General features: G+C 45.0%; 1 protein-coding gene across 6 annotated transcripts; it reads right to left on the bottom strand.

The window, feature by feature from the left end:
• Positions 1-12,056: 12,056 nt before the first annotated feature.
• ZHX2 (zinc fingers and homeoboxes 2) lies at positions 12,057-86,779 on the bottom strand. Of its 6 annotated transcripts, none has more exons than XM_064706616.1 (4): positions 86,709-86,779; positions 54,825-54,882; positions 18,706-21,380; positions 12,057-13,645 (listed from the first exon to the last, which is right to left on the bottom strand). In XM_064706616.1, exon 3 carries the CDS (start codon positions 21,212-21,214, stop codon positions 18,710-18,712), a length of 2,505 nt encoding a protein of 834 aa, XP_064562686.1. In that variant the 5' UTR covers positions 21,215-21,380; positions 54,825-54,882; positions 86,709-86,779; the 3' UTR covers positions 12,057-13,645; positions 18,706-18,709. The 6 variants fall into 6 exon arrangements, with proteins under 6 accessions (XP_064562686.1, XP_064562692.1, XP_064562688.1 ...); XM_064706622.1 differs by lacking the exon at positions 86,709-86,779 and adding an exon at positions 86,251-86,353; XM_064706618.1 differs by lacking the exon at positions 86,709-86,779 and adding an exon at positions 86,251-86,336 and having other exon boundaries at positions 54,821-54,882.
• Between the last annotated feature and the right edge of the window lie 45,406 nt (positions 86,780-132,185).

Below are 132,185 nucleotides of genomic sequence, written 5' to 3'. Positions count from 1 at the left end.
GCACTTCCAAAATGCCAGTAGAATCAAATCAGATTTTAAGGCCACATTTCTCTGACTGCCAGACTAATCCTAGCCCTTTGTGATGAGCATCATTGCCACTGTGGGTAATGTTCAACATCAAAACCACTGGAAGTTATCCTCTTGCATCTGAATATTTACAATTATTTCTTAAAAGGATGTGTGTGTTTAGTCCTTGGACTGGGTGTGGACTAAAGGACAGCAGGTGGATCTGTCTATTAATGGTTTCATTGACTTGTCTTTGCCCCTGGAGGTGTGAGGATGCCTGTGCCAGCCCTTGAGCTTGTCAAACTGCTTGGCCTCTTCACACTACAGAGTTCAGGTCACCTTGTGGTATTGAGTTAAATGGAGGAAGTTTCTTTGCAGTTTGTTTCCCTTTGGTTTCAAGTTGGTATATCAGTTAGCCTCCCTAATGAACCCGGGCTAGTTTGTAGTTAACCCTAAGAGACCCCTCAGTCTGTTTTAGAATCAGAGCTCCCTCCCCTGCTCCATCTGGAAAGGCTTTTTAAGCACTTGTCTTCCTTAAGAGTGACTGGCCTGGCTCTGCTCAGTGCTGCTGCTGTGAGAGCTGCCCTGGGCCCTGGGTGTGGAGAGGGCACAGGAAAGGTTGGGCTGCAGGGCTGCTGCCTCCTCCTGCACAGTGTGGTTCCTGTAGAACAGAGGGTCTTGGATCAGTGCAATCCAACTGCTTCAGCTCCTGGTGCTGCTGCAGGTGTGCTCATAGCCCCAGGCTGTGGGGAACAGGTTCTGTGATGCAGAAATGCAATTTGGGTCACATGGTGGCTTCTTTTTATTTTTTGGGAAAGCAGTATCCTGTTGGTGTATGAATGAGGTAAAGAAGGTACTGTTCTCAAGTGAAAAAATATTTTTAATCAGGTAGGGATCTGAAGTTGCTGAGAAGTTGTGTTTTAAACTGGACTTGAAAATGGTAAAGAAAAACATTAATTAGGGATTGTATTCATTGATCAAAGAATATCTTTCAAAGTGCTTTTTTATCTGCCGTACGGGCTCAGAAAGTGCAGTCTCCACTCAGACTGCAAAGAAAAGCAACACCTGTCTCTGTCCTCCTCTGCGGAATCCTTAACCCCTCAGAAGGAGGAGGGCAAAGGGAGACCCTGCTCAGTGTTTATTGGTACCCCCAGCTGGTCTCAGGGATGTGCCTTTGGCTGGAAGGGAGCCTTGATTGTGTGCCTGTTACAGCCCTTACCTGTCTGTTTAAGCAATTGTCCATTGACTGAACTGCCTGTGCTTACTGCTATAAGAATTTAAGCAAGTGCAAAAAGAAAATGGCATGTGTGTGCCTTGGGCATTGGCCTTACTTGCTTTAGGGGTTTAAGCTAAGGAGTTAACTTTAACTAATGTTAATGTTTTGGTATTTTCACTCTAGAGCTTTTACATACAGAATAATTTTCTTAAAATCTGATTCAAAGCTCAGCTGCTAGAGGGTTTGGGGTTTTGAATGTATAAATGTCTAGAAAAGTTAATCTTGTCATGTTTTCTGTTCTGTCTCGCTTTTCTTCCCCAAGGTATGTAAGATCAAAATCCAATTAATGTTGGAAAAGGAAGGCAAAGATTCTAAGGCAGCTTCAAGAAGCTTGAAGACCCCAAAGCTTTATGCAGCTTATGGCATAAAGAGCTTTTATTTTTCTTTTGGCCTTTGTGTTGTGTAAATTCAGAAACCGGACTACATCTTTAGGGCCTGATGTTCTTAGAAGAACCTGGTCAGGATCTACAAGCAGGAGTGCAAAAGTTTTATAAAAAGTTCAAACTTCTGCTGTAATTAGAAGTGCTTTGATTCATCCCGCACAGCAATATTTGGGGTTTTTTCTACTCTACAGCTCTGTCTTAGCAATATTCAAACTGAAGTGCAGCCCTTGCTCATTCCCAGGGACAGTTCCTCTCTAGCTGTATGTGCTTTGGCAGTACAGGATGAGCACAGCCAGGGCAGGGGCTCCCCAGGGAGAGCAGCATTCCTCAGCGTGCCAAAAGCATCCACAGGGACTAAGAGCAAGAGTGGGAGGTGTGAGCTGGCAGTAAGCTTGATTTATTTGACTTTCCTTAACTGGTGGGGCTGTACAACCCTTGAGAGAATAGGACAGACAACGATGAGGGAATGGCCATATCATTCTGAGGAGTCCTGGTTTGGCACCTCTTGGGTACAACCTTTCTCAGGGCATGCCAGGGAAGCCTCTTGAGATGGAAACTGCTGTTCCTGAAGGCTGTGGAAGGGAAGGCTCCTAATGTGAAAATAAAGGGGCAGAGCCTTGGTGTGTGCAGAAGGGAGGTTCTTAGCTGAGATCAGACCTGTGTGTGCCTGCAGCATGTACAGGCTTCACTGGAACAGGAGTGCAAAGAAATTGTGTGGGGGGAGGTGGGGTTGCAACATGAGTGTATTTTATTTGGGTGATACTGATGAGAATGAAATGCTTCAGGTTTTTATTTCTAAAATGACATTTCAGTTATCTTAGGAGGTATAATGGGTTTTCTGTTTTGCTTTTGAGGTTCAAGTCAACCCTTAAAAGCTGAAATCATAGCCTACGTATTTGGTTGGGGCAAAACATTTCTGCAGCCTTTGTTTCCAGAACTGCTATGGTGATGGTGGCATTTCACTGCAATAAAATAAATTTAAAAAAGGCTCTTGTCTGAGATGAGACTTGTATATTGGAAAAAAGGTCTCACTTCAGCCATTGGGTCAGTGGGTTTCTATCTCTTTTGCTCCCTGGGCAGGGAGTACCTGAAGGGGTTTGAGAACCTGGAGCTTCTGGGCAGTTTCTGCATTCATGGTGAAAGCTTCCTAGCATGTCTGTTGCTCTCACTGGCATAGCTACAACCTGATTTTTTTGTTTTCCTGTATGTTTTAGTTAGAGCAGTATTATTTCATTTAAGTCTACATTCCTTCTTTTTCATCTGAGCCTGCACTTAAAGCATTAGGGCCAATTTTAATGTTTCACAATTGCACAGGAGGAGGAGGGATATTCTCAGCTCTGCTGCACTGGACCCACACCCACTGCCTGCATTTTGCAGAGGCAGATAAGACTCACTGGGGCACCAGATGCACCTGCAGAATGTAAATCCTCATTAGTTTAGTGAGCCTGGGCAGGCTGTAACAGGGATCTTCACCCACTGCCTGCTGTGACTGCCATCATACATGAAGAACTCCAAACCATTTTCAGAAGTTGAGCCTTGCTACTTAAAATCATGTGCCCAGTAGCAATATTGGGTTTATAGCAATTTATAATCTTTCTTGCCTCTTCTGCTGTCTGTCATGCAGGCAGGAAATTACCAATCTCTATTTTTTTTCACTCCTTTAGGTGATAACCAGTCTAATACCTCTTCCCTTGCTTACATCCATCTCTGTTTTCCAGATATCAGCTACTTGTTCTCTCAGATGATCTGATGAATGTAACTAGTTTAACTCAAGAATTCTTATCCTTAAATGCCACTCAAGCTTTTGGAGTTGTTACTTCAGAAGAAGAGTTTTTGTGCTGTTTTACCAAATCTTTTTCTAGCTGTTTTAACTGAGCATCCAGTGCTTTCTCCAAACCTTCTCTGTGTTTCTGTGGTTCAGAGCCACCCCATGGGGATGTGCATGGTCTGTTTTGGGAGCAGAGGGGAGTGTGCAGTCATTGCAGTGTCACTGCAGACATGTCACTTGTTCCCAAAGAGAAGGGAGGCTGTGATTACCAAATGGTGAGCTCTGCTTGCTTCTCTCCTCGACTGTCTGACCCTGGGAGGTCTCACCAGGCTGTGAGTCCTTGGATGAACCATTTTCTTCACAAGAGATGGATTTGTGGGGTTCACAGATCCACCCATTAAGAAATTACTTTTCTCATCTCTAGCAAAGCATTTCCCCCACCTTGCACCCATTATTCTGTCATTTTCAAATAGCAAATTCCTCTGTGTAATGTATCTTTCAAGAAAAGAAGAAATAGTAAGAGCCATTGGTATAAGTTTGTCATTTCACCTTCCTGGGCAAGGTAGTAGTAGAATTAGGGGAGAAAATCCTGTATTGGAGGTGTAGGTGTGGTGATACTGCCCCTTGGAGGTCTGGTAAATCTCTAGGAACTGTCTCAGCCCAATTTCTTGAAAGCAGGCAGACACCAACAGGCCCTGGGGCAGTATTGTCTGGTTAAGTAGCTGAGTGGGCAGGGGGATGTTTTAGCTGGATGCAGTTTCTGTGCTGAAGGAGCTCAGACAGCTCTGTAGCTGCTATTAGAGCACAGCTCACTGGGCCCAAATATTTACTGTGTAATTTAATACAAACAGCATAAGCTAATGTGTCTGCCCCCCTATAGAAAGTGTTTGTCTTCCAAATCTGCTCCTGCCAGTTCCTCCAAGTTCTGCTGGACCTTTCTGTGTCCCTTTGTGCATCTTGGATGAGATCAGAGACTTCCAAGGCTTGCTCTAGTGGGGTGGCTCATTCCAGAGCTGCCCTCTGAAGCCACAAGGAAACCCTGCCGAGGAAGGAGTTTCTGATAATGTGCAATCAAGTCATGATAAGACCAGCTAATAAAGATAAGGTTTCTAACAAGTAGTGGGACAATGAGCAGGGGAATTGAGTATGGAAAACTGATTAATCCTGACCCCTGGCTGCATTGTTTAGAGGAAAAACCCTGCTGAAGAGGATGCATGGGCATGGTGCTGAAGGGGAGGGAAAGCAGGAGGGAAAAGAGTAGGAAGTAGGAAAGTGATTGATTGTTCCTCTGTGACCATGAAGGCAGCACTCTGACCCTGGGGAGGGCTGTCTCAGAGTAGTTTAGTCCTAATGCCCTCGGGGCTGCAAAGGCAGAGGGAATTCAGTCACTCTCAATGGGGTGAGCTGGTTTTTAATGCACGGGGAAGGGCTCGTTCCTGCTCGCTCTCAGGGGATTCGGTGGCACACCCTGCCCTGGCAGTGCCAGCTGGGCAGCAGGGTGTGGGACACTGGGGCAGGGCTGTGTGTCCCCAGGAGAGCACATGGCATCTCCCTCACATTTGGTGTTCTGTGACTCAGCACTGTTGTCACTGCCAAGATCATTTACACTGGAGATGTACCTTGCTGTGTCACTGCTTTGCTTTCTTTTTGACCTGAGGTGTAAATTAATCTATGGGCCAAATCACTCACTCTCTGAACTATGAAAATTTAATCTTTTTCCCTTTCAGAGTAGTATCTTAAAATTGCAAGCTTTGTTAAGTATATGCCAACAGGTGGGCTTGCTCTTAGGTGCTTCTGGGCAGGGAGCAATTGTAAAGCCAAGAAACAAAAGCAATTTTGTAGACTTGAATTTTTTTTTCAGACTGTGCCACTGTGTGTCAGGCTTCAGCTTTGCTATGTGTTTGCCAGAAAAACAGCCACTGACTGGCACTGCAGCCCTGGTAAAGAGCTGGAGAATAAGGGTGGGAAGGGACTTCAAATAAAAATTATATTGGTACTTTAGTCCTGCAGTCCCTCTTTTTGAATAGCAGTTACAACAGAGACCATTTGGGCACAACTGTTTTTTCCCCTACCCTTTTACATCTGTCTTGCAACCTGAATGGTGATGGGTTTAAGAAGCTCTTAGCCTGGGGTCATTTCTGAAGGACTGATCTGGTGTTGAACAAGCATGGGTGTCAATTAAGAAATGGCTACCTGCATAAGATAATTCAGGGAGAACATGATTGAAAAGAAGTGCTGATTTTTGTCTCAGCTTGATCCTTGCTGAGAGTAGTGCTGGTAGATCCTTGACTTGCTTAGGTGCTGGTGATTGTGTTTCAGTAGTATCAAATTAATACAAGTTATGCCAGGCATGGAAATCAGGCAGTTCTAGCTGGCAACAAGAAATGGATGACAAAACCTCATAAGCTCCAAGTAGCTTTTTTATGTAGTCTTATGTTTGGCATGTTGGATTCTTTTTAAAAAATTATTAATGTTGTGGCTGTGAAGATGAGCTAAGAACTTCAGTGTGCAGGATGCAGAGAAGATACCAGTTTTGGTACAGAGAACTGGGATGAGGTTTACTGAGTATTGCTGAGTATCTGTTTAAAACAGGCCAGCAGGAGCTCTTCATTTAAAAACTGCCCCATGCCTGTGCCCCTAGGTTCTTTTGCAACTGCTTAGGTAAATCAGCTTTTGCCAAAAAGCTGGGATGAGGAGGAGCACTGGGAGTTATGACTCTGGCAAGCTGAAGTTGCAGATGGCCACGAGCAGTGGCTTTGGGAGAGGTGGGAACTGCTCTTTTTCAGAAGGGGTGTCAACACTACAGTGAAAATTTAAATACTGTAATTTTGCCTGATGAAGGTCAGTGCAGCAACATCTGCAGATGCCCTGAATTAGTGAGCTGTGCTTTTACTGAGCAAAAACATTTTTCTCCTGTTAAGGTCCACCTGGAAGTTATTTGTAAGTAAAGCAGGAAAGTTTCATCAACCTGTATGACTTCAGCTCCCAAGTCACTTGTATAAAGAAAAAAATCACCTTCTAAATGAATTAGTAGGAGTGGGAGGTATAAGAGGCTCAACAAAATAGGCCAAAAGGCCAAGCACATTATCAATAAGCCTATTCTGCTGCTGCCTAGTTGGGGACAAAGTGCTGAAGACATTGTTCAGTGCCACCCTTGCTCACTCAGACAGAGGTGTATTTTACTTTTGTTTAGATGTTGAAATGCCCTTGAAACTCAGGCACAGGGTGTGATTTTTGGTGTCCCACGCAGGGCCAGGAATTGGACTCAGTGATGCTGATGGGTCTTTTCCAACTCAGCATATGCAAAAGCAAAAATCCTCTGAAGGAGGTGATCTGGAGGTAAGTTCATGTTTGGCAAAGCCTTGTCTGGGCCGTGGGGCTGGGCTGTGCCAGGGTGGCAGCACAGTGACAGTGCTGAGCACAGTGACACCAGGGCACTTTGGGGCCAGCCCAGTGCTCAGTCCAGTGTCCCTCCCTTGGATGGCACAAAATTGCTCAATGTGAGCCTGAAAAGAGGGTGGTGATGTCCAGGTTCAAGTGCAGGCCAAGTATGAAGGAAACAAAACAAAGCCTCAGCAGCCTCCTGTGATTTAGATGGGCAAAGCTCCCACACTGGAAGACAAAACTGCACTCTTTGGATAAGTGCTTATCATTCCTGAAGCTGGCACAGCAGAGCAGAGCAGTCCATGCTTCAAAAAGCAAAGTAATTAATTCTCCTTGCTCTCAGCCCCAGCAGTCTCCAATGTGCAATGCTGCACTGCAACCAGTCATGGAGAAACTTTCTTCCCAATCAAAAGAAGTATTCATTTTTTTACTCTGATACAGCAGGTTTGGTTTGCCTTTCAATATTAATGGAGACAATGTCTTCCTTGCCTTTCCATGGCCTTCAGTGGTTGTGTTTTGTGTTAAAATTTCCATTCCCCCTCCCTATTCCAATGCTGGCATTAAAAAGAAAAAAAAAAAAAGATTAAAATTCCTTTTGTTTAAATCCCTAATAAGGGAGCCTTAGAGCATGCCAGCCATCAGATACAGGGATTGGTCTTGGCTTGCACTCCTGGCTCTGGGCTCTTCACCTGGGCCATGCTGGGTCAAACCTCACCCCAACACAAGTGCTGTTTGCCTGCTGTTGGCTCAGCTGTGGTTAAAGTGTGGTGATAGCTGAGTCTGGGCTGGAGCAGAGATGTGGAGCTGTGCTTCTCAACCTGGGGTATTTCTACTCATCCTCTCTATAATGGCACTGACAGTGCCAAAGCCTCTGCCATCCTGTTTCTGTGGCAGATGCTCCATTTGTGTGCCCCTTCTCTTAGCAAGTGCAGTGGCTGTCTCCAAATGTGTCACAAACAATAACGAATAAATATACCAATCAATCAAAATTAGTGCTGATTTAAATTCCTGCCCCAGCACTGAGATGACAGGGACTGCTTAAGGGTTATGGGAGGACTTAAAAAGCAAAGTATGTCAAATTGGAACATTTAGGTATGTGTGGCAAAATGCCTTTTGGTATTAAGGATTTGGTGTAAGGGGTTCAGGGAAGCCAAAGAGGCTGAATGGTTCCATGCTTCTTGGTCTGAGGAGATAACAACGCTCCTTGAACCATGAGGGGTTCAATTGCAGGTGCTGATGTGTTTATAAAGCACCCCCTGGCACACTGTGACCTCCTGCTGCAATGGAAAAGGAAATTCCCTCTGTGTGGGAATAAAACAGCAGCTGCAGCAATGGCCAGAAATGCCACCCAGGCTGGGGAAGCACCTGGCACCTCCCCCTGGGGTCCCTGTGCTGGTTTTGGTTGTGGTAGAGTTAATTTTCTTTACAGTGGCTGGTTTGGGGTGTGTTTTGGATTTGTGCTCTATTGAGTTGAATATGGCAAGGTCCCTTCCAGCTGAAACTACTCTGTTATTCTGTAATATCCCAAACCATTGGTCATCCTCAGCAATTACATCTGGGGAAGATGGAGGAGTGGGATGTTCAGAGCAATGGTGTTTGTTTCCCAAGTCACTGTTACGTGTGGTGGGGCCCTGTTCTCCTGGAGATGGCTGAGCACCTGCCTGCCATGGGATGTGAATCAATTCCTTGTTTGCTTTGCTTGTGTACATGGCTTTAACTATTAAACTGGCTTTATCTCAACCCACGAGTTTTCCCACTTTTACCCTCCCAATTCTCCTCCCCATCCAGCTGAGGGGGAGTCAGTGAGCAGCTGGGATTAAACCACAACACTGCCCAAAACAGGTCCCTGGGAAAGAAAGATGGATGGAGGATGTTCAGGAGGATATTTAAGGTGGAAGGAATTAAGGCAGGAAGGGGAAAGCTTCACCTGGAGACCTGGGCAGGAGAAGACACGTGTCCTGGCAGGATTGTGTGGGATGAGGGTCTCTGAGAATCCCCAGTCCCAGGCTGCTCATTTCTGCCCTTGTGCCTTTGCCCCTTGTAGAGTGAAAGACTTAGAAATGCCAATGAAGGAGCAGTGACTTGATACCAATATGAAATGAAGTTTCCTTGTTGGAAGTCAAGACGAGGCCAAGCTGAATTCAGGTCTTACTTTTAACACATTTATTCAGCAGTCTTACATCTCAGTTTCTCTGTCCATAAACTTGGGTTAATGCTTTTATTCCTTTAGCTGTCCTATAGATGTTTGTAAAACCAATTATTTTTAGATTAAAATTGCTGCACACTAAATTTTACACAATATATTGCACTGGGATGATCCAGACTTTTGAGAAAGATTTTGAAGAGGAAGGTAAGGGTGAGTTTGTGTACTGAGGAAACTACAAAGAGGTCCCATTTACTGTGCCTGAGCCAGCTTGCTGGATGTGTTAGGTACATGTAAATGATGAGAATTTTAATAGAATTGTAACTACCATTTTGGTGCATCAGTTGGAGGGAAATAAGAAAACCACAGACCCCCCTGCTTTTGCCTGCTGTGCTCAGGGCGTGCTGTGTGATTTGCTCTGACAATCACCCGGTCACTCAGCTCTCACCTCTGTCCTAGCCAGAGCTTGCAATAATCTGATTGGGATAATTCCACTGCATAACACCCCAGAAACTCTGCCTGGTGCGTCTTATGCTGCTTTTCCATTCCTTCACTGTGTATCTCACATTCTCTTGCTTTCACTGAATGCATTCACTTTTCCTGCTGCATTACAAATATTTTTGAAGTTATGCTCAAGAGCCACAGGCCCCATTCATAGCTGCTTTCCATTAGTCTAGCAGCAGATTTCCTGCTCAGGTTTCTCTTTTTACCCAGCAGACAGTAAAAAGGTTCCTCTCCATTGCTGGTTTGCTCTCTCCTTGCTAACAAGATGCCAAATGGACTTCCTACAATGTTGTCTTATGTGCTTCTGAAATTTATTCTTTTCCTCCTTCTGTAAACCACTAAGATTTCAGGATGCATCTTTTTGCTACCTAAGAATATCTGAGGGCTACAAGATGAAGAATATCTAAGTGGTTACATTTCTGCTGCTGGCAAATATAATGCATAAATATTACTTATCTTGGTTGCCATTTTACCTGTGTATTTCTCTAGGTTAAGTTATCATTACATAATTATCATTATGTTCATAATCACTCAGATTTCTTGCATAACCCAGCACTTTCCTTCCAGTTTTTACTAGTCCACATGGTGCTGGGACACTCCTCCTTCCTAGAGTGATGCCTGCAACTGCTGAGTTTCACCCTGCAGGTGAAGGTTTCTTGCCCCAATCACTGGCTGAATTTCAGAGTGACACTTTAAATGAAATTCCCAAAGGTCAGAATTGGAGATTTGAGGTAAGAAATTATGCTACTGCACAATCGTGATTGAAAAGAGCTTTTTGTTTTTTTCTTCTTCTTCCTTAAAAAAATAGCATGTGAGAAAACTGAGATATTTAGACTGCAGGGAGTTTGTAGTTGCTTAAGTTGCTGCCCCAGGAGTTCCCAAGGCTTGGTTAAATGGGGCTTTGAGCCACCTGAGCTACTGAAAGATGTCCCTGCCCAGTGCAGTGGTGATGAATGAGATGATCTTTACACGTTCCTTGTGATCCAAACCATTCTGTGATGTCCTTCTGTGTTGTCTGAGTGGCCTCTCACTATTCACATTTAAGAAGGCTTCTGACAAGTCTAAATTGTGTGTTGTGATGTACTTGGAGCCCCCAGATCCCTAACACCAGTACAGAGCTTCCCAGCATCTCATGGACTGAGCAGAAGAATAATGAAAATCCTTGATCAGACAAAATTAAAAAAGCAGAGGCCACCTAATTCAACGTGTTACTGACTTCTCAGTGACAGATTTTTCTACAAGCCACATTTTAATCTTGTACGTCTTGTAAGTTTAAAAATCCGATTTATTTTAATTTTGTGTTTAGCTAGATTTCTTCTGACTAGAAACTTCAACACTTAGGTTAAAATGCCTTGTGGAAGGCATCGATCACCACCTGAGCACCAGGGACTGCTGCTGCTGGGGGAAAGGCTGTCCCGAGCTGTCCCCTCGCTGCAGGGCCCTGCCAGGACAGGCTCTGCCAGGACAGGCTCTCTGGCCGTGTTCCTGCAGCAGCTCTGGGCTGCAGGGCTGTGGGAGGAAGGAATTAAGGTGGAAACTCGGTGTCAGCAGCGTTTTCATGGTGTGCAGTGAAACCCCAGGGCCCTGTCCCCAATGGCTGCCGTGCACAAACAATGTCCCCATTGTCCCTTGCTCTGGCACTCTCCTAGAAACGCAGCCACTGTGCTGTGTTAATTAAACACAAAGCCTGCTCCCACTGCCCAGCTCTGCCAGCCACACTCAGCAGCCTCTGGGGCACCTGGGCTGCTTCAAGCTCAGCCTAAAGGGGTCCTGGGCTCAGCTCTGTGGGGCTCTGAAGGTTTGGTACCACACCATGACCTGCTGCACAGAGCCCCTCAGTGCCACCAGGCTGCCACCCTGGCCAAGATGTGCCAGCCTGCTTGCTGGGGGACAGCCTCAGATGTATTATCTGTGTGATGACAGACTGCAGGGCCACTGCTATTGTTTTGTTTGAATTGCAGAGATCTCAAAGAGCCCCAGTCCTCTGCCCTAATCCAGGGTATCTGGGATGTACAAATACAGAAACCCCAGGTGGGTCTTGTTCTTCCTAAGCTCCCCAGGAGCGCTGCTAATCAAGTAGGTCAGTGCTCCAAACACACAGATGTGCAACACAAATCAGACAGGAGAGATGCAAACTGCAACACTAAGCCATCAAGTGGCTGTTAAAAACTTCATAAGGGCAATTAAACTATTACCATCCTTTCATACAAGCAGTGGAAAGAAAAGTGGCAATTAGTTTCAGTTACAGCTCTGGGGTTCTGGACAAGCATCTTCAGATGCATTTTCTTTTTGGTCACCTGCTCTGTGCATCCAGGACTGCACAGGCATCTGCCCCCACCCTGGAGGTGAACACCTGAGCTGTGATGGGACATGGGCTCCCTGTCTGTAGCCTGTGCCCAGGGAGCTGCTGCTGTCACTTCCCCACCTTTTGCACACAAAAGCAGCAAACAAAGTGTTGCCCCATCCAGTCCCTCCTCTTCAGCAATGAACCAGACAACTTTAATTCACTTGTTGCCACCCACTGCAAACCTCCCTCTACACTTATATGTTGTGCTGATGATTAATAGAAATAACTCCATATGGGTGAATCACAGGGGTGGCTTCATTCATTTGTTCACTTTGTGAATCTGCAATCAAAATAAAAGTGTTCCCCAAAGGCTCATTCCCAGGCACTGTCTGCATCCTTCCTGCAGGAAACAGCTCACTGACAGGGGGGAATACACATTAGTATTCATGGAGTTCACTTTAATAAAGTTAGTATTTGCCAAATTCTGCAAAACCAGTAAAACCCTCATTGCAGCTCTAAAGACATCAAACTCCTGTGCACAAAGTTTGGGCTGAGGTTGGGTGGAGTTTGGTTTTCTTGGGCTTTATTTATTTATTTTAGAGTAAAACAAAAGAGTTGAGAAAAAAGTTACCAAAATTTTTAGCCTTTGTTTTATTGAGTTACAACAAATGAGCAACAAGTTAGAAAAGTTGGATTTATTCAAACTCCCTACATCCTGTTTGTGCAGCACACTGAAAGGTGGGCAAGTTCTCCAACCCCAGCTCCTCAGAGGAACTCACTGGGCAGCTCTTGCACCCAGGCTCCTGCTCCCCTCTGCTCCCTCCTCACATATGCACAGACAGACATCCCCACACAAATCCAAATTAGCAGTATTTGAAAAAAAGTGCACTCAGGAACCTAAGAGTGATCTAAAAATTTAGTGGCAAGGGTTAATAAGAAAGTTCTGTTGTGCGCTACAACGTCTAAAGCTGGAGGGCAGCTGCTGGTTATGGTGTCCATCACTGCACCAGCCAAAGAAACACAAATAAATTTGGATTATGAAGCATCTTCATTTCCTCATTCCAACCCCTCTGGGAGTTGGAATGCATGTTTAAACAAAAAGTGCTAAAAAAACCCCAAAACCAAACCAACGATCAAAAAAAGGCATTCTAGCCAAATCTTCAGAGACCCACAGCTGGGGCTGGCTGGTGAAAAGTGAAGTACAGGAGCTGGAGAAGACTTGCCTCGTAGGAGCATGGAAAAGCAGAGATTTAAATATTTCAATCAGTAGCAGGTGGCCATGGAACAAAACAAAAAAGTCAAAACAACAAGAGAAAAAACAAAAAAACAAACCCCACTGCTCCAGAACATGTTTAACTGGTCTGAAATGTAAACTGGAGTGGGGATCTGGGCTCAGGTGTTGATCTACACCAAGACAACTCCAAAAGATTGCAACTCTTTCTTAAAACACTTCAGGAAAAAAAAATCTCCCTCCTCCACAAAAGACACTTCCCTCCCCCCAACCAACCCAAAATTTCTCAATTGCATTATATGCAAGAATAACTTGCACCTATTAAAAAAATTAACAAAATTTTTATGTTGTACAAATCTGTTCCAGTAGAGGAAGAGGCTGGGCAGGAAAGTGGGTGGGAGAGAAACTAAGAGAAAACTATGTACAAGGACCCTTTCCTCTTTCTTTCTTCTCTTTTGTAATGCAGTAGTAGGACTTTGGCACTATCAACAATTCCATGGTGATGCTCCATGAGAATATTTCTTCCCACTGTGCCTCCACAAGCGCGGTTTGAGACTCGGAGTCACAACACACTCTCTCACCCAGGCAGGAAAATAGAGTTGTCTTCTATTTTCAGAGAGCATTTCCCCTTCAACATCAGGACAGTGCAGCTGAGGAGTACCCCTGCAAAAATCACAACAGCAGCAGATCATTTTTTAAAGCACTGTTTGAGCTGTTAACTATGATGAGACCTGGTTTACATCCCTGCACATGTGGTAACCCTGTTTTGTGTTAACTGCACCCAAGGCCTTATCACAGCCTCACCTGGTAGGGTGCTGCATTTTTGCTGCATGTAACACCCAGTTAACAACCCCCTAGAGACTTCCAACAGGGATATACGGTCCAGCCTTGGCTCAGGCAGATTCTCACACTGACTCAAATGATGCCTGTACGTGTTTGGAGCAACCACTTTGCAACCACAGGACAGACAGTGAACCAAGATGACTTCAGGTCTTTCTCCCCCAATAAATCCCCTCATAATACCTCATGTTTTACATGATCTTAGAAAATTATACAAACTAAAAGACAATGGAAAAAGTTGGATGTGCCCGTGCTCTGCAGAGCAGCTTCCTGGTTCTGCTGTCACTCCTGTACCTACATAAAGGCTGCACAACTGGACCAGAGATTAAAAGATGACCCCTCAAAACCCAACCTTCAAACAGGCACCAATTCACACCTATCCCCAGTTCCCAGAAAAAGCAAGGGCTCTCTGACAGGGATTATGCTCAGTTTTTCCACACTGAGGTGTGAACGTGCAAGAAGTGCAAACATCCTCGTCAGCCACCCTGCAGCAGTGCTCACTGAAACCTGAGCTGACTGGTTATCTCACACCTCTCAGGGATGTTGCTGCCTGCTCTGTTATTTCCCATAAAAGCAGTGGGCTCTCTCTGGCATCTGCAATGCAGTCAAGCCCAGGGACAGCCACAGGCTTGCACCAACATCAAGGGGAAAAGTCCTTTCCCCACCCTTGAGACCTTCCCACACAGGCCCCTGTTCATCCTGACTCACTGGAAATTTTTAATTGCTGCACTGGGTTTTGCTTCTCCCTCTGAAATCCTTCATTATATTAGAGCTTGAGTCTCTAATGTACCTCACTCATTTCAGGGGAAAAACCATGTCCTCCCTACTTCAGCCTCATTCCCTACAAGTTTTAGGGTGACCTGAATTCTGCAAAAAATACTGGTCAAGGTCAATCCCTTGCTGAGTTACTTCAGCATGCTGACTTGGAGCCCAGCACCAGTGGCAGACACTTCCATGAGCTTTCTAAATGAAACCCTAAACCCCAAGAAAAGTGAGAACTTGGGCAGGAAGTGAGAAACCCCAGTGATGTTCACTACTGGTGGTTTTGAACACTGAGGAACACACTGGGTCCCTGGCCAGCAGGTCACCTGAGCTCCTGCAGCAGGGCACAGGGGGCTGGAGATGCCAGGAGGACCCAGACTAGCTCTGATGCTCAGTCTCATGCATTCAGCAGATGCAATGGATCACTGCCTTCAGGCTTTTTTTTCCTACTGTGCAACCTTCACACATGGTTTGACTTTGGCAAATCTCCACAGAGCAGTGGTCACAGGCACCAAGATCTGGGGCGTTCAGGCACCTCATTCCTACCATGAACCACAGAGTCCGGTGCCACATCTTGCAGGGCTCATGCTTAAAAAAGGAGGTCATGAAATAACTCCAAAAAAAGTTTACTGTGGAAAGGTGGTGATGGGGAAAAAACCAGATCATTCTGAGAAAAAACAAAAGCTCTGATCTTGGGAAAACCCCACAGGGAGACAACACTAACAAAAGCCAGCAGAACTGGCCCTCTCTGGTCCTGCTCTGCTGTCTGAGCTGTAGTTTGCTGTGTTTAACTCAGAACAGTTTCTGTTTGTCAGTTTGTGCACAGCAGGAGGACAAGGGACCCAGTTCTGACCTGTGCTGTGGGAAGGGAAGGCAGGAACCTCTGTGCTGATGGAAAGGGAGCTACAGCTCTGTCTTGACAGAGCAGCTGGGCCTCACTACAGGAGGGACACAAAGCTTCAAGACAGTCTCAGGACACCTCCAGAGATGGCTTTAGTGCACCCTACAGCAGCCTCTCAGCATCTGGGAGGCCTGGTCTCCCAGCCCCACTGTTCAAGAAAGCTGACCGCTTCATGGAATAAATCCAATTTTGCCAAAAGCTTCAGATACAGACTGTTATTAGTAACAGAGCCTCTCCTTAGTCCTGGGACAGCATTGCAGAGCCTGGCATGCATCCTGCTCTCACAAAGGCCCGGTCCCTTGTGAAATTCCCTCTAGCTGCAGCAGCAGCAGAATCTGCCAAACATGGATCAGTTTGGGAAAATCTCGGTTTTTTAAGGCATAAGATCTGTGTAGGCTATGACACAAATGCTCTCTAACAGTTCCAAAATCTCCTAAAGCTCCACACTGGTGAAGAGAGTGACTGAGATGGTCTGAAAGAGCTGAGGTTTTACAAAAGCCACACATAAATTCAGTCAAGAAGGGTATGGAGGTCAATCATCAACAACCATTCATTTTAGACTATGAAGATCAAGCTGGCAAAGCAGCAACCCCAGGAGTATGCAAGGAGCAGCTCCTGCCTGGTGCACGGCTCAGCTGTGAGACTCACCCAGCAAGTGTGGCTGAGTGAGAGACAAGAGCAAGCCCCTGTCAGCTATTCAGTCCACCTCTTACACGTGGTACCTGAGGAGCCTGTTAGGAAAAATCAAACTTTTATGACAACTGACAGAAACAGAAAGCTCTCTGTCAGGTCAGACAAAAGTCTCTGCTTTTGAGTCATACCCTGGATGGCGCTTGGGATAACACCTTGTTAATTTACCAACAAAATTTTAGCTGAAAATTTCTAAGATTGGCTGCCCAATGAAAACTTAGAAAAAGTAGTTGAGATTATTCCCCGAGTCCCAGCAGTGTGGGGTATAAAGATTCCAAATTTTGTGTCACAATGGCTGTGGCAATGCCTCCATGAGCAGCACTTGCATTCCTCAGCTGAGACTTACAGGCAGAATACAGGAAAATTAAAGACTTTTTAAAGTCCCCAGACCAGCACACTGAGAAAGTGGCAAGGAGCAGAGGACAAAAGGGCCCTCTGACCATTACTGCACACGCTGCAGCAGAACTCCTGCTCCAGTGCACCTTTTCTCAGCAGGTGTATTGAACACACAACCACCTGAAAGCTCCTCATGAAAATGATCACTCAGCAACAGTTTAACTGAGATCAAAGCTCTTATAAAAATTCCTCTCTGATAACACCTGAGCACCTCCAGAGCCCTGAAGTTTTATAGTCAACACCTGTACCAGGGCACAGAGGCAGGAGGGTCACTCCATCCCTGGCACGGCTCACAAGCACAAAACCCAGGCACCAAACCCAGGCTGCTGCAAGGAGCTGGTGCACATCTTGGTTTCATAGTACAAGAGGTTTGTAAGGAACAGGGGTTTCAGGCAACTCCCCCTGCCCCTGCCTTCTTCTCCACTGCCCCTCTAAGCCCCTGATATGATCCCTCTCCTCAGAATCAAAATTTATAGCTGGAAGGGGGAAATGTTCTGGAATAACAACCCAGAGAAAAAGAATCCCACAATGCATTTATTCCTCACACATTTGACTTTAAAAGGCAGATCAGATCCTGGCTCTCCCCTCTTATGTGCTGCACAACAGTGGCACCCCAGTGTGCCTCTGGCTGATGTTCCCACATCCTTCTTCCTTTAATCCCTGCCTTTGACACCCAGGTAACACCTGCTCCTCACATCCCTAATTATCAACTTTTCCAAGGATAATGCAGGACAGTACCTTGCAATGCAGTCTGATCTGTAAGATTTTGTTATAAAGGTGCTGTCATAACATTTCTCAAGATTAGCTAACAGAATTCACAGGTAAAATAATACCACTGCAGGGTTGGTTTTTTTTCCTGAACTCAGAGAATGTCCAGGAGCCTTTGGGACAATACTGCACTGGGAGAAAGTGGTGTGCTAGCCAGCAGGGCTCACTGCCAAAAACTGCACCTCTGCAACAGGTGCTTCAATCCAAGTACTGGTAGCTACAATAGCAGAAGTCTTAAAGACAAGTGTGCAGGCACTTCTATCAGTCCTGGCTTTTGTATTTATTTATTTATTTATTTAAATTCTTATTTTTTAAAGAAATGCTAAAGTATATTTTACTCATTAGATGCCAGAAAATTACCAATTTTCTCAAACAGGTTTCTCTTACTATGGTTTTTAATGCAGGATGCTGAGTTTTCTGTAGAATAAGCTCTAAAGTTGTGGTTTAAGGGAACTCCAGATTCAGGTATACTGAGCACAAAATGTTACAGGTTCCAGTGAACTCAATTCAATATGCAGGAATTACTGACAGTGCTTGTTCCAGATTTACACCTGTGCAGCTGTGATCAGAAACAGGTTTCAGCTCTCCAAATAATAAGTCCTTCTGCATTGGGAAAGATCCCCCCACCCCCCTTAAAGCCAGGCCCTGCAGCTTGCTTTTAAATTCAAGATCCTGTGAAGAAGAGCTGCTAAACACCCACACAGCTTAGTCTGGGGCATTTCCTAAGCCTCTAGTGAGAGCAAGCAGAACAAAGCTAGACTGAAGAGAGTTCTCACTTGCAAGAGGAAGAAAACACATTTGCATGAGCCACTTCAGTCCCACTTTTTTTTTTTTTTGCTCGCTTTTGCATAAAGAGGCATCTGTGTCCTAGGCCCTTCCCCCAGTGACCTTTTGTTTTCAGCATGGCAGGATGCTGCAAAGGAAGGACCTGAGATGCAAAAACAGGCACAGCCTCTAGTCAGTAATCTCTCAGCAAGGGGGTATTAGCAGCTAGTGTTACCTACTATTTCTTTGTGTGGCTCAGCTAGCATGTTTTATGTAAAGTACATATAGATTGTTTAAAGACAGAAAGTTTTAAGCTTTAATCACTTATTGCAAAAAAAAAAAAATTTGAAAACCTCCCTTATCCAGGACTTGACCCATAAGGAGACAAATAACAAGGCAAATGGCACTAACCCCTCCTCTATCATGCAGTTGGCTTTAATTTACAAGCAGAATGGGTCTCCCTTTTGTTCAGGCATCCAGCAGGCACAAAGCATCCGGCAGGGATGGGCTCCAGGCATTTACACTGAAGCAGGGCTACAGAATGCTGGAAGCACACCCTGCCAAAGGCAGGCTCAGAGCACCGGGGCACCCTCAGCATTACCTGTCTATACGTGGGAATTGTCTCCAGATATACTTTCAGAGTCCAAGTCTGGCAGCTCTGTGTGGCCCTCTGTGGGGGCTGTTTGGCTCCAGCTGTCCGTACAGTCCGAGGCAGCGTCGTCCTCGCCCACCGTCACCTCCACCCAGCTCACCTCTGCTGGCTCCTCGTTCTCCTCGCTGCCAGGGCCCTCGTGGCTGTTGCTGCACTCCAGCCTCTCCACCCCCTCTGCCTGATTCCCCAGCAATGAGTCCTTCAGTGGCTCACAGTCTCTTTTTGCTCTCACCACCGGTTTCCCCCCATTCTCTTCATTCAGTTTTTTATGCTCCTGGTAATGCTGCCGAGACACCTCATTACCATTCTTTGGACTCTCAATGTGTTTCGAGCTCTTTTTCTGGCTTTGCTTGTTGGGACCATCGCCAGCACACTGCTGCTGGTACTGGTCAATCCATTTAAGTGACCCTGTTCTCAGTGAGGACCGGTTTTCCTTGAACCAGCGAACGATTTCAGTTCTGGTGAGCCCAGTCTGAGATGCCAGCTGGTCATACTCCTGGGGTGATGGCCACTGGGTCCTTGCAAATGTGCTTTTCAACAGATGAATTTGCTCTTGTGTTTTCTTCAACGCGCTGGAGGATCCAGTTAAAGCACCAGGGAGCTGAGAGCTGGTCAGAAGTTCTGCCTGACTTATTGCACCATTGGGAGTTCCTTGATCCTTAATTTTTCTGTATGATCCCATCGAGTCCAGGACAGCTTGCTCCATGCTGTCCCTTATCTTTCTCCGCTCAGAGAACCATGAATCTATCTCCCTCCTACTCAGCTTGGTCTCCACTCGAAGCCTGTCCAATTCTGCCTGGGTAGGAAAAGAGCATTTTAGGAAACTCTCCTCAAGGGCCCTAAGTTGCTCTTGAGTTTTCTCTTTGAATCTCTGGGGAGGAAGATCTGTGTAGGGGTGAAATGACCGGCCATGTCGACCGGCTGAAGGTGCTATTTGATCTTTCCCTAAAGCATCACCAGGAATTTGCACAATGCCCCTCTGACTTCTGTACCTGTGGTCACTGAACCACTTTTTGATCTCACTCCTGGAAAGACCTGTTGCCTCTATAAGCCGGTAGACTTCTGCATCATCAGGAAACTGGCTTGCCATGAAACTGGCCTTCAGCTCTGCTATCTGCTCCTTGGTCTTTTTCCTCTCACTGGCTGGGGTCACGGGAACAGCAGTCACCTTGGCAGGAATCTCAGGCACCTGGACTACGTGAGGACGCTTGGCCTCTGGGGCACTCGATAAGGTCTGTATTGTCCTCTTTTGGCCCTGGTTTGGGGCAACAGCAAGGGTAATTGGTGAACAGGAAACAGTTGAACCATTTGACACAGGAGTCAAAACCAGGCCAGTCTGGCCCAGTATCTGACAAGGCAAAGCTGTCTGGATGATGGGCTGTGGCATTTTTGCAGTTGCCAAAGGAGCTGGCAGGACGGTGATGGTCTGGGGAACTGCCTGGATAGTACCATTGAACATCTTCTTCCTTGCTTCCTCCACTTCTTCAGGAGACCAACTTATACCGTGCTTCAAGCGCTGCGTAGCAAACCAAATTCGGATTTGTTCTTCGGGATGTTTTGACGCTGCCGTCAACCACGACAGCTCTGCTTGGGTTGGGTAAGGAAACTTATTAAAGGAGTTGATCATGGTTGCATTAGTGTCCAGTGCAGAGTTGTATTTGGTACTGTTCAGAGGGACTGGGACCTTGGGGACAAGGTTGATATTTGGTGGCAGCTGTACAGAGGGCATAACATGGGCTAACACATCATGGAGCAGGTCTCCATTTATACAGGCAATCGCTTCAGTGGCCTCAGTGATGATGCGGGGCAGAGCGCCATCCATGTGGTTTTCTGTGACTCCCTCCTCTGGCTTTTTAGATCCCTTCTTGGCTTCCCCTTTAGGCTTTCCCAGCTTCATCACGGGTGCTTTGTTTGCACTGACTCCCCCATGAAGTGAATCGTCACACTCTGGGTTCTCCAGCCCACTGCTTGTGACAGTGACATCGCTAGTGGCAGCCTCGATAGACTGCTCAAGGACAGTCTGATTATTGCGTTTAATTAACTTCAGTTTAAAGTTGGTCTCTCCCGGGTGGTACTTTGTGTTGTGGTCAGATAAAGAATCGTATTTTTTGGTTGTGAAGTTGCATTCAGCACAGACATACAGGGGGTTAAGAATGACATTTGGATGCTGGGTGTCAACGTGCTCTGTGAATTCATTTAGGTTTTGTGTCGAGTAAGGGCAGTACTTACACTCATAACCACCCTGGGGTTTCTTAGACTGATTTTCACCCACGGGCTTCGCCTCCACCACCTCGCAGTCTTTGACTGAGTTTTCTGAAGGCCAGGTTTTTTTGGAGTCCTGCTGTGCTGCCCCAGCCCCCTTGTCTTTGGGAGTCTCTGCGCCCTCGGCACCTTCCTGCTCCACGACCTCAGAGGTTCGCACCATACAGGGAGTTGTGGACTTTCTCTTGCTGGCCATGGCAGCTGCTGGCAGGTGGCTTCTTTTGACAGGGGGAGCAACCAACTCAGCAGATCTTGCAAGCAGCTCCAAACTTCCCTGATTATTTGACTCTGTTTTGTTTAAAGACTTTCCGCCCTGGCTGTGACCCTCAGCTTCGCCAGCAGACCCGTCAGCTGCATGACACCTGTGAAACAAAGCACATGTTGTTAGCCACCGATCAATAAAACACAGATTTAGCAGAAAGCCACAGCTCAAGGTGTGTGCATTTGCAAGGCATGTGTGTATTTCGTATATTGCCAAACTCTTCTTCCTCCACGTCATCATTTTAAGAGTCAACAATCTCCCCAAAAATGAGAAAAGTCATGGGTAATTTGCAATGAAGTGCACCACAGGAGGAAAATGACTGGAACAAATAAGATGAACAGACAGAGAATTCTAATTTCCACTAGACTCAATGTGTTTAGTTAGGAAAAGAAGAAGATAGTACTATAAATACTGCATCTTTTTATAGAAGCTGCAATTCTATTAATTACTATTTTGAAGCCTGCAGATTTGAAATTGAGTGTGATTTATATTAAACTTAATTACTTCCCACTGTCACTTACCTTGTAAATATGACTACTAAATGATTATGGTTACTAATGATGGGTGATTTCTAAATAAAGCTATAGGATCTGCCTTGGTTGTAAAAGTAGTGGCAGAAAGAAGAGTTAATGTAAATCAACACTTGCAAAGGTCTGTGTTTTGAGAAAAGGTGGGCTCAAAGAAACTGCAGCAGGAAACTACAGCAGATTTGTGGAGGCCTATAAGTCTTTTCCAGATGAGAAGTTCCCTTAAAACACCACTTCTCACTCAGTATTGGCAGAAACAGCTATCAAAGGCCACAGAAGTCCTCAGATTCTTTTTAAACAGGGTCCCTTTCTGTGACCCCACTGATAATGTCCCAACTTCTGCATGTCATTCCCTACAGAATTAAAAAAAAACAAACCAAAACATTTAAAAGCTTTATTTTTAATGCTGAAGCACTTCTGAAAGTTCCCAAACGCACAATTCTGTAACATGTATTTTCTGAAGGATAGGAGAGTCATCAGTCAGAACAAGCAAAACAAAAATTACACCAGCTTTTTTAGGATCTAAATACACTCATCAGGACTGGATGGAGGGAAAAAGAACAATTTACTTGTCAAAAGAACTTAATTAATAAATTTTAAAAAAAGATAAAAAAGGTCACTTCCTTATTTGACAAGATGCTTTTTAAAATTTATCACCAATTCAAATTTGTTATTCTTCCCAGTCAGATGGTCTCTGGTTTCATAATAATTCTACAGTCTTGACAGAAAACTCAGTTTTAACAATCAAGAAGCTCTTGGAATTGAGTGGGAGACACGCTGGTGTTCACAAACTGGAGGAGGATGGAAAGGGGAGATTTGCAGAGTGGGTCAGGCCTGCACTGAGTTCTGCAGAAGTGTTCTAAATGGAGAATTTGAGCTAGAGATCCAATGTATCCCTATCCCTACTCCTTGCAGGGGGGACAGACTGGATGATCTTTAAAGATAATTTCCAATCCAAACCATGATCACATGTCTAACCAAATGCGCATTTGCTTATTGTGAATATTGTAAACTATAAGCTAAATCCAGAACCAAAGACATGAAGATCTAACAAAATAAAATATCACTGCAGCCACATCTGGACACATCCAACACCAGCAGAGACTTTGTAACCACCTGAGTGCTGTCTCTGTATCTGCTCCTCTCACTGGAGCCTTGGCTCCATGACAGAACCTGTGAAAACAGCCACAGCTCCTTGCTTGTGTTTGCAGCTCAGGAACTCTGCAGTTCTCCAGAGCACAGTGCTGCTGCTCTGCCTGTCACAGAGCATCCCATTCCTGTACACATGGAAACTCAAACCATGCACTGCCAGGGGAAGCAGCCCCAGCTGGGGATAAGAGCAGGGATGGCACCTCCCAGCTCTACAAACTCAAAATCCAGCAGGAAGCAATTCCCCATCCACAGAACACTCCATGTGCGGATTCACCACGCACCGAGTAAGGCTCTGGTGACACTCAGGCTGTGAGACACCAAACACACCCTGGAGAAGATCCCATGCACGTTTACCATGGTGCAGGAGCCTCTGCATAGCTGCCCACTGCCTTGTGCTCACAGCCACTGCCACTACTGCAGCTCCCAGCCCTGCCACACCCAGGCATGCTCCTGCACACCTGGGGAAGCACCAGAGCACCTGGCTGACCTGCAAGGGTGCATCTGAGCTCCAGGAGCTTCCCTGGGAAACAGAGCACATCAGCTGAGCTCTGTGAAACAGGCATGGGGCTGCCCACAGGCTTGCTTATGGCTCTGCCTTGGTCAGGGTGACCCAGTGCTATTTCCCCTAACCTAGGACCACCAACATTGTCACCACCATTCTTCAAAGCATTTGTCTCTGAGCCAACGTTTCCTTTTCTGCTTCCTTTTTTTCCCCCCTTCTGCCTTTGAATGATAAACAAACAGAAGAACAGTGAAAGCAATGATGCCTGGTTTTCTGTACATTTGTGGCTATTTACCATTGAACTGGATTACACTGAACATTCTCTGAATGCACTGAATATTCCTTCAAAATTCCCCTTCTACTTCACCTCACAACTGTCCTTCCACCAATATTTTGGCTGTGATCTGTGACTTGCTGTGTCCCACTGCAGGTGGGATCCCAAGCTAGAGACAAACACACACCTGTCCAGTGCCCATCTTCCTGATCACTTATTTTCAACTGTGCTTGCAGAAAATTAATTTGCTTTGAGGCTTATTCCTTTACACCAAATTTGGCTGGAACAGACCAAAAGATGAGAGAGACAGGGGCAGAATGGGCTCTGCAAGCCCAGCTGTGGACAGGGTGAAGGTGATCAGGACATCTCACTCTCCTCTGTAGATCCCACATTTGTGAAACTGACTTTCTGAGAGGAGGGAAGGGAGGTGCAAGGCAGCGTCCTGGCCAGGGTTATGAAGATGGAGCCATGGCTCCTGAGATGCTCCTCTGAGTCTTGCTCTCCCTCCCAGGCCACAGCTGCACCTAATGGTCTGCTCCTGATTTAATGCATGACCTCGTGCAAAATTCATGTGGCAACATCAGCAAAAAGGAAGAAAATTCAAAGGACATCAAAGACAGAGCAAGGCTTATCTATATTTCACTGAACTTCCCCCCACCTCCACATGAAGAAAAAGCTAGGAACATAAAGGAATGTGATGGAAGAGAAAGAGTGGAAAAGGAGAAACATCTAGGTTACAGCTTTGAATCTATCAAAGGTTTCTCAAAGGTCAGACTAAATGTTTTGAATTCCCCAGTCTCTGGAAGCTCAGCAAGCTCTCTGCTGCACCAAGCTTCCAACTCTCATGAGGACAGGAGGACTGGCCTCAAACAAGGATGCTCTGATACAGAGGAAGGGCCAAGATCCCTTCAAAACACATCTAAGCGTGTGGAAAGATGATAAATTCTGTCTGCTACAGTTCTTCCAGAAAATTTCACAGATTGTTTCTTCTCTTCCTTCTTCCTTTCCACAGAGTGGTTTTCTGCATGTCTAATTGCTGGCTCTCTAACCCTACACTTTGGGTAGGTTTTTCTGCCACATGAGAATCATGCTGCACCACAGAAATCAAGCACAACTCAAATGCTTCTTTTGAGAGGTCAATAAAAGAAACAAATGACTTTTAGTCTCTGATGTGTAGTCTTGGGCACTCATAACTAACTACAGGCTGTCTTTGTCCCTTCAACCACACTGTCAATGATGGGGAGGAGGAGAAGTCCAAGACTTTCCTGAGCAAGGAGAGTTCATTGGGATCTCCAAGCAGTAGCTCCTGCAGGACCTCAGTAAGGATCCATTTGGGATAAAGCAAGAGAAAGCTCCAAAAGAGGACTGGACCCCCACACCCAAAGCCACATCCTTAGGAGGTGCATCATGTACATTTGCAGGGACTGCCACAGCACATCCCAGAACATTAGAGAAAGCAGCAAGAGCATCTCACAGCTTTCAAACATGAACCACTTGCCAGAAAATCAAAGGCCCAGCAGACAGCTTTAAATATGCAGTGTTGCTCCTGAAAATACTGATAAAGGATGCCACGTCAGCTCCTCCAATGCAAGGCTCAGCCACTGGCACAGCCTGGTGCCAACCTGAGCTGCAGCTCACCCCCTGAGCCCCGTCCTCAGGAATGCATCCTCCCAGGGCCAAACCCACACCTGATATTCAGTGCAGGGCTGCACCATGGCCAGGTCAACCTCCATCCCTAAAGCTGGCCCTGCTCACCTTATATTTTGTTATGGACAGGACTGTGGACAAGTAACCTGTATTTTTGGGCTTCTGCCACTGTGGAGAGCCCACAGCAGTGAGGGGCAGGGCTATGTCAGCAGCTGCCTTGGGAGCTCACTGTGTCCTCAGTGGGCATAGGGAAGGAAGTGTCCCCATCCCTCCAGCTCACCTGCCACATCTCTTGTCTCTCCCCATACTCCCCATACTGCAGGGGGTTGGAAGAAAAAAAAAATCTCATTTTCTGAACTTTCTTTTTAAATTAACAAATGCACAAAGCAGCAAAAGGCAACCAGGTGAAAAAACAAAAGTGCTTGGCTCCAAGTAGAATCTGTCATTGTGAATGAGGTTTAAACCAAACCACAGAGAACCTGTGTACAGGAACAAAACCTTTCAATCTGCTCTGCTTCAGCAAAGCCATCTAGGACAGGAGCACACAAGTTAGAAGCAATGCCTTCTTTTAAACTTATCTCTCCACAAAGTGTGTCACAGCACTTATGACTGAGGCCCTAACCTGTCTTCTTTTAATTTCTGAAATTTGTTTAGATAATGAAATAATCCAGCCAGAGTCCTCTGATAATGGAACTCCTGTTAAAACAGCTACAGAGCATCTGACAGGAGAATGAAGTGAGATCTTAATGGCAACTCTGTGCTTGACTGAGGAAATGCCAGATTTCCTATCCTGGCCCCAGACTGGGGAAACTGCAGAGAATCACACAGGAAAAACAAACAGGGTTTTTAGGCCTGGCTGGCACTGGGAAATGCTTGCCTGTGTAGCAATGCCACCTTCCATCAGCATAAGGGAACTGTACAGTGCAAGCTAAGGGATGATAAAAACAAATCCAAAGGTTTCTCTTGCTGAATATTGAAATCTTTTCACTTTCTCACATCTTTACCTTGTGCACATAGCTAAATTTTACACCCGACTTCCACCACAACAAAAGGCAAATATTAGGGTAGAAACTGAACTCCTTTTCTGCACTGCTGTTCCCACAGGCTCCTCCAAGGTGGTGGCAGAGCAGGAATTTTCCATGGCACCTGGACACAGCTCAGTTGTAGAAAGCATCATTTAAAACCCTGTGAGCTCGAAAAGTGGTAGGGCAGGGGGGAGATAGGGAGAGATATGCTGCTTGTTTTCCCTTACACCACAAAACATGAATGAGTCTGGAAAAGGCTGTCTAAAGAGAACCAGATTTGAAAGTATGTCTAATTCAAAAGCATGGAAAACTTTAATTTTACCAGAAAGGAAAAAGCACATCAGAATTATCACTGCTTTGTGCTGCACCTTGCTTTCAGCCAAGGGCTGGAGTAAAGAAAGAGGTTGAACCTCCCAGGCAGTGCAAATGGATCTTTACTTTTCACAGATAAACCTCATTTTTAAGAACAAACAAACAGAAAAAACCCAAACACTTTAGGGACACTTGTGTAATTTGCCAATAAAATCTTTCTTTGTTTTTTCATCTTGCTGCATTGTTTGCTCTGCCCTGTGCTGGCAGAGAGTTCCCAGCACCTGGCCTCATTTGAAAATGAACAGTGGGAAAACCACCAGCATGAGGATAACTGCAAATAAGCACACAAATATATAGCAGAGCTCATTTGCAAGGGCTGGCTGATGTTTGAAGAGGGTGGAAACATTTTATTTTACTGCTCAGGAGCTCAGTCTCCACAATCAGCATCCTCTCTGCTACACAGGACAAGCAATAGCAAATTACACCCTTGTAATTTAACACCCACACCCCCCTTGTCTGAAGATGACATTTTATATCACAAAGGTAAAAACTCCTCCTTGGAGCTTTCCCACACCCCTTCCCCAGCTTGAGGACACAGCAGCAGTAGGAGAGGAGGAGCACAGAGCTCACCAGCAAGGACTTGCTGGGCACAAACTGTTCAGTCCCTGGCTTCTTCTGGAATACCACCCCACTTCACTTCACAGCAAGTGGGTCTCAGCAAAGCCCAACAGAGATGCCAGGCTGTGCCCTGGGACAGCAGGCAGTGTCCACCTGCTGATCCCCACCTTGCAAACACTGCAGGCTGCTTTGAAGGCACACACACCACCCGCACCATCCTTTTTCCTGAGCTGAAGGATTTGCCACCCCTTCCAGGACGTGTGACCAACCACATCATGAGGGACCCCAGTGACTCTGTTCATTCCTGGATATCTTCAGCCATCTCCTCTCACAGCCTTCCAAACCTGGGGGTCCCTGGATGCAAATGTCCCTCTGTGTGTCAGATTTTAACACAGTGTGGCTGCCCACAAGTCATGCTCAAGTTCAGAGCAGAGCAGAAACTACCTGATATTACCTGACAGCATCATGAACCCCCCTTGACCACCTGCTCCTAGCCAGGAAGGCTGCAGCAATGCAAACAGAGGCAGCACAGGGCAGAGCTGCCATCCTGCTCCCCCCCAGAGATGCTGAGCTCACGTTCATTAAAGCTGTGGCAACGTTTTTCTCCTACAAGCACAAGAATGAGAGGGGAGATTCACATTTTACAGTGCAAAAAAAGAAACATGCCTAGGGTGATGTTCCTCCTTCCTTACAACTGCTTTCAGCATGCAGCTGCTACAGTAATATCAAAAAGCACATCAGCAAGCACAGCAAAAAACATGCTGTTGCTCTCCTCTGTGATAAAACACTTAAGAACATTGCTTAATTACATACAGAAGAATAAGTGGAAGCAAACCAGGGCAAATAATTCCTGCATGATTGTGACTGTAATGATTCACAAAAAAAACCAACAAACCCACACAGAAAGAAAGGCAGGGTTTGTGAATTAGGGCAGAGCTTTTAAAACAGCATTTAAGTCAGACCAGATAGAGCTCCAACACCTCTACAGGTTTTTGTAAGCTGAATAAATCCCCATTAAAGGGGAGGTATGCAGACTGTTATAGTAATAATTTTTGCAGACATGAATAAACAAAATTGAAAGTTTGCATATGTTGGTGTAGACATCTCTAATTATAAAAAAAATCCCACATAGATATCTGTGGGATGCTGTGACCACGAATATTTTTCTACAGGAAAGCAGCAATGGATAATTTTTGTTTCTTTAAAGGATCAGAGACTCACACCTTCCAAAGGTGATCAGCAAACCAAAGTGCCTCTGGGACTCCTGACTTCCCCAGCAACAAGTCCTGTGAAACTGGATGTCAACACATGAATGGGAGCAGGAACAAACCCAGCACATATCCCACCTCTGCCCTGCACCCCCCTACAGCACAGTCACTCAGAGACTCTGCAAAAACACAAAGATAAAACAAGAATAAAAAGTTTTGGTGGGCTGAGGGTAGAATGACAGGGTTTTTAAAAGGCACCAACAGCTGTAGAAAATCCCAGAGAACTGCATGATGAAATTACTCACATAAAAGCTGCCTCTTAACATTAACAGCTCAGCTGTGACATAACCACTATGTAGAGATAGAAAAACTTACTCTGAAAAACACAGGTATTTTGGGGGGAAAAACATCTTTGTAGGCTTCACCAGAATAGGATGTGTGGCAGCACCATGAAATAGGCTTATTTCAGTGTACACTGCTAACAGGCTATTCTTTTGAACTAAAATGTTCTCATTCAAGCTGCTGTTTAGTCAAAGATGTGGGGAAAATGGTGGTAGGAACACAAGAGGCCAACCCCTTCCCAGAAAAGGGGAAGTTGAAGACTGCATGCTTTGAATTTTCTATTATAAGTACCAATCTGCAATCACTGGCTTGTACTTTTTTTGCCTTTTTTTTAAATGCAGGCTTAATTCAGTTGCTAAAAACTAGATTAGGTCTGACCAGCTTTTTTGCTTTCTGAAAAAAATCTACTCATGATTAGAAACTGCACTTTCTTATAAGTACTTATAGAAAAAAATAGAAAAAAAACACTTATATTGTAGCCACAGTCACTTATTCCACCTAAGACATGGTCATAATCTTAGTGAAGGACAGGAGGTGGTCCTTCTCCAGGAGGGCACACACCAGAGCAGGAGGGAGAGCACCGGAGTGGGGACAAAATCCACATTTTCCTCCTTTCCAGCCACTGCTTTCTCCTCCAGAAAAAGGGCTGGCAACCCACAGCTTGCACACAAAAAGGGACATGTGGGTAACTGTGGTCACTGCAGCTCCCACTGCTCTGTGAGGTTGGTGCAGTCTGGGAAAAGCTTTTATTCCTTGCACTGTGAGCTCCTGCCAGAGGCACCCAGACCTGCTGGACCCCTGGCTTGGCTGCTGCCCTGCTCTGGAGTCACAGATGCTCAGGGACACAAAAGGAGCCCAAATCCCAGTGGCACCTGGCTGTGCCCTCCAAGCCCAGAGGGTGATGGTGGCAACTCTGCTGAGGCCTTGCTCTCTCCTTTGGGAAGGAGGAAAACAAACTGAGCTCTTCCAGGCAAGTTGGTGCACGACCAACCCATGCAAGGCACAGTCAGGTACATCAGCAAATGTTCTCAACACCCACAGAGGGGCTGATCCTCTGTCCAACACCCTCCACTGGTGGCTTCCAGGGGCAGCAAGCACCAAAACAGCAGTCATGTACCCTGTCAAAATCATCTCCTTTAATCAGTGGTGTATTCAGTGGTTACTCCTAGGGTGGGCACTTGCATGTTCAGAAGAGAGAAATAAAGATCAACAGACTTCTTACAAGAGAAACAGAAAAGCTATAAAAACATTCATTCTAATAAGTTTAATTACTTGTCTGTGCAACTCATTGAGTTCTCATCACTGGACTAAATTAAAGTCACTGGATATAAATAATTTTTCATATTGAGATTTCATCCAGCATGATGTGGTAGGAGGACAAGAGACTCACAGACACAAAGTAAAAATTATCTGTTCTGCTTAGTGGGTTAATGTATCTGGATGTATCTGTCTTTTATTTTAGGCAGAAAAAATAGTTTTTATCCTGTTAGAATGTTCAGCTTAACTTCTTTTCAGATACACTTTAAAGAGCAGTATTTTTTCTAGGAAATGGTGGATTTGTTAAAATAAGTATTCTTTGCTTAAAACAGTTTTTAGTAATAATTTATTTGTTTAGATCAAATATCCTAACAGCAACATCTGGTCCACTTTCTCATTCATGTCATCTGTCCTTCCACAACACTGCCACCTAGACAAGGAACAGCTGTACACATTTCCAATTTAACTATATATTTTACATATTATCACATTTTTTTCCCTCAGATTTTATTGTTACTATAGAGACACAAAGTTAAATTCTTCCAAAGCAGAAAGAACACGAGCTGTGACAGAATCAAGACATTCAGTTTTTTTTACTTTGCTTACAAAACTTAAGCAACAGTGCAAAGTTTTCCTGCTTTAGTAGTTCTTACACTACTTGGCTCTCTTCTCAAATTCTTCTGCTCTGGGAACCACAGCACCCTGCCTTTAGTCAGATGAGTGTCAACTACTTCCAAAATAAAATTATCAAGGCACTCAAACAGGTAAATTGCAATGGGGAAAACAAAATAAAAATCACATGCACATTCTAGGTGTCCTTCTTGCAAGGCTGCAAGGTAGAAATGAGCTCTAAATTTCTCAAAAAAAAAACCCGCAAGATCTCTCACTTCTCAAGAAGTAGCCCCTTGAGCCCATCATGTCTTAGCTCTAACACGTACATGGCACACATCACAGCAGAAAATGGGAAAAAGCCCCCAGAGGACCTGATGGAGGGGAAGGAGAGAAGGCTGAGGCCACAAGACTGTTTTGGTGACTACTCCTAAGAAGTATTTAGATTTGAAGGTAAAAGAGAAGAGAAGAAACTTGTGTCCCCAGCATGTCATGTCTCAGCAAGACAAGCAGCACACGCACCTCTGGGAGGTTTGGGCCAACTCTTTTTGTCCAATATGGGAAGCAGCCTTTCCATCAGCCTCATGCACCACAACTGCAGCACTGAGAGAGTCTATGGAACCCCCAGGAGAGAGGAAGGAGCTCAGTAATTAACAGAAAACATTAGTAACCTGCATGTCTATAGCTGCACAGCTCCCTGTTTGACTCACTCACCATGTATTAGAAAAGGCAGATGGTTTGTGATTTGTGCAGCTGATGAATCACTGCACCTCTTTCCTCCCTCCCAGTGGCTTCTCTCTGTATCTTCCCATTCCCCAGTGAGACCTACAGACTGGAGGATAACACACTACAAGCAGAGCAGTATAATGTCTCCTGCCACAGGATGGTTTTACCTGTGGCCCACAAGCACTGCTGCTCTCTCCTGCTCCATTTCTCTACCCACTCACCTACACACTGGTGAACTCAACAGCTATTGCTTCAAATTGTCTTCACTGACACTGCTTACACAGTCTGAACCTCTGCACTACTGGGAAAAGCTTCAGTACATGGTAATTTTGCCTTTTAAAACATCAAGTCTGGCTTATAAACTGTAACAACCAAAAATACCAATTTCCTGAATGGAAACTCTTGAGCTGCAGTACCAGATGCTATTGAAGGAAGAAGCCCAAAAGCTGAGTTTGGGGTACAAAGATGTGTCTTGAAGCCCACACCACTGAGCACTTGCACAGCAATGAAAGGGAAATGTTTCACCTCAACACTTCCATAAGCAGGAGTTCAGACACACCTCTTTCAAAACAGGACCACTCCTGGAAACTGCCACACGACTTTTCACAGGACCTGAGCACCCAGTGACCTCCAAACTCAGCCAGGGGGTACCAAACAAATCTGATGTCCAAGGCACTTCAGGGCAGCTCCAATTTTAAGCACAGAGAGTCAGCTGCTGGCCTAACTCACACAGTTCAGTGACCTGCTCTATTAGGAGACTCCTGTGGTACAGATGAACCCCAATATTTCTAAGAAGACATTTCCTTTCTCAAACCTGACTCAATTTTGTCACTACTATAATCAGATCCCAAGCTCCTAGCCACGACAGAGACCAAAAGCAGCACATGGGAAAGTTGGCTGCTGCTGCTGGTTAAGAGTGAGACGCTTGGGAGAATTCCATAGGCAGTGCTTTGCATCAGTCTGATCTCTTCAGCCTCCTGTGATGAGCAGATTTGGTTCAACTGAGGGGCACTGCAAATATCTTGCTGTAAATAATTTTCACTCAGTCTCATCTTGTTGCATTTTACATCACCTTTTGTTGTGCTCTGCTTGCTTAAAGAAAAGGCTGTTTTAAAAGTGGCCTGGTGAAAAACACAAGTTCCACATTTAGAGGCTTTTCTTCTCTAAAAGCAGTGACATGACTTCTACCCACCATGTAAAACAAGTATTTTTTCAGGTCCTATCCCCTCATGTAGGAGCCTGCCTTAGATAGTTAATGACCCATGGTGATCAGAGGATCCCACTGGTCCAATATTTGGAGGTTTTACAGCTGTTAAGATACCCATCCTCACAGCAGGATTGTGAGTTAAGGCACTGCTGTTATTCCCATTGCTCAAATGGGCAATTAAGGCATGAAGAGAACACGGCAGAGGCTTTGCTAAATGGCCAAGTCAATTTACAGCTTGCTGCCACCCAAACTGGGTATCAGAGTGCAAAAATCATGCCTTACCCAAGGTCTTCAGCAGGGCTGGAAACTGCATCGAGGTTTTTGGTTACTGCTCCAATCTCCAGTAAATTCAGGTTACTCTCCCAGCTCACAAGTGGAAAACATTTAACAGCTCCTGCAAAAGCAGCTGGTACTCTTAGATTTGGTGCTTTTTTGCTGGGACCTAAGTCACAAAACCACCACAACTTTCATCAGGAGGCTCATGGGAGGAAGCAAAAGTCTAAAGATAAAAGGTCTGAACTCTTCTGTTTTCTCTCAGAAATCACTCATTGGGCCAGGTGCACATACACAAGAGAGAAGCTTCTCAACCAAGGCTGCTAAACCTCCCCCTGTCCTTACACAAAAGAAAAGCTCCCTTCCTCTGCAGCTGCTGCACAGCAGATCATTAGCAAACCACACCAACTCCTCCTGCTCTTCCTCTGCTTGAATCTTGAGTTCAAGAACTCTTTCCCTTTACACTTTTTCCCAAAATTCTGGAAAAAACAAGTATTTTAGGGAGGGTTCCCATGTGAAAGAGATCTTCTTGTGACAATCCCATCTCACACAGAGTCTGTGGGCACCATCAATACCCTTGTTCCCTTCTCTCTGGAGGCCCTGCATGAGTTGACCCACATCATTTGCAGTCAAGAACACACATTTGTTTCTGCTTGTTGGTGATACAAGCTGACCATTCCTAGCATGAATCACATTATTCCTTGGTCAGTTCCTCAGTCAGCTCTGAGGTCAGATGCTGAAAAAGTGAGCATCTAAAAGATGCTTAGTTACATTGCTTTCTGTCATTTGAATCACATGCTGTGCTTGTGTTTGTTGAAGTTGTTTTACTACATCTGCTGTACTTCATCTCTTGCAATTCCCACTCAGACCACCCCTACATATAATGTCCCCCTCATTACCTTCAAGTTTTATCTCAGCACTTTGTTTTCAAAGTGTATTTCATTATTTCTCCTTCTCTTAGTAAGCACCCAGTCCTGATACACATACAAAGCACTTTGTTTTAGTGTAACCCTAGGGTAACTGTGCGACAGAGAACCTACCACATGTTCCACAGAAGAGGCTGAGAGACAATAAATAAGGAGGTTCAGCAAGATCCTTTTGAAAGATTTACATGCTTTCCCTTCACTGCAGATTACATAACACTTTCCTTACTGGGCATTTGAGGCATCTAAGACAAGACCAGGACACCAATTTCTGTCTGCCATCAGAAACCAGAAGCCAGCTGAAGCATCACTGATGTTCCAGATGTCTACACCCTATGAAATGTGAAATCAAAAGCTGTTTGAAGTTATTCACCAAGTGACACTTTCTAATTTCTCCAGTCGTCCAAACACTCTCCCAATCAAATATTTAATTTCCTTAGGAAAATCGCTGATTATAAATAAAACTTTTAATTAATCCCACCCCAAAAGCCAAACAAAACCCACAAAGTTAGAAAGCCTTTCAAAACTGTGCTTACTTATGGGGAAAAGGCCTGTCTGGCCCCACAGGACGCTGAGCTTTCGGGTGGCTATGAACATTTCAGTGTCCCTACAGGCAGGCAGGCACACAAACGCCATTTTCCCCGCAGGTCACGGGACCAAATGAGCTTCCTCTTCCTCCCCGCACACCCTGGCTGCTGCAGCTTGTCACAGGGCAGAGCCAGTGCCCTCTGTGCACAGTAACAGCTCTGCTGCCGGGAGGATTTGGCAGGGCCACAAAGGACCTTTGTCCGTGCCAGAAGTTGAGTGCACAATGCAATCCTTCCCCCTTGTCACACAGAGCTGGCCTTCCCTGCCTGGGCTGGAAACACTCCCCCAGTGACTGCACCCCACAAACCCAAACGTGTCCCCTTCCCCAGCATGGGATCCTTCTGCCCCTACCCAGGGCTGCAGGCCAGTGGGGAGCAGCCACTGCTTTTGGGAGCCTTAATTCTGGTGAATTCTACCCAGACCTGCTGCAAGGATGAGTCTGAGTGAGTGCCAGAGCTCTGCCCTCAGTCTCTCTATACAACTTTTCCATCTAGATAATACACCACCACCTGAATATAAGGGTCTCAAATTTCCAGGTATATTCTTGTCTTCAAGAGGCCAGAAACTTGGCAGACTGATCTCATCTCATCCCATCTGATCTCATCTAACAGTATGTGATTCCTTTGTGCAACATTCCTGTTTGTGTTGGATCTGCCAGCCTGTGTGTGCATGTATATGTAACTTTTTTTTCAATGCAGCAGGTCTGAATTCAGCCTGTCCGACCCTTCCCTCAACTGGCCCTTGAAATGGGGGTGCCTAGGCCAGGACAGGAGCTGCAGCACCTTGGAGCTCTGGGAAAAGATGCCAACATAGGATGTAGGGGACAGAGGATGAGCACACCCCAACACTATGCTGCTGGAAAAAAGTGGGATTTAGCAGGATGTAAATGTCTCTGCATTTTCATTTCACTCCAGAAAGACAAAGAGGAAATGATTACTGAATCATTCACAAACTATTTAATATCCCAATTCAAAAGAACCAGGGATTCTTCTGGAAATATACAGCGAAAGAGAGCAAAGAGGATCTTTGGAAGTAAGACCTGCTAAGTATTAAAAAATAATGGGAATTGACACAGTAGTAAATACAGTGAGATTAGCACAATCCAAGCCTTAGGACACCTTCCACAGTACATGATACAAAGGACATGTTTTGTTTCTTCTACTTCTCATTTCAAGCATCAAGGGATACTGATCAAACCAGTTCCTACTTTCATAACCGAGCTTGATCTGGACCATCCATATCCTAGATGCTTTGGCACAAGATGCCCCCTATAATCCCAAACCCCAAAAGGAATCATGTTTCACATAGAGAAATTGAGGAATTCCTCCTATATTGAGGAATAAAATGCCAAGGAAAACAATGAGAGAAGAATTGGCTAAATCTCCAATTCATTTATTTCTAACCAGTGAAGGGTTTGCCACCAGAACACCTAAGTGTGACCAAGTACTTGGCAGATGCCTCCTCCCATCTCCTCCCACAGGTTTAATCCCAGTGTGCTCACTGTTCCCAGCTCTGGCATGCCTCTCTGTCTCCCTGGTGCTGGGATTTCCCTGAGGGCTACTTCATACTCCTCCACATGAAGAAACTGTAACAATGATGCTTGAGCAATACTTGAGAAATGCAGCAGAGGAGGAGAACTGCTCCATAAAACAGTTTCTCACTGAAGCATATTTGTTTAAATATTTTTAAAAGAATTTTTTAAAACTCTGTTTCTTCTCCTCCTGTTTCTGGGATGCCAGGACCAGGCCTGCAGCAGCATGTCCAGGGCTTATGCTCACCCCACAATCTGCAGCAAACCCTCCTCCTTCCTGCTCTCTCCTCAGAGCTGCAAAACAGGCTCCAACCATCCAGTCACCAAAATCCAGTGTGATACTAATATTCAGTATTTGTTGGCCAAAACACATGGGCTCCTTCCAAGGGAAGGAACAAAAACAACCAAAAAAAAAAAAAAAAACAAAACACCTTTTAATGATATAATTTCAAAAGACACTGATTCTGTGACCAGCTTGTGTTAATTTAGATGGTCACCTGGTTTTATAATGTTTGTGAAAATTCTTCTGTCAAAAAGAAACAGCCACCAAACACTCCAGTATGAACTCTGTGCAACGTGGCAGCTCTTTCCATGGCAACCCACCAGCACCAAGGCTGCTTTTCTCCACAGACTTTGCTGCACAGAAAAGGAGGGCAGGGAAAGAGCTGCTGCAAAGCTCCGGCTGTTGCTGCCACCCTGGCAATCCTGTCACTCCTGGGAACCAAAACTTTGAGGAAAGGCAGCACTTCCACAGCCTCACTGCTGAAACGTGGCTTAGCCCCAGCTGCTAACCAGCTGGGTCATTTGCAGGTTGCTTGGTTTGCTTGCTTTGTAAAGCCCAATCAATCTATTTGTTTCCCAAACAGCATGAAATATTACCTTGGTAGTCCCCAAATCATTCTCCACACAGAAGGGAGTGGAATTAAGGCAACTAGGCCATGCTCTCAGATGGTCTCCACATGCAACAGCAGGATGCTTACTGAGGGCATCTCCTTCTGGAGAACAGACAGACAGACCTGCCACTGCCCTGGGCAGCCTGGCCAGTGTGGAGGGCAGGCAGGGCACCCACGAGCTCCCTGATGTTCTGCTGGGACCCACTGCAAAACAGCAAGGCTCCCGAACTTGTCTCTGCCACGACACATTTCCCTTCTAAACACAGCCCCTGCCCAATTCAGCACCCTCACACACATGGGAGCTAAGATCTTGTCTTTGGCTAATCCTCAAGTTAGCTATGTAGCCAAACCTCTTGTGTGACTACAGGCAACCCAAAACTGAGCCACAAGCTCCCCAGACTTCCTCCCCTCCTCCTCCTCCTCTCCGAAGCACTCCCTCTCTCCCTGTCTCATCACCTGCAAGGATGCCTCAAGCACTGGGACAGCCCACATTGGAGCGGTCCTGGGTTATTTCTCCTGAAGCTTTATGGGAAGATTTAATTACACAGCAGTTTCTGAAGTTTAGGAAAAACCACATTCCACAGCAAGAGCTGATGCTATTATTTGAAGTGACCTGACCCCAAAATCCAAATAAAAAGCAGGGATGGGGACAAACAATAGAGCCATCAGTAAGGCTGGAGATGGCAGAGACTTGAAAACCAGATCTCAGAGGAGCATTCATCAGCCATAACCTCTCATATCTACTGTGGATTTTAGATATCTTTCCAACAAAAGCATTGACAAAACAGACACTTATGTGGAGAGCTCACTTCCAGCAGATCAGCTGCCTTCTGCCAGGGAAACACTCACCCATGAACATTTCCTGAAGCAATTCCTACCTCAACACTTCTGTGATATTTAGGGAACTAGGTCAAGACTTACTGCAGGCTTCTCACCTGAAAGAGGAGCCTGAGGAAAAAAATAAATTACTGAATTACTTTTGTCTTTTCTCCCCAAAGTTCCTCTTCTCTTCATGATTTCTTTGCCTTGTGGAAGTGATCTGCTTCTCCTCCAACACCTTTTGTCTTCTCAACCCTCACCAAATCATTCAGAGTGAAGGAAGCTTAGGCAGAAGAAAGCAGACAAACTGTTCACACAGCTCCTGCCTTGTGTGGTCTCTAGCAATGCTCCAGAGAGGCAGTCCCTGCAGAGCAGGGCTGCTTTGGGCTTGCAGGGGAATTGGGCTGTATGTGATCCAGTTCATTCTGCTTCCCTGGTATGTCCTGTGGACTCACAACACTAAATTAAAGGACAAAATCAGAGGGGAGAGAAAGGGAACAAACAAGAAATCCTTAAAATCCCACCCTGCTCATGCATGTCATGGGCCTCTGCTGCCTTTTTGAAAAAAAAATATAATTTCTAAAGCAAAGTTATCCCATGTGTGGTACTGCAAGAGGAGGAAAGAGAGCCAGGAAGCAGGAAAAGACTGCAGAGCCTGCAATGGAAAATCTTCACTCTGTCACTGAGCAGTTCTCCTGTAACACTTATTTTAATAAAGTGAATATGATGAAACACAGCCCAGTTGTACACAAGACTGCTGAGAAATTGGATCCGGCTGCTGAAATCAGCTCTGGAACCCCTCCTCTCCCAACCCTGCCACTTCACATCAGCTAATTCCATCCAAACCACCCCCAGCCAAGAAGGGACAGGAGAAATGAGACAGGATGGGTCAACCCCACATTTGATTCATCTTCAGAGCAGGGTCAGTGTGTAAATCTTTACTGGTCTCTTTTGTCACTCGCCAAGGTTCAGATGTGGCATCTCTGGCTGTCCCCTAATGATGAAAGATGACACTGACAGACTTCAAGGGCAATGTCCATGGAACTTGGCCTTAGCTCTTGCATGAGCAAGTAAGAAAATAGCCTTAATATCAGGTATAAGAAAGCAAATTTAAAAAGGGCCTCTTGTTTTTTTTTTCTCATTGTTTGCTTTTAATTCAAGATTTTATTCTTTTAAAACTGAATTCAAACAAGAATAGACAGATTTTCCTCCTTTTGTGGAATAAATCAGCCCAGCTGCTGAGGTCAGTGTTTTCAGACCAACACATGAAAGCAGAAGATGTGTCTGAGGAAATTCAGCGCTGGCTGATTCATCCTTTAGAAAGGATGAAGAACAACCATCCTGGCACATCACGTTTGTTCCTTTGAAGGTGAAACAATTCAGTGTTGGTATCAAGATGGCAGGAACTGCAGGGGGAAAAAAAAGGCAACCCTGTCCAGACTGCCCTGAAATATCTTTTCAGGCTTCAGATGCTGAACAATAAAAGAGACTCCATGGTCCATGAAGTTTGCACTGAACAGAAGTGAGGTGAAGGCATCCTTCCTCGTTCACTTCTTGCATGGTGGCTGAGCACTGCTGCCCTCCTCATGTCCCCTGCCACAGACATGCACACAGAGACAGGGCAGCAAAGGAAGAGAACCACAAATTATATGACCCACTGAAATGTGTCCAGATGGAATCCACACCTCACATTTCACAGGAAACAAAGCATAGCCTGAAACTTGTGAAAACAAAACTGCACAGCCAAAATTCACCAAAAGCACAGTATGAGAGGAAGAGTGAAGACAAAAAGTGCACTCAGATTTAATTCACATTTGGAGAAATCAAGAGGGTGTTGGTGGAGAAAAAATAAAAAGTCTTTTTTCCTTGGACAGCCCCAATTGAAGATGCAGGTACACATTCACACAATGTGTATCCAGCTATATAAAACCAGCACGTGCCATCTCTGTTTCCTTAGAGTGTAAATAGCATCAGGAAAAAAACACCTTTCAACCTGTCCCTCTGCTTGCTTTCAGTCCCAAGTGACTCGTAAGAAGGGCTGTCTGAAGATGCTCAGTAGCAGGTCAATCTTTCCCAGCAGGTAGAAGAGCAATAAATCAATTGCTTTAAAAGAAAAAAAAAAAAAAAGGCAAAAAAAACCCTAAACCAAAAAACCCCTGAGGCTTGCTGGGAAGAAGTAAAATTGGGGGGAAAAAGAGGTAAGATGAAAAGAACCTGTAATCCCTTTAATGCAGCACTGAACTTCTTCTGAAGAGAAAGCGCAGTAATGATAAGAAAAGGAAAGAAAAGCAAAGAAGAAAGCAGCCCATTGACACTAGGTACAGATATTTTTTTTAATGGGCATTAGGTCAGCAGGGCATTTTCCATCTGCCCTGCTTAAATCAGAGCTTGATGATGTTACATGTGTGATTTTAATACAACATTTATCCTGGTGGGACTGTAAGTTTGTTCTGTGTGTGTGTGCCTATGGGTATTTTGATGGGCTCTCCTGAGGGGAAGGACAATTTGTAAGCAGATGACGAAAACAGCAGATTTTGGGTTGCACTTCTACTGATTCTGGGGTTGCTTGGAAGGGAGAGAGAAATAAATCATCAGCAACAAAGGGCTGTAAGGACTTGGGAGAGGAAGGGGAGAATGAAGAAGAAACAGCTTTGCCCTCAGCCTCCTGCAGTCCTTCTGGGTTTAGCTCAAATGTCCACAGGGCAGCCCTGCTGCTCTGGGATCCCCCTGGGCAGGGGCAGCTCCCCTTTACCAGCAGGGCCCTGCCCAGGACTCCAGGCTCTGCCAAATGCACAGGAGCTGCCATGACCCTCACTCCTGCCCAGTTCTTAGCCCAACCTCCAGCTCAGAATCTTGCCCAAGGCAGCAATGATAAAATACATGTTTCCTGTATTTTTTTCATCTGATGATCCACATAGATAAAGAGATCAGAGTCTTCCTCCTTCAAAAAGTCGACATAAAAAGGAAAGATCACAATTCCACATTCTGCTTTTCTTTCAAATTCCACCGTGCTTTTCCAGTCTAATTCAATAAGGGCTATGCAAACTAACTGGAGCCTGCAAGAGCTCCCAGTTAGCTGCTTGACTAACATAGTGCAAGTTAAGGAAGATTAGTTAGAAGTTGAATTCATTGTTTAAAACACAGATTAGAGACAGGTTTGGAAGTTAACTCAGAAAACCATACCCTATAACCTCAGTAATCTCTTCAGTTTAATTACCACAGTTTTAGGATACACTGCCATAATTAGATCATACATCTCTAAAGGTGTAAAAGATCCCTGGAGAACATCACCATTAGTGCCAGCACCAGTTCCTTACACACTTAACTACATGCAGTGCCTTCTAGTTGCACATATCCTAAATAAACCCAAAACAAGCCCAGACTCTTTTTCTGCCCATTGATAGGCAGCAGTGGTACTACCATGAATGGTCACTGTTTCAGGAAACCTGAAGACTTGAAAAACATCTGTTAGACCTGAAGAACAAAGCAGAAAACATCCACATCTCTATATGGAACCTCAATCACGTGCACTACAAGTGTTGCTACCATGGATGGTGCAAGGATTCATTTTCTCCTTGGCATGTGAAGCTGGAGTAGGAAAAAGAGACCCAACAAGAAGTTTAATCTTCACAAGCTGCTGTAAGAACCACCAAGGAGTTAACAGTTTCCAGCGGTTTTACTTTACAAGGGGCAAGATAGAAATAGGGATACATTTTCAAATTTAATTTTACAATCCCTGAGGATTATATTCCAGGAAATTACTCTCTTATATGACCATGGTTACTGCATGACATTTTGGTCACATTATCTCAGACTCCTTTTTGGCACATCTGTCAGATGGGATTCACCATATATTTAATGGCATGCAACACTGGTTCAAATATAATTTGCTAAAAATATAATTTACTACAGCAAGTTAAGAAAACCTTTTTTCTTATGCTTCAGGTTACAGCTTAACTCAGAAATGCCTTCACACAATACTCATCCAATTTTAAGATCTCCCATGCAGATTTCTGGAACTTTAAACAAGAAAAGAACACACACCCCCCAAGACAGATAAAACTGCTTTACATAAATTACAGAAAAACAAGATACAGTTTGACTGCACTAAATCATCTCAATCCTAATACCTTCTCCAGCATTTTTGAGTTATTCATGTAAAGTCATTTCTCTGTATGATTCATAGGCAGGATTTCTCTGGCAAGAAGGTTTACCCAGATCAACAGTTTTTCTCCAATCACAAAGTCACTGCTACCAACCCAAACAAGCACCACTCCTTGTCCCAAAGAGTTTCCACACTATGTCCCTGCTAACAGGGGAGTCAGGAGGACTATTAGATGTAAATTGCTTTGAAGGTAAAATAAAAATGGTGTTAAATATTGCTGTCTTCACCAGTCAATATGCTTCAAAACTCTCTGCTAACACTATGGTAAAAATAGCAATTTTGAGCAACAAGCTACGTGTTCTACAATTGGTGGCTCAGGAGTAACAAGCAAAACCAAGCATTACTGTCTCTGACAATAGCTCCACGCAGGCAAATTTGTTTTAGGGATAAACTGAACAAATTTCAGCTCATGCAGCCAGACAGATTTTGCTCAAACCCTTCAGGCAACGAGCTGGGTGTACTTGTACCCTGCAAAGGGCAAGGAGCAAGTGGGATCCACCTGAATGACACCAACCTTGCAAAGGGAGGAGCACCCTCCTGGACCTCCAGTGAAACAAGGCTCACCTGGGGTCAATGGTTGCTGTGCTGAAGGGGCACAGAGCAATGTGGCACCACCCTCTGATGAGGAGGGTCTTGGAGAAGGGGATAAGGAGCAGCAGAGGAGCACCAGGCACCTCCAGTAACCCACCCAGGGAAGGATGCACAGACTGGCAGCATGCATGGATCCAGCCATGCTGTCAGCCTCCTTTTTGATCAAGTAAAAAAACCAACAAACAAAAAACCAACTCACCAAATTCACCCACAGGAATACAAAGCCCTCCCACCCCCAGCTTCCAACTGTCTGGAAAAAAATCCAGCCTTTGTAAAGCAGACACAACCTAATTTTCCTTTGTCTTCTGTACTCAAATCTCCAATGTTCTGGGTCTGTGCTGCCATCCCAGCTGAGGCTCCCACCAGCAGGAAGACAGGGAAAGCCCCAGGACACACAAAGGGATCTGGCCAGCAAATAGGACAGCTGGCTCCTTGGCTCAAGCAGATTTGGGAGTCTAAGAAGGAAAGTGCAGCTAATTACAGGAACTCTTGGAACATCTTGGTTTCCTGTGAGGTGACCCAGGACTGTCCTGCCTTTCAGAGCTCTCAAGGCTCAGTGTTTGAGGAAGAGCAGAGGCACAGAGTGCTGCCAAGGTTAATCCTGCTGGAGTTCTCTGGAAAGCAAACCAACAGCAACCAAGGAGGCTGCATAGAAGAGGATGGCTCCTTTTGGAAAAAGACCTGGTGCTCCACAGCTGTGGAGAAGACACAAAATGTGAGCAAGTCAATGAACAGCCCAGGAGCCTCCACCTGAGCAGACATTACACCAGGACAAGCTGAGGCCACAAAACTGCACTGCATGGGGAAAGAGCTGATGCATTTGAAATGTCATTTCTTGCAAAATCCCTAGCATTTGAAAGCAATACAAAAGCAGCACATGTTAAAGGAGAGGTTCAGTCAGCAGCCAGTTTGTGTAAAGTCACCTCAGTGCTCAGGGTGTTGAGAAGGGGTCCTGTAAGGAAAAACTTCAGGAAAATTGCAGAGTTGTGCTGTTGGTGCTCATTATGATGATGTTGCCACCACTAAATTTACTGGTGTGTTTCAGCAGCCAGGGCAGAGCACACAACACCTGAGCCCAGTGCTCCATTCCCCTGACACATCCCAGAGCACAGCACAGACGGAGGAGGAGAAGCCACAGTTAACAGGGATCTACCCATGAGCAGCCTCAGACACCTGATGGGCACAGCTCTGTGTTTTTTGGCAGGCAAGTGATGTGTGGCAGAAGCAGGGATTGTGATTTGCAGGGGTATTTCACCAGCTATACCTTCTAGTTGTTTTGTTGCATGTTTTTTTTTTTAATTTTTTATTTCACATTTGCCAAGTGGGAAGCCCCAGTCACTGGCAGTGGCACAATAAGGCTCCTCTCACAGACCCAGCACTTTTGAGCAAGGAGAGAATGGATGCACAAGAAGAGGGAGGTGCTGGACAGGTATGAAACCAAGCCTGCATGAGCCTGAAGCACACTAAGATACTGGAATGATCACACGGCTCTCCTAACCCTGGGATGCTGCTGAGAGATGCAGCCTTGAAACTCCTTGCCCTTATAAATGAGATTTTTTCAAGTTTATTACTTTTGCAGCCAGCTTATGAAACCCTCAAAATACCTTCTACTTGTTTTGCTATTTAAATGCTCTCTGAAGTCACTTACTCCTCTACCAAGAGGAGCTAAATCACTGCTTCCTTCCCCTCTGCCACCACTGCAGCTTTTTGGAGGTCACCATCTCCCTTCTCTCCATTTATCCTGTCCCTGAGGGCACAGCTTGGTGTGTACCAGATCTATCACAACTGCACAGTGCTGCTGGGGCCATCTCAAGGGCTGAGCACAGAGTTGTTTTCTTTTTCCTGGTTAGCTTCAAGCTTAAAGGACACACTGGAGCTGTGCTCTGCTGGGAAAGGAGATGAGCACCACCATCCCCTCATGCTTGCCAATGCCACCACCATGGTGACATATCATATTACATGCCGGGGATGCAAACCTGACCCCCAGCCTACCCTATCTCCTTCCTATGCTTGAAACCACTCTTAGGAATCCCCAAGGGTTATGGCAGGCTCTGGAAGCTTTACACTGCTTTTAACACACAGGGTGTACCTCTGATTTCACTGCCACCTCTGGCAGTCAGGGCTAGCACAAGGCTGATGTATGCATCAGGAGTTTGTCCAAATGACACAATTACTCATCCAGACTCAGCTGGAAAGAGATGCTCAGAGATCCTCATGACATGCACAAAATGCACCCTTCAGATTTTCACACACAGCAAAGGAAGGTGCATTTGGATCTTCTTCTTACAAAAAACAGGCAGAATTTCTACAGTAACAGATCAAAACTTACTGCTGCCACAGACAGCCTTACATGTTACACTACCAGTGCAGAGATTTCTTTATGAAACATATTCATAAAGAAACAACACTTATTAATAAGGGTGTGCTCCCTTCCACCCCATAGGCACGTAAGGGCTGCTTCTCACCTACTCACAAGTGCTTTCCCCAGTGCCTTGGGAGTATTTTTAGAGGGCTGATCCTGGCTCATTGAAGTCCTCTGAAATTTTGCTACTGACTCCAGCAGTAGCAAGATCAAAGAAGAAAGCTGCTTCTCCTCTGCACTCTTCCAGTATCAGAGGGCTGGCCTGTCCATGGCCACTCAGAGGGTTCTTTTACTGAAGGTGAAACCATTGGAGATGTTGAGGAATACATTCAGTGGAGGGAGCCCGAGGCGAGAGCTGGCAATGACCCTTTGCACAACAAAAGGCACAGAGGACCCCTGTGCAGGAGCCAAAAACTCAGCAGGAAGAGCCCAGACTTTCATGCACGTAAGATTGTGGGGATGTAAAAGCCTAAGGATTCCTTTGTTTGATGTCCCACCTCCAGAGGCACCAGTTCAAGCTGTTATTCTGTTATTGCACCATGATTATTTTAAGAATCCAGACATCTGAGACTCTGCTGTGGGAAAGCCTGGGTTGAGCTGGTAAAGAAGCCTGGAGTGACTGTCTGAGTGTGGGGAGGCAAGGGGAGCATCCCTCTGCCACTGGAACCACCTGTGGTGAAAGGGCTTCGGTGCTATGGGTGCAGCTGCCAAAGCAAATCCTGCATGGTCAGACAGGAAAACTTCCTCAACAGGACAGCAAGGTCACATCAAATTGGGAATCTACTGAATGCTTTATGGAAGAGCTAAAAAACCCCCCAACCAGTTTCTCTTTGCATTCACATATATAATAGTTAATACACACTCACTAGGTAAAATTACATATATACTGTAAGTAACATAAACCACATTTTAATCCAATATTAATAACAAAGACAATAAATGCAAGGCCATTCCCTGTCCTGCTAGAGCTCCAGTCTCCTCCTGCAGTAGGTGCTCTTTGCAAGCATTTCATCCCCCTTGCCCTTCCCTACACAAACTCACAGCAGCATCTGAAATGCAGCTGCCCCAAGCACAGCAGGGTTTGATTCATCTGCTGCAAGCCTGGCTGGGTTTCAGAGCATGGCAAACACAGAGATATCTGGTTTGAGGCACACAGGGAAGAGGGGACTTGGAGAATGCAGACAGGAAATGTGCCAGATTGTTTATACCTGAGTCATAACTAATGCTGACAATGAAAACTGAGTCAACTCAGAGACCACCACTGTGCTCAGTGCCTATGGGATGCTCCAGCCTAATGCCACTAACAGGGAAATTGGCACAAATGACCCATACAAAAACATCAGTTGTTTCTGTGAAACTGTTGGTGATGTGATACCCCCACTGTATTTGCTGCCTTAGGAGACAGAAGCACATTCACACAGCAGATTCACAGGTCCAGGTGCTCCTGCTATCAAGACCTTGGGCTCCTGATTTCCAAGAGACATCTCCATGAGTGAGCAGCCACTGAGACAAAAAAACTACCAAAAACTACTGATGGTAGCAAAAAGAAGGAAACGTCTGGAACAGGGGGAGATGGAAAGCTTCAGGAAAAGTTCATTGCCATTTTTGTCACTTCCAACTTCTCTCCTTCAATTCACTGAACTCTATTCTATCCCTTGATGTTCTTGCTTATCAGGCAGACATGGAAGCAGCAGTGCACCTTTGAAATCCACTGGGAGCAGTGAAGAGGAAAGCTGGCAAAGCCTGGTTTCGCTTTAAGGGGAGGGGATGAGAGTTTAAGTGAGGGGAGAAGATCCCAGGCTTGGTTACACAGGGATTTGTGACAGACCACAGATTTGCAATGCCAGGTGTGTACATGGATCCCAAATCACATGAAAAAAAACCCAAAATAAAACCCCACAAGCCTTGGGCTTTATTTTGGTGGAGTCCTTTTTTACTGCTGTATCTATGCTATGAGCACTAATTGGGCAAGACATGCCCTTTGCTCCCACACAGGTCTTTCTGCCACCTTGGATCCGCCCTTATCCTCAGGGGAGGGAAAGTCAGACCTGCCTGAGTGCCTGTCACACCTCTCCAGACTACATGCACGTCCCAAATTACTGTAAATTGAAAATCTGTGTAGCACATTGCACCCATACAGGGAGGCTGAGTAGTTGATGCTGAGCTGAGGACCTGACAGGCAAACTCTCTCACAGCAGTCTGTGTTCACTGTACAGCATTTATTTCCCCTCATAAATCACATTTCAGCTTTTCCATACAATTCCTTTGCACATCTACCCAAATAGAAATTCAGGCTCCCACTTTCTACTTTTTCCCCCTCCTGATGATCAATTCTAATTTCCCTCCTGGGTAACAGCTTTCCAGACCTGCCACCCATCCCAGCACCCAGGAGCATTGAGCATCAAGGACTCCCCCAAATCTCTCAGCACCAGGCCTGCTCCACCACACAGACTCCTGGCAGAGCCATCCCTCCCCAACAACCCACTGCTCCCCTCTGCTCAGGGACAGGGACAGCAGAGCTGGCCTGACCCTCCTGGCTCCCCCATCTGCTGCCCTGTCAGTATTTACACTATCAGCCACCCATAACCATTTCTCTTAGCATGTAGCTCAAGCAGGACTGCTATTCTGGAGCACTTGTCTCTGTATCCTTTGCAAAATTGGGCCATTTGAAGAAAATTTCAGGTAGAAATGTTATTTCTGTACCTTCTTGCAACAAGTCCTATTTCAGGTACTTAACCCACTGCCTTTTAATACTCAAAAGCACCAGTGCTCAGACCTCTACCCTTGCCAGTCACCCTCAACCAAACCCTTCCCAGCTCCTCCCAAGGAACAGTTCCACAGGTTCCCTTTGGTCAGGGCATTTGGTTCAGAACTCTCAGTCCCCCTGTCCCTCTGAGGCAGCCTGATCACATCTGCTAACAGAGCAGTACTCACCTCCTCCACTCCCCTGGCAATGCCAGCTTCATCCATCTGCTTGTCAGCTTCCCCCACAACAGCCCCTGCCTGCCCCCACCCCATGCTGCCCCTCCAGCATGGCAGGAGCTCCCACCTTCCCACTGCAAAGCCTGTCCTGGCTGCTGCCTTGCAAGCCCAATGGAGACCCACATTTGCTATGAAAGCATGAAAATTTGGGTTTTGCAGTGTGTCAGGTGCTTGGTGGTAGAAAATGAAAAGGATTCCTTCCCAGAGACCTCTCAGGAAGCAGCAGCTGAGACAGGTGGCTGCAAGCATGTGCTGCTCTGTGGCTGTCACCATCCAGAGACCCTGCCTCCATCACAGCTCCTGCCATATCCTGGGATCACCTTTGGATTAGATGAGTTTGCTATCAGCTAGTAGGGATTTAAAAAGACATCAAAGAACTTAGCAAGAAGTATGGGACACAACTCAGAAGGTTTTTTTTTAAAGAACTGCCTAACATACCCATAGTACTTGCTGTATTACTGCAGCAATAATATTCTCACTCTTGTTTTGGTCATGACAACACACCTCCAGTGTAAACAGGAAGGAAAGCCTTAATTCTCTTCCTGGCTTGCTGGAACGCTTTAGACAAATCTTTAGCACCTTAGTTTACATGCCTGGGGACTGGTTTTGCATATCCTTCTGAGCTGTTAAATCCCAGATGCCCAGCTGTGAGCAATGAGTAGCAGAGATTAGCTGTGCTGCCTTGGAAGGCCCACCTGATACTGTGTGACCAGAGCAGTTTGAAGAGCAAGGACATCCTACAGCCTGGAACACTGTTATGGACCACTACAGAAATTGTATAGGTCATCTTTGGTCAGCGTGGCATTCCTCTTGGTTTCTTTTTCCCCATCTAGTTTATGGCTCAGAGTTGAATGGGGAGAGATAGACAAGTGTGAGGGCTATGCTTGTGATCTGCCTCAAACACCTGTCCTAAAGCAGGGTGAAACATCTCTGCAAATGGTGCAGTCTTCCAACTGATGCTGGAAGTGGTTAGACAGCTACTATAGAATAACTGCTTAATTTGTAGGCAGCTGGGGTGAAACACATCCTAACCCATCTCTCCAGGTTTGCTTTCACTCATTTATAAAATGGGGTAACAGCACCATCCCAGACTCTCAGAGTGAGAGGCTGAGCTCATAGATCCCCAGGCCTGGACCAGCCACCACAAATGGTACATGATGGATGTACACACAGCCTCAGAACCACCTGCACAAGTCACAACCCTCAACACCCTTCCCCTGCCCTCAGGAAATGAAGGTGTTACCTTCCAAATAAGGTTTCAGTACAATATTAAGGACTGTGATGTGAATAGAGATGAAGTGTGCAATACTGAAGTTAATCACAGGAAATAGGGGCTGGAAGGGAATCCCATGAGAGCGACACATTTATTTCATTATTATATCACAGACGACATTAAGCATCCACTGAGTCCCTCAAGGCAGAATTCTTGCATAAAAAGCATCCCCATTTACCAAGTATGATAGAACCTGCAACTGTTCTATAAATAAAGGTTATTTACAAAGAGCTGTTAAATATTTATTTTTCTCTGGAGACTGAGTTCTCTGTTCATTTGTCTCTGCTGCAGAATCATTTGGTATCAGGGAGCAGAGGAGCTCACCTAAAAAAAGACTAGGAATCTGTCCAGAGCCTGATCCGGACACAGCACCAGCCTCCTCCACAAGCTGGCAAGGAAAAGCATCCAACCTGACACAGAGGGAACACGAAGCAAACAAAACAGGAATGAGCTCATTGGGGAGGCAGAGGTAGAAGAAGGAACACCAGTGATACAGCAGTGATTAATAAATGCTATCACACTGCTTCGTCCTTACAGGGCTGCCTTGGCACTGCACATTGAAAGAAGTGACAACCTTCAATTGTGACTGCAGATTTGCATTACATTTGCTTTGTGTCTTAGGAACAAGAACACATCTCTCACAACCAATAAATTAGTGATTTTTACTTGGGTGTTTTTATTTTTTTAATTTTTTGAAGCTGACAGATCAGGGTGGGGGACACATGACACAGGCTCAACCAAAAAAAAACCCATGGCTCTGGAATACACTTCACTGCTAACCCTTTGTAGTAGTAATTGTAATAGTTCTTACTCCAGCTTGCCAAAAGCTGTTTTAATTAAATATTAAAAAGCTATTTGTTAAAATAACGTTTCCATAGCAACTAGAGAAAGCTAAAATACCCTGGTGCTTCTGACTCACAGCATATTAATCAACCAGCAGCTATTATATAATGAGCACCTCCCTGCAAGCACCAGCAGGAGCCACGGCAGCGAGTGCCTGAATGCAGAGCTGGACTGTGCTCTGTGTTTGCTGCCTGCTCCCAGCACAGACCTGGGGGGTTACCTGGGCTCAGCCCAGCAATCACATGCCCAGACATTTTGGGGAAGCCATGCTGGAGTACCCAGGGTCAGTATGTCCCTGTGGGGCACACAGGGGGTGGCACTGGGCAAGGGGAAGCTCTGGTGAGGGTCACACAGACAGTGGCTCCCCACAGGCCTGCAGCAGTGAGGGGCTGAGGGGGCTCCTCCCCAGCAAGCCCCAACCACCCACCTCCAGTGCTTGTCTTGCAAATGCAGTGCTCATACCACATCTATTTCTGTCATTTATTTAAATGCTTTTTACATTATTTGCATTATTTTTTGTAGCAAGCACCTTCCTACTATTAGGCCAACTGTGCAAAACTGAGTAAGTGATTAAATCTTGCAGGGACAAACAAGCTCTGCTGCTCAACCAGAAAAGCTTATTTCACAGATTCAAGAAACAAAACAAAACAAAGAACAGCAAACAACCACTCCCCCCTCACATGTGATGCCCCCAAAAGATGGAAAAAACCCTTCTGTACTCTATGCATGCAGCACAACAATGACAGCCTCAGCCATCCCAGCAGGTAAAGCTGCCTGACCTGGCCCTCCCTCCCTGCCAGCCTTTGGGAGGCTTTGCCCCAGGACACAGCTTGTGCTAGAGCAGTGCAGAGTCTCCCATTGCCTTATCCACAGGAGCATCGCCACATGCTCTGAAGGGATGGCAGCAACTGCAAAGGGAGTTGAGCAGTTGAGGACAGAGCAATATTACCTCAGGGGAAGAGCACTGGGATGGAGAAGTCCAGCTACACTGGTCAGATGGAGGTGGAAACCACGTTCCTCCTCCTCAGTGACTCAAGATTTTGCTTTTAAGCCCCCTTCCTCCTTTCTTTCCAATGGAAAAGAAATACCTAACCACGCAGTTAATAACCAAAGGGAATGTAATGAATATTACAGCATCTGTATGCCAGCTTTGGTTTCCTGCTGCTTTGTTTGGGTGTCACAGACTGTGGCTATGACAACCACAAGCAGTTATTGGACTGATGTCATTTGTGACATCATACTTAACGGAAAAGAAAAGGAAGAGTCAGTATCAAAAATAAGAAGAATGGAGCAAGATCCCAAAGGACCACCACATTGGGGCTGCTGGAGAGCCAGGGAGAAGCAATCCCAACCTTACCAAAGCCCAGGCAGCACTCAGCTCTGGGGAAAACCTGCCCTGGGCTGTGATATGAACTGCAGATTTGCAGTTACATGAATGAAATCCTCTCACCCCTTCTCATCTTGGAGCTGTAATGGAGGCTTTTGGCTAAGCCTCATCTCCCCTGACTAAATTTCTCCTGCTCTCCAACCAACTTCTCCTCCACATCTTTATCCTTCAGTTACAACAGTATTCCCTTCCTTTTAAAAAATAAAACAGTCTGTCCAAAATTTCCAGACAGTTGCCTGATCAAGCACTGGAGAATGAGCGCTGGTTTTGTGAGGAGGGCACGGCTTGGAGAGGTGGCTTTGCTGGTGACAAGTACAAGTGACAATTTCAGGGCTGCCACAGCTAGAGCCCCATCTCTTGCCCCATGTAAGAGCAAAGAGGTAACACCACTGTTGCATTTGGCAAAGCAGTTTCTGTACACAATTCTGGCACCTCTAACACACTGTTGTCATTTTATCTGCAGAAAATACTTCCAAATTCACTGCTCAAGCTCCAAGAAACAAAAATAACCCCAAATTCATCTAAATCTCATCTGATAAGAGAACAGTTTACTGCAACAAGTATGTATTTTTTCGAAGTTATACATCCAGAAGTCTCAACTTAAGTGAGTTAATTTCTCCAAGCTACTACTGCCCAAAGGACACACTCTCTGTCCTCCTGCTCCCCCACCAAACCTGCTGTGCCTTTGTAGTCCAACTCTGCAGCCTGCCCTGGGCATCCTGTGATCTGCAGCCACCTCACCAATCTGTCCTGACACAGGGCATCCTGGGGAGGGAGAGCAGCCACACAACCACCTGAGGATGCTTCCCCCAAGCACCCACAGCCTGGAGGAACCCTCCCCTGCATCCTCCCAGGGCTTGGCTCTCCACCAAGGGATGACTGCCATCTCTGCAGAGAACCAAACTCCATCAGCTGAATTCTGCCCGTAATAAAGTGGGTATTGCTTTTAAACAGCAGGACAGAGATGCTGCCTTACAAAGGGATGGCGAATTAAAACCTCATGGGTGAAGCAACCACCACTCACAGCCTGCTCATAACTGTCCCCAGGCCCACTGGAAGTGGCAGGAGCTTCCCAAACCTTCCCTAACAGCTCATAACACAGCTCTAGGTCAAGGCCTCTCTGCAAGGATGTCAGTCAGAGCCACCCCAAGTCCCTGTTGACACCCACAGTGCCACCCCTCACTGAGGACAGGCACCTCTGGGAGCAGCCACTGGCAAGATCCACCTCCAGCTGCTGGCAGCCAAACAGAGAAAGGAAAATGACAAGAAAGCCTCTTTTTCCTTCTCTCCATCAGTTCCCTCATAGAACAACTGAAAGATTTTGCAGGGCAATACTGCAAGAGGACAGAGAGAGCAGACATAGAGGAGCCAAGTTCTTCTAGCTCTGGGTTTCCTGAGCTTCTAAGCAGGAGGGAAGTTTCTCAGTCAGCACTGTCCCACTGCAGCCACCTCATGCTCCCCAGTTCTGTCACGCAGCCAGAGTGGGAGAAGACAGGCAAGTGGGAACTTCCAGTCTCCTTTCACTGCTGAGCTGTGACTGGATCTTGCTGCAGTAACTTCAGAGCCATCTGAGACCCTACACCAGCTGCCGGGAGAGCTTCCAAGGAGGCCACTCTTGGCTTTCTCTCTCATCCTCTTAACACAGTTATAATGTATCAGAGGCACCTGTGGATTACATGCCTGTATCAGCACTACTGTTTTACTTTGATTTAATGACACAGACAACATCTATGTGGGACCAGCAAGTCCTTCTCTGAGGAGCAGGTCCCCATGCTCAACCCCTGGAACCAACCACCACAGGGGTGCATTGGGATGTAGATTCATTAGGAACTGAGAAAATGATTCCCAGATTTCAACACTGCCTACCTAAAGTTTTGGTTCTGAGATGAGCAAAGAGCTTTTCTAAGATGTGGATATACTTTGAGAATATATATATACAATGCACACTTCTGATTTTTTTTTCACTTAAGTTGGTATCTATTCATCACTCTGAAGCCAACACAGCTGTAAAAGACAGAGGCCAGAGCCCACCCTGTGCAATGCTTTGTAAGTGACTCGCAAAAAATAAGCCCCACAGCTCAATTAGCAGGTTTTGTGTGGCAGTCTAAACACCAAGGAGTTAGAAGAAAACATTTGTGATTCAAAGGGAGAATATGAACCATGAACCTTCCTGAGGGAGATCAATACAAAACACTGTCATCATTTCACATCCCTTTTTTCTCCAGTTCCTGCACTCATTGCCAGTAACCTTCATAAAGGGCTGAAAGAAGGATTCAATTTTTTTTGCTTACCAGTTTCTGAATGCCTGATAGGTGTTTATTTGGGAATTTTCACCACACCTTTACCAAACATGGATGGACTCAGTTTTTCTCCTTTAACAAAACCAGCCCTTTCTTTTTCAAATTGATCTGAATTTGGGGTTTTATTCTGCTCTAGCCCAAATAGATTTTTGTTGTTGTAACAGAAAACAGGCTTAAGCCACTGAAATGAAAATAAAATCAAGAGTCTGCTGATGTCCAAGTAACCACAGATTGCCATCATCATAGAACAGGGTAAAAACAGGAGTTGAGCTAATTATAAAAGCCTCAAAAACCCCCTTATTCTACCCCTCTGCTAATAAAATTTACTTACAGAAAGCAATGAAGCCCAGAACAACAGCATCCAAATTTCAGCCCTGTTATCAAAGCTCAGAGCAGCTGTCCCAGGAGCCCACACTGTGCCAGGCACAGCCAAAGGCTCCAACCAGGATTTCCTGAGGTTCCTTTAGACCAGCCCTGGCTGGCCCACCTGGAGAGCTGCAGAGCAGCCACAGCTGCTGGGAAATCCCAGCCCACACCCTCCAGCAATGCACAGGGAAAGGCTGTAGGGCAGCTGCTCTTCAAATATACATTTTCAGGTTTTTTTTTTTTGTTTTTTTTAAATATATACAGAAGCTCCTGGCTAAGGTGTTTTGAAGCAAGTGTGCAGGTGTCTTGTGATATAGAATTTCCTTCAAAGCTACTTTATCACATCAGGGAAGACACAAATACGTTTCCTATTGTGATGACAAGGCTGCGGTGCTGTCCATACACACAAAAACAACATAACAGCCAATCTGGGCTCTTTTTCCATTGCAAATGATGCAAGCTCACTTCCCAAGGAATGCCTCAACTCTTCAGCAAGATTCTGTCTTTCCATAGCTGCTAAAGCTTGAAAAGAACAAACAAGCTTCAGATGGTGCTAATGGTTCATTCTGCTACCCATATTCTGAGTTAAATGCATTCATGTGGTTTATATCTGTAGTGAGATAATTATTCAGCCTATGTGGTAATACAATGCTGACTTTATTTTGTGGGCTGCAAAGAGGTGCCAAAGGCACTCAACTAGTTCCAACAGACTGGATTTGCTTGCTGTAAACATTTCTTGAAATGTCCTTAAAAGAAAAAAAAATTAGAAGATTCTCCTTCTGTTTGGGCAAGTTTGGATTTCTCATGTAAAGGAAAATGGAAAGAAAAAGCTACTCACTCACAGCACTTGATTTCTTACATCCTGGGACTCTCTCTGAAGATGAACAGTACTTCTGATACCTACAAAAGTGGAAAAAATCATGTAAGTCATGAAGAAAAATAAAAGAGCACAGCAGCCATCCCCTCACCTTTACAACTGGTGATTTAGTTTTTTCACCAGCACCAGGAATTCCAGCAATTCCCTTTTCCACTGACCACCACTGACAAGCAATTTGAAAGATTTGGTTCTCCAGCCCTTCTACAGTAACATAATGAACCTTGGGATCCTGTCAGGAGAAAAAAAAAATCCACATTTCTTAGGCCAAGCAGACAGTGCAGAGTGCTCACACTGACATCCTGAGATGCCACCACTGTGGTTTGCACTGGAAATACCCACAAAACATCTGCTGCAGCTGCCATGCTCCAGAACAAACTCCCTGGCTATTGGGAACTTCTACAAAATGCCATCAAAATTGTCCTTCTCCTCATTAAAGGGACTTACCTGCTGTCTCCCAAAGCTAAAGTAGGCTTTCCTCATTTTTACTTTATTTTTTTTACACCTAAGAAAACAGGAGAGGAAGGTTTTGCTTCAGCAGCTGCAAGAGCAGAACTGAACAGAAAAATATTCCCCTTTGGCAGTGCCTTGTATACACACCTAAGAAACACAGTGCCTGCAGGTCTGCAAGAATAGCTAAAGAGATAATAAACAGCCAAGGGACTGCTCTGAGTAAAAGAAATACAAACAGAAAACCACCTCACAAGCCCCCCAGGAAAAGAGGCAGCAGCTTATTGATTGCCTCAGTAGAACTGTGAGCACAAGCTGCACTTTCAGCTCAGCTGAAATATTTGGGTTTGAAACTCCAGCCTCCTGTTATCTGGCCTGAGGAAGCTTGGCTGACAAACCCAAAAGAAACCACTTGGAGTCTTTTGCTGCTTCCCAGCAGGTTAGGTTGGTATTTTTTGGATCTTTTGATTTCCTGAAAGAGCACACTGGCTACTGGAGGAGCTGGGGAGCCAGAAGCTATTACACAACCATCACCATATTTTAGGAGCTTAGGCTAGAAAAAGCTGCATGTTTATTCACAGATAAAAGGGAAACTGCTTCCCGCTCTGCTCCATCTAAGAGTAAGGCAAAACCTGCTAGTTTCACTGAATTGTAAAAGAGAAATAAAACACATGGGATAGCTGCAGATTTTGTGCTATTTATACCTCCAACACTTTGGGACCCAGCAGGCCACCTTCTGCTGCTCTTCCTCCCTCTTTTGGGTCAAATTCTACATTCTCACATGGTAGGCTTAGGATGAAGCTGTTTCTGTATTTAATGGGTTTAGTCCAGTCATATTTTACTAAAATTGCTATCTGAAATCCTGCTTTTTCAGTGCTGGGTCGAACACACAAAAGTGACCCTACAGCTTGCCAACAGAACTAAATCCAAACCTATGAATAAAACACTTCTAAATAACAAGGAAAACACCTACAGTCCAACACAGTCCTGTCTTTCCTTGATCTCAAACCTCTGCTTAGAATGTTAAATAAAATAAATATGTATGTGTATGGTGCTGTTGCTGGTTGGGACTGTATATTGACCCTCACAATTTTTGGTACTGCTCCTAAAGACCCAGCTGGTGAAGCTTCTCCAAGGATCTTCTTCACTTTTGGAAAAATAAAGCAGAAAGAAATCTTCAGGGTTATTCCATCTAATCCCTTGCTGTTGTAATCATCCTGCACATTCCTCATCAGAAAGTATACAAAAAAGTTTCTGCCCCTCGTGGCTATGAGAATATGGTTTGGGTTGAATATAACAGCCCAGAAACAAGTTGGTAATATATGTGTGTATATATATACACACATACATATTTCAGATCTTTCAAAGTATTTCACACTTCTGGGAGATCTGCTACTGCTTTTGAATGCTTGGAGTTAGGCAACAGTGAAATGAAGGAGTCACAAACATGTTTGATATAGAAACACCAACTTTTTCAACAGGTAGGTAATTACTATTGAAAACTCTTGCCTGAGTTTGCTTGTCTTGAGCATCCCTGCTGTGGGCAGCTCTTGAGCAGCCTCCCTTGGGGATGTGCTTACTCCGAGGCAGCACAAGGCAGGAGAAGCAGCTTTCCTTGCCATGAAAACACCACTTTCCTGGAATGCATCACAATGCTGGGATCAGGCAGATTCAGACCAGACCTCCCCTCTGCACAGGAGGCATTCACACAGCCATCACCATTTCACCTACATGAGCTGTGCCACACCAACACCCACAGAGCAATGGACAAGAGCTGGGGAGATCTGTATCTGCTGGCTCCCTGTGTTGTCATGGTGAGTACATGCACAGAACAGTAAATGGTGCTTTCTGAGTTACCACACACTCCTGGTTGACAGGAATTGCCTGTTTGTGTGTTTACGTGGCCCACAGCATGCAGTGAGTAACTCCAGCTATCCCAGCCAATCTTCATTCTCTGCACACTGAGCAGGAGACTCAGCCACCAGCTGCTTCATCATTCTAGATTCTTTCCAAAAAAACACCTCATGGCAAAACAAAAGAAAATAAACAAAACAGCTTTTACATACTTTATAAACAGCAGCACTCCACATGGTTTCTGCAACCCAAACACTACAGCACAAACCACCTGAAAATGGGATTATTTTGCTTTATTCACCATGGAGTTTTTTACAAAAAAAAGGAGATTGTCGAGATATCTTCAGAGAGCTAAAAGGCAAATCTTGAGCTGCTGTTAGACAGGGAAGAGAAATAATGGTACTTTTTAGATACTTGACAGAAAAGTTCCTTTGAGACACTCTCAACCTACAGAAATTATCAATTTTGCAAAAGCATATTTTACAGAGAGAAACTGAATTGGAAGCCCTGAAAGCACTTGCTTTCCAAAGCTTGAGATGAAGGGAAATAAACCCCACACTCCTCTCAGTTTCTCCTCCTGAAGATGCAGTTTAAATCCTGGGGTCAGCCCAAAGCATCCCCATGGAGCAGGTGCACCAACTCCCCACAGCTCCACCAGCTCTGGTGTTCTCCCCACAGCACTGCTGATCCATCAAATGGCCTGACTGTCTCAAAGCCCCAAACTGGTGGTACAAGCAATAGGTCAGGAAAAACCTCCTTCACTAAGCTAATGTGCCCAGGATGCTGCTTTCCTTTGCTGCTGGCTCAGCCAGGCAGGAATACAGCAAGGATGCATTCCCAGGATGCAGGGTGGGGCACTGGCAGCCACCCACCATGTCCCTGCTCCTCATCCCTGGTGTTTGTACCACACTAGGCATTTATTAACTTTTCAGTGTAGCTTACACCTCTATTTCCCTAAAAAACACCATGATCAAAATTACCACCTTAGCAATGTGAATTACTCCTAACAGCAGCCTAGCAATGCTGCTATGGAATTAAACATGCACAGCTGTGCTGGAAATGGGGGGTTTGCAGCCTCTCGACTGCAGACTGTTATTACAGCATGATTAGCAGATACAAATGTTCCTGAAAGTCATCTCTCTCACACACTGAAAATCACAGTTATCCCAGCAGATCCCAAGAGCCCCAACAGCTCCTGGCTGCTGGTTCAGTCCTTGTTAAGCATTCACCAAACCTGGCAGAGCACAGCACCATGGACTAACATGCTCATGAGCCTCCTTGCCTTCAAAACCTCTTCCTAAAGCTATTAAAATTAACCCATCCCTGCCCCCATCCCTACAACAGACAAAATACAACTGAAAGTCTACATCAAAACCCTAAATATGCAGTGAAAAAGCCACTAAAAAAGACCCAAAGTGCTCTGAGGTCTCTGAGTAAGCGCACACACAGTGCAGACAGTGATGCTTGGACAGACCACAGAGTATCTCCCACAGCAGCACTTCATCCCCAGAGGTCTTGTTCCTGTCCCCTTGGCACTCAGCTATCCTTCTCCAGCCTTTTGAACAAAGTTTAAGAAGAGGGGAGTATTTCCACCCCACACCAGCTGCTGCTGGCAGCCCCTGAGCTCCCCTGGAAAACCACCATTGCTGACCTGGAACACACAGAGCAGGAGGCTCCTCCCAAGAGTCATCTTCCCCACCTCATCAGTGTGATGACCACTCACACAAGGTCCTTATCCACACCGCACAATTTTCAGGGATCTGTGAGCAGAAGCTGTCCCAGCCAGTCAATCCAAGGCTGCACCATGCTGCAGCTCTCCAGCCTTAGCTTCCTCCAGGACAATTTCTATAAACTACAGGAATACACCAAACCCCTCTTTGCAATGCCTTCTGATATTACCAGCTGCTTTTGAAAATATTACAAAGCATAAAAATAAGGAAAGAGAAAACAACAGCAAAATAAAGAGTAAATAAGATCAAAACCCAAATTAGCTGTCTTAAAAAAAAAAAAAAAGGAAAAATTTCATCGTTTTAGGCACATTTCCACTGTGCAGCACTGTCCCAGAAACTATTCCTCCCCTCTGAGAGATTTAGTAGATTTCAGAAAACATGTTCTTCTCTGCCAGCTTGAAACTGATCTCACATTCCTCTAGGGAGAAGCAGATGGCCGAGCCAGGCAGCCTGGGCAGCCGTGGAGGCCACCTTTGCCTGGCTGCCACCCCAGGGACTGCTCAGGGTCAGGCTCTGCCCATCCCCACTTCTGCTGAAGCTGGTGAGAAGTGCTGTGGCTGCTGGCACCAGCTGCAGCTGGCCTTGGCTACAGGGTGAGACAGGGGCTTGCAAGGGTCCTGGCCTGGCTTCCCTGGCACTGAATGGACAGACAGACAGACAGACAGACAGTGATCCTGCCACTTCTCATCTCAGCACCCTGAAAAATTTGCACATGAACAACAACATTAACCCCACAGCCCAGCACGGGGAGGTGACCACCCACTTCCCCCCTGAGCTCCCACAGCCTTTCTGCCCCTCCCTGTCCAATGCTAAGTCTGGTTCAGGGAGAACCAGAGCCCTGAACCAGAATGAAAGAGAATGGGACAGCACTGCTCAAAGCAGATTATATTTGCTTTTCAACACATCCCCCAGTTGCACATGTCAGCACAGAGAAAGGTAGAAAGAAAGGCTTTCTTTCCTATCTCCTTAACTGTTCCTAACTTCCTTCAACAAATCAAAGTGTTTTCTTGAAGGGTGAGAAATCTCAGTCTCATACTATTTTAAATTGGCAGCAAGAGGTTTAGAGCAAGGAGAAGAATGTTTGATTGCATAAGAAAATTCAGCCAGAGAGAGAAAGTGATGTCCTGTAGGGTTCTGGCTATGAAAAAGTTCATTATTACTGTATTTGGCTTTCAGTGAGGTTAAACTATTTCACATTATTCCTCTTAACCCTTGCATTTCATTTCAGACTGTCACCCTCTGCTTAGTTACCTGCATGTCCACAGTAATGAAGGTGTTGGAAAACACTCTCAGATCCCTCCTCTGCCAGGGCCATGACTGAGAACTGTTTTCCAACACAGTGGTTGCTGCACTGTTATTGGGACTCTTTTTCTGCCCAACATATGTACAGCAATAACTTTTTATTTTTAAACAACCAAGCTGTGGGCTATTAGCCTGCTAATTAATTTTCAACACTATGGGATGTCCCCTTATACAGTCACAGAATAATTTATGTTGGAAAGAACCTTTATACCAAGTCAACCACTAATCCACTTCCCTAAGTACCACATCTGCATGTCTTTTAAATACCTCCAGGGATGGTGACTTCCCTGGACAGCCTGTTCCAGTGCCTGACCACCCCTTCTGTGAAAAACTGCTGACATCCAATCCAAATCTCCCCTGGTGCAACCTGAGGCTACTTCCTCTCATCCTGTCACTGTTCCCTGGGAGAAGAGACCAACCCCACCTGGCTGCAGCCTCCTTTCAAGGAGCTGTAGGGAGTGTAAGGTCCCCCTGAGCCTCCTTTTCTCCAGGCTAAACACCCCCAGCTCCCTCAGCTGCTCCTCATCTGACGTGTGCTCCAGACCCTTCCCCAGCTCCATTGCCCTTCTCTGGACAATCTCCAGCACCTCACTGTCTGTCAAACTGAGGGGCACAGAACTGGACACAGCACTCAAGGTGTGGCCTCACCAGTGCTGAGTACAGGGGACAATCCCTGCCCTGCTCCTGCTGGCCACACTGTTTCTGATCCAGGCCAGGATGCCATTGGCCTTTTTGGCCACCTGGGCACACACTGGCTCATGTTCAGCCACTGTCTATCAGCACCTCCAGGTCCTTTTCCTCTGGGCGACCTTCCAGCTACTCTTCCCCATGCCTGCAATGTTGCAGTCCCTGTGTTCAGATCCACCCAGGTGCCACACATGGAGATATTTCCATTTGATGGAGATACATGGTGTAAGTTGTACACTGGGGACAGAGCCAAAAATCACACATTCCTTCCACTACCCACCAAATATCCAAGCTCATAACAACAGCAGTGTTCAGAGCAGGAAAAACCTGCTCTGAAGCTCTCTCTGAAAGAGAGAACTGAAGCAAATACAACAGAAAAACATGCTACCCCACATCAGTCCCCATGGTCTAAATGCATGTGTCAACTTGGGAAGGACAGGGGTCATCATTTGAGGCTGCCTGGAAGAGCAGGCAGGTGGGGAAAGTGTTGTGAGCAGCAACCCATCAGCACAACTTCACATATGGATAATGCTAGACTGCAGCCAGAAACTTCACCAGCTATTGTCACTGCTCAGATCCACTGTCAGAGTGACACAATTCAAGGCCTCCCAGTATGACTGTCAGGTCTGGCCTGGTCTCTCCAGTTTCAGCCTGATTTCCTCACCACATGACAGAGCCCAGCAGCAATCACTCTTTTCCCTTGCTCTTTATTATTCATTCCCTCTTTTGTTTCCCTGAACCCTCCAGCTGAAAAGAAAAAAAAGGGAAAGAACCAAGACTGATCAAGACCAGACAGTGACTAGATTTTGTTGCCATAAAAATAAATACAAGAGGAAGGGGTTTCCCTTTTCCAGCTGTTTACACCATTCCTACTTTTGGCTGTAAAGCACCGATGTATTTGCAAATTCCTGCCAAACATAGCAGCCATTGGTGCAAAAGTGGTGCAAGAAATTAAATGAGCACAGGATATAAACATAAAGCAATAGATCACTTTGCTCCTCTCAAATAATTGTGTTTGTGCTTCATTTGCTCATGAAGACCAGCACTGTTAGGGGCTATTGAGTCCCTTGTTTTCAGTAAGAGCATCCATGTCCCTCTACCTGTAAAGTTCAGCGAGAGGTACCTGGGTCAGCTACAAGTAATCACAGAGCCACAAACAGACCACAGGAAAGGTTGCCCAGGGTCCCTTATACTCCTTCTAGGAATACAGGTTCCTGATAGGTCCTGAGCTTCAGCTGCTCTTCTCACTGCAAACTCCTGGAGGTCCTGTTTGATGGGAGCACCTCCCAGGGCGTGTTCTTGCCCACTGCACTTCTCCCAGCTGCTCAGCCTCAGCCCTGTCTCTTCAGTATTCCCATGCTCCAGTAAACGGAGCCACAAGGGGAAAGTCTGCATACACTGACACATTAAAAAAGAGTGATTGATCCCAAGGACTGGGAAGGATTGTGGAAATCCCCACAAAGCAGCTGCTTTTGTGGCCTTTTCTCCCTATCCTGGGGATAGGCAACACAGCCTGGGCAATGTGTCTGTTTATTCTGTTAAGAATCAGTAACTCTGGGCCCATCCTTCCCCTCCAGCTAGACTTTAACTTTGAAGGCCAAGAATACAAAGGGATGGAATGAAAGTCTCCTACAGCCTGTCAGTCTTGATGCCCCACAAATTTATCCTATCAATTTATCACCTTCACCGCTCTGATGACTGTATTGAACATTAATTTGTTATGTGTCTGGGTACACAGCCCTGAACAGCCTGGGATGTTTCTGGAAACCAAAGCAACAGAGGTTCACTGAATGTGTGATTCCTCCAGATCTGTGCTGCATTGGAATAAAATGAAGGTTTGGATCTGCCTTAGTTTGAGAAGTGGGCCCATGGGAAACTCATGAGGTTTAACCAGACCAAGTGGAAGATGCTGCACATGGGTCAGGGCAACTCCTGGTACCAATCCAGGCTGGGGAGGACCAGACCCAGAGCAGCCGTGCTGCGACCTGGGGGTGCTGTGGATGAGAGCTGGGCATGACCCAGCAATGCAGCCCAGAAAGACAAACACCCTGGGTTGCATCAAAACCTCATGGGCAGCAGTTTGAGGGGAGGGATTCTGCCTCTCTGCTCTGCTCTGGTGAGACCCCACCTGCAGGGCTGTGTCCAGCTCTGGGGCCCTCAACACAGGAAGGACATTACCCTGTTGGAGTGAGTTCAGAGGATGTCACAAAGATGATTAGAAGGATGGAGCACCTCCCTTATGAGGAAGGGATGAGTGAATTGGGATTGTTCAGTGTGGAGAAGAGAAGGCTTCAGGGTGACCTAATTGCAGCCTTCCAGTACCTGAAGAGAACTTACAGGAAAGATGGGTCAAGAATATTTACAAGGGCATGCAATGCCATGACAAGGGATAATGGGTTCAAATTGAAGGAGAATAGGTTTAGGTTAGATATTACGAAGAAATTCTTTACTGTGAGGATGGTGAGACACTGCCACAGGTTGCTCAGAAAAGCTGTGGTTGCCTTGTCTGGGAAGCATTCAAGGTCAGACTGCACTGGGCTCCCAGCACCCTGCTCTACTGGGAGCTGACCCTGCCCATGGCAGGGGAGCTGGAATGAGACGATCTTTAATGTCCTTTCCAACCCAAACCCTTCTGTGATTCTACTGAAATGCATCTGGAACACCAGATATTTCTTACAGCTTTCTACCCCACTCAGGATCGAGGATATAGTCACATTTTTGAGAGAGAACCCTGCTACTACTTGGATACAACTTTCCCACTCATTCCAGCAGAAGCAGGTATGAACCAAGGAGGTAAAGTGCAATTCACATCTTGCTGTGAAGACTGTTCAGGAAAAATGCACTTTCATCTTTTAAAAATCAGACAAAAATCAGATTTAATACAAAATGTATCTTATCCTTCCACATAACCAGCAACACGACATTAAATTTCTTCTGTCTCATGATATATTTAATGAAGGGGAGAAAACCAGACAAGTGCACTCCCCTTTCTCCAGTACTCCTTGTTATTCTTCCAGAACAATTCTTCAAAGGTACTGAGATCACTGTATGTTACCTCCTTTTTGAAGGATCAGATACATTCCATCAAAAAGCATGCAGGAAAAGTTCTAGGGCATGAAACCAATTTTTGCACACTTTTATCTGGGTCAGCTTTTCTATTGATTCTGCAAATACTGTATCATTTTTTTAAAGTTAAGGTTTTTTTAGTTTAAAAAGAAGAAAAAGAGAACGTCAGAACTCAAGTCAAACATCCATCTCAGCCAAGGACTGGTTTTGTTGGGTGACTCCAAATCAAAAAGGTAGATTTTTTTATAATAAAATACATCTAACAGTGAAAGGGATCTGGATAGACTTCTAAATTCAGTAAATGCCCTCTTCCCATACTGGGTCTATTTTCATTAATACCATTAATACCATCTTTGCTGTTAGGTGTACAAAACTTAGCAACAGCTGACAACATCTAAGAAAGCTAACATGAAACAAACACATCAAAACCACTCAGACACATGTTTTAGCATTAATTCCTCCCTTCCTTTCTCTGCTCCTCTGCCAAGTTTTCCTCCATGGTTATGAACTATTTGGCACAGCCTCCAGCTTTTCTTTGTGTTGTTTCATCAACCAATGTGTGTCTTGAGGTGCTCTGAAATAGAAATAATAAGTAAGAACTGGCCTCAGGTGATATTCTGTATTAGGAGGAGATGACTTATTGCAGATATCCTGAAGATCTGAATAAACTTCATCTGTACACACACATGGTAGATGGAGGAAGGACCCTTCCCAGAGAACTCCTACCAATAGGTGACAGTTCCTAGTATGGACAACTCAGAAAATTTGCTTACAATTTCAGATGACAGCAGAGTATAATAAATAAAGTAGTGGGAAATTTCAATTAGGATCATGAAAATAAAGAGCTAATGAACTGTCTCTCAAGTGCTTTTCCAGAATGGAATGCTTTTACTTCTGAGAGATACTTCTGGCATATTTTCATGGTGGTGTGATGCTGGGAACTCCACCACACTGTCCAAGAGCCTGATTATCAGATGTGCTTCTGCTGGAATTTGGGTGCCTGCTTTGACAAAGCCTTGTTTCACAGGGATCTCGGCACATGGGAAGAGAGCCTGTGCACTTCCAAGTCAGAGCTCAAGACGGGTCTAACTAAGATAATCATTTATTCCCTGGCTCTGGGACACTTGGCTGGCATGCTCAAGATCCAGAGGATTGTCTGCCATCAACCATTTATACTCACTTTTCCCAGTCTGGAGAGTTCAGATGGAAAGATGAGTAATCATTTCCATCACACCCACTGTGTGACCCATACAAAACCCCCAGCCTAACTGATTTCTGACACACAAATTATGAAACTCCAACACTTTCTAGCCATGATTTTACCCCATTAAGCCTTGTCCTCATTAGGAACCTTGCCAGTCCTGCACGAGGCTGCTGGATGCTGCCTCCAGCATTGCACACCAATAACCAAAGAGCAGCAGACCAGTGAGCTGCCCTCTCTGCAGCAGGGCTGGACGTGCCTTTGCCCAAGGATGCCCTGCTTCCAGAACCCCACCCTGCTGTACTCCTTCCATGGCCCAAGTGCAGTTATTAATATACTTCTAATTGCAGGAATTATTGCTCTGTTACACTATGTCTTCTCTCTTCCCCCATGCATTAACTGGTTGCTTGGAGCTTTGCAATCCTTCAAAGAAAATGCTTTGAAAAATAAGACTGAGGAGGCTCACGTTAAATTGGGAAATGAGCACGCCTTGCTGGCTACCCTGAGAAACTAGGACAGGCTTCTCTCCACCAAATCTCCAGGTATCTCTGAGGCAGCAACAGTCGGCACAATTCTTAAAATACGCACAGGCTGATTAAAGGCTGGCTTGCAGCACTCACCAGACCTGCAGCATTAGTGCAGACTTTTAAAATCAAATAGACAGGACAATTTATGAAAGAAACCACCTCCAAATGCAGGACTGTTTCCTGGACCTCCTTACTTGCTCTCCCACCTCACAACACACCTAAAGCTCCCCTTGGGAAAGCCTGAGGTACCGAAGTGGGCATGAGCAGAGGTACACACACCTCAGATGTCAGTCCACATTCAAACCAGCAGCTGCTTCAGTGTTAAAGTTGGGTTGTAATCCACACTTTTCCAGGGCTCCTGACAACCAGCCTCCATCCTGCTCCATCCCTTGCTGGAAGATGCAGTGCAGATGTCTGAGGGGAAAGCAGAGGGCTGAGCTGGGACAGTGGGCCAATGGATCTCCAAAATGTCAGAGGAGACAGCTGCAGAGCAGATTTTAAAACAAATATCCGTTCCCAACAGGCCCCTTTCCCTGGGGGAAGGTTTTCCCTTGTGTGTCACACCCCAGGCCCTCTCATTCATGTGAGGGCCTCACACTGCAAAGGCTTCATGAGCGGAGAGGGGCCGAGCGCTGCCGGGCCCTGCCCTGTGCTCCCCTCAGGGATGGAGAAATCCAGACTGAGCAACAGCAACATCCCCCTCTCCCACAACAGGGGAACAAGGGCTGCTGCCCTTCCACTGCTGCCCTTCCACTGCCTGCCCCACCTTCCTCTCACGTATCAGAGCACCCCCAGGCCAAAATGAATTTAATATGGTGCTGTCATCCTGCCTCTATGGATGAAGCAAAGCAATACTAATAGTTTGGATTTACTTATGTCAGTTTGAATTCAGGCAAGGTTGCAAGTCTGAGCCCAGCACACCCCAGCAGTGCCAAGTGCAGACCCCAGCAGTGGCAGAAGGTGCCCTGGCAGGTGTCACCCTGGCCATCACTGCTGGCTGCCCTTTCTGTGCCAGGCTCAGGCTGTGGCACTGCAATGCCATGGGAGGGGATGGGCTCCAGCTTCCCTCGGCACCATCACCCTGCACTGACACTCACCCCACAACCTCAACCCTGCAATCCAGCCAGCTCAGCTTACTAACACCTCCTCATTTAAATATTTAGGGCACTTCCCCACAAATGCAGGTGCTTTTGTTCCTCTGCTCTTTCACGTGGACTTCACTAAACAGCTTTTGGCCACCTGTGTCACAGGGGACAGTTCAGCATCTTGAACAGAGCTATCAGGCACACAGGTTAATGGATGAATGGTAATGCACAAATATGTTGAACCTAAATGGACTCTCTCAAATGAGATTCAGAAATAACTACAGAAAATATGGTCAGAGGTCACCAGAGAAACCTACTGCAAATTCAAATTTATACAGAATCATAGAATAGTTTGGGTTGAAAAGGACCTTTAATTATGTATTAATTACAATTAAAATAGATTTTACTCCAGTCCTCTGCATATACACCTCTCAGTGAGGGATTGGCTCTAAAGGATCTCCTATAGAGCAAATTAAGTAAACACCTTTAAACAAAGCTCAGCAACCCTCCAAATCCAGGCAAGGTAGTTACAGCTCTCTTTAGCCTGTATTTCATGGATCTTGACAGCAGTCTGTGGAACTAGTCATAACTTTCCCATTTGTCCTTTGCAACATTATGACAACTTCTGAATAACTGTGAAGCAGCACAGCTTCCTCAACTGGAACATCCTCCACTGTCCCAAGGCAAACTGCACTGTTTGGATTTAATTTCTATTTATATGGCTGTGTTTTCCAGATGAAATGTGTGGTCTAAGCAAAAAACACATCCAGAGTCTTCACTGCCTTCATCGAAACTCAGCCACGTGCTCTCACATGTCCCACTGAAACAACCAGGGCCCCACCTGGTACCCCAAAATCCCTTAGAGCACTCTGCCCTTCAGGAAGCTCTGTAGTGCTCTGTTGAAAGATGAAGAGTGCTCAAAAATTTTATACTTCATGGAGGCTGTATTTAAAAAGATTTTCTACTGTCCTCATTGGAGTTACACATTTTGGATGTGTGACAAAGCAGACATAGTGTGCAAAGAAATATAAATTCTGACTGAACAAAACTACCCTAAAGCTAGAACTTCAGCATTGGATACAGACTGAATTGGACCCCTTGAATCAAATTGCTCAGATCTTCTCTGCTGCTAAAATAAAGGGAGAATTTTGTCCTGAAAGATTCCTGGTGCTCCTCAGTTTGCAGCACAGTTTAACTAGAGACCTGTCAAGTTTCTAGTCCCCACCTCAAATAACCTTGTCAAGTCACACTGTCAGCAAGAAGCAGCCAGGGCAGGGTTTTATTGTCAGGAAATGTAAACAAGTAACAGGCAGTGCTGTTCATATATCTCAGGTTGGTGCATATAATTTTAATTAAAGCATTTATGTAAGTACAGATGCAAATCAGGTTCAGCATAGCATCTGACAAATTACTATCAAAGACCCGAGGCTACTGGCAAATTATCAGCATGAGCTCTCATGATGTGAAGGTATGAAATCCAATCTTGGTCCAGACACTGTATATTTTATTTGCCTTAAATTGGCAGTAAAACACCATACTGATGCATATGAAAGAAGTTAAATAGTCTTCAATTTGAAAAAAGAGCACTGAGGAGGTAAACCAACATCCTTATAATTTGTCCTTTAGACAGCCTGTGTCTAGCAAGAAAAAACCCTTCCTGCAACACCTACCAAAGAAACTCAAAGCATCTCTGAAATGTTAATTAATCCATACTCTCCCCAAGGGATATCTATTTTAAAGATGGTTATATGGAGCCTGCATTCATCTCTCATTTGCCGAAGTCTCCCAGGGGAAAAGCCACAGAGATCAAATCTGGACCTTGGCTGTGCTCCTCCACATTCTCATCACAAGCCTTCCCCTTCACAAAAATCACAAGAACTCACTCACACCAGAGAGGTGTGAACCTCTCTGGCCTAGATATCACTGCCTCAAAGTAGTGTTAACTTCAAAACCTTGTTTAACTTGCAAAGATGATTACAAGACAAGAAAAATAAAGGAAAACAAATCACAAGAGAAAAAACACCCACTCCCAACATTTGAAAATTGAAGGAATCTTTAGATCACACTGAAAGAATCTTATCTTTGGAAAATCAAAAGGTATGACCAAGGTAATCTTCACAGCAGTATCAGCAGCAACTTCTGCTACTTCTTCCCTCCAGGTTCAATTCCATCTTTAGGGCCTTGCAAGGGAAGAGCAATTCTGCTTCATTCAGAACCACCCAGCAATACAATGCTTGGAAAGAGGCAATAGCTCCTAAGGTTTCAAAGCAGACTTAACTTGATTAACATCAATGATGTTTAAGTACATGCTTAACATTTTGCCTGCAATAGCCTCACACATTTCCCAGGATATGAAATTCCCACTGGCACTGACAGAAATGAAATCACATTTCCAATTTATTTGGAACAGATGCATCAAGTTCCTTGGAAACAATTGTTATTACTGGTGATGAAGAAGGAGAAGGAAACACAGTAAGGTTTGGAGTTACACAGGTACATTCACAGCGTGACAAAATGTGACATATCCATGTCATATCATTACTATGACAACAGTGTTTGGAAGACGTGTAACCAGCATTTTGTAAGCATATGGTCACATACTGGCCCCTTCCTGTGCTCAAAATGAAAAGCAAAACAGAAGGACAGGAGCTAAAGGCATGAAGCCACAGACTGGCCAGTTTGCATTCCTTTGTCCTGATATCAGTTATAATGACTGCACAGTCATTCAAATACTTTGCTTATAGATGTGTTTATTTGTCTTTAGCATCTTGCTTCCAAAAAACTCAAAAAACCTCCAAGAAACATATAGAAATAGCAAGTGTTGGTTTTGAACATTGGGACACCAGTGTGAATTCCTACAGTAACTGTGATTTCATGGCTGCAGGGAGTGTGTGGAAGAGGGGAACAAGAAATGCTGATGTAATTAAGGAAATGATACTGAGGTTGCACCTCCTCTTATCTGTTGGAAAAGGCTAAATATGAGAGCTTTATGCTCCTGGAAATGGGACATCCCTGCTTTCCATGGCTATTAAGAGAACTGGTGCACACATATATATACACATATGTGTGTGTGTGTATGTATATGTATATGAAACTTGCTGGAGAGCAGTTAACACTGCAAGTTCTGCTTCTCCACAGCACATCTCCATCTTTAATGGAGTACCTGCTTCAGCAAAATAATTTTCTGGGTCTCCTTTTCAAGAAGAAAAAGTGGCAAGTTTCACTGAAGAGGGAGGGTCAAGACTTTTACAAAGGATGAGACACCCCCCACACTTATTTTGGGAGAAAATCCAGCCAAAACCACAGCCTTACCACATACTGGTTCCAAGTCAGAGCCCAAATACCTAAAACAGGCCAAGTTTGCCATCTTGACGATTTCTTGTTGATAATCACATCTCAGTAGACTTTTTCCTTATCTGATGACTTAATCAGGCAATTTCAACAGATTGAATGATCGCACTAGTTCTGCCAAAAGCAGTAAGTGACTTGCAACATACAAGCAAACAGATAAATAAGAGACTTGCAGGTCTGATGTGGCCCCAGCTGGAACATCCTTAGGGAATTGTTTGGAAATCAGTGGTCCCATACTGTACTGAGAAGCTGAGCCACTCAGGCAGCAACTCATTACCCAGGGACATGGGTGCACCAGAGGAAAAGGAGAGGGCAGGAGGGTATAACTCCAGCCAGGCTGTGGAAGAGATTTTAATTCCCTGCCTGACCTTGTATAAACCATTTTTACTCTCCAGAGCTTCTTCACTTAATTCTTGTAACAAAACTTTTCTGTATCACAAATACTGGTATGGTAAATACCCAAGAGGATACAAGGTGCTTGTATTTTAAAAATATGAGATCAAATAAGCACCAATAAACCACTCACTCATCTGCTTCTCCAGTGAGGCTTGGAATAACCCCGAAGGCCTGAATAACCCTGTTCTTCTTGAGCAAAGAAATGCGTAACTAAAATGCTGGGGAGGAAGAGCAGTGTTTCATCAAAGGACCTGTACTAACAGTAACAGTCTAGCAACATAATCTCTTGAAGGGAGCCAAGGATTAAAAGTTGGTGTGGAAAGACTCAGTAGGTAGTAAAAATACAACAGCACCCATCTTTCAAAACTCAAGGGGTCTTGAAAGAGGGTGCCAGGAAGCGGGAAGGGAGTTGCTCTGCCCAAGAGGTGAAGCTGTGCCTTGTTTCCTCTGTCTGCATATTTTTCCACCTTTTATTTTTGGATCTCGCAACACTATCCAGCACTAGATGGCACATAGCTGCTGCTCCAGAGCACAGCAGCAACACTGGAACCACCCTGCAAAGAAGGAAGGTAAGAGAGAACATGGAACATTCAAATGCATCTCTCACCTCTGTTTTACTTAGGAGGATTTGAAAACACACCTTTAGGAACTTACAGGAACTGATTTCCCAGAAGTGCCCCAGCAGCAGAGGAGCCCCTGTGTGACCCAGAGGCTGCGCAATGGGCAGGGCAGTGGTGCAGAGCCCGGCTGTGCAGGAGGGCAGCTTCCCCAGCACAGGCACGCCTGCCTCGCTCAGGAACCACACCTCTGCAGGCTTGGCCAGGACAGCTCTGCTGGCAGGAGTCTGTAGTGTAGGCACGGCTTAATCCCGAGCCATTTTCAGCAGGAGGCGGGATGGGATGCAAGCTAACTTCCCAGTATACAGCACAGCCTGTGTCACAATACAAAATCCAACCTTTGTGCCTTGCCACACAGAGCTGCTCTGTGCACTGCAGGTGGGAACCATCAGATGCTGTCAAGTAAGAGCCAAGATGCTGATGCCATGAAGTAAATGGTTTTATAAACCCCCCAACAGGGCAGTTTTCACTGATACACAAACTGTAGATGAGCGCTGTTGTAAGCTCCATCACATCAGGTCAGTGCAAAAGGACACACCTGTACAAGCAGGGCACTCAAAAGACCAATTTGCAGTTCTTAAGCCCAGGCAAGCACAATGCATAGACAGCATCACTGGAAAAATGTGGAACTAACACACCTCCAAGGAGATTAAACTCTTCTGAAAAGGCCAGGTGCAGCAGGTGTCCCAGGACAGCCTGATAGCAGACTCAAACAGAGCCATTTTATTTGGCTGGTTGACCTGTTCCCCTATTTCTGCCGAGGTTCTGGTTTTGCCCTTTCGTGTCTTTATTTTAGGCCTGGATAACATTTTCTTGTGTCAGAATTTACTGTGACCCAAAGCAGCTAGTGGCTGGAGTAGCCACCAATCTAAACACACATGAAAGCTTGAAGTAACACTTCCAACCCTGTGTACCACCTCTGAGGACACAGGCAAACACAGTTACAGCTAATCAACAGCTGGTTTCTGCTAAAAATACTAGAGACCTGCAAGTCCCAATGAACTCCCAGTACCCCATGGACCACTTAGATGCCAAGATATCACTTCAAAGGCTAGACTTTAGAAACCACTTTTCATAAATCTGTACAACCATTTTTATCTTGACATGACTACATTGCCAGCAGAAAAGGAATTATGATTTGTAGCATTTTCTAAAGCACAGTCCAGTTCTCAGTCTGAAAGTGCTGAAATGAGGAATTTGCCCAAGACTACAAATACATGCTTTCTCCTTGGAAACATAGCTCACAGGCAGAGGACACATCTGGAATTCCTCTGCTGCCAGCCATTGGTTTAGTTCATGTTATGATACCAAGAACTGAAAGTTGTTTCTGCTGAGAATCCCTCCTTCTTCCAGTTGTTTCATAGGACAGAGTGAGTTTCTACATTTATGGAAGTGTTAATTATCACTGTGTTTTCCCACATAATTGATACTTGATAACCAATGCCTTTGGCAGTGGTAAGACATGGCCCCCAACATTCTGAATTACACTGGTCTTTACTCTCCTCAAGAGATTTTACATTTCTCACCTATGGTTCAGCCTCAGAGATGAAGGAATCATGTCTGTTTTGGATGGCAGACTCCTCCTAATTACCAAGGAAAAGGTGAGGAAAAGGCTCCCAAAACTCAGGTTTTAATAAAACCTTTAACCTTTGTGCCCATGCTGAGAGGCATACCTTTGTGGAGGAAGGGAGCAGCTCTACAAAAGGAGAGGTAATGGCACTCACTGGTAACTAAAAACCAACAATGATCTGCTCTGCAGTCTCCACTGCAGCTTTTTCTAGAAAAGCTGCACCAGCCAACAGCCAGGGACTCAATTCTTGCATCCACCCATTTTCCAGCTTTTGCAGGAATTGCCTTAATAGAGTCACAAAAGAAGATCTGGGTGTTATTCTTGTAGCAGGAGGATCCCAGAAGTCTTCCCCGAAGACACTTATGCTACTTTTGGGGGCAAAAGCAGATGGCATTCAGTATGCTGCTGGAATATTCCTGGAAATCGGCATGACAAGCAAGTCCCACCAGTGCTTACTGAAATCATACAGGACACGGCAGGACCACCAAGTTGTGTCCAGCACATTCAGCTTACCAGAGCTGTGTGAAATAAACATTAACCTATATATTGTTTCAGTGAAGAGCTTTGAATTTCTACCCTGGGTCTGCCCTAACTTTGCTCCAGCAATTGAAAGGAATGGCTCCAGGAGAGAAACCAAGTATCTGTTGTAACTTAATATCATGTGGGATTAAATATTCACTGTAAGAAATAACAAGAAAGTTGTACCAGAGAATGTTTCTGATATGGGTTTATTTTGCCACCTGGTTCCACTTCTGCACTACCTGCAACCCCAGAAGCTCAAAGAGTATTGAAGGCTGGTCATTCCTGACACACCCTGCATCTTCCAGTCACAGAGGACCTTTTTCACTCTGAAGGCCAGCTGGATGTGGGAAAGATCTTAAACACTGTACAAACTGATCCTCATTCCTGCAGTCATACCTGTTCTCTCTAAAACATATCTCCCTACTTTACCAAAAAATGCCTCCCACATGTATTTACACCAGTATTCACCCTGCAGATGGCTGTGGGAAAGAAACAGATTTTAACCTGCCTGGTGCACGACCAGCTGAGCTGCAGTTGGGATTCAGTGGACAGACTCCTTATTGCTGGTAGACTTAAGAGATGAGATGAACACAGTTTTATCTCCAAAATCTGGATGGAGGGGTAAAATAGCTTCCCTGCTGTTTCTTGGTACCAGAGAGAACTAAAACAACTGGCTCCTTCCCAGGGAATTCACTGCTCATCTCTGTGATGATGCAGGAGCTCTGTCTGGAAGGGACAGGAATGACTTGTAGCAATGGCTTCAGATGAGGCTCAGTGAGTGTCCCCTTCTTTCACACTAACCAGACTTCAATTAAAAGTATCATTATAGTTTTGGGCAAAACATTTCCATCCTCTGCTGGCTTTCTATTGCTTGGCTTCTGGCAAAATGTTCAACTTTTGTGCCTCAGTTTCCCCACCACTTAAGAGTAATAAAACCTCCTGTGGAGGTATCACTTCCACCTTGGTGCTTGTATAGGAGGAGGATGCAAAGGAAAGCACTACAAGAACCAGAGATCATCAATAAAGCATCCAACACTGCCACTGATGCTTCAGCAAACCACCAGCCCACTCGAACCCTAGGAGTGGGCCAGATGTGAGCAGTACAGCCAGATGTGCAGCACTAGCTCAGAAAGCCAAAACACAGGAAGAAGTTGCCAGGTTCTTCATATTCATGAGCTTTTTAATAAAGCTCCACAAAACTTGGAGGCATGTTCTCTGCTGTTGCTCTTGCCCTTTTGCATAGCGAGCAAGTCATAAATATTTCAGGGGAAGAGTCCAGAAAATTTGCAAGACTGGTCCTAGCCTTTTACAGCATTAATGAGCAGACCATTAATAGTTAATGAAGCAGCTGCTGGTGATCTCAGAGGTAATGGCAAGATGAGAACAGTAGTGTTTGCCCATTCACTACAATGTGATAATGAAGGAATGGCTTGATCCTTCTATCAAATTCTCCCCATCACAGCAAGACCCAGAAGATGATCACAGGACTTCCAGCAGAACCACACACAACCCCTTGCCCCACTGCTGTCACCCAGCACGGATGGAGGCTGCTGGAAGTGGTCTGAACCAAGTGTCCTGATGCTCTGTGCACATCTGAGGGACTGCAAAGGCTTCAGTGCTGTGTCTTAAACACAAGACTAATGTTCCAAACAGTCAGGCAGGACCATGCAATGCCTATGTGCAGGTGTGTGTGTGCACCCCATAGCCACACATATGTAAAAATGCCAATAAAAAGAGTGGGTGTTGACACCTTTTAGAAGTCTCAACTGTTTGTTCAAAGCTGCACTTTGAAAACCAAACTCACAATACAACTGGGCAGCCAATTTCAAAGAACAATTTCTGTGATTTCAGCCTCAGATGCAGCGAGGACTTTGGTGAAAAGGTATTCTTGCTGTACTTACTCTTTTGTATATCTGAACTGACATACCTTGGCTGTATCTCTGCAGACAGGAAAGCACCTTGCAGACAAGAAGTCACCTTTTGGCAGCTCTGCTTTCCAGGGGCTTTACCAAGGAAGGGCATCACTGGCCAGGCTGTTGGTGCAACTGCAGTCCTGCAGCCTCTTTGTTTTGAGAATTGGGTAAAAGTCTGGACAATGCCAAACTCAAATTTCCTTCATTTTATCACTGCCAGTATCGCTGATTTTTAAAGGATTCGTGAGATTTGTTTCCATCTTCCTTCACATTTATGTGTATGTGGGTCCGTCAATCCCAGCACAGTAACTTCCTACTGGTCAAATGAAAACAGGGAAGTTGTGGAGAGACCCCCCCCACCACCTGTGCTCTGGAGGGTGGCCAGTGTGACCCAGTGCACGCAGGAATTCAGCACCACAAATCAAACACACTAAAAGCAGTTTGCGTCAGTCCTTGGCCCCGGGAATAATCAGCCTCCTGGATTTCAGCTCACATCACATATGGTTTGTCAGTTTAAGCCTTTTCTGTGGTTTTCTAATAGGGGTCTGCAGAGAAAGCAAGGATTGATAGCAGAGAGGCTCCCTGAAGACCCCCAGATGGACAGGGACAGCCAGACCCACCTCCTTCAACAGCAAGCTGAGCTGGGTTTGGATGCAATCTGAGTATCTCCCTTTTATGTAAGTGTCCTTAGCACAGAGTGCAAAAGTTCATCTGTTCCAGCCGTTCAGGACTGGCAGTCAAGAGCTTTGCATTCAAAGGGAAGAGAAAAAGGAAAAGAAAAGCTTAATCTCAAAGTTGCAGTCTTAATTCCACCCTGCAAACCAGAGATGTTTCAGTAGTGCGGGAGTCAAAGGCAACTGCAGCACTGGGCCCTTTGTTAAATAATTAACTACGATTTGCCTAATCCATCCATGCCAGGTTCTCACTGAAGAGACAAAAACCATCCCCATCAACACCCCACTCTCACCCAAGCAATGAGCTTCCTACAGCACCTCCTCGATAATCCTCTAGTTTTTAACAAAACTGCTCCTTGACTTTTCTCACCTTCAAACACGATTCTGCCTGATGCTCTCAATGCAGATCAAAGGTGACCTTAGTGGATCCTTACTGTGCTAAGACATAAATTTATTAAGTTAAATTTCAAGTAATTATGTTATTCTGTAATTTTATTAAAAGCTATCATTTGCCAAACATGCTCTGGAAAATAATTACTACTCAGACTTAATAATAAAGTACATAATTAGCGATGAATGTATACTGCCTCTTTTAAAAATCCATAGTATGTAATGTTCCTTCGTGCTTTGAGTGGGGAGTGTCTTAAAGTGATCATAAACATTGGTTTAAAGACTTTAATACCTTAAACTAATTTAAATCACACTAAGGATGAAATGTTACATAGGAAGAACCCTGCCAGATTCAGATGTGTCAGGCTGTTCCTCACTCACACACTCTATTTTGCATAATTTAAGAACAAATATTTTAAAACAGCAGACAAGTGAAAAATAATCTTTAATGAACCTATCCAACCTCACACGTTTCTTAATCAACTTCCTATTATCGGCCTGTTTCATTTAAAAAAGAAGGAAAAAAAAGTTGACATTTTACCTTCTCCTCCAGCAAAACTGTGATGCTAAGTGTGTGTTGCATTTTTGTTTCCAACCCTTTGATAACTTATTTTTTTACTGATTTTACAAGACAGCAAAGGGACATGGGCCATTCATGCACTAGTCAAAAATTATCAAGCTGCAACCCCAAACAAGCCAAGGGGCCACAGCAGAAGCTGAATGTTCCAAAATGAGTATCTGTCAGCTGCAAAGAACAATCCTAAAGGGTTGCAAATCACAGTCCTTTTCCACTGCTGTGCAGAGCAGCAATCAGGAATTTGAGCAGGAGAAGGGTGTCTCAGCCAACCTGTGCCAGAAGCTCAGCATGGAACACATCTGGGAGATGCTGCAGCAGGGCCCAGATGCACAAACCAAGCAGTGACCTTGCAACACACAGAGCAGCCTCCACCCTGAGACTCAGTAAAAGGATCAGGACAAGAGAGAAGCAACAAATAAAACCCCTATCTACACAGGAATGAACAAAATACAGGCAGATTAAAAAAATTAAAATAACTAAAGCATGTTAGATGAAAACATGAACCAGTCTAAGTGGTCCTACTGCTTGTGCCAGTGAAAGGCAAATAGGAAAGCATGCCTTGAGTGCAAGGCAGATAACTGAAAAATACAATCAAATTCCCACCTTGGCTGCAGAAATCAGTACAGAGAGGAAACTCAGGTATGAATTCAGGTTTCCTGTGCAAATACACCATTCAAAATGCATCAAGCTACAACTCACACCACTCCACACAACATACCTCAAAGCTAAAAGTGTGGCAGAGCCCAGGTGATAATTCCCATCCCTCTTGCTGTCTGCTACCATCTGTAGCAGTCACAAATCCTTTGCCACACAGTACTGCATACCATGTACACCACCACAAATTTTGGGATGCAGCTTGTGTTAAATACCCAGAATCTCCTCTCACACTTTTCCCATTCAACAGCACAGTTCAAAGCAGATCCCTGTCTCCATCAAGCACCACAATAGGCTTTGCCCACAGATGGAAAGGTGCTCTCCTTGTCCTGTGAGCACCCTGCCACAGCAAGCTCCTTGTTGGGATGTGAACTGAGCCCTCCACAAAATGTCCGGGTGGGAAAAGACTGGTAGGGGAAGAGGTGAAGGAAGAGGGTACCACAAAGAAATTAAAAATACAAACCATGTGCTCAACAATGATCTTCCTTCTGAACTGAGCATGGGGCACAGACAGAGATTTGTACTTTTTTTTTTTTTTTTTGGTGCACATTTTCTTTAATTTAGAAGAACCTTATATTTAAGTCCCCCAGAATTTTTGTGGGAGAGTAAGTCGCAGAGGGCTCAGCACAGAACTGGAGCCAGCTGGTAAAGGCTGTCTGGTGCCTGCTCACCCCTTGCACCCTAGGGCAGTAAACTCTGAAGTTGAAAGCACTCACCCTTGAGCACTTTGTGGTGAGAACAAGACCATTCACTGCTCACCAAGAGGCAAGAACAGAGCAATGAAAAAGCAGTTCAGGTTTCAGGAGATTAACTTTAAATCCACCAACTCAGTGCTCTGATTTGCTGCTGGAGAAGAGATGGGGCTGGAGCTAAGATCATTCCTATGTACAAGCTCTTTTCAGCATAAATAATATATTGTGACACTCCTCTCCTGACTTGGACATGTACGGAGTGTTCGCACACTCTCCTGGACCATCACACAGAGGGTAAACACATAAAAATAAGTTGATAAGGCTAAGATCCAGGATAACAGGACAAACAAACAGAATCTAAGGCACTCAAGTATATTTATGGTTGAAAGCAAAATCCTTCGGAGAGCTAAGATTTTTTTTCTTTTATCTGATTAAGTGTGGATCTTGAAACTTGTGATTGCCTTGAGCAGCATTTCTCAAACCACATCACCCCCTCGACATCACCAAGGCACACAGACAAGATGCCAAGAGATACACAGAGGAGGGATATCCTGAGAAAACTATTTTAGCAATAGTGAAATCATAAGGATGCTCTCAAGAGATGCCAATTTAAAAGTAGTAAAGAAAACAGTTCACTCCAAACACATCATTCTTTCTTGTCACTCCAATTGTTTTAAAACACATGTAGAGCCAACTCCTCTCTTATGCTGAAGAATCCTGGACAGTCAGAGAGAAGTAGAGGCTTCTTCAGGCAGCACTTTCCTCTGAATTTTTCATCACAATTTATACCTGGAAGCTTCCTACCTGCTGTAGTTGGGCAAAATCCTGCAGGTCCTCAGTGGCTACCAGCCCCTGTCATTGGCACCCTGGCATGGGCACGATGCATTTGCCAACTCTTCCATGCAGCAAGCCCTGGCACTTTCTCTGGTTTGAAAACCCCGCATGAAGATTTTCAGCATCATTAGCCAGCTTTTTCAGATGGTTTCTCAATGAAAACTAAACCTAGCCCTCAGAAAGATCCCACAGTGGAGCTGGTAGCTTCCTGGCAAGATACTTTACCTGAGCACAGGCTGGAAGGACCTGTGCCTTAGGTTAAAGCTCAAGTAAAAGGGCTACTGTCTCTCAAAAAAGAAAAAAAAAAAAAAGTATGTAAAACCCTGAGACATGAAAAACAGATCCCAAAAATCTGCAACTGCAAGGTCATAACTGCTGGTACTGAATATTACTTGATGTTAATGAAAAGCAGCATCAGGCTGCAAGAGATGATGTGGGGATGCCAGATAGTAAATACATGAGTGATAAAGGATTCTGTAACCACCTTTGGCTGAGCAAAAGGAAAGCACTGGTGTACTGGTCCCAGGGGTGGGACCAGTGACAGTCATGTGGACTCCCAGCCAGGCAGCCAAGGGCTCTCCCTGGGAGGGAGCTGAGCACTCAAACAACTTCCTCGCCTTTCAATCACATGGAAATGAACAACACTCCTCACAGAAGGCCAGGAAGGGGAATCTCTTTGGAAAAATGCAGAAAAAAACAGCTTCAGGGGAAACTAGGATTCTTTGGGATAACCCTATCTTCCACAATTTTCAAGAAAGCTGTACCAAAGCCTGGAAGACAACAAGCACCAAAGCCTTTAACAGCAATGTGCTCCCAGCATATCATTTAAATAAATCAGTTTCTGGAGAGACAAAAGACAAGGAAAAACTCCCTGTGGTGCCTGACAGTTTGTGCTCAAGAGGATGCTGAAAAAAAACCCCACAACAAGACATATTTGCTTTTGAGGTGGGTGGTAGGAGGAGGGGAGGGGAAGGAATATCCCCAGAAACACTTGAGGCCAGAACCATCAGGACTTTCCTTCATTTTGTGTGGAAGTGAATCAGCAGTGCTCTGCCAGCCCGGCAGCAAAGCCTGGAGATGCTGCTGCTGTCTGCTTCATACTGGCTTTCACTGGCATGAGAGGAGGCAAAAACCTCCCTGCACCAATTCCCAGGCCACCAACCCACACACTCTGAAACCCTACAAAACCTAACTGCTTCCAACTGGTGTTTCCTCTTGGATTTTTGTCTTGCTAGTAGGATTTAAGAAAAAGAACAAGTATTTTCCCACTTCTGCTATCTAAGTAAAGTGCAACATAAAGTAACTGAAACTAATAAGCATGAAATTCGGTTGAGAAATGTAAAAAATAAATGTCCAAAACTTAGAGTGAGAAAAGTGAACACACACAAGAAAGGCAGCAGGAGGGATACAGAGACCTTGAGACATTCTGATATTTTATTAAATTTCTCTGAGAGTGCCTTCAGCAGATACTCAGAACCTAATTTTTTTGGGAGGTATTAAAAAAAAACCAAAACCAAACAAACCACAAATAACAAGATTCTGCTTAAAATGAAAGGAACTACATTCTTCCCTATACAGTTTTGCTCAAAGGGCTTCTTCCTCCACTTCCTCCATCACACTGGACAAGAGGTTAAGTAACACTGAATCTGAAGCTTTCTTAGTTATGGCCACTGACTCAAAAGGAGCAAGAAAATCTCTCTATTTGTTTGTTGGTGGAGGGTTTTTTTGTTTGTTTTACGTTCCAGTGAATAAAATATGCAGTTTTAACACTTATTAAAAATTGTGGGAACAACACACAATCAACTACAAAAGAGAAGCCAAAATAAACAGGTAATTTGAGGTTGCAAGTTAAAAAAATATTTAGTATTTAAGAAGGGAAACAAGGTCAGGACAGGAAGAATAGGGAGGGAGAAAAGAGAAGGAAAATCCAAGATTTCAGGCTTCTCATAGGCTCAATAAATAAATGAAAAGCAGTGCAAGACATTCCCATCCTACCCAACCACTGCTCACACGAAATTAATCGTCCCCTCCATCAGTGCCAACTGAGACCACACTGCAGATCACAGCATCAAAATGCTACAGATTAAAAGTTAACACTGAAGATTTGTATCTCTACATGTCACTTCATAAAGGAGGGAGAGAAGTAGAGGGCTGTTTCTCCGCAAAGCCAAAGCTACGAGTTTTTTAAGTGGCAAGGCAAGTAGCTTTGCTTTTCATCTTGCAACATTTTTCCAGGAAAGAAGATGAATTTCAAGCTATGGAAGAATTTACCAAGTGAACTGAAAGCCACGGTGGGCAGGTAATACCGCTCTTGAGGAAACTCTGTGACCTGCACAGAACAATTTGCATTTGCCAGGATGTGCCCATCCCTGTGATCCAGAGCCTGCACTGCCTGCAGCTGCAGGAGGGGCTGCACTGAACTGGGGCTGCACTCCAGCAGTGAGGCTGGAGGTTTCCCAGAGCACAGGGTGGATGTGCAGACACAAGAGCTGAACAAGCCCATGACAGCAGGCATGTCTGCATGGGCACACTCACACCAGCCTGTACCCCCAACACTTGCCATGCATTGCACCAGCCCAGGGCAGGACATGCCACTGAAGCAGCTGTGCTGGCAAACCCAGGAGCGAAAGGGCTGCTACACCAGCAAAGGGACATTACTGCCAATGTCACCTACTGAGACAGGGCTGGGAAGATAAACCCACTATCAGCACATTCACCCAAGGAGAAAGTCCTTGATGTGCTTGTGGGATGCTGACCAGATCACAGCATCTGGTACCCAGCCTAATGAGGTATTAAACATACACAGCTTCACTTTGTACCAAAGCCTGTAGAGATAGGACAAGGAGCAATGGTTTTAAACTGTAAGAGTGTAGGTTTAGATTGGACATCAGGAAACAATTTAAAAATCCTTTTCAACCCTCAGGCTGGGCAATCCCAGACAAAGGCAGCATGAGGCAGAGGCCTACAGGCCTTCAGAGCTTTTGAACCATGCAGATGGAAACTGCATCCAAGGCTGAGCCTGGACCATGGTACCCTGCAGTCTGTGTGGGTGGGAGTTGTGGAGATCTGCAAATTCCTCCCAATAAACCTGTAATAGTTAGCTTGAGAGGCAGGCAGGTGGTGAGCAGGCTCCAGTTGACTACATCAGGTCCCCACTGGACAACAGTGTGGAGAAGACACAAACTAAAGCTGGTGCTGGAGAGGCTTGTTATCAGAGCAAAGCTGAATTCCCTGACCTGCTTTCAGCACCCAGCATGCCCTTGCTCCCAGGGAATTTGCCAAAGGTTGTCAAAACTCACTGCAAGCTCACCCCCTCCACTCCTGATGTGTGACTTCTAACCATGCAGGTGTTCCAGATCCCCTTCTTCCCCATTTGCTTCCCAACCCTTCCTCCCCTCTCTCCCCTGCAGATGGCAAATGCTCCCCTCTGTCCAGCGCTGACAGAGCCTTCCCACCAGAGCCCCACTGGGGCACTGCTCACTGCAGGCCACCTGCAGTCTCATCCAAGAATTCTAGCAGGTGTTGCACCATAATCCACCTTCTCAGCTAGCAGAATCTCCCAGGATGACTTTTTTGAAGTCCCCTCCTAGCTGCCAACACCTAAACCTTCCCTCCTTGCCTGTGTCATTCTCTCTCTGCTCACTAACAAAACCAAGCCATCTGAGCCTTCTGCAGTGCTAAATACACAAAATCATTTCACACCTCTCCCTCAGTTTCACCAGCACACTCACAATACCGGTCATTCTACATAAACTCAGCTTATGGAAATTCAGTTTTCACTTTAGAAACTGGTTTGGGGTCCCACGGTCCTGAAAAGATCTTGCCAAATGCACTGTCTTATTTTCAAACTCACAACATTTTTACAACAACCCCAAGTGCTACTTTTTAAAACCAAAACAACGAACCAAACAACCCTTCTGCCTTGCTCAAGGCATGGTGGTTTTGGAGAGAGGGCTGGCTTGGTGATTTCTGAACTGTCTCTGGAAGGCAAGGCTGGAATTGAACACTGCTCCCTTCATCTTCCAAGCATCCAACTTATTTTATTTCTATTTTGCTACACCTTCACAAACCAAACTCTCTAATATTACCCCATATGAAAAGTATTTGAATCCTTCTGGAAATCAACAGCTCTTTCAGCTTTTCAGAAAAAAACCCAACTTACTGCTACCCTGGGACTGAACTGTATCATTACATCCCGTAAACTTCAGATCTATTTTTGAAGGGTTGATAAAATAAACTAACCACAAATATTAATTCTAGCTGATGTGACACTTGTAAAAACACCCTGACAGAAGACCAGCAATAATCTTAATGGCTTTAAGTTAAAGCTTTTATAGATTATTTTAGTGCAAACTTTTGTTTATTAGTTACTTTCAGTATGAACAAATAGCATCATGGAGATGTGCAGTAACCTTTAGGGAAAGAACACACTTGCTGAATTACCCTCACACCTGAAAGAAAGTCAAACTACAATTACACTCCATGTGAAATGTAAATGCAGTTTTACCTGACAGCCATGCTGAAATCTCAGGGAATTCAGCTGTGACACTGCATGTTTCTGAACAAATTCTAATTAAAATACTTTTTCTATTTATTTCCATTCCTTAAGTGGACACAAAGAAAAATAATTTAGACATGGATCAAAACATCCCAACCAGAAGACACTCCAAATAGCATTTCTGAGAACCATCCAAGTTAGCGTAAAACAAAAAGAAATAAAACCTGAAGATGTCACACATGCAAATACAGTGATGTCATGTCTGGCATTAAAATTTTTGTCTTTTATGAAGATCAGCAAAACCTGCTGTGTTCTCATTCCAGCCTGGAGCAGTTTGAAACTGGTTTGAAAATGCAAAAACAAGCCAGTAACTTTACTATATGTAATGTTGGCTTTTTTCGACTTTTAATAAAAACACAATAAAACTTTCCCCTCTCCACAAGAAAAAACACTACAAACTTGGGCTGATTCATATAATGGGTTACTCATTTTACAGATATTGACAAGAAATTTCTGATTGTAACTAGAGTAAAAAGGAAAAAAGCAAGTGGAATTTTGAGAGAATGCGATTTGAAGGAGCGTGCTACTTTCAGACACTGACAGCAGGAAATATCCTGTGTGACAAAACTCTGACAGCTGAACTCTGGGGTGGACAGGCAGGAAAAACATCATTTTACAAAGGTGAGCAATCACAAGGTCTTTGGGCTGACGACTGAGCTATAAACACCTATCCGCTTTTTGGCACTGAGTTTATCATGGATACAAGAAGAGAGGACAAACATGGGACAGCTCTTGGCCATTGCTTTCTGTAGAAGCCTGGGGGGATAAACATGCATATGAGGGAAAAGTAAAAAAAGGACCAGTCAATTCTTAGCATTTATATTCTTCCCAGTTGCTGGCCAGTATCTTGCTTTTCCTTATCCAGAAATCAATCTGCAATTCTGTTTCAAAGAGCAGCTGAGTTCATACAACGTATTGAAGCCACATCTACATTAGAAAGGCTTCCCCGCTACAGAAATGTATTACCCTGGCAAAGCACTCTGGACACAGATACCTCTTAAACAATAATATTGCTCATCTACTGCTCTAATAAAACCACGGCAGCACACACCATTCCTAACACACACGCCATTTCCCAGTACGGCTGCATGAATGAGCTTTCTGCTAGAGATATCAGACCTCCTCTAGTTACATCTGCGCCTCCACGACCCAGCCGCGACCAGGAGGGAAACACCGCTCACAAAGTTTCATCAGTAGTTTAAAAATAAAAGGCACCTCCCTGACAGCCTTGTGCCGTGACCCTGAGCTGTCAGACGTGCAGCTTCCCAAGGCAATGCACGCTGTGGCACTGTGCCCGCGGCTCCTCGCGCTGCGGGACCCGGCAGGCAGGAGCGGCTGATGCCCAGCGATCCTCATCACCCTTCCCACCCAGCCTGGAGTCCTACTCTTCCCTCCCATTCCTACTTCTGCGGATGTTTTCTCCCCTTGTGCTCTCCACCTTCCAATCCAAAACTTTTGCTGTGTTCCCCTGCGCGGCAGAACGTTCGCAAGTTCGCAGGGTTTCCAAGGAGCACCTGCCCCAAGAAAGGATGGGGAGCCGCCAGCGGAGAGGTGCTCGGGCAGCCAAGGGGGGGGGGGGAATCAGAGCCATGCCCCGCCTCCCGGCCGTCTCCCTCGGGAGGGATTCCCAGGCTCCGGACTAACCGGAGTGCTCAGGAAAGAGCTGGGTACAGGGATCCCCCAAAGCCAGACAGGTACTTCCCTGCGTCATTTCCAAGTTATAGTCCTAGCAAAGAGGGGGGGAAATCAGTATCCTTCCCTGTCGCCTTCATCGCAGAGGGAGAGAAGGGGGAAAAAAAAAAAAAAGAAGATAGGTCTATGATGTCTTTGGAAACCGGCTAAAACAAACGGGAAAGTCACCTCTCATAAAAAAGAAAAAAAAAGAAAAGTGGATATAACGTGCCAAAGCCTGCATTTCCCCAAACCTCCCCATTCCGGAGAAAATAAAATGCCACGGGAAGGCACAGCCTTTCGCTGGGTGGAGGAGGGATGGAGCGGGGCGCCCGGCTCTGCCCCGCCGCGGTCCCGGCTCGGTGCCGCCGCTCCCCGCAGTTACCGGCAGCGAGACCCGCGCCACGACCACGGCGTCACGGGTGGGAGGGGGACTGCCAAAGAGGGGAGGGAGGGCAGGAGGAAGGAAAAAACATCAAAAATTAAACCAGAAGAAACCGCTGCCAAGTGCGGCCGCGGGCGCGGAGCCACGCGCGGCGGCGGCGCCGGGCCCCTCCCGCGCCCCGGGGCGGCTCTGCCTCCCCGGCCCGGGAGCCCGCGGCTCCTCGTCAGGGACCGCGCTGACAAAATCCCCTGCTCGCCTCTACGTAACGCCCTGTCGAAAGCGGACGCCATATTTTGTGTTGCTGATGTCGACATAGACAAACGTAGACATGTTTCCCCCCCACTCCTGCTTTTCCCCCTTCGCCCAAACTTGCGATTGGGAGGCGGAGGGGAGCGGAAAAAGGGCGAGGGGACGGAGGCTGCACGGCTAAAAATGAAAAACGTAGCCAAAATAATTACCAGCCCACCCCGAACAGCCCTCCCGGCTCCCACCCCCGGCGGTCTCCCCCGCCCTCCCCCCCACCTCCCGGCCCCCGCCGAAGTCCAAGGAACCGGACAGTTTCTGCAGGAGGAAAAGTTGGGTGCGAGCGGTCGGGGCGGGAGCGCCGGCGAGCGTCCGTGCGCAGGGAGGGGGCGGCTGGGGAGCGCCGCGCACCGGGGGAGGGGGCCCCGCCTGGGAAGTTTCCTACCTGCGCCCAGGGCGGCGGCACCGACTGTCCCGGGCGGAGCGGCACCGGGGCTCCGCTCCGCGCCGCTCCGCTCCGTGCGCCGCCCGCGGCCGCGGGACCCCGCGCCCCCCGCCCCCGCCGCGCCGGCCCGCGGGGAACACGCGCGCCCCGCCACGCGCGCACGCACCGGCCCTGCCCCGCCGCGGAAAAAAAAAAAAAAAAAAAAAGGGGAGAAAAAAAAAAAAGGAAAAAAAAAAAGGAGAAAAAAAAAAGAGCCCTCGATCGGCGGGGATCTACGCCAAACCCCACATGATCTCTGACGTCAGCCTGCGTATTTGCATACGATACCACCGCCGGCGCGGCCGCCGGGGTCCCTCGGCGCGGCGGAAAGTTGCGCGCGGGGCCGCGCCCCCCCCATGGCCCGCCCGGCCCGGGCGCGCCTCCCGCGGCTCAGCCCCTCCAACCCTCCCGGCACGCACCCCCTGCCCCAAGTGGGGGCTCCGCCGGGCGCTCCGCTCCCTGCGGTGACACCGCCGGCCCGTGCCCGGTGCCCGGCCCGGCCCGTGGCATCGCCGGTCCCCGCCGCGCTCCCCTGCCCGCTCCGCGGACGCAACCGCGTGGACCCTCCCGATCGTCCAGGTGGAGCCGGGGGCGCAGCGGGGGACCCCAGCCCCGGGCGGTTCGAGCGGTGGCGGCGCCGAGGGGCATATGGGACCCGTGGTAGAGGGGCAGGGAGTGAGGAGCCTCGGACCAGCATCCCGTGGGCTGGAGCTCCCCGTGTGGGGAGGGCAGCGGCTGGACCCTCGTTCCAGGACGTGGGGACGGGACCAGCATCTCTGCATCGCATCCCTGCTGTGGAGGCGGCGGGGCTGACCCCGCGGTGGGCACGGCGACGGCAGCCCCAGGGTCTGATGAGGCTGTGCCATTGCCGTGGGACTGCCCCTCGGAAGCGGGGCAGGTTACCTGGGGAGGTGGGAGGCACTTCTTCATCTTCGGCTTGTGATACAGGCTTTCCAAGCCACAGTCTTTTGGGTGGGCTTCAGGCGGTGATTTTGTGTTGCTTTGAAGAAGGTGGTGTGTATTTCCGAGGAATGCTACCGCAATCTCTGCTCCTCTGCTGCAACGCAGGAATCCTTTCCCCAATTTAAAATTGCCGTTGAACTCTTTGCCTTTCTTCCAAAGAGATGCAGACAGATAGGATCCAGGCTATTTTCTGTTTACTTCAATGAATTAATTAAAAGAAATAATTTACCGATTGTATCTTGCTGCTAGATAGCAGATCTTCCAACAAGTCCTGGCTAATAAGACTTAAGAGTAGCATAATCTCGCTGTAACTTCAGGGATGTGCTATCTAGACGTGGTATCTTTGATTAGATCTCATTAGATTAATCTTTTAATTCTATTCTTTGTGCTCTACAGGCTTTAATTCTCGGCTTGCTTCGGCTCTCACCCTGCCCCATGACCCAGCAGGTCGGCCAGGCTGCAGCCCTTAGCCCGGCTGAGGGACTTCGCTGGGCATGGTTTTGTTTCCCTTCCCCATGTCGGGCTGGGGACTGGCTCGTGTTCGAGTGTCAGACGAGGAGCTCTAAGTTATTGCAACTGAATAATCGCAGAAGAACGTAAATATGTCAAAGCAGTGTCAAGAGATTTCTTTGCAGGGATACCCTTATCTGAGTAGGCGTGTTTCTGACTGCCTGACTGAGTATAGTCTCTCTCTGTAAGTACTTGATAACAGGATGGATTCCTTCCTTGCTGCCACCAGCCCCGAGATTCCTGCTAACTTCGCTTTCCAGAGGGAGGCTGTTAGGCAGGGACAAGCTTGGGTATAATCTCTGCACTTGGGGCACGGAAGATGCCCCTTAAATTTTGCTGATACTCATCAAACTCTGGTGTTCGTCCCGAAAGCTGTTTGTGGTTTTGATATTTTTTAATGGAAATTTCTTTGTCTTTTAAATATTTCTGGATATATTGTGTTTAACTCTTCAGTAGCTGTCCACCCCTGAAAATGTTTCTGAATTTTGAATACTCGGGTGCAAAAAAAAAAAAGTTATTTTAGGGCGCAAAGATTTTCCTTCAGGATACACATTTTTTTTTTACCGTCTGAAATTCCTTTTCTACCATCTAGGAAAGAGACAAGCCTAAGTGTTTTAGTAAGACTGCTATACTTTTGAGTATAAAATGTTCTTGAAAGTGTAGATCAATAGAAAAGCAGGTGAAAAATCATCTGCTTGCTGTTGTCCTAATTGACGCGTACTTTGAGGCCTGTTTAGCTTTTCTTGCATTTCCAAATGCTGAAGGTTCTTTGACTGATTAGGCGATTCAAGTGCAAAAAAGGGCTGTCGGTGGGAGCCAGGTGTGGGATTTCAGACCTTAAGCCCGGGTTGTAACAAAGGCAGTTTTAACCTGCGGCCAAAGAGATCTCTGCTCCAAGTAAGGCCCACAGTGAGGCTTTGCCACCTTCCCCAGAATTGTGGATGGTGCCACACAAATTAGGATCTGGAAGGTCATTAAAAATGAGGCATAATTCACTGTATTTAAAATGAAGACGATGTGGGTTTAAAATTGGAGCAATTGTTATTACTATCCTATATGAATAAACTACTGACAACTATTTGAGCAGGTGTGTGTTCGATGTTCCTGCTAGAGAAGCTGCTCACACTGTCATCTAACTGAGAATACCTGCTTGTGTCTGACTTGGCATTTCCCACACGGAGGCACAAAATACAGTGCACAGAGATTGATTTTGTGAATGGTTTTTGACCTGGTCATCACATTCCTCCTCTGAATCTTGGGCAGTGGGACAAGCAGGCTGTGTGGCATCTCTACCTGGATGCTGTCGTTCAGGAGACGTGTAGTTGGTTGGTTAGCTCTGATTCTGTCAAATTTATTTGGAGTTAAGTGAAATGATGGAAGATTTACTGAGAGATGGCAGAATGGTGTTTAAGATTAGAGTTCATAATTACAAAAGCCTCGATTCCTTGGGAAGTCATGCAATTAAAAAAGTATCAGTGATGAATGCTATTGGAATACTCTTACAAAGTCTCAGTATTCATTTATAAAAACCTAACATTAACATGACGCGGGGTAACATAGCAAAATGGAAATTGCTTTTGCAGAATATGCAAAAGGAAATTTGCAATTTTAAATTTCTTTTGCATAAGGCTTCTCTTTTTAATTAATAGCACAATGAAAGCCACACTGATTACAAAGCGCAGTGAACATGCATGCACAATTTCCCAGCAAAGTGAGGGCAGAGTACTTGCTTGCTTTAAATGTAGTGCCCTCTCTGTTCCTTCGTGCACCGTCTCTGGGTTTAAGGTGACATCTGCTCCACAAAGTCCTCAGATGAAGTTGCAGTCTTGTCTGTGAAATAATGCCTTGGTCAGACATAATGAACTGTATACTGATGGGTAGTTTTCTTACAGTGTGGATATGAGTGTCTGACATATGTATTGTCACATACATTTCAGTCTTTTTCAGTTTAATGTTTTTTTTTCTGACTGTTTAATCCTGTGAAATTGCAGGCTGAGTCAGCATTACAGATCTAATTCCTTGTCTTGGAGGTACAGCTCTGACTTTTGCTCTGAAGGTACTGCATAAATATCATAAAAGGGAATGTACATCCTCTAAGCACTACAACGGGCATGCAAATAAAAGAAGTCTTATCTGTTGAGTGCATGGCTACATGTTTCTCATTTTTATGGTGGCCTAACTCTGTGAGATAAGTGGAGTTTTGCCTACAGGACGTAGCAGCAAACAGGTGGGCTGTGAGCTTTGGAATGGATGTGTTTGCTTCTCCCAGGGCAGGTGAACCAGCCCTTGCCTGCTGGACCAAGCTACTGCCTTGGAGCTGGTTTTGGGAAGAACCAAACTCAGCTTCTGTTGTTAATTTTACACCTTGCTCCCATCTCCTCTTCTGCCCAGTTCTAACCCTGCATGGGCATAGAGATTTGCTGGCTCTCTTTTTTAATGCCAGCTCAGAAAAGGAATCAGGCTTACTATACAATCAGAAGGAGAAATTAGGTTAAAAACAAATAAAAAAGAAGTCAGCAGACGAACACTGCTACCGTTTTTCCCTCTCTTGCGGAGACCTTGATCCTGCTGAGGGCAGGAAGTGGTGCTTGACTGGTGGTGTGCCCATCAATGGCTCAGAAACAAAGCTCTTTAGCCTGGTGGGGTTTTTTCACCACCCCAGCAAAACAGCTTCCCAAAGCAAGTTTTCTCCTTTGCTAAAAGGCTTCATCGCTCCTATCAGTGTTCTCAATCACCGGCGTGTGCAAATGCAAGCTGAAGTAGTAAGCACCGATCAGATGTGCTGTCTGCAAAATGAGATGTTAATATGAATGCACAGAAAAGGAAAATAATATCAAGGTCTGATCCAATTATAAGGGCTGATCTTATGATTTGTAGTGTCCTTAAGCTGGGGGAAGCTGTCACAAGGCAAGATGCCTCCTCTCCTGGAAGAAGGGACGATGGGGAGGATTAGTTGCTAAGCCTGGATGGAGAGAATCCCCTGAACACAACCTCCCCAAGCATTTGCACTCATCGCCTGAGCTTAAGATGGGTCCTGGCAAGAGGCACGCAGGCATCTGTCTTTTTCTGTTTCAAAAACTCCAGGAGAGCTGATCACTTATCACGGGAACCATCTGGCTTATTCTTACAGAGATCAACAGTTAGTCACTGAATGAACAAGGAACAAGCTGCATTGAAGTCTGCTCTCCCCATTAAATATGAGGACTCAGCCCAAGGTCTCTGAAGCACCACGTGCTTTGCCTGCTGCAGGCAGAAGGGAGAGAGATTTGATTCTGCCTTGAGGTTGCTGGGCTGCTGTCATGTGTTAGAGAGCTTCTGTGGGGAGCTGGGGACGTCGGCGTCTCTGCAGTGAGCTGTGGTGGCCACGAAGATGGGACCCGAGGCTTTGCTGCCTCAAGGTCACCTCTGCCAGGGGATGGAGAAACCCGAGGAGGGAGCAGGGCTGCACCATGGCTGTCTGGAAAGCTTGACACCGTCTGCTGTGCCTCCCATGTTCAATGTTGATCTCAGTTCCCAAGTGCCAGGGCAAGAGTGGGGATGGGTTATCGTTCTGGGGCAGTTGTGAGGATGCAGGACCAGGCCAGCATAGGCTGCTGTGGGTCGGTGCTGCTGGGCTGTGAAACCTAGGGAGCCAAGGTGTTTCACTCTTACCTTTGAGGAGTAAAACTCCACCTTGTCCCTGAAAGGATGCAAGCACATCTGTGTGCTCTTTGTGCTTCATTAAGAAGGTCCATAGAAATAACAGAGCCAACTCCTTGCTAAAAACTTCTGAAGTCAGGCTGTCACTGCACTGACTTGTGTTGGGCAGTCGGTGTTTTAATGGAGCCTTTGGCAGCCTCTGCCTGCCCTCTGCCATTCCTGTCAGGTCCCTGTGAGGGGTGGCTGGCTTTGAAATGCATTGATGTGCCAGGGGGGCTTTGCTCAGCCACCGCTGCTCTGAGCCTCCTGTAGCCAAGCAGGCCCCAGACTTTTTTGGACTTATCAGTGACCTGACAAGCTCAGTGAACTTGGAGCAGCAGCTTGGCCTTTCTTGTGGATGGCCTGCAGATCTCACGTGAGTGCTATAACCTTAGCTGAGAGTGACAGTTTGGGGATTTTTCTTCTCTTTTCAATGTTTTTTAATTTTTTTCTATTGCTCTTGCTAATTACTAAAGCAATTTTTAAAATTTAAATGAGGGCTTCCTCCCTCACAGCCCATCTGCTGTGAAATCACAGCGCACATCCTTTGTGACAGTTCAAGCATTGCCATGGCAACGTGCTGTGATGTGATCAGCCCTGAGTTATGACCTCACTGCGGGACCAGGCAGGCCAGGTTGCTTTGGCAGAAGGAATAAAAACCAACTAATGTATTAACAAAAGTGGTATCTCAGCTATGAGCTAGTGAGATTTGTCCTGGACTAAAAGCCAGGCTAAATCCCTTCCTGGAGCTTTTTACAGGACTTCAGTGCTAGGGCTTGGCAGGGGCATCCACTTGAGAAATCATCTATTTGTTTCCATAGAGAAAGTTACTTTCTTTGAGAAGTCTTTCCCACCAGTTTATGGCACTATTTCAGTAGAAATTCTTTGAATTCTTAAGACTTTTTTGTATTTTTTTTTCCTCCCTGTTTATCCATAGTGCTGGAGACCGAACTCTCTTTTTCCTATTTGGAGGCAGGTGCTGCCATGGCCAGTGGCAATGCATACTTCACCTGTGCTCCCCCGTGGCTTTGTCCCGACCCCATCCAGAAGATAACAGGGCTGGGGTGAGTAGTTTGACTTTCCGAGGCATTCATCTCTCACCTCCCTGCTGAGCCTGGCGTGAAGGGTGACAGGGCTGCAAGCCTTTGTGGACAACTGGAGTGGATTAGTGACCAAAGACTGCCCAGCAGGTGTCATATCCAGTGTTATCCATTTCCAATTAACCAAAGACCTGGTTCAGAGCCCTTGGTTCAAAGTAGGGGATTATTTAAATTTTTTTTTCTTGTGTGACTCCTGCTGATTTTGGATCAGATTTTAACTGTCAAACTGAGCCTGCTCTTCAAGAAGCTATTTACACATGTAACTAATTCACCAAGACAGCTTGTATATTTATCTCTACTGTAGAATGTGTTTCACAATGTGTCTTTATCTGTCCATTATATAGAATACAGCATCTTTAGACCGATGGTGCAAACAGAATTGATGGGGCTCTTTGGTAATTCTAGAGGGACTGGTGATACAATTTGCCACCTCTCTGGAGACCTGGATGCTTTGCAGGCAGCCTAGTTTCTCTATTTTATTTCATGCTGTTTATGAGGATTTAAACAATACATGGCTATTAAATTACATGTATTAGCTGAGGGAAGGGAGGGAGGGACTCTGGGGAAAAGGATGTAGTTCCAAGTGGCACACTCTGCACAGAAGTATTTCACAGTATTAGACTTTCAAGTGTTAAGATTTTGTGGTCAATTTATCTGATGGTATTAGCTGGGGGACCACAGTGGGTCTGCCATGGCAAGGTCTGCGGGGTGATGGAAGAGCACACAGCCCTTGGTTGCTGTAGGACTCCTGTCCCTTAGGGCAGAGCTGGTACATAAAGCTACAATCCTTACATGTTTGTTCCTGCCCTGTCCCTTTCTGAACATATGCAATCAATATAGGCCCAGTGCATTATTGATCAGGCCATTTAACTTTGCACTGGTGACTCTGCTTCACCTGTTGAGTCAGAGAGCTGACAAATGGTTGCTGTAGTTTTGTCTTAAAGTCATTTTGGAAACACAGCCTTGAAGATCTTCATAATTCTTAGGCTCATAAGCAAAAGGGGAACAGAGGGGGAAGGACTCAAGTGTAATAATTGTCTCCCTCCAAAACTGTCTTTAAAAATACTCCCTGGTTTAGCCTCTTTATGCCATTTTACAGCCTCCAGCAAGTTTTTGCAGCTGAGCTACTTTCCAGCCCCAGAAATTGTGGCACAGCCCCTGAACTATTGAAGTGCAAATGACTTGACCGTAATCTAGGAAGATTCAGGAGAAACAGGTCAGATGTTACACTAAACACTTATGGCAACATATTTCAACAGGAGGAGGACAGGAGCAAGTTTTACCCTGGTCAGGTTTAATGTAAAAAGATAAAAATCTATTTTCTGAAGGTGAATGTCATCAGGTCTTTGGCTGTGCAGGCTCAAAAATAACAATCCTTCTGTAACTGTGCAAACCAGAGCCTTAAGGTACTTATAATATTAACTTCATAAGCTTCACAGCACACTCATAGTGTCAGCCCCTATGGTTATCTCAATTTATTGATGGGAAAGCAGAGCTTGAGAAAACTGGAGACAAGGTCTCCAGCAGCTTTGGCCATGCCCAAGCATTTATAAAAACCAGGAGCCAGCACTGGGGCTCCTGGGACTTTTGGCAACCCCATGCAAGGGACTCGTGGCACAGCCAGATCCCTGGAGGCTAAAGCCACTGGCTTGGCTGTGCTGCACGTTGTTCACCCCATGGCTGACACCAGGAGGGAGGCTTGGCTGGGCTTGATGCAGGTTGAAGTAAATATTTATGAGATTGACCTGGATCTCAGCAGTGGCAGTAGGAATTTTCCTGCTTTCACGGAAAAGTGCTTCTATACCACTCTCAGAAATATAAAAGCAGTATCACAGTGCTACAGAAACAATTTGGAGTCTTTATCCTACTGGGGCTCAGCCAAGAGTTTGTATCATTTTCTTAGTGAGACACCTGCCCTTAGGTCCTCAGCACACAGATTTTCCCTGCATGCTGGGTTAGCTCCAGGATTTTGTTTTGCTGCAAGGCCATGCTAGTAAAAGCTTCTCGAAGTTTTGGAAAGCTGGATTTGCAAAGCTAGCTCCTAGATAACATGGTAAATTGCAGGTTAGGCTGTGTGCATTTACTGCAACTAAAGGGAAATGGTTTTTTCTGATCTTGAAAATCCCAAAAAGGCAGCTTTATCGGGGAAAAATATTTTGTCACAGTATCCACCTTAAATGTCACCCTAGACCAGTGACAAATTTATGGTGACATTTTTCAACTGAGATGGTTAACTCATGTGCTCCCTGTAAAATACTGTTTTTCCTGCAATTTGAGAGTGTCTGGAGGAAAAAAGATACTGTATATAAAACCTGATTTGTAAAAACAATGTGCCTATTGCTTCAGTCTCTGGGTGCATTTACATTAAAAGACACAAATTAAATTAACATGATGCTGCCAACAACTGTGTTTTATCCAGGACTGAGCAGACAGGACAGGATTTAGCTTTTTAATGAATGGGTGGCATTTTAGGGGGAAGCTTGGAAAAGGTGGGGGGGACACACTAAGAGAGTAAGAGATAAAAGGTGTATACCTTTATGAAGGCATGTTCATGCATTTTGCTGCCTATGAACTGTAAATTACTGTCTGGTTTCAGAAAGAATATTTCCAATATTCTTTCCAATGTTAGGAAATGAAGATAAGAGAACTCTTTGTTCCAATACAGTGAATTTATTTTCAAGAATTTTTGTAATTCAGTAATAGAAGGAAAAGTAAATGTAGATTTTCTATGTTTTCCTTAATGCTCTAATATTGGTACAGATGTTTCAGAGAAATGCTGGGATCTGTTGTCTGGAGGGGAGGTGGGAGAGGGATTAACTCCTGTCCAGGTCCTATTCACTGCTTTTACTTTTGTCTTAACACATTAATGAAATACATTTAAAAATAATTAGTATGCTAAGGAGGGTGTGATGGATACCAAATTTGATGCATAGTGGTACAAATGAAGATTAATATTAGTCATATCTGTATGATTTAATGAAGGATATAATGCCACCTGCTGTGTGGTGGAATCAAATTACTTTTTTTTGGTTGTTTTTGACTAGTTCTGGAAAGAAAATTAATTTGAACTAAGCTAATTTCCCTTTAATGTCTTGGATTTGTAATTAAAGATTCATGTGTTGCAGTTAAGCATAAATAGTGTGTAAAATCACACATAGGAGAGGCCTATGATGTTAACCCACCATTCCCCAGAGGATACAGCACCCAGCATCTTCTAGCTGAGATTAGTAGAAACTTCATTTTCTTCTTCTCTGTGGACTTGCAAGACATCCCCATGCATTTCCCTGATTTTTTACAGGTACAAGAGAACATCCCTTGGCGGCCAAGTCTTGGGCTGTTACTCACAGAGCAGTAAGGAAGGATCTGTACATCCACACACTTGGTGTGTGGCCCCTGCTGGAGTCAGGGCAGGGCCAGGCTGGGCTGGGACTCCTCTTTGGTGGCTGCTGCCCCAGCACCTCCCAAGCCAGGGGTGGCATCTGAATCCCAAGAGGAGCAGTGATGCTTGGAGAGGAGTCTCTGCTGGAAGCAGACCACAAGTGGCATCAAAAGCAGCCATTAAAACCCAAGCTGTGGCTTGGATCTGTTGCCCCTGTTGCCCCTGTGGGCCTGGAGTTTTTGGCTGATGGGTTGCTTTGCAGCTCAGGATGGCCAGTGTAGCCAGAGCTGCTGTGCTGGAGTGTGCTGTGCCTCCTTGCTGTGTCTAAGGCTGCATGGGCTAACTGCTGGATGGCATATTGTACATGGCAGACTGGCAAGCAGTGGTAACAAAATGATTTTGTCCCCCAACAAAGTTAATTGAATGAGATTTAGTGTTGCTAAGAGATTTGGACTGCATCCCTCCACCTTCAGGAGATTAGGCTGCCAAGTAGGAGGCACTGCAGAGGGGCTGGCCCCATGCCAGTAAACAAAGCTTTATCAGGATGATATGTTAATATTTGTGTGTACTGTAAAATTAAAAAAAAAATAAAAAAGGGAGGGGCAGAGTGGTGGACTGCCTCATCTGCTACCCTGGCATAGAAATTCCCATTGAAGCTGATGGTAGCACACTAATGCTTCTGCAGAAAATGTCAGTAATTTCAAAACAGCTTGGTTGCAATGGAAAACAGATGCCTAATGCAGTCCACCTTCATCTGTGGTTCAGCAGATCTTACATGGGAAAATATTTGTCTAATGAGAAGGCCCAGAGGCCTCAGTTGACATCAGAGTTAGTTTGGTGAGGGGCTTCTTTGGGATGCAGCAGTGCTGACTCAGCAGGCTGTGGATGGATATAGGATTTCACTGCCTGGGCACCAAGCTGGCCAGGCCTGGGTTCAACTGGAAGACTCTGTGAGCATGTGAGTGTAAGGCTGCACTTGAGGCGGCAAACCATGATGAAAAGCTCAGCATACAGGGAAAAAAGTGAACAAACTGATGAGAAATGCAGGCAGTGGTGAGACTCTTGGTTTCTTTCACCTGACACAATACGGACAGGGAAAATGCCAGGAGCACTGCAGTGGATCTTGCAGGCTGAGAAGGTGCTCCTGAATTTCATCTGAACTTTGAACAATTGAAACATCAAAGCTGGTGCCAAAATGTATTTTTCTGAATTAATTGCTGGAAGGAAGTTAATGGGAGAAGATAATGGAGTAGATTCTGAAAGTAAGAAACAACAGGATGGTCAGGAGGGAATTTCCTGTTGGCTTAGCTGTGATGTGTGCCATGGTTAGAAGAAATTTTTTCTGTGGATGTGGATGTGTGTGAGATGTTTGAGAAGGCCCCTGGCAGTACTCCTGCCTGGTTCTGACTTGCTTATAGGTGTTCACCCTGGGGATTTGGGGGAAGTGGATCTGAATGTGCTGGGTGCTGGAAGCACACATGGCTGGGTGTGGAGTGTCACCACTTCAGTGACAGCTGACCTGAGTCTTACCAGAATCTGTAGTGATATTTTCATCTGAGGACCACTGCAAATGTGGCACATCTGGTGACTACAGCATCAAAGTGTAGCATGGACTTCTTTCACCATATGAATCTACAGGACCTGCACAGATGTTGGGACAAAGGGGAAGACCTTGGGGTTTCATGAGATAAAGGAAGCACAGCCCACAGAGCTTAACAGTTTTAGCTGCAGCTGTAACACAGGAGCTACAGCTTTCCTTTTTTGCCAGCAGACAGGTAAGGCTTGGGCTGTCCAGATCACACCTTTCCTTCTCTTCCAACTTACTGCCTGCTTTCTTAAGCACTTTGCCTAAAATCCTGGTCCCAGTGAGGCAGAATGGCAAATATCCCATTGGCTCTGGTGGGACAGGTGCTATTTCTCAGCCACAGTGACACACTTGCCCTCTTCACTGGCTAAACTCTGAACCTACACATCCACAAGTCACATAAAGACACACTGAGATCACAGGAAATCCTCATTTTTGGTATAAAGAGCAATCTATAGGCCGACTCAGATAATCTTTAGATCACTGATAGGAAGAGTAAGGCTTGGGAGCCTCAGCCCAGAGACAAGTTCAAGTCCAGCCTGATTAACTGCTGTCCTCTGTCTCTACAACGCAGATCAGATGTGTCTGCATGGGTTTTAGTAGACAAGTTTTACACCTACAAGATGTTTCCTCTTTGCCACCCCTGACCTGCCAGCACTGGGGTGAGGTACAAGTGTGACATTTGTGCTGTTTTATAGCCTGCAGGCCTGCTCAATCCCTGAAAGACCCAGACTCCAGGAGAGGGGATGAGGAATGCATCAAGCATTTATTGGCTTGGCAGCTGATAGCTGGGTGAACATAGATATTTGTGTATATCCCATTATCTGGCTCTGGGAATAAGGTGATGATTCACTCCAAGTGCTTTATCACAGCTCCACATCAGAAGGAAACTATAGAGAAAACTTATCTCAGGACTGTCTTGACTTTTTCAGATTTGAATAATTATGTGGATCTAATTGGTTGTAAGTTTCACATTCCTTTAATGAGGCTTTTCCATCTCAATAGTCAGTTGTTCGCACAGAAAAACTCCCACTTCATATTATTTTTTATTGCCCTAGGCTGCATATGTCTAATTTTTCCTGTGTCCCAGAAATGCTCTCTCCAGCATTTTGGGAGGATTCAGCTTGAGTGCTGCCCTGCCTTCTGGAGGGCTCAGGAAACACAGAGTAGCACTCTGTGCTGGCATACAACAACAGGAGCTAGGAAGCCTAAAGCTAAACTCAAATTCATCCTGGTGGAAACTTTATTATAGTGGATGAAATATATCACTGAAGAAAAGCTGGATTTATCTCCAAACACCACATCTCCCAACTCCATAGGAGTTCAAATGAGCTAATCCTAACAACTTTAAATGATGTAAGGCAACTTTCAGTCCAAAAGCCTTTTCTCCTGTCAATTTTCTCCTCTGACTTTTCTCCATTTGTGTGTCTTTCCATGGTCAACTGGCATCAGCAGCAGAGAGGGAGGAAAATAATAACTACAGCAGGTCACTGCCAGAGCAAAAAGGGAAGTGTGCAACTTTTTTTGTAATGTCCAGAGAGGGAAAAACCATGAGCACAAAACTTGTGTGCTGAGTTTAATCTTAACATTCCTTCTAGTAAGAACTGATGTTGTATTTAAAAAGTTAATTGTTAAAAACAGACCTTATATTAAAAGTATTAAAATAATATTGAAATTATTTTCTCTGGCTTAAGAAACACCAGCGGAAGGTTCTTTGTTCATATTTTTCTTTTTTCTCTGGGTTGCAAGGATTGATTTATCTGTTGCAGTAAAATGCTGGTACTGAGACCATCACCAGGGCTGGCCCCTTGCAATAACAGCTCTCCATTTCTCTCCTCTGTCTTTAGCTGGAAAGGGGCTCATTGGCTGCACAGGGAGCTCCTCACTGACACCCTCCTTCTGCTGGGGCTTCAGGAGCTGATGGAATGAGGGGGAATGGAGAAGCTAAACCTCCTTCTCCTCTGGTTTTAATGTCATTTACGAAGAAGGTCTCGGAAGTTCTTCGTTTCACATTTTGATCTCATTTCCCATTCGGCAGCTCAGTACAGATGTGGATTTTCCAAGCCATCTGATATGTTTGGATAATAAAAGCCTGTTAGGTCTTTTGGGAAAAAGCTGATATACATTTGCCAACATTTTTGTAGATGTTTTCCAAGCACAGTTTTCCAGCTGAACCCCAGAGGATGGGCAGGCTGGGAGCTGCTGGAGGGCTCTGTGCTTATTTTCATCCATTTTTAATGTGCTTAAAAAAAGAAAGAAAACAATGCCCTTTCCTTGTGACCAACATCTCTAAAATGATACAGTTCTGGGGGTTTTTGTACTGAAGACTTTCTAATAAAATCTTAACTCACATATTTTAACCTAATTTTCTGTTTTTCTGCCAAAACATTGAAAAAGTTGCACTCTCTTCCCCATGCATGAAATGATGAGATTTTCACATGCTCTGAATCAGGAAAAGCAAATTAAAATCCTATACTGTGTTTTTTGGAAAGCCCTTAGAGCTGTCAGCTCCCATGGGGAACCCCCAGGACATGATCTACAGTGCATTTTGGGCCACCTTGCAGATCTATTGTGAGATGGTTATTTCTCCAAGGAGATGTACCCTGGTCCTCTGTGCTGCACGTTTGCTTCCCACTCCCTTCTGCCATTCTGAGTACCTCTACTCTTTCTCTGAGAAATATCCTTTCCTTCTGAAATTGATCTTTGTCCTTTCAAGTCTCTTCTCTTCCTTTGTTGTCAGTAGTTCTACAGAATATAATAGAGGAATGTAAATTCCTCCTTCATCTTTTCTACCTTCTTTTTTATGATATGTTCTCCCAGTTGAAGGACAAGTTCAGTCTTTAGAACTGCTCTTCATGAGCTGGAGAACTTGCACTCCAGGTTTTGCATGGATCCAGTGCATGTGGATCCAGAAATCAGTGTGTCCAAGTGAATCCAGGGCTCAGCACACACTGATTTTTCAAGACTAATACTGAAGACAGCATTGCTTTATAAAGCTGGGTGCAGCGAGACCCTCTAGAGAACTCTCATTGGCCTCAGATGTCAAATGTAAACTTCAGCCTTGTGATAGTAGAGAAAATGACATAAAATAAGTTACCTGTTCCCCAAAAAGTGGCTTTGTTTTGCTGTTATGTGTGAGCTGAAAAGCCTCCTGTGCCTACAGGAGGAAGGAAGATTTTTTTTCTTAGAACTCTTATATCATTAGAAGATTATTCTCCTAGAACCTAAAAACAACAAAGAAACTTCAAACACTAGGCAAGAAGACTGTTACAGGTGACATAGCTGTAATTTGCTGACATTTTAATCAGCACAAAAACACTGAAGATCATGATGCTCTGGCCCCTTTATTCTTTCCTCAGCTGTTCAGTTAATGATGGATTAATTGGTAGCTGTCAAGCTTGAGCTGAATGTACTGAAGGTTTTTGCAACACTGCTCTGTCCACTTGAAGGCAAGTAGTATGGTTCAGAAAAATGTCACTTAGAAAGCAATTTCCATGTATTCACAGCTTACTCAAAGTGTTATCATTTTAACCCGATGCTTTCTATGCTGCTTGCTCTTTCAATGCTCATCTATTTATTTCTGTTATCTACTTTATTGTAAAGTCCCAGAGAACAGACTGTCTCCTTTATTGTACCCATGCAAAGTGCCCACTGCAGTCTGGCTTGTCTTCTTGCAGGAGCTCACTGCAAGGTGCTGCTGCGATTAATGTGAGCATGGAAAGTTTGAGTAACCTCCTTGTAGCTGCTCTGAGTGATGAATGTGTGTGAGGAAGTCTCTGAGGATTTTTTCTATAATAAAGTATTATTTTTCACATTAACAATTCCAAAATAACTGAACTTTGACTTGCACTTTTCAGTCCATGTTTCCCAGCATTTGTGTTCACTAAGCTGTTCTGCTGCTGAGAGTGAAAATCTGGCCCCTGTGAGCCTTGCACAGTCCCAGGAATAGTGGCCAACCCAAGCTGGCTTTTGCTGCTAGATTTTGAGGAGCAGATTTATTTTTTTGTTTACACCTCTATAAACTTCCAGATCACACTATAGCTTGAGCACATCTCTTCAGAAAGTACGTAAAAATATTTCAAATAAATGAAGATGCATTTTACAAATAGATATTTTTAGCTGGTCAAGGAAAAACTGCTTATCAAAGGACAATACTCCTTTTACAGGTGTGACACAGAGGTGGGGGTAGGCGTGGATGTGGTAAAGGTTAGTGGCTTTTTTGCTTAATTTGCAGCCTAACACTTAAGATAAAGTGTTGAACCTTGGAGAATTGGACTCTGAAAATAATAACCCCACTCCATACTGGTTTTGGTAAGTCACTCATAATCTCTTGCTACATGAGAACCTCGTCTGTGCAGTGAGGACTGCAGGCAGGAGTGGGAGAGGTCTGTGCCATCCTGACTGCCACTGGAACTGCTGTGCCACCCTGCCCTGGGTGCTCCCTGTCAGGAGGAGGGAGAGGTTCTGAACATCCCTCAGGCAGTTCCCAAGGCTGAGCTCCTTATCTGGTGGGCAGGGCTATGTCCTGCATCTGACAAAGTCTCTGCTAACTCTCTTGTTTTGCAACTTATCTTACCTGCACAGTGAAGCAGCTGATTTCAGCAGGTTTTGATGCTTCACTAAAACATTAACAGTGCAGTGTCACAATGCAATATGTTGGATGACTTTTGCAATGATTATTCTCTCAGAACTTCTCTCTGTAAAGCATTCAAACTTCTCTCTGAAAGCATTCAACAAGGGCAGAAGAGCGTGGTGTAAAAGCAGTGACATCGTCTGTAGGATTTGGTCTTGGCATCCCTTTAATGTCCCTAAACTGTGTCTGGATCTCTGCATGACCATGATAAGGTGTTGGTGATGTTTGTGCCCAACGTCCAGGAGAAATGATGCATCTGCCTCCATGGATATCAGAAGGCTAATTAATTACTCCATTATACTGTATTATTCTATATTATATTACACTATATTACATTACATCTAAACTGAATCTGCACAAGCACCCAACTCAACTCAGCTGCCCAGAATCTCGTGACTGTCTGCTGACCAAGAGTTTGGACTTGTGCTTGGTCCTGATAGGCCAAGGAAACAAAACACCACCACTTTGGGTAAACAATCTCCATATTGCATTCACTTTGGCACAACACAGGAGTAGCAAATGAGATAAGAATTGTTTTGATCATTCCTTTCATTGCTTCTCTCAGGTTCAGAGAATGTGAATCCCAGAGAAAGGGATCCAGCAGAACCACATTACTTTTAGCCATTTCTCATTGAAAGGCTGAGACAAGCTGAGATGGGAAAGCCCATGGTGATGCAAGCAGTGGATATGGTTGAGTGAAGCCCACTTGGATGTCCAGTGGTACACAAAGTTTGAGCGACTTTGATTAGGCCATCACAAGGATATGGCCTAAATCACTGGCTGTGAGGAATCCCAAGTGATATGTTGTGATTGCTTCCTCAGTGTTTGACTTACCCCACAGAATTTCAAAGGAAACTGTATGTGTTGCAGAGGAGACAAATCTGAGTTAGTGGAGAAAGGGATTAGCTGTTTCTAGGGCCTGGGGCCAGGGCTCTTCATCCAGATTAGCCCAGACAGGTTTTTTTTCTTGGGTCTAGAATAAAGATTATACTATAAAAAATCCAACAGATGCTTAACTGTCATTTTGTGAATGGCATCACTGTAATTAAATGCCTCAGCTTCTTGCCTTAAACAAGTAGTTTCTATGAGAATTCATCACTGAAAAAACAATTAAAAAACCCAAATGGTGTGATATGGAAAGGGCAAAGAAGAAGACTGTGCTTTTCTTCATCCTAATCTTGATTCAGCACCTAAAACTCCCCCTAGCAGTACCTGCTGCCTCATATGTCTCATATGTGGGGATGATGTGGGCAGCTTTCCCTGGTCTCAAGCCCCGTGTCCTCTCAGGAGCTTTATGGTGGGGTATGAATACCTTAGCCTCACTTTGCAGATGGATGCATCACGACAGAAACCTTAAACTTCAATGCCATGGCTCAAGTGCTGCATCACTGTGTACCTGTGAGCCTTGTGTTTAGGTGACCTGCTGTCCTGTGAACTCAAACCTCCCTTGGGAATTCACAGTGGGAGTGGGAGCCTAAGGCTGGAATTTGCGGACATTTTAACCAGCACAATAATTTGCTGACATTTTAATCAGCAGATGATTCCCCAGGCAGAGGGAAATGCCCAGGTGTCATGTTCTTGTGTGAAGCCTCTTTCTTCTAGTAGTTCCTAGCTGTGAGTGGGGAAAGGCTCAGCTCTTTTTTCTGACATGCATAAGGTGCTCTGTGAAGGCCCAAAGGCTCTGGTCCCTGTTTATTCTTGTCTGCCCAAGCACATCTCCAAGGCAGGCACTGATCCTTGGATCTTCAGAGCAGCCTTGGTTTTCTTGCTGAAGCTGGATGTTCCCAAGCCCTCCATCTTCTTGCACATGGGTGTTTTGTCTCTTGCTGAAACACACCTTGAAAATACAAAAAGTGTGGACAACTTCTGGTCTGAAAATCCCCTATGGAGCTACATCCCCATTTTGGGACTATTAAAGGGCTGAGTGTTAGAGTTGAGGCAAAATATAATTGCCAGGAATACCTGGATGTTAGGTGCTGCTGTTAGAAAAAGTAGGTTAGAAGCTCTCATTTCCTGCAAATCTATATCTAAAATGACTTTCCAAGGTGAGGAAAAACCAGTCAGGCTCAGTTTCTTGTAGGTGCAGAACGACCTCTTGATTTCCTTCTTCACAGTGTTTTTTTCCTCTCCTTTCTTTCTGTCACTATTCAATTAGATCCAAATCCTTCCAGCTTCCCCAGAGAGGCTATCCCAGGTCTAACACTCACGCCTCCTGTGGTTCAGTTAAAAACAAAGGGCCTCAGGCCAAGCATCTCAGCTCGAGACCCTCCAAGTTGTTTGGGTTCCCAGTGCCCAAGGTGAAGGATGGCTTCCTATCAGTGCCACCTTCCTATCAGTGCCACCTTCCTATCAGTGCTTAGGAGGGAAGGGCTTTGGCACACATAACAGTTAAAACTTTGGGTGAGAGGTGTTTAAACACTTGGGCAGGATCTTTGGGATCGCATGCAAACTTGCAAATTAGAGAAAGGCCCCTGACCTGTAAATCCCAAATTTCAGCCCAATTTCCAGCCTCTCCAGGCCCTTCTGAACAGCAGCCTGCCCTCCAGTGTATCACTATGCTGGTTTGGTGACTGCATCCTTGCAGAGAATGCCCCCAGTCCCACCAGTCAACCCATCAGGGGAGACAAGAAGCAATACTGGTCCCACCACTGGTCTGAGGGACGTGTCCAGTTCCTGGCTGCCAGCTGAACTTTGCAGTGCTGCTTACACCCCCCTCAGCCTGGTGGCACAGCCCATTTTACACCCACCTTATTGTTCTCTTATCCAACCCACATTCCACCACTCTGATGGTGAAGACACAATGGAAGACTGTGTCAAAAGTTCAGGGGTGCAACAACACTGCCTTCTCCTCCTTCTCCTTCTCCTTCTCCTTCTCCTTCTCCTTCTCCTTCTCCTTCTCCTTCTCCTTCTCCTTCTCCTTCTCCTTCTCCTTCTCCTTCTCCTTCTCCTTTCTCCTGCTGGTTGCCTCATCACAGAAAGCAGATCTCTACTAGCTTAGGCATGGTTTGGCTTGTACCTGAATTCAATCAGCTTTGCACACTGCCTCCACCCTCCAGGATGTGGTTCCATCTCCTTGCCTCCCCTGGAGCTGACATCCCTCCAACATCTCATGCTGCTGTAAAAGTAGTTGAACCTGGTACTGAGCAATTGACTCTGAGACATTCCTTACAATTATCCAAACCACTTGTATTCTGGAGAAATACAGATGATGACATTCAAGATGGAATAATTATGTAGTGGAGTCTTGCAATATTTATGTGAAAGGTTATTACAGCAGAGCTCCAAACGTTAGCAAAATCACCTCAGGAAAACAGGATGCAGGGTTTGCATGTCGGTCTCCTGCTCTCATAATGCTCACTCATGTTTATGTGCAGACTTATATGGGTTTTTATTGCTAATATCCTTCTCATTATTAGCCCTTTTGAGTTTTATGGTATATCTTTTTGGCACAAAATCAATTGAGAGTTTCCAATTACTTTTGCAGAGAGAAGATGGTGTTTACATGTTGCTGTGTAAATATTGGACAGAGAGATCTGTGTGGGAGCATCAGGCATGGTGCTGGGTCAGAGACACCAGAGGGTTATTTGCAGGACTCCTGTGGCCAAGAGGACTGCCAGTTACATCATCTCTCAACTGGATGGAACAGCAGGACTGTAGCTGTGGGAGGGACAGGAACTTCAAACACAGTTTTCCCTGAGGCACTGTGGGCTGGGAGATGCAGGAGCTCCTATCCAGTATTTAGCTGAAGAAGGGGAGAAACACTACAGGCAGTGCTGTGGGTCTGGCCCTTGGTGAGGTGGGACCTGCCTTGTGCAGAGCTCTCCCTGTGCACTTGTGAGACCTCGTTGGGCACACAGTGCAGTGTTAGGCAACATGCCACATGAATCACTGTGCAGAGGCTGGAAAAATGTAACAACATATGGAGCTGAGTTTGAGGAAAGAATTGAAAACAAACGTCATAACTTGAGCATTTTCCTCCCATTGCAGCTATTCACATGTGCCACTGATGCTTGATACTGGCCTTCCTGCTCACTGGGGAGATATCTGGAAGTTGTCACTGGAGCCCTTGCTCTCCAGAAGCCTTTTACCAACTCTGTTTGCAGCTGCTTTGGATGAGGAGTGAATTCTGTGCTGACCTGAGTAAAACACAGTATCTGCTTCTCTTCACAAGCTTCATGAACTTCTCTCACATCTCCATAGCCTCTGAGCTAGATTACATCTAACCCCAGCATCTGTTAAATAATCTACACTGAGGGTGTTCAGCATGACTTGACAAAGGACCCCATAACCAGGCATGGACCCTCTAGAAACCAGGTTCTGGTGGGCACAGCACAGGCACATGCACATCTGGTTAAAACACCATCAAGACTCCAATGTAGTCCAAGCAGGCAACACAGCTCCAACCAGGAGATTCCATTCTTTCCCCCAGGAAGCACAAAACCTTGCAAGCCAAGCAGAAGCCAAGTGGGTGGCAATACTTGCTCTCATTAAGAGGACACAGGTCAGGGGGAATATGTTGTGCCTGCTGGTACAGACTTCACATGTGGCACTGGCTAAGTGTTCTCTTTGGGCCTTGGGTGTCCAGCTGCAAGAGGAGAGAGGCATAGTGCCCTCTGCCTTAGCTGTTTGCACTTTGACTTTTGCAAGGGGCCTGTTACTGTACCTGAGGACATTCAAGACGTCCTCTGGGAACAGAAGCTGCAAGCAAGTTAAATCATCTTAGAAAAAAACAACTTCAATACAGAAAGGTAAAACACAAGAGTTAGAATAGAGTAAATTCACCTGAAAGCAGGAACGCAGCAAGAGGTTGGAAGGACTAAACCCACAGCATTGCCAGCATTACAGATATGTGTGTCAAACAATTCAAACAATTCAAACAAACACACCAATGGGGTGTCTCCATTGGTGAAGCTGCCCCACAAGCTGTGAACAGGCACATCTGGCTCACTTGTCTCCAGCCTGGAGCCCTGGCAATCACAGAAACAATCCTTGTGATGTAGGAAGACCATGGCTAAACTGTTCATTTCCTGGCTGTTTTTTGCATCCTCTCTCAGGGCATTCATTGCATTCAGCACTGCATTCCACTAATGAATGGGGCTGGCAGGAAGGGGGGTTCATTGACCTCTCACAGGGGTTGGTTTTAGGTGTGGGACTCCTTGGGAGTAACTCACTATTTTCATCATTAAAATTGTGCTCACTGCTCTTGTGATGTCCATTCTCTGTCTCCTGAATGTGAAGTTGGTTATATAAAGCCAGCCAAGCCCCTTCTCACGATGTGAACCTCAAAATGCAGCTCTGTGCCACATGGTGACATCATTTAATCAGTGTCTGTCAGATGGGACAAGTGGGGACAGTGTCTGGGACTGTCCCGGGGCCCAGGCTGGGGAAGGGAGCAGGAGGGGGCTCCCAGCTTGGCTCTGGGTGGGCAGTGCAGGGGCAGAGGTGTTTGCCAGGCTCTGCTGGTGCCTGGGGCCCTCTTGTGGAGCAGCTGCCTCGCTCATCCAGGGTCAGGATTAGCTCCTGTTTGGAACAGGGCTCGCTGGCTTCTTATGAGTTTCAGAGTGGCTTTTTTTGAGAGACAGATTTTCACTTATGTTGCTCCCCAGACAATGGTGTGGCAGCTCCGGTTTTACTGGGCCCGGCCAGGTTTCCTCACTGACCCTCACAACTGGGCTGGGTCTCAGCTCCTCTGAAGGACCTGGGGGATGGACAGTCCCTGCCTTTTTGCAGATAGGTGGAAGGATTCTGTCTCTAAAGAGAATCCTTCCTTATCTGTCTGGAGCTGGGCCTTTTATAAATGCTACTCAACAGGTGTATGATGAATCCCCTGGAGAGATCCTACAGTGATCAGATGAAGAACAAGAACACATTATTTTTCTCCACTTCCTATAAATGCAGTTGGAGGTGATGAGGTGATGTCAACACCTATGTTTGAACTATCTGCCATTGGGTGTACTGAATCCCAGCATTGTGCCTGGGAGCTTGGTGGGATCTGAGCAAACTCTGTCCCTCATTTCACTCTGAAGAAGAGCCCTTCAGGCTGGAGGCCCTGCTGCAAAGAATTAGGTGCTGTTCTTTCAACTACTGCTGTATCCACGAGTATTCTTAACTTACTAAGGGCTCTAAGCCAGCATAACTTGAGTGTTAGTTTAATGCCTAAATGGGAGTGGGATGTACTTAAAGTTATTTAGTAAATGCTCTGATGGAGCAAGAGGTGCACAAGAATTAGCTGCAAAGTTGGTTGCAGTAAATAGAAGCCAAGGTGGAATCTGGCCAGGGATTCTCTCACTCATTTCCTTATCCCAGAGCACTTCATTGAGCTTAATGGGCAAAATGTGGCCAAGATTATTCTTTCCATAGTCTAAGTTTTCAACTAAAAATATCTGTAATCCAAGCTCATTTTCCTTTAACACAGATAGGCTTTGGCTTCTGCCATCTGGGACATGTACAGACCTGGTAACTCTGATCATGGTTGTTGCATATTTTCCTTTGTTTCCCAATATAAATCTCTGATTTTTCCTCCCCCAATCACCTTCTGTGTCACCTTGTGCAGGGAGATGTACCATCTTGGCTTTTTGGAATAGGGCAATATTGACTTTTCTGGTGTCCAGCTTATTTTCAAACAGTTGGATAGACTCCCAACACTTTTTGCAGAGATGGCTCAGCCATCCGTGCAGCAGCAGCTGAACTGCCATGAATTATAGCCAGATATACTAAAGATTCCTGAAACCGAAGACATTTTACCCCGGTACCCTGTGTTGCAAACGATGGTAATTCATGCTCAACAGCTTGTGAAGCAGCTGCTGGAGTCTGACGTTTGGGCTGTGGTCTGCCAGCAGGAGAGGTGGTCCTGCTTCTTCCCCACCGCCCCAGTGCAGCTGCCTGCACGTGCCATAGCTGCAGGAGGGGGAAAGCTGACTGGCACAGAGAGCCCTGGCCCACCAGAACTGCAGGGATCACTTTCCTGATGAGTGGGCAAACATCTCATATAGAACAGAAGGATCTTGTCTGATAAATGGGGGGCTCTGGTTTAATTCTTGTGAGAGCAAACCTGGCTTTCACAGAGCTGTCTCTGCTCCTTGCCTGGCTGTGCTGGCCTCAGGTGTCAAGGCTCTGCTGGTATAAAATGAATGGTTATTGCACCAGAGGCCTTCAATCTGCAAGTGCAAATGTGACATAAATGGGTCTAATAAGCATGGGGCTTGTAATGGGTGACAGCTTAAGAGCTGCACTATGAAAATATGGTCCTCTGTGTCCCATTTTCTTTACTTGGCTTTTATTTACTTTCTCATACATGTGGGGGAGATTAAGAACAGAGCACTTGCTACTCTCTAGCATTTGTGCATGGCTGATGCCTTCCCTTTCTACACTACAAAAGAAGCAGGGGCTACCTCAGAGCTCCACTGTGGATTAGCCAGGAGGCTGCAAGAATGGCAGGGAGATTCCTGGTTTTCTGCAGTGCTGCAAGTCAGATCAGATTATTTTTATCATCATCTTAAATCTGTGCATCTCCAAAATAACCAGGGCAGACTGTGAACAGTTTTGAATGGTACTCTGCATATACAGCGTGTCTCCCTTCCTAATGACTTGTGAGCATCAACAAAGGGAGCACTGACTCAAAAGGACCAAATACCAAAATGTAAGATTTTCTGAAGGCTGGAAACTCCCTTTGCTCTCTGCTTCACATCTTGCAGCAGGCACATGAGAATGTTGTGCTTTAATGTGCATCTGGAGACATTTCACATAGGGAAGGACAAAGTGAAGTGTATTTCACTGAGCACTTTGCAGGTGTGAATGAGGCAAGAGCAGTGGTTAATTGCTCTCATGCCACATACTTGCAATTACTTTTCACTTTCAAAGACATGATTTCAAGCTGCCACTAGGTACTCTTTCCTAGAAAGGCCAATTTGGGGAAAAGACTGAAACTATGGGGTGCCTTCCCAGCAATGCCAGAGCAGCTGTTCCTCTGACTCCCTCCAGTCATTCCCCTGCCTTTTCTTCCAGAGAAACACAAACACAAATATTACAAGCTCATATTACTTGCAACTGTTCAGACAAATGCCTTAAGAGGAGTGGTATTGCTTTTACCTCTGTGTGTCCTAGTTTAGGGAGGTTGTTGATACAAAAAGTTGCCACCATCTTTTCCAGTAATGAAGGCAACCTGGATCTATCCATGGAGATTTTTCTTTCAGATACCCTGCTCCCATCCCTGTGGGCCCCAGTCAGCCTGTGAGCTGGGCAGATCAGACTGGAAGAATGGTCTGGCTGTGCAGCCATTGAAGCAGGGCATCCCAGCAAATTTTAAGGCATGAAGTTCTGGAAGTCTGAAGCCCAAGCTCCTGCTCAAAGCAGGACAACTTTAGTTCAGGTCTGCTGTGATTTTGCCCGTCTGAGTATTGAAAACATCCAAGTACAAAACCTTTCTGGGCAGTATTCTCCACTCTGCCCACACAGCCCAGCCTGAGCCTCCCATACCTGTCCCTCTTGTAACTCCCCATGTAGCTGCTGACCTCTGTTAGATCATCCCTTAGACTCCTTTTGATCAAACTGAATAAGCTCATCTCTTCCTGGAGTTTTCTTTACCATGATAAGTCTTCATCTTTCTGGTTTAGAAGTTTATAAAGAATCCCTCTCTCTATATTTTTTGTTGCTATTCTGCTCATTAATGTCAATGTTATTAATTACATTTAAACAATGGTAACTTGTCATTCTTGTTGGTAATTATGTCATGACCCCTAGTAGTACATTCAAATACACATTTGCAGTGTATAAAGGCCCTTGCCAAATTTACAAGGCAAGTAGGAGAAGCATAGTATGAACTGCTTTTGTGATCCCCTTAATGACCACAAGACTTTTCCTCTTAAAATGCCTCCCACTTGCAAAAACATTAAAAGTGGGTTTTCCATTAGGTGTTAAGTATTTATGTTGAATTCACTTCCTGGAATGTAGAATTTGTTAAAGTGTCTTAAATTTTTTCTTTACAGATTTCAGTTCAACATTGAGATGCCCATTTTAATGACTTAGTAATGAGATGTCATTAGTTGATCCATTGCCAATCTTCCATTCAATAATTACCTCCCCCTTCGCCATAACATTTTTGCTTGATCCTATCAAGCTTGGATTCACTTTGATTGGATAGAATGCTCATTGGCAGACGCTAAGAGGAGGCCCATAATTCTATTTATGTTCATCCCTTAAACTATTTTTGCCTTTTAAGGGATCTAATAATTTCAGTTCTCTTTCACCCATGGTTTTAGCTTAATTTAGTAAATTTTTATGCTGCATTTTGTGAAAAAATTGAAGACCTTCACTCCTGAAATGAGCTGCTCTATTTTTACTGGTAAGAAAACATTCTGCAGATTGAAAGGTATTCACAACTTTTTTATGATTGAGAATATTAAAGTTTGAACCAGCCATGCAAAAATAACCATTTTTTGTTTTATAGAGTAAGAACAAAATCTCCCAGGAAACCCCTGCAATATGAGGAACTGTGCTCCTTGAAGTGTTTCTCATCTGATCAGGTGAAGATTGTGCATTGCAGTAATATCTGCATCTGAGCTCATCAGACCCTCTTCATACCCAACAAATAGCAACAGACATGTCTGTGATGCAATTCTTGTAATCACAAAGAACCTGTCCAAAGTCGCTGGTGTGAGCTGTTATCTTCTCTCCAGTGACATAAAGGGATGTCATTTGTCCCCAAACCTGCACCAAGTGCCATCTGAGACACTGTGCTGCGTTTGACAACACCTGCAGGGGGTGGCAGATATGGTGTAGGACCCAAAGGAAACCTGCAGACTTCTGGAACTGCAGCTGGACACAGGAACCAGGTGCCTGTGTGAGGGGACTGGATCAGCACAGCCTGCATCCATCAGTGTGGTCCATGGTGCTCGGGGATATCAGCCTTGGAGATCATGCTTGACCCCTGACACTGCTCCTGGAGGAACTGGACATCTCAGGGGTGCAGTGTCATGTCATCCAGCCCTGTGCAGATCTCCTGGGTGTCCTGGAGCACATCAAACATGGCACAGTTACATTTGCTCAATAAAATCAACTCCTGGAGCGGACTGCTAGGTGAGTGCAGTACTGGTGCACATGTGGAGAGCTAAACTTCTGCCAATGAATCTGGAGGTGAATTCCACTCCAAAAGTCAGGTACCTCTAATTTCCAATCTTTGTCACCAATGGTTATTATTTAGAGTCAGATAGGATTGACATCCTCACACTGGTCTTGCTTCAGAAGGTGTCTGTCTGCTGGTAGAGCTCAGTGCAATGCAGCAGTGCTGACATATCCATTCCACTGGAGAGATGCCTGCAGTCATTCTTGGGTGGTGACTCACTGAAAAACTCCCACAGTCGAGACTATTTGTCCGTTCTAAATTAAACATCTTACAGTAAGAGCAGAAATCCTCCCTTAGGATCTGCTGGAGGCTCTTACATGGAAAGGTATGTCTGACTAGTCAGCTTCATACCTGCGAAGGGCTCTCAGTGAAGACAGAAGGACTGTTTGTAGCCCGGGTTGAGCAGGAGTGTTGGACTGATGACCCTTCCAACCTCAGCTGTCCTGTGACTCTGGGATGCAGTTGTTAAACAGAACTGGACTCTGCCAGCCTGCAGTGGGGTCAGTACAGCTGAGGTTTAAAACTCGGTATCCACATGAATAGTCTCTGAATCAGGATTCATAAAAGCCCAAGTGGAAGAACATAAGGCTTCCATGAACTGGTACAGAAGGAGCAAGACTGTGCTGGCTTCCACTTCGGTGCTGAGATCCTGCTGATTTCACTGAGTCTTCCATCTCTACAGAGCAGTTAGTAATGCAAATGCTTCTTTGGATTTGGATCTGAAATCAGAAAAGATGAAGGCTGGAGCCTACCTATCTCTTGCTAATACTGTTTTTATCCATCACTACTAAATTAGTTTCTACATTAAAGTTGTTTTTACATTTTTTTCTCTCTCAGATTTTAGCGGTTTATTACTAAATCTTGCTCTTTTGGGATAATCCAGTCATTAAAATTAGGTTTAAAACTGAGATTTAGCACAGAGCTTAGTGCTATCCATGTCTGACTATTGTGTGATATTTAAAAAGGTTTCTTCTGAAGTGCATGGGACTTGCTGTGCTAAAAAAGCCAGGACAGTGAGCGTAGAAGCCTAAAGATAAGGGAGCCAATGTGCATGTCTCACACACTGATAGCTGAATGGCTGTGGGCCCAGCCAAGGGCTGCTGGAATTAACAAACAGGGGGTGTAGGTAATACCACACTGTGAGAAAGAGCAGGATGTGGCCGGAGATAGGGCAGCACTTTTCTGGGACCAAAGTCCTTGATCTGGCTCCTGGAGATAAGCACAACACAGTACAGCACAAGTGCAGAATGATGTTGAGAAGAAGGCATGGACTGTAGGGGGGATGGAGAACACCCAAAGCCTGCCAACTCACTTCCAGAAAGGTCTGGAAAAACAGGCTGCACATGGGAACTATTTTGCATAGAAATTGAAAATCTTATTTCCAGGGTGGGGAAAACTTGTGTCTACAAGGGTACTTCCAGAAACCCCAGTGCACTTGCTCCATGTGTGTGCCCCAGGACCATGGACACCTCACCTGGATCGAGCTGGAGCCACAACTGGTGGTCTCTTTTCCCTCTTTCTTTTCTTTATCTCTCCCCCTTTTTAATCCCTTTCTCTCTCTCTCTCTTCCCTTTCACCCTACCCCATTTTCCAAAACCTTCTGCTGTCTGCTTAGATAGACCACAGACTAACATATCCATGCCAAGTGTGTAAATCCTATAATGGAACTTTGTAAACTTATGTGGATTGTCTGAGTTTTGTTGCTCCTTTTGACCACATATGAGCATCTATGAATCTTGCATGCTTAAAAGTGGGATGTCACAGTGAGCTAAAGGACCACTGCTCTGAGCCAGGATAGCAGCCCTAGGACAATTTCTGACCAGCTCACTGAGATCCTTTGTATATACAATTGTAGCTTAATAAAAAAATGTGATTTGTGTGTGGCCCTGTAGTCTGTTTGTCATTTTGGCTTGCACACAGCTGACAGAAAAGACCAATATAATCTGCATTTGATCCACAGCAGATTGCCTGGGCTCTAACAGTGGTCTGGAACCCTGGAAGAAAGGTGTGGTTTAGTAGAGAGACTCCAATGAAACAAACACTGCAGGCATAGAAATAAGAAAGCAAGTTAATAAATTAATTCTGATAAATTGATAAATTAATTCTGATAAATTGATAAATGTTTGTCTCCAGACAAAACTTCCAAATTAACAGGTACCAGTATTAATAGGCAAATAAGCAATGACTTCTTAAATAAAAGGATGTGGAAAACAAAGCTAACACAATTGGAATATTGACAGAGTTTCACCTGGTAAGTTTTTCATGTTAACTTTTATAATATTAATAATAAAATCTCTAGCCAAAATTCATGTTTAACCAAGTCATGCCACACTGCAACTGGTGTGGGGTGCTGCAAAGCTGCAGTATCAGTTGGTTTGGATGAAACACCCCTGCATGAACAGTGAAACTGTCTGCCTGGGGAGCTTCCTTCTTTGGGGAATTTCACAAATAGGTCAGAGAAAGATGAGCTGGGAGGCTTCATATGCAGGATTGCTTCTGCTTCAGTGTTGAGTCTCCTGGGTTCCTGAAGCCTCTCTGGGAAAGTCACTCTCTGCAGTCTGCAGGAGTTTTTGAGCTGTGGTATTTCTTTGAATTGAGGTATTTGGTGGTGCGGGAGCCCTCAGACTGATAAACCAGGGAGGGCCAACACAGTTGCTTTCTAAGTCCTGTCACAGTCTTGATATTTAATGAAAAAAAATGAGTTAAACATTAAATTTTCTTTCATTTTACTGCCATTAAACTTGAAGATTTACAGTAGCATGCTGTTTTCATAATTTTTTTCCAGTAATTGCTTGTATACTCCAGTGTACTTTAGTTCTTATGCTTGTATACTTTCAGTATACTTCAGTTCTCCTTTCTTACACCACTTTCTCCATATTATACTTTTGTAATCATAATACCACACTGATGATATTGGTTTTGATTAGTCAGATTAGGATATGAGCATGCAACAAGAAGGAAAGCTGTGAGCAAGAGTACAAATATGAGCAGTGCAATGGAATTCAGCAGGGCTCTTTCACATTAAATACCTTGGAAGCTGTCAGGAGTCTAATGCTGAGCCTGAAAACACTTTGACCCCATGGTCTGAGCTTTTCCTAAGGATTCTACAGCCTTGGGTCACACTGGATTCAGGGGACCTGCCTGGACACTGGGATCTCCAGGCAAGTGTTGGGCAGTGGCAGTGGGCTCTCCTGAAGAGGAGAAACTGAGGAAGGAGTGTAATTCTCTTCTCAGACTGGGCTACTTCTAAGTAACGTGCAAAATCCATTTTGTCTGAGCTTGGTGTGCTTATGGCAAGGGGGTTGCAGCTAGATGATCTTTAAGGTCCCTTCCAAGCCATTCTATGGTTTATTCTGATTCATTTTATGATTCTGTGATTTGATGACAAGAGACTATGACTTTTTCTACAAGCTGTGTACTCTTTCCCTGGCACTTCTGCTTTCTCTTTTACCTTGTCATGCTGGTGATGTTTTTTCAAGTTGCATCCATTGCATTTCTGTTTCCTTTGATCTCTCTTTTTGTTGCTTAAATATGCAAGTTTACAGAAGAATAGCAAGTAAAACTCTTCTGCCTTTTGTATGTGCTTCCGTTTTGGGTGATGGCATGTGCTTTTATTGGGCTGGCAGTGGCTTTCATTTCAGCTATCCTGGCATATAGAAGAGTCTAGCTTTTTTTCTTACAACCCCTAGAAGATCACTAAATTGTTTCCACAGACTTTTCATCTAACACATAATACCAAGGTTAAAATAATCAGTATTGGCTGTTTTATTGAAATATAGAACAATTTAAAAATGTATTAAGTTTTTCCTTTTGTAAATTCTTTACTGGATTATAACTCTTATGGAAGTTAATATACCTAACAGGCCTATTACAGCTTATAAATTCTAAAGCTTGTATAAGTAGTATAATAAAATATAATAATACTGATAATATCTTGGAATTTGCAACAAAACCCCTTCAACACATTCAGTTTAAGAAGTGGTCACAATTCTTAGATTTATTGTAGGTGTTTATAGCTCTTTGTGAATTTCTGTGGAGGGAAGGATGGTTATTCCTGCTTTGCTGACACTACAAAATGCAAAAGTTTCTCAGGGTTGAGGTTCCACTTCATTTTTACATAATTCCTAATTTGTGCTGGATGTAAAACTGAATATTTTGTTTTATTATATTATTGCTTGGGACTCTCACTTTGCTCTGATTGATATTGCTGGAATTTCCAAAGTCCAAATTATAGAGTAGAGAGAAATATTCACAGTGCTGAAGGGATGATGGATTTTGCTCTGACTCATTTGAAACAATTTTCTTTGCCCTGAAATCTTTGACAGATTAAAAATGGTGATCTAGCTAATTCTCCTCAGGAACTGAAATCAGTGAGTTGTCCTGATTTGTGCTTGTGAAAGAGCTTCCTTGAGCCCTTGCAATGAGCAAGAGGAAGGTCCCACCATCCAAGATGAGTTCAAAAGCAGACTGCAGTAGTGAGGGGATTTGGCATCATGTAGTTCCAGAGACCTTTTGCAGGTCTTCCCCAGCACATTAATTTTAATCTATTAAAATTCTGGAATAGGAAAATTATTCTTGAAATTATCCAGAGAGAAAGTCACTGTCCCTCCAGTCTAATAAGAGAAATCACCAACTGCAGAGGGAGGATCCAGCAGTCACTGATAGCACAGATAGATCCTAGAGAGATCTTCCACCTTTTCCTCATCAGCACAGCATGACTGATTTTCTTGCTCTGGACTTACCATGTGGTGGTTTCTGTCTTGTGTTGCCTCCTGTCCCCATGAACTGCAGGAAAAGAGAGAGCTGGAGGCTGCTGCTTCTGGTTCCTTCTTTCTGGACCCGTTTTGAGTGAGTGATGGTGTCCAGAGAAACTGGAAGAGAACTTTGATGTGGCAGTTTTCTCCTGCTTGGTAGTTTGTCTGCTGCTGGAAAAGATTAATGAAGGCAAAGCAGATTTGAACAGTGTGCAGCTCTACCTGGGCTGTGCATGGAAACAGAACACTCAGCTGGGCATGGCAGCACGCAGTCTGCCATCAGATGGGACAGACTCTGGAGTCTGGGGAAGGGGAAGATCTGTCCCCAGGGGACCTCAGGAGGCTGTGTCTGCATCATGGCTTGGCAGTGGCACAGCAGGTCCTGGCTTGGTGCCAGCCTGCATGGTCTGGGTGGCCCAAATCCCTCTGCCAATGACAGGCTGCAACAGGAGCTGTGGGATGGGGTCTTGAGGCCTTGTCTCTGAGGGATTCCCAACCCAGCTCCATTTCACCCACCAGGGAGCTGAAGGATGTCAGATGATTTGTGTGAGCTGAAAAATGAGTGTCAGCTTACTGCATGGCCAGTGGTTAAGTTTTCACATGTCCCTGCAGGGAAAGAGCTATTAAGTAGATGAAAGGAGACTCTTTCATGGGATGTCTGTGTATCCATCTACATTGCTTCTCTCTGGTTTTGTTGGCAAACTGCCTTCTCTTCAGTGCTAGTTCTACTCCTCCATTTATAATTTTATGCTTGACTCAATATATATTGTTCTTTCAGAATGAATACTATCATTTTCTTCCTCATTTTTCTTTCAAAATGCAGTTGGAGGCCTGAGGGACAGTCACAGTGTGCTTGTAAGCTCTGGAGGAGAAACAGTCCCAAGCCAAGGAAATGGTTGCTGCAGAGACCCCTCAAGTCCTTGTGGGAATAGAAACTGCTCCATCTCACTGGAGCTACCAAGGGAGAATTACTGTGCTCCTGCTTCAGTGAAAAGCTGGCACACTCCAGTATTTTTATGTACATCAAGTCACAAGTGGTTCTGCTTGGTCTGTATTTTTAATTGCTGGAGTAGAAATAATTCTCTCTGATTCAGGAGTATCCCCAGCTGGATAGAAGCCCCCCTCTCCCAGGCAAAGAACCCAGCAATGGCCTCTCCTCACTGAGCCACTCTACCAGGGTCAGGAGCAGGCAGACATTTACACACCTGGTTAGCAGAAGTCTGCAAAAAGCTCCTTTTATCCAGGCTGCTGTTTAGCTTTGTTAGTCCCAGCCTTGGCTGTCTGCAGTAATGCATTATCAATCTTCCCATGCATGCAGTTAGAATTTATTATTGCAACTGCTACCTTGCTGACTTGTTCATTTGTAGTGTCACACATGACAAGGATTTTGAAGGACAGCAACAGCCCAGCTGGGAGCACATGAGAGCTGCATTCACAGCAGTACAGCTGACATAGCAGGAGTGACACTGCCAAAATTAAATCACCACTCCAGGAATACTTGGCAGCCCAAGCCCAGATTGGAAATACCCAACAAATTTGCTGACATCACAGGTATCTTTTTGTTGTCCTAAAAAAACTCCAGAATTATGTGGAATCTCATGTCATAAAATGTGACATTCTTCAAAGTGTTGTTCTGTGATTCATTTGTTTTGGATGTGGTAGCATCTCTCTCAGTATATTACACACTAATTAATTTTCTCACAGTGGAGAATTCCATCTTCTTTATAATTATTTGGAGATGGAAAAAAAAAAAATTCCAGTTCTGTCATTTAGTAGGGCAACTATTAGGGAAGACTGAGACCATGGGGTTTTAGCACTGTGTGATGTGAAGGCTATCAGTGTCAGTGAGTTCATTGGCTTATTTGTGCACCAAATTCAACCATCTATCCTATTTCGCTTTAGAAGTGATATCACTAGTAAATATACTTCCAGGACTATGGTAAAAGTGACTTTCAGAAGTGTGTCCTTCTGAGACAGGTTTGTTTCATAACATAACAGAAGCTGCTACCCTGTTCTGCCACTGCTGGGTGTGATCAACATTTCCATGCCTAACTCTGTGCAAGTTGGGTGTTATTTTCTGACATGTTGGTTAATTTTGGGGTCTTCTAATGGGGCAAGGCACCAGGAGAGAGCTGGCACTGGGATCCATGTGCTCCTCTGTGGGACTCTGCCCATCACAGTGACTACAACATTGTTTCCTCTGCATAGCACAAGTGAACTTCTGAGCATTCAAAGTTGGTTTTTATAATTTGAAAATCCTTTCCCAGCATTTATAAGCATATTTGATGGCAAGTAGTATGGGTGGAGATTAGGTCTTCTGTTTCAAGGAAACTCTGATTTTCCTTTCTGAACTGGAAAGGAAAAACTACCCTTCCCAAGTGAAATTCCAGGAAAGCAGATAAATGAGAAAAAGTGGTTGGTCTGAATTTAAGTATTTTTTAACTTTTGTAACTGAATTTTGTTCCAAAGTCCATTTCAAGAGAAAGAAAATAAAAACTGGCATTCCAAAAGGATCAAATAGAATACATGAACTTCACAATGTGTTCAGTTTCTTTCTAGGGCAAATGCTATCAGAATAAACAGATTTTGGAAAATGCATAAATTATGACAAACCCTGATTTTTTGGCCCCAAAAATTCTTCGTTGAGATCTTATTAACCAGCTAGTACTGTCAGTGTACCTGGGGCTGAATATCCTGACAGACCTTCTGGAATGTGGTGGCCAAATGCACCTGTAGAGCCTAATCCTGAAGTCAAAGCAAGAAAACAGTAGCAGAGTTATATCAGACTGGGACACTTTGGAAAAAAACCCTGTTTACTGTTTTAAAGGAGAGTTTAAAGCTGTTTTCAGCTGCTATGAAGGCTGGATCCTCCTTTTCAATTTTTTTTGGGACTGTCATTCTCCATTTCCCTCTTGTAACTTCCTGAACCAACTTAAATGGCTGCAGTAGATCAGGGATTCTATAACAATTTCATTTTTATTGAAGAACAGAGATGGAAAATTTAAGCAAGAGAATGAATAATTCCATTTCTAGTGGAGTATGCTGTATCTGTTATTGTGGTGTTGCATGTGATACATGATGAACTCTGTGTAACTTACAGGGATTTTAGTACAGGTACCTCAGCCTGCCTCAGAGAAGCCAGTTTGAGTCTGAGACAGGAAAATGGGGTTTAAGTCAGCTGGATAAACATGGTCAGGACTCTGTCCTATCTGCTGCTTTGGGTAGGCTGAAGTTGTGGGATGGAAACTGCAACTTGACTGCTTCTTTTTTGAACAGACTGGATCTCTACTGCAAGTATGAACATAGCCTTAGGAGTATGTAAAATTCAACAGTATTTAATTCTGAAATCCCATGGGTTTTGTTTCTTAGTGTCAAACTTTTCCTACTTTTCTTAATGTTTGTGCATGTGTATGTTTGTGGACTACAAGTAGAATGTCAGCAGCAGCAAGCCCAGATTTTAGCTTTGGTAATCAATTCTGAAAATGATTATTTATTTTGTAGCACCTGAAAATAAATTAGGTTCTTGAAAAGAAATTGTATAGAAAAGGAGATTACAGTGCAATGAAGGATTTGACAGTTCAGGGAGAAGAGAGGGGAAGAAAATGGGTTATGGAAATTGGAATATGTGGTTACTGAAGCTAGTGTGGGTGGCTAGAAATAATTTTGCATGTGAAGTGTATGTACAACCCTTTTCTGAAAAGCATGTGAAAAGAGTGAATTTTTATTTTAAGTGTAAAGGCTTCTCTCAGAAATGGTATTTGAGATCTGTAGATGAACAAGAACTCAGAATTATTTACTGAGGAAAAGAGTTTTGGAGAAAGTGAAGCAAAATGCACTCTTCATGAGCAGTCCTCTTTGTCTGACTCTGGAGCTTTTGTGTCTTGCAGTGACATTTCTTCTTTTCTTTATTGGACAAATATGTGAGTCGCTGAAGCCAGTTGGAATATTCCTTTGGAAATACTGCATGAAAGAAATCACTTCATTTTCAAAATAAAAAATGAGGAGAAAAATTTCTGGTTTTAGTCAAACAAATAAACAAAAAACCATGTAAAGACCAAATAATTATTTCTCTTTGGTTTATGATAACTGTAGGCCTGAATGCTTTTGTCTGTGAATTGGGTGGAGAGCCAAAGATTTCTCTTGCTTCAGTAGATGAAACCTGGATCTTATTGTGTAAAACAACAACAACAAAAAAATCTTTCTCTGGACTTTTTTTGAGAGTACAAATATTTGGATTTCCTGATAATGCAAATTCTTATGCATTCACTACAGAAATGGGTGGACATGGTTGTGCAAATAACCGAGCAACAGTTGTGAGTTCAGTGTTTGCCTGACATCATTAATTGCTAATCAGAAAAATTCCTTTACGGCAAGATGTGACTTGGATGCCATGAAGACCACAAAATGTGGTGCAAAACCTCTCAGCTGTTTCTTTTTCATTTTGGACATGTTGAGATAGCTTTTGAATGTCAGTGGGCTGAAGTAAAGGAGAATTTTATGTGCAGAGCTCTTGGGTATCTCTGGTCTGCCTAAGCCAGGCAATATTAATTGTATGGGAGGAAATTGAGATTCTTTGCCCATTTAGAGATCATCCATCATTTTCAGAATGAAGCATCCCAGCAGTTCTCACATGAAAGTTAAGAAGGGAAGGAGACTCAGCTTAATAGTGTGTGATTGCAAGATAATGAAAGGTGCTGGGGCTCACTTAATTACCAGAGGTTTATCTGCCTGCCTGGGAAGGAGATGTCTGCCATGCAGAGTGCAGAGATGGATGGCCCAGCAGTGTGCTGGGAGTGCAGTGCCATTCCCATGGGAATGCTGGACTGATGGAGCTCACTGATGCAAGGAGCAGGGCTGTGTATGCCTGGGGCTGGGCTTGGCAGGTTTGAGCCAGTCTGGGCACGAGTTCAGCTGTGCATGCCCCTGGAGGAGATGGAGCTCCTGAGCCCTGGGAGTGTGCTGTGGCTCTCCCTGAGTGCATTCCAGTGCATCCAGAGCAGGAGGCAGGAGCAGAGGCAGGCTCACCAGCACCACTGTGGGGCTGAGGGGCAGGGACAGCCAGGCTACCTCAGCTTGCAGAGGTGCACCTCACTCTTTGGGTACCCCTCTGCTCACTCTGAGGGGTCAGTGCAAGGCTCAGCTCACCCCACACCCTTGGGGCAGAGCCTGTGACTCAGCTGCCCTGGAAGACTAAAAATTTTATTTCTATGACTATTATACCTCAACACACATATAGCTGAAAGGTTGAAGCTTCTGTTTCAGATATTTGTTCTTCTCTTGATTAATTATACAGCCTTGTAATGACTGATGAAGCAATGGAGCCATTTGACACATCTGGCCAGACTTGCTGAGGTGCAGCTCTTAACTGTGTCCCCACTACAGCTGTCCCATGTTTGAAGGTGCAAGGGCCACATTTCCTCTTAGGAGACTTCCAGAACTTTGGGACCAGACTTCACCTGTGTGCTCTGGGCATGCAGAGCAGCCAGCCTACTCCAGGAGGGGAGGTTTTGGTCAAAGTGCCTTTCCAAGGTCCTCTGTTTTGAGCTCTCCTGCTTGACAGTGTGAGCTATGCATTGCCCCTTATAATCAGGCTTGTTCCCTTTAAATTTTGGTGGCAACCAGTGTCCTTTCTATCACTTAGTAAATGTTTTGAGAATAGATGCAGGGAATCTGCACACTGAGTCCAAAACACAGTGTGCTGAGTGTTGCACTTTGGGAAAGGGCAATGCTAAGATGAAACCAAATCAGAACCTTTTTTGTCATTGTTATCCACAGTGAAGAGGTTTTTGCTACTTCTTGATGCATGTTGCTGACAATGGTTTAACAGGTGTGATCCACCCCCATTTGGCTGGATTTGAAAAGTGCACACTGGCACTGCAGGTTGTGGGGGGTAAAATAAATCTTGGATGGTGATGGTCCCTGTATGCAGAGCTGGGTCAGGCTCTGGAAAGAACTAGTGACCCATTTTATAGCTTCTTAATGTCTATCAACACACAACTGGCTAGCTGTTGAGGGGATGTTTTGCGGAGAAAAGAAGAAACCTCACAACTTGTAAAAGTTGTAAAGCCCGGTATGCTTTATTACGACGCGCGCCGGACGCAAGACTCCCCAAAAGGGCATGCGTACCCCTGAAGATTTCAGACCTCCTTTTATCCCCCTTCCAAATGCATATGCATACAGTTTCACAATAAGTTCATACATATTCATCTTGCATGACACTTAGCACTAATTCTTCTTTATCGGAGGAATTCCTAGGTCGGGGGCAGATTGACCTCGTGGTTTTTCTGTTTTTCTTTCTCTGTCTCCTCGCTGTCTCTGGAACGCGGCCTCTCCTTCAGCTTTAGCTCCACAGACCCTTCACCTCTCCCAGACACTTCACCTACTCTGTCTCATTCCCCCCTTTCCTAGGAAATAAGTAAATTCTTTTACTTAAGGAAAATTTCCACGACAATAAGTGTCTTTTAGCGCTTTACCATGTACATTCGACAAAGAGGTTAGTACAGCTATTCGTTGTAGCATCCTACAGTTCCAAATTAACAATATAATAGACAATCCTAAGCTTATCCCAACTAATATTAGTAAAACTACAATGGGGTGACACAACTTATCAAAGATTCCATTTTGCAGTTGGTGATCACCCAAAGATCACATCTCACCAGTGATTATCCGTATTTTATTCTTTGTAGAACTCTGGTTATTTCTTTTGTACCATGTTGGACAGTAATTAAGGTTTTCTCTCCACTTTCTCGGATTTCTTTCAAGACTTCTAATAGGTCTTGGTGCTTAATTAATTGTTTTAGTTCGCCCCGATAGGGGTAGGTGGTAGTCTGTGATACATTGTGTAATTGGCTGTAATCAGCTGGTGGGATGTTACTGGTACCAAATACGAAAAATCACACCCAATAATCTTAACAAAATTACAAATACAAATACAGAGATTAGAATGGTTTCTACTAGACAGAATAACATCATTGCTATTAATTTGTACAGCAGCACAAGCAGTTCTCAAACATACACCCTTTTCCAGTATATACGAGCACAGTTTTCTGGTCAGTGACTGGATGAATTTCAAAGTGACAAATACTCTGTTCAGTGTCCAAACACATCCTGGGCATTAGCAGTATTGCTTTCACAAATGAATCCCATTTGTTCTCTAGTAATGCAGGATTCTAAGTTTACTACCTGCCACTTTTCATTCATCTTTTTGTGCCCACACTCTATGTTCTGAAGGATAGAGTGTTGTTTCTTCATGGTTTAATCTTAGGGCAATGATGGGATGGATAACATAAACAGTGGCATTACATAATGTAAGCACAAAGGCAGTGGCCACATTAGAAATAGGATCATAGGTGAAATTCACCATAATCCACCAGGATTAAAACTTCCTTTCAAAATCAATTGCATTATCCCATTCAATTTTCTGAATTTCAGCTGGAAAATTACCTTCACCCCTTTCCTATATGATCAGAGCTGCTGTTGCTTGTATCCATAACTGTGCTTGTATACAACTGAAAGCTAAAGACACATTATCTTGAACTATACTAAGTGCTTCTACTATCAATTTGTGGTCTTGGTCCCCGGCCTGTTCATACTTCTTTACTTTGGCAGTACTTTTGAAATCTGTCACTGGCTAGTTCCTAATGCCAGTAGAGATTACTATAAAGGCTGCTTCAATTTTGTTAGGCTACCTGCTGCAGCAGCCAGTTTATTCATCAGTATTTCTGAATCAATTCTATTTAAAACTCCTAATCTTGTCCCTAATATGCCAGTTAGATGTTTGTTATGGGGAACAGGAACTGCTTTCTGTCCATGATCATCCCTCCCTGCCAGAGGGATGTGCTGGGCTCCTACTACAAATTCAGACACACTTCACAAGTGTATCTGACAGAGGTTTAGGTCATACTTGAGACAGATGTTTGTTCTGAAATGTAGAGACTTCAGGGAATCTTAACTTCTTTCTCTCCCTCCAAAGCACCTGATTTCCCAGATGTGTGGCAAGCAGGAATGTCTCTCCTGCTCACCCACCTTGCCCTTAGCTAAGATCAAGCTGTGGACTGTGTTCAGGGCAGAAGATAATGGAGGGGAAATCTTGAGAGAAAAGCCTAAATTCATTGCAGTGCCTCAGAAGAAACTGGGATCAGGTTTCTGCTATTTGAAACACTCAGCACAAAAGTGATGCTCAAAATCCTACAGCCTGCTGCTGAGCTCTGAGGGGGTCTCTCTCTCTCTACCTCTTTTAAGCAGAATCCAACCACCTCAGACTGGGACAATCACTGATCCAAATCTCAGTAGGAAAAGGGATAGCTATAAATAAGGAAAATCACCTTATAAGGCCCCGCTGTGGTAAAAAGTGCAGTGTCCACTTTGAATTCAAATGAAAATCTGACAGTAACTTGAGCTCAAAGGCAGGTCACTTCTACAGGCTGTGTCAGGGTGAAATTACACCAACAGTCTGATTCACTTAGGTCATCACAGACTTCCTGGTGCTCATATACACCAGGGGAGGTTCAGACACTAATTACATCTGGTCTCTCATAAGCCATCCTATTGATGACTAAGCACTTTACTTTGATTTCTTCTCTTCAGATTCCTTGAAGTGTTTACAGCTCCTGTTCTTGCTATTTTTACTGCTCACATACTTGATTCTCGTGGATTACTACAGTAGATATGTTTAATATAAACCTTCTTTATCTCAAAAGGTTTTCCTATGGATCCAGTATACTGATTAAATGCCAGGGACCAAGGCCATTCAGCATTGCTTTGGGTAGAGGTACTCTCTAGTTCTAAAACTTCAGTTATAATTCCATACAAAACAATTCTGTACACTAAAGTATGAGCTACTCCCGACCGCAATATACTCATTTTGCCCGAATAAGTTTTAGTCTCAGTTCATTGTCTCCTGGTGTCACTCCTGAAGGGGCTTCTGGGCCTTCTTCACTCGAGAGTGATGGATCCAGCATTCTGCTCCTTGATTTTGATTGCAGTGAAGGTGGTGAGAGGTACTTGCAGTGGTCTCTCCCACTGTGGTTCCGAAGTCTTCTCTGTAAGAGACTTAACATATACATCAACCCCAGGCTATCCAACTCCCTGCTCCGAGTTCCAGCCACAAGTTTCTCAATTACTCTGAGCTGTTTGCTTAATGCCACCATGTAAGTGGACATTCTGGACATTCCCTTGTATTCTATTGTCTTCTATAAGGCATTCCAAAAGGATTCAGCATTCCTTTAGCTCAAAAGGTTTAGTTTGAATTTGCAATAGTGCTAGTGGAAGAGCTTCTTGCCCCAGTCTTACGATTTGCTGCTTAATCAAATGATTCATTCTCTCCCCCTGGCCGCTTGATTGGGGGCAGTATGGGGTGTGAAGTTCTTAATCTATGCCCAGATGGCTACTAATCTGTTGCACTATTTTGGAAATGAAAGGTGATTCTTTATCTGAGGATATTGTGGCTGGAACTCTGAAGCGTGGTATTATCTCTTGTAAAAATGATCTGGTCACCTCTTGAGCTTTGACAGTTCTGGTGGGGAATGTTTCTGGCCACCCTGAAAATGTATCCATTAATACCAGTAAATACTGATACCCCCCTTTCCTTGGGAGTTCTGAAAAGTTGATTTGCCACTGCTATACAGGCCCATGGCCTCTCCCAGTCTGACCAAGTTTTGGCCCGGGGTATTTTGAGGTTAGTCTGGAGGCAAGGATCACATTATCAGCTCACCTGAGTGATAGTGGCATATAGATTCCTGACAATGATACAACAGTCCTTTCAATCAGATGTGTGTTCTAGAAAGCCTGTGGGGATTACTACTTCAAAGTCAACACTTCATTCCAGTGCACTCTGTATCACTCGCAGCCTTGGTCATTTCGAGAAAGGAGCCACACTCTATAAAAGGCTTTAAGTAATTAGGCCCTAGTGTGTTTTCTAGTGCCCTTCCTTCACTAGTAACCACGAAAATGGGAGGGGATTACTAGCTCTCTTTCAATGGTAGCCCACCCCTTGCAGTTGTACGTTTCTTTTGATTAGTATTATTGTATTATGGCTTACCTTCGAGGAAAATCTGTACCTCACCCTTTGCTGCTTTCTTTGCCTCTCCATCCGCCAGCTCATTTCTTTCCTCCAATTTTAAGCTCACTCTCTGGTGTGCCTTAATATGCCTTTTCAGGTAGCCGAACTGCTTCCAGCAGCTGGATTGTCTCTTCTTTCCCTGTGAGGTCAGCAGTCCCCTCTCCTTCCAGATGGCTTCATGTGCATGCACAACTCTGAATGCCTTTTGCTGTTTCTAAGGCATGGGTCCATGCATTTATCTCAGCATCCTGTGCAGAGGTACCTGTTGGTAAGGGTCCAGACTCTATTACCTCTCTGCAGGTAGTCACTGTGAACTTTGCAATGTCGCTTTCTTGTCAGTGACCCAGGTCTCTGCATCGTCCGGAGGAGTGTCCTTTAAGTCTGGGCGGCTGGAGTAGGTAGCTTCAGTGGTCTCTGGGCAATCATGGTGTACTGCTTCTCCTTGATTCCACTGAGAAAAGAAGCTGGGTTGACAATATTAGTCACCACTATCTCTCCATCATCTTGCTCTACCATGATGGCCTGGTATTTCAGAAACCTCTCTGGTGAAAAGCCAGTGGCCACCCTTTACTTCCAGTACTACAGACACTGTGTGGGACACTAGCACAGTCATTTTTGTCCCAGGATAAACTTGTGTGCCTCTTGAATGTTCAGCACAACTGCTGCTACAGCTCTGAGGCAACCTGGCCATCCTTTGGCTGTTGCATCTAGTTGCTTAGAGAAGTAAGCAGCTGCCCTTCAGTATGGACCCAAGTCCTGAGCCAATATTCCCAGAGCAATTCCTTGCATGGAAAAATAGAAAGAATGCTTTACTTACATCTGGAAGTTTCAAAGCTGGAGCCGACATGAGGGGACTCTCTAGCTGGAGAAAGGCCCGTGTGGTGTCTCTTGTCCACTGGAGATCTCAGTTCCCATTGGCAATAAGAGCATAGAGGGGTCTGGAGAACAGTCCACAATTATGAACCCACAGCTGGCACTACACTGCCATGCCTAAGAAGGTTTGGAGTTCTTTCGTTGTCTGGGGTTCAGGGTTTGGCATAGGGCTTCCCTGCCTTAAAGTCTGCTGCTCAGCACTCACTTCTTACTCCAGGTAGATTACCTTCTGTTTCACTACCTGTGCCTTTTTCTTTGAGACTCTGCATCCTTGGAGTCCTAGGAAATTCAAAAGGCTTACCGTCCAGGCTTCTCTTGCTTCCCTCGTCCGAGTGGCTACTAGAAGATCATCCACGTACTGCAACAGCCTCCTTTCCTCTTGTGGAGCTTCCTGGGACTCTGGGTCCTTGCAAGCTGTTCTCCAATCGGAGTGGAGAATTTTGAAGCCTTCAGGCACATGGACTGTGTGAGCTTGTGTTTGAATGCAAAAATGTTCTGGCTGGCTTCATGGATAGGGAGGCAAAAGAAGGCATCTCTTAGGCCTAAAACAGTGAACCAGGTTAGCTCAGGTGTTAAACAAGTTAGTAAGGTCTATGGATTTGCTACCACAGGGTACAAATTCTGTGTTATCTTATTGACAGCTCTTAATCCAGTACTACCAGTTATTGGACTGATTCCTTCCTTACCTTCCTTTTGAGGGTACTACTCAGTTCTCACTGGTTGTGTTCTTTCATTAAGCTTGATGGGGGAGCATCCCATGGGGGAGCATCTTTCACTCTCCCTGGTGCAGCAGAGGCCCATACCCTTGAAAACACTTATTTACTTATTCTAATATCTCCTTACTAATGTCTTTCTTAATTTCAGTGTCTGTTAATATTAAGCCTAACATCTTTATATTATTTGCCTCCAGAGTAACCTTTCTCATTTGAGAATATTTAGCAAATTGAGCGAATTGTACAAAAGCTTTTAGGTACACATAGTACGCATGTTACTTTAAAGGTTTTCAAAAGTATGCCTTTTCAGACTGGCCAGTTGTTCATTCCCCACACTACAACATAAACATTCTCCACAGGTACTAAAGCTTTATTTAAAACTGAACACATGACCCTTGTGCTGACAAAAATTCTTCCCTTTTGGGAAGGTTACCTTTACCCCTCCTCCCTTACCTTGGGAGGAAGCCTTTACAAATCATATGTACTCATTTTGCGAACTGTGATTGCTTCGCATTTCAGCGTGATAATCCTTGCCTGATTTCATACGTTGCTATCTTATGCTGCATGCTGAACAACATGTTTGATTTGCTTTCTCTTTGCCTTGTTTTCCTTTTCAGGGGCCAAGACCAGAGAGCAGTCTGATCTCACAGTCTCTTTGTCATTCTGGGTGATTTCTTAAAACAAAAGACATTTCAGCATACAAAAACTATCCCATTTATCTTCCTGTTATAAAACAGTACTAACAGCAATGAAGCACTATAAATCTTTTTATTTTCTGAGCTGCTCTTACTGGCAACCTCCTCCCAATGAGCCCCTCCCAAAAGGGGCTAATTTAGGAACCTGTTTGCTCTGGTCAGTTCTTATTATTTATTTCTCCTTGCCTTATCCTGCTTCTATTCAAACTTTTTTACAGACTTTCACAGTAGTTTCTCAGTTTTCCTCCTATACACACAGCTCCAGGTGGCAGGTATCAGATGTGATTCCCACACACAAGCTCTAAGACCTTAGGTTCTGAATCCGCTTGACCAGAAACCTTTAATTTACACTCGGGGCGTGTACCCTGACACTTATTGGAACAGCAAAACAGCAATACCAGTGTTTCTCATAAACACCGCACTGCAATAATACCTGCACATCCAGCTTTTGCTCACAGGCCATTCCCGTGTTCCCTGGGGAGACAGGGCAGCCAGAGCTGTCCCTGTGCCCAGGGCGCAGCCACTGTCACCTCACACAGCCTGCTGGCCTCTTGATGTACCAAAGGCTCCCCAAAATTGCCCACAAAGGCTGGCTATTCTGTTTATTACAGAGAACTTTAAATCCTTTCAGCAGATTGTTTCCAGTAAAGACTTACTGCAGTACCAACCGAAGTCTCATAAATCTCATAAGTCTCATTAACTAATTCATCTCATTCATCCCTTCTATATAAACTCTGTTTTACAAAATATCAGTCTTTTCTAGTTCTCTTCTTGCACAATCTAATTAAGCACTGTGTCTACTTACACTTGTTTTGCTGCTTTGCAAAAGGGCTGTGCTAGTCACAGCCAAAACTCTGATATACCTGCAGACACAGACACACGCACTCCCCCCCCCTCCCCCCCCCGCCTTATCTCAAATTCACTAGAGCCAAGGCTTGAATTGCTGTGAGGGGGAGAATTCTTGGAATTCCTTTAACTCACTTTATCGAAGTTAAACATAAATCACCGTACTATAGCTCTCCTATGTAAAATGCTACTCTTGTTGCAACAAAATCTTAAAATCTCCACAAACACCACTATACAGTCTGAGAATCAAATTACCACAATGCAGCGGAAGAAAATCACCACACAAAATCACTGGGAAAGGGCATATTTCTCAAAGTGCTCACTTTTCTCAACACAACACAGCACACCATAATTCGGCATTTACTCAAATCAATTTTTCTTGGACACAATCAAAATAACAGCACACAGTCTAGAGATCAAGTCCAAACATCCAAGGCAAAGGAACTCTCTGAGCTCATACTCACGGTTAAAATGTACCAAATCTACACAAATCACTACATTCAAACACGATAAATACCATCACTGACATTCCTCCACTCACTTCTCCGCAGGCACTTCTCTCCTTGCCCCCGCAGCCTGCTGCAGCCGGCGCCTCTGGCCTCACTCGGCTGCTTCAAACACGGGGAGTACTGACCCATCCCCGCACTGTAGGGCACTGTAGATTTACTCTCTTTTATACACCATACACATATCACCTGCACGATCACAAACACAGTGCACTGGCCACACACATTAACCATACAGCAACACAGTGTCCGGACACCACTCACACACGCACAAACAGAAGAAACATACGCGAATTCAGCTCTGCCCTATCAGAATCTGAATTCTAATACACGCATACACGGGTTCACCCGGCTTACCCCCGGAGCCGCTGGCAGTCCTGCTCTATCAGGACGACGAGGCGACGAACCCCGTCTCTAATACAGCCGCTCTATCAGCTGCAGCTAGCTTACCCGGAGCCGCTGGCAGTCCTGCTCTATCAGGACGATGGAACGAACCCCGTCTCTAATACAGCCGCTCTATCGGCTGATCCCAGACGTCTCTGGGTCGTTAATTCCCTTGTTCTTTCCTTGTTCTTCCCCCCCTGGGGCCCCATACATACCGTATTCTCCTCCGCAGGCCAGCGGGTCGTTGTCTGTCCTCGCAGGTGGCAAGTTGAGACAAGCGGAGCCCCACCAGGAAAAAATCCTGGGGCGCGCCTTGGAGGTCCGTCTATCCCCCCTGCCCCCGCGGGGACAGAGAACTCCTGCCTTGGCTCGCCAAAATGTTTTGCGGAGAAAAGAAGAAACCTCACAACTTGTAAAAGTTGTAAAGCCCGGTATGCTTTATTACGACGCGCACCGGACACAAGACTCCCCAAAAGGGCATGCGTACCCCTGAAGATTTCAGACCTCCTTTTATCCCCCTTCCAAATGCATATGCATACAGTTTCACAATAAGTTCATACATATTCATCTTGCATGACACTTAGCACTAATTCTTCTTTATCGGAGGAATTCCTAGGTCGGGGGCAGATTGACCTCGTGGTTTTTCTGTTTTTCTTTCTCTGTCTCCTCGCTGTCTCTGGAACGCGGCCTCTCCTTCAGCTTTAGCTCCACAGACCCTTCACCTCTCCCAGACACTTCACCTACTCTGTCTCAGGGAAAAGATTTTGAATTATAGAAAAAAGTGTGTAATACTTCATAATATCTAGACATGGATGATCTTGACCAATGAACAGTGCTGAAACCTCCCAGTAACTGTAAAAGGCATTACTGCTGCCCATGCTGGCTATAACAGAGGTATATCTGAATAAATAAAATAATAATGAACAGCAGTTATTAAAAGATATTAAACTGTATTTAAAGATAATAAGAATCACAGCTGCTGTCATTCAAGAGCAGTGTGGTTGTTGAAAGTTACAGCTCCCCCCACACTACCTCATCTGGAGATTCACAGCTCATATCAGGGTGAATCCTCCTAGCCCTTTGCAATGTGCAAAACA

The sequence above is a fragment of the Zonotrichia leucophrys genome, chromosome 2 (genome assembly GCF_028769735.1).
Source record: "Zonotrichia leucophrys gambelii isolate GWCS_2022_RI chromosome 2, RI_Zleu_2.0, whole genome shotgun sequence".
In the NCBI taxonomy this organism is placed as follows: domain Eukaryota; kingdom Metazoa; phylum Chordata; class Aves; order Passeriformes; family Passerellidae; genus Zonotrichia; species Zonotrichia leucophrys.
The sequence above is the reverse complement of the archived record's forward strand: the minus strand, read 5'-3'. Positions and strand labels throughout refer to the sequence as shown.

Bases quoted from the DNA above. Each gene is read 5' to 3' on its own strand.
- ZHX2 (XM_064706617.1), bottom strand. From the start codon at position 54,913: ATGACTTACATGATTTTTTCCACTTTTGTAGGTATCAGAAGTACTGTT. The intron at 21,381-54,824 runs GTGAGTGAGTAG...TTTGTTTCACAG, and splicing joins GATGTAAGAAATCAAGTGCT to GTGTCATGCAGCTGACGGGT.